We start from the raw sequence: 137,211 nt of genomic DNA, 5'->3' as shown, positions 1-137,211 counted from the left end.
GCATAGTTATTCATGCGGAAGTGGTGGTTTAAATTGCGTCTATACGTCGCTGTCCTTTAACTCAGATAAATGCGGTCTGTGTTTAAACATATTTTCTACTTATCTCAAATGCATTAAAACCGTTATTAAACCCATTCTATTGTCCTTACGCTCTACTCTATGACTATGAGGCTGGGAAGACAAATCGGCAACACACTACATGAACTGAATTGAGATTATATAGAAAAATAGTCATAGTACCAGGTGTTGATGACTGCAGAGGAGAGTCTATCATTGTAGAGTCATCAGTGGCTTTTCAAACAAAGATCAAAGCACATGAACAACTTTAAACAGGAACAAGTAGCACAGAATGAGAGGAAAGACCAGTTATATTTTAAAAATACAAACGCATTGCTTACAGGCATATTCTTCTTTGTCCTTTTCTTTTAATTCAAAGAGGTCCATAGAAACTGATCGTTAAAAGGAAATATCGTTAAAATGTGCTTTCTTAAATACAAAAAACGTCACATAATAATCGCATTACGTTTTGCTACATGTAACCGGTTGGTTATTATTTCCAGTTTGCGGTTAATGTAATTTTGGTTAACAAATGCTTTCTTTCGCTACGATTGGAGACGGGTTACCACGTGACCATGGGACGTATTGAATTTCCCGGTTGGAACAGTGAAAAGTAGTATTTTTGGGATGTTTTGTACATTGGCACTACATTATTATTGTTAAAACACTATTCCACTAATACCATTATTATTATATAGTGGAATGCCTATAGAAACTATTGTTGAGGTTAAACCGTGACCTACATTGACGTGCCAGAGAATGACTACCCTCCCTCGAAACCATCGCGGGTATCGCTTCTCGGCCTTTTGGCTAAGATCAAGTGTATCTGTTCTTATCAGTTTAATATCTGATACGTCCCCTACCCGGGGACGTTATATTAAATTGATTTTTGGAGCAGGGAGATGGAATAGGGGCTTGCTCCGTCCACACCACGCATCGACCTGGTATTGCAGTACCTCCAGGAACATAATATTTCAACGGCATTTCAAGGTCTAAATATACGCCAAATTGGAAATTGAAACAACGTCTATGTTTAGACGTTGAAATGTTGTTGAAACATAGACAGGGAAACAACGTATATGTTTCAACGGCATTTCAACGTCTAAACATAGACGTTGTTTCAATTTCCAATTTGGCGTATATTTAGCCTCGATTTCGCCTAGACGTCTACAGGCCATTTAGACGTTGTTTAGACGTCTAATCAACGTAAAATTGCTCACTGGGATGTATTGTAATAAACCTCCTTGATGGGGTAGACCAAACCGGTCTACTGTCAGACCACAAGCACAGAGGACACAGACAATGACTTGAAATACAAAAGGGCCACTTTATTTTACAGGGCAATATTTAAGACAGCATAGGTTGGGTAAGCTATAGAAAACCGTTCTGGGTACGGTAGGGTTATGCATTGGTATTGCTTGCATACCTTTACTGACAGAAACATCGTAATATAATTACAACAAGTTGTAAACTGATTTGGGGGCCCAATATCATTTTCTAACTTGTGATGACGACTACAGTTTTTAATGTACACAGACATAATATGTTTCAAAATGTTTAGGAAGTTTGAATAATAATAATAATAATAATAATAGGACCGGAAATGGTAGCTGTTTTCCAGACTTCTGATTCGACAAGGGGCGCAGCCAGACGCTATTGGTTATTTTTGGCGCGGTTTAAACAATGTTCGCGGTTTTGTGTGGATGGTGTATTTCTATAACTGTGATTGTGTGGACGCGATTCTTTTTTTAGGGAAAACCCCGGTTACAAAATAAACGGTGTAGTGTGGACAAGGCCTTAGACTCAGGCACTCCCCTTATCTCATAGGCCATAGGTATAGTGAGTCATGCTTCATAAAGCCACACATTAGAGTACACGCTTAAAGTCACACGGTAGAGCACACGCTTAAAGCCACACATTAGAGCACACGCTTTCTAGAGCCACGGCACGCCACGCACGCATAAGGTGGTCAACACAGGACCCAGTGATCACACACATCAATTACCATAAACTACTTGGTTTGTGCCCAACCCCTGGTCTACCCCCCTTGTCGGTCCTAGCCGACAACCCGCTGTAATTAAAATACAGGTACAACACTTTATATTATTTAACAGTTCATAGGCCTAGACAAAACAACAAACATGTATAAAGAGATTAAAATGGCACATAACTTGCCGGTTTTCCAAGATCCCACCCTGGGGTCGGAGCAGTTAACTGCGACCGTCCTAAGTGACTGTAACGCCGGGTGCACACAGGGCCATTGCGTTGCACCGGAAGTCATTCATCTCAATGGGGCCGTTGCGTTGATCAGTTGCCTTGCTCTGCATTGCGTTTCTTGACCGTCAGGGTGCGGCAATCAGTCAAAAAAATTCTGCTTTTTGCGTTGCGTTGGATCCGGAAGTAAACCGGAAGTAGTTTCTTGCCCGGAGCTCTCGCCTCAGATTTTAAATCCTCAATTTTGGCCGCCATTGGCTAAAATCTGTAATTTGGCTCTAAAGTGTTAATATGTCATTTTATGACGTTTTTATATGTTTTCAGGCGGGAAAGTAACCATATATATTCACAAAATGTGTCCAGTTTATCAAAATAACCCGTTTATATATCTGATCTGACGTTTTTTTCCCCACTTCTGTGGGAAACTTCGCTAGCAACACGAGTAGAGTTGTTGCGTCTGCATCGCACGTTGAAGTACGTCAAGTCCATCCCAACAGGTTGCGCCAGAACGACGCAACGCAATGGCCCTGTGTGCACCCAGCGTAACGGGTGAGTCGTTGTCGTGGGGTAGACCCTCGGCGGCGCAGGAATACGTCCCAGCAAGCACCGACGGACCTGGACGAATTCTGACCAGCCCGATAACGGCCAGATCACGTCTCATCACAACTAGTTAGTATTTGGCCCAGAATATCACCCTATTTCAACTAAAATAATTGTTTACAAAAAAAGACTTCGCCACTGAAATAACTAAATGGTTGTAATTGAGGTTAAAATAAAATAAAATCTGACCAGCACTTATTACATTACATCAAAAACATAATTGGCTCTGATTTACAAGCTGTTTGAAAACGTGTTAACAAAACTCATTTTGATAATGTCTTCTTCTTGAAAGAGAGGAGAATGGACGGACCCTGATAGTGGCCAGATCAAGTCATATCACAACTAGTTAGTATCTGGCCCAGAATATCACCCTATTTCAACTAACAAAAATCTTAGGGAAAAAGACTTTGCCATTGAGTGTCACAAAACTAATTTTGATTATTTGTTCAGATCAGCACCAACGAATTAGGGCCAGCCCGATAACGGCCAGATCAAGTCATATCACAACTAGTTAGTATCTGGCCCAGAATATCACCCTATTTCAACTAACAAAATCTTAGGGAAAAAGACTTTGCCATTGAGTGTCACAAAACTCATTTTGATCATTTGTTCAGATAAGCACCAACAAATTGGGACAGCCCGATAACGGCCAGATCAAGTCATATCACAACTAGTTAGTATCTGGCCCAGAATATCACCCTATTTCAACTAACACAAATCTTAGGGAAAAAGACTTTGCCATTGAGTGTCACAAAACTCATTTTGATCATTTGTTCAGATCAGCACCAACAAATTCGGGCCAGCCCGATAACGGCCAGATCAAGTCATATCACAACTAGTTAGTATCTGGCCCAGAATATCACCCTATTTCAACTAACAAAAATCTTAGGGAAAAAGACTTTGCCATTGAGTGTCACAAAACTCATTTTGATCATTTGTTCAGATCAGCACCAACAAATTCGGGCCAGCCCGATAACGGCCAGATCAAGTCATATCACAACTAGTTAGTATCTGGCCCAGAATATCACCCTATTTCAACTAACACAAATCTTAGGGAAAAATACTTTGCCATTGAGTGTCACAAAAATCATTTTGATCATTTGTTCAGATCAGCACCAACAAATTGGGCGTGCCTGATAATGGCCAGATCAAGTCATATCACAACTAGTTAGTATCTGGCCCAGAATATCACCATATTTCAACTGACAAAAATCTTAAGGAAAAATACTTTGCCATTGAGTGTCACAAAACTCTTTTTGATCATTTGTTCAGCTTGAAAGAGAGCAGCACAGACCCTGAGAGTGGCCAGATCAAGTCATATCACGACTAGTTAGTATCTGGCCCAGAATGTCACCCTATTTCAACTAAATAATTTCAACTAATATTAGTGAAAAACACTTTGCCACTGAAATAAGTAAATGGTTGTAATGGCGGTAAAAATATTGTCCGACCAGCACTTATTGTGTAACATCCAAATGTGCAGTGATTTACAAGCTGTTTGAAAATCTGGTAATATCAATGTGTCACAGTCATGTCGATAATTTGTTCAGCTTGAAAGACAGAGCTATTTAGGTGAAATGTGTATGGTCTACACAATCTTCAATTGATGCATTCCATTGACTATTGACTATTGACTATTTTAAGTTAAATAAAATCTGAATTTGTTTCTTTGAAATTTGTGTCTGGTCGATTATTTCTCATTGTTGTTACAATGCTAATTGGCATTGTATTTTATATAGTTGGAAAGTCTGATTATTTACCTTTACAATGTTGTCCAACATGTAAGGATCGTGCATTTGTGGGGTGAGCAGCACAGCTGATTATGTGGGTAGCGCCCAAGTAAAATTAGGCAAAATTCTATGCCAATGCTAAAGAGCGTATTCTCTTGTTGGTATTCACTCTTGTTTTGAGCTCCAGGTGCTGCCAATCAGGTGCACATCAGACAGCACCTGTGTGCATGGGGCCTACTTAAGTGATTACTTGGTGTCTGCTCTGAGCAACGTTTGTCTAATCTGGATAAGGCCCATGTGATAGGGCAAGTTGAAGTTGGTGTTCCGCAAAACCAAGTTGCAGCATTATTTGGAGTCAGCCCTCCAGCCATCTCCCAACTGAAGGCTAGATCTGGCCGAAGTTACGTGAAACTGGTGATGTCAATGACAGATTATGAAGTCATGTTCACGGATGAGTCCAGGATCTGTCTCCGGAAGTTGGATGGCAGGATCAGAGGAGGGAGATGACGTGGAGAATGTTATGCTGACTGTTGCACCGATTGAGTAAAGGCTTTTGGTGGGGGCAGTGTAGTAGTGTGGGGCGGTATCTCCATCACTGGCAAAACAAGGCTTGTCATCATTGAAGGCTATCAGGATGAGATTCTGCAGCCAGTGGCGATCCCATATCTCCACAATCTGGGACCTAACTCCATCCTCCAAGATGACAACGCTTGCCCCCACAGAGCCAGGGTTATCAGAGCCAGGGTTATCACAGACTACCTCCAGAATGTGGGAGTAGAGAGAATGGAATGGCCTGCCAAGAGTCTAGTCCTCAACCCAATTGAACATTTGTGGGATCAGCTTGGGCATGCTGTACGTGTTAGTTACCAACACAACCACGCTGGCTGACCTGCAACGACTCCTGGTTTATTAACAATTATCAATTTATTTGAACATTGCCTAGTTGAGGAATGGAATGCCATCCCACAGCAACGTGGGACCAGGTTGGTGACCAGCATGAGGAGGAGGTGCCAGGCTGTTGTGTCTGCATATGGATATTCCACCTACTACTGAGGCTCCTGACAGTGTATTGAATGAACAAAGTGTAAAATTGCCACTATGTCTTGTTTGTTCCTTGATACTGATAGGGAGTTCAATCATCCAACCCACCCCCCCCCCCAAAAAGAGGGAATACACTCTAGAATTCTGCCCATAGGTGAAAGTGGGCCGGAACGGTCCGGTGCTGCGTTCCGGCAAGACTTTCTGTGCCGGAACGCCGTTGGGGGAAGAGATGCAGCTGCCTGTCAATCAAAATCCGATTGCTGCAGAGTGCAGAAGCAATCACGATTCACGATCCATAATTTCCAACAAGGAAACACATGGCTGACGTTATGTTTCCTTGTGTCTATTTTAATACCTTTGAAAAGGACATGTTAACCCGCTTTACAGTAGACCCGACGCGACGCGTCGTGGTTGGGTGGGCAGCACTGGGCACTGAGACAGTCCGACCGGGATTACAGTCGCGCCGGGGGCGGGGGGACAGTCGCACCTTACAGTAGGTGGCCGTGAGACTCACGCATTTCAACCAGTTCTCGTTTTGCGGGACTTGAAATTCCTTTAATGCAATTTGAGATTGCATTTGCATGTTCCACCTTTGCATGCATTCTTTCAGACAATATTCAAATTCAAATGCAATTCTAATGATTTGCATTTTCATTTTCATGTACCTGATGTGCACATTCGCTGTCAATATTAAAATGATAATGCAAAGCCATTTGACATTTAATTTTCAAAGTCATGCGCTGCTTTGTAGCTGACAAAATTCAAAAGTTCATTCTAATGTGAAAATTACTATGCAATCCCAAAATAGCATATTCATTTGCCACTTTTGCCTGCGTTATTTGAGTCAATATTCAAATTGTAATGCAATAATGTGATACGCAATTGCATTTACATGTTCTAGTTAACACATCCGCTTTGTAGCTGACAAAATTCAAATTTTCATTCTAATGTGAAAATGACTATGCAATCCCAAAATAGCATATTAATTTGCCACTTTTGCCTGCGTTATTTGAGTCAATATTCAAATTGTAATGCAATAATGTGATTAGCAATTGCATTTATATGTTCGAGGAAACACATCCGCTCATTAGAATTGCATTTGAATTTGAATATTGTCTGAAAGAATGCATGCAAAAGTGGAACATGCAAATGCAATCTCAAATTGCATTAACATTTGAATTCAGTCCACTATATGCTATGGCAACCCTGGTAGCAAAATATGTGCATACGTATCTGGTAGCCTACTGGTACTTTCAAATCGCATCATATTATTATTATTATTATTATTATTATTAATAATTACAATTTACAATACAAATACAACAATTGGGGGTCCCTCAAAGAAAATGTGGGCGCACTGCGCGCGCACAACATCAACCTCCCTACTACTGGGGGGTAGTGGTGGTCTAGTGGATAGTGAGTTGGACTTGGGATCGGAAGGTTGTGAGTTCAAATCCCGCCTGAAGCCACACCACTACTAGTGTGCCCTTGGGTAAGGCACTTAGCCCTCAGTTACTCCAGGGGGAATGTCCCTGTAATTCGGTATTGTAAGTCGCTTTGGATAAAAGCGTCTGCTAAATGGCAAAATTATTAAAATTATTAAAATTACCTCCAAGGCTTGATTCAGACCCAGGAAAAACCATGGTATGTAGCCTACTGTATAACATGATAGCCATCTATGAGCAATGCACTGTATATAAGATGATGACCACGGGTCTTTCTGCTGCTGACCAAGGTGTTGAGTTCACTTGATGAGGCCCAATTTTGTTTTAGACTCTGTAGGCTACTGTATTTGTTTATTAAGACTTAAGATATATTATCTGAATTTCTCTTGTTTTATCAAATGTTCCAATTATTTTCATTTCTTGTGCTGGTTTAAAATTGCAGGAAACTAGCACAAATACGTGCACAGTTTTGGGCCGCTCCACCACCAAAAACTCTCACTCCAAACTTTTGGTGAAACTTGGCAGCCCTAAAGTGTTTCTAATTTCGACACCAACACCACGATGTGTGTGTTCAGGGATGCATGAAGCTGGGGGCAGGAGGAGAACAATATGAAACGATGAAGGTTGGGGTAGTAGCCTATAGTTCCTGTAAGAAACTCAAACCACTTTCACTAATTTTACTTGGGCGCTACCCACATAATCAGCTGTGCTGCTCACCCCACAAATGCAGGATCCTTACATGTTGGACGTCATTGTCAAGGTAAATAAACAGGCTTTCAAACGATATAAAATGCCAATCAGCATTTTAACAACAGAGACACACATTTCAAAGAGTTTATTACAACACAACAGAAAGATGTTGCCAGATTGGGTCATTTGGACTGCTTTTGGTTGCATTTCAGGACTATATAATGCAATTTGTGCAGTAAATGTGTAGTTATAGTCTTTAAGTATGTTAAGCATAGTTTAAAATTGCTTTGAAGTAGTTTCAGCAATGAAATATAGCATTTTGGGGCGGTTGGGCGGTCTTTGAAAAAATTGGGTGGGTTTTTGCCTACTCTGGCAACCACGGCCTAACTCGAATGCCTCCGGACCGTGAAGCAAGCAGAACACCAGTCAACGTCTTGCAAGCGAGCTGACACGCTCTACCAAGTAAGTAAACTATCACTTTAATTAAATTAACGTTTGAATTATGAGAAAACTCTTTATAACTAGCAAGTAATTGTATATGTAATGTATGTCCACATTACCTAGCAAGCTAACTACCTACTTCGACCGTTAAACTATTTAAAATACTTGTTGAATGTATCTCCCAATGTTAGCAAGCACACTTTCTTTAGCTTGTTAGCTAGCTAACGCTTTAGCCATGCTGCCAGCGAACGGCCAAGCTCCACCATGGCCATCGAGCGTTGCGTCAGCGTTGCGTCTAATGTGCGTTGCGTCCGAAATTGGGATCAAATGCATTGTAATCAATGAAAGGTGCTCCACCTGCTGCGTTGCGTCAGCGTTGCGTTGCGTCAGCGTTGCGTCCGATGGCTGCGTCCAAAGTAGACATTCCAAAAAGTTAGATTTTTGACGTGGACGCAGACGTCACAATGAGACCAATTGTACCACGTGGTACCACGGACAGCTCCAAGTACGAGCTAGCCAGTGGAGCTAGAGTAGAACGTTGACGTTGACGCAACGTTGACGCAACGCAGCAGGTGGAGCTTGGACAACGGGAAGTTGACGCAACGCCGATGGCGAGTTGACGCAACGCAGCAGGTGGAGCTTGGCCGTAAGCTGGTGCCACGAGGTGGGAGAGATAGCGTGTTATTCTTTTTATTCGATAGCTAACATGACACTATAATTTAATTTATATAATTTATAATTAATAAGTCAACCAGTTCGCCTCATTAGGGCCTGTCCAAGGGAATGATACTAAGTTGATTACAAATGCTGTATCTCTGGGATCCCTTCTGACAAAGACATCAGGTAAGCTCTTTGATCGTTTAGTAGTGTTTGATTACAGCTCATCACTTGCATTGAACACTGAGTGAAGTCTATGAATACTCACAAACTATTTCAATGTCCTTGTTTAGGCAAAAAGAAGGCACAGAGTTCATCCAGCAGTGATGAAGGTAACCTTTCTATTTCAGGCTATGTATAACTTGTGCCCCTGCACTGTAGTTAGTCCTATTGCAGGAACCATCAAAGATGATCTTTAACTCTCAGTTTCACTGTATCCGTCAATGTTTCTACTGTGTCCATTAGAGCCTGCTGGTACAGTGGCCCAGAGGATCCCACGTAAGTCAGTTTATGGCCTCATACATTTTAATGTGGTCTTTGCATAGTGTATAATCTGTGAATAGGTGTATTCATTGTTGTGTTATTTTTATTTGTCCTATGTTCTACTTCTTTACCCTACACATTCTGCTTCGACTATAGTGAGGAGATCCCCAAGGAAGCAAGCAAGCCAGCGGCGGGCACATACGCCGCCAACGAACACAGCCGCAAGTAATAATAACAATAATAATAATAACTTTCATTTATATGTGGCATACAGAAATTTTAGATAACTAGTCGTAACACGGTAATAACTGTTTGACAACGCCACCCTCACACTGTAGGGGGGAGGGACCCTCAAGTTCGTTAAGGCTAAGTTCCCCACTAGGACGGGTCCGGAATTAACTGAAAGATGCATGCAAACACAGCAAATAGTGTAGGCTAGGAATTCTTAGTGGGCAATACACGGCACACAGTGAGTTCAAAAGACAACCATAAAATGAGGGCTCTAAGTGTAACCCCTGCCATATGGGCGGGGCCTGAGTTCTATTTTAAATAAGTGGCGGTATTACCTGTAATAATAAACTATTCAAATTATGACGATCAGTGCCTCCATTAACTATGTGGAAGTATTTTAAATATTTTTAATCCTTTTAATGTATTTATGTTTTAATCATCTGAATATGAATTGCCTATTACCTGTTTATGACACAACACAGTGGCTTTAAAATCAAATACCAAAGGGTATATATTTATTTACTAAATGCTCAAATTAAAGTGTTGGTAGTAATTATAATGTTAGACATATTCAATAGACAATATTCACAATGCAATGTCAACAGACAATATCACAATATCCCATAAAACAAAATATAGGCTCAAAGCCTATTCCAATTCCTTTCAAAGAAATAAATGTAATGTTTCCAATAAACTCAAAGTCAACTCAAAGGATTCACAATTGTACAATATATCATTCAGTAAAATAAAAGGTGGGCCCACACTCACACACACACGCACTCTGTAACTCAGTCCATTAACTAGTGTTATCGTTGCAGCTGACGGTGCTTGTGAGCGGGGGGGCCTTGAAACTGTTATGGCCACTTCACTCGTCCACACGAGGTCCAAACAAAAGCTTGTGCGTGGTTCAGTACTCACATAACCTCGTGGGGAACTCGTAGGTAAACGAGGGGTTTGAAAGATGGTGTAAAAAGAGGCAGAGATGAGGGGGGATGAGGTCCAGCGCTCTCCCACGAGCGCAGGAGAATGATTGAAGGACACTGACGCGAAGATTCAATGGACGGTCTCGAGTTACCCCAGGCGTTTGGAAACGGTCTCCGTTGTCCAACGGAGAGCTTTCCTTTGGCTTGGTCTCTCGACTTCCAATTCTGAATTAACAGAATACACTGAGCTACAAAATCCAATAGCTATTTCGTTTTGATAAAGCTAGAAACAATTTATCACTCAGCAATGGCTAGCAACATACTAACGTAATTATGCTAAGCTAACCGCTAGCCGCGATTAGCTCTACAGTAAAATATAACATACTACAACGAGTAGATGTAGCTTGTAAACAAACACCAGACATATGTATTTAGTAAATACATATGTCTGGTGTTTGTTTACAAGCTACATGGTACAGTGGTGTGCCGTCAGGGCCAGCAAGGCCTTCTCTGCTGGCCTAAACATCATCAGAATATACATTTTATTTTAATATATTTTTTCCACAAATATGTATTAATGATTCCCCATAGTCTATTCTCTTCATTTCATAGCTTTCCTCTTGGTTGCGCTGCTTCCAGTCTCCGATTGAGATTTGGAGGGCTGGCCTTTATGTTAGAGCTTTTATCCAATCAAAATGTGTTGCTAGGGGGCTCCAAAATCTGCCCAGCCTGCACGATAAACGGTGCCGCGGATACGACCTGTAACTTAACGTTGGAACGAGAAAACCTGTGGCGTTCCTAGTAAACCTACGTAGATGCGAGCAAAAGCAACAACGGCGCCTGCTGTAAGGCTCAATGATGTCAGCACCCAGCACGTCTTTTGATTGGATACGCACTATTGATACGCACTATTGATACGCACTATTGATATTCACTATTGAGATGCGTAACTATAGTTATATGCCGGTAGATGTGAAACTTTTGAAAGTGCCAGGGAAACGGAGCGCCACAACGAAAGCTTTCGTTGACTGATCGATAATACTGATCGATTGTGTCCTGTTTTTGGGTAAACAATAACTTTCATTTAGGGGACACGATAAAAGCGCCGAGTCCACAAACAGGAAACTACGTTGAGCTTCTTTCTTTTCTGGCTGAAAACAACCCAGATTTACATTACCACCTGTCCACAAACAAAGTGTTTACTGGGACGTCAGGCAAAATACAAAACGACCTGATTTTTGCTATTGCTGAAGTGGGAGAAGAGATCAAAATGGAGATTAAAAAGGCACCCTTTGTCGCTATTATGGTGGACGAGACGACAGACGTGGGTAATGTAGCGATCTTAAAGATGTTAGTTTAACACTCTTCATTGTAAATGCGGATTTATTGATTAAAAATGCTTCGGAAATATTAATATAACTCTGTTGTACTTGTCTGACTATGTTAAGGTGATGCAACGCCCGGTTATACTGTGTTTCTGTCTAGTTTCTAGAGCCATGGCGTCATAACGATGGTATTAAGAGGTAGAATAATTCAGGTAGGAATGTGTCGGACATCACTGAAGGCCTAGGTGTGAAATGCACCGCCCGCCACTGGTATTTACCTCTGGTAGCTTCAATGTGCACCAACATCCAAAAGAATAACTGTTCGTTGATTCCCGAATTGTTAATACACACAGCATACACAACAAGTCTTACTTCACGAGGTCCTCAAACATTCTGACACGTTACTTAGTGCAACCTAACGCTGTTAGTACAAAGTCCCGCCCCCTCTCTCTCAGCATACATTTCATTGGCTAGCTCTTCCCGATGGACGAATGAAATAAAGAAATGAATGAATGACATATAACCAATGAGCGAAATCACATTAGAGTTTGTAAACAAGTACACATTATAAACTTATAACAATGTTAATAACCGTGTACATAACCATGAAATGATGCTTATTTATTAAATGGACTTATTTATTGAAATGCTCATAGCTCACGTTAGTAGCTGGGCTACACTCTCCCCCTTCTAAATGTCTGATGTCCTCAGCAGACTCAATAAACAAACTTTAATTCAAAAACATAAAAGGGTGTAGCGTGAGCTGACTTTGCCTACTCTAGGTCTTTCTAATCTTAATAACCACACCTCGGTGGAAAATGGTAAGAGGTTTGTCCCTTGCTCTACCAGGCTCATCATAGGTAAGTCTCATTATTGGATTTACTAATCTTTTTGGCCTAGCTTGTTTAGGGGAATGTTTTGCCTGTGATCTAGTGGACATTCTTCTATCATCTTCCTCACTGGAAACTCTTTCCGCTTCTGAGTCAGTTTCTGGTGCAGTCTCTGGGTTCCGGTCTTCTTGGGTGCAGTGATCTGGCTCTGAACGACTGTCACTTTCTGACTCTGACTGACTGTTGCTTGCTGAATCTGCATGATTGTCACTTGCTTCCATATGTGCTTCACTCTGTCTTGGACTTAGAGTGGACCTTTCTCTTCTCTCCAGGACCTTCTCTAGGTATGTTCGATAGGATGGCCCGTTTGGCCAGCTGCACTCCAGATCGGAAGAGTCAGAGGATTCACATTCGTGTTGTACTTTGTGGTCGGTTGTCACTCTCTTTTCCTTGTCCGTAGTCACTCTCTTTTTCTTGTTCTGAGTCTCTGTTCGAGTTCTAGGCCTTGAGGGCACGGGGTCATCATTTACTGCTACTGGCATCCGCACCAGCTCTCCTATGGGCAGGAGATGATCTCGATGTAGGGTTTTGACCCTTCCGTTCCCACTCTCAAGTTTCACCTTGTAGACAGGCAGGTTTGGCATCTTCTCTGTGACGATATATGGAGTCTCACACCATCGATTCTCCAGCTTGTGTTTCCCTTTGAGGCCTAGATTTTTGATAAGCACTCTGTCGCCAGGCTCTATATTCTGAAACCTGACTCTCTTGTCGTATGCCTTCTTGTTGCGAAGATGTGTTTTGTTGGAGGCCTCCGTAGCCATCTGGTAGGCCTTCTGAAGATCTTGCTTGAGCTTTGTGACATATGACGAGTGCTGACGTTCTCCATCATCGGGCTGTGTCCCGAAGCATACATCCACGGGGAGTTTGGCTTCTCTCCCGAACATTAGAAAGTAGGGAGAGTATCCTGTGGAGTCACATTTGGTGCTATTGTACGCATGTACGAGATGTACGACATGTTGGCTCCAGTGTCGTTTATTTTCTTGGCTTAGCGTGCCCAGCATGGACAGCAATGTCCGGTTAAATCTTTCCGGCTGGGGATCACCCTGTGGGTGGTAGGGGGTCGTTCGGGATTTCCTTATGCCCATTATCCTCAGCAGTTCTTTGATCAGTTTAGACTCGAAGTCTCGTCCTTGGTCGGAATGGATTCGAGTTGGTAGTCCATAATGCACAAAATACTTCTCCACTAATATCTTGGCGACTGTGAGGGCCTTTTGGTTTTTGGTCGGGAAGGCCTGTGCATATCTCGTAAAGTGGTCCGTTATGACTAACACATTGCTGATTCCCTTTGAATCCGGCTCCATGGACAGGAAATCGATACAGACAAGGTCCAGTGGCCCAGCACTGACTATTTGGTGTAACGGGGCAGCTTTGTGGCTTGGCCTTTTCCTTCGAATGCACTCTCCGCAGTTCTTCACATACTGCTCGACGTTGGCAGCCATCTTTGGCCAGTAGAAACGGCTTCTTATCATGTCAGTCGTCCTTTCTGCTCCCAAATGACCTAAGTCATCATGCATGGACTTCAAAACCACTGGCCTGAACTCAGCTGGTAGCACAAGCTGCTGGATGTTCTCTCCTGAATGGCTTTGGCTCAAGCGGTACAGCAGCCCATCCTTCATGACGAACTTTCCCATTTCCTTCTTCATGGACTGGATGTCAGGAGAAGGCACTACATCCTTAAGCCAATCACCATGCTTCACTGCATGAATCGTCGCTCCAATCACAGGATCTTGGCCCTGAGCCACGATGAGCTCTTGTCTGGACAGCTGTCCAAGAGTGTTCATGTGCACGCTTGTAGGGAAAGCGTATACGTCGGGCACACACTCAGGGGACGCTCCAAGTTGTTCCGCAAACCTTGGTGAGGCTTGGGAGGATCCCAGGACACCGACCTGCTGGCAGATGGACTTGACACCAGACTGGGGTATACTCTTCCAGTCGGAATCCTCTTCTCTGGGCTCCAGCCTTGACAGTAGGTCTGCATCGATGTTATTCCGGCCAGGTCTGTAGATGATGTCAAAGTTGTACACTGACAAGTCTGACAGCCAACGATGTCCAGTTGCGTTGAGCTTTGCAGTGGTAAGGACATACGTCAGAGGATTGTTGTCTGTACGTACCGTGAAACGGGCTCCATATAGATAGTCGTGGAACTTTTCGACGAGGGCCCACTTCAGTGACAAGAACTCTAGCTGGTGGATGGGGTAGTTCCGTTCTGAAGAGCTCAACTTTCGGCTGGCGAATGCCACTGGCCTCAGGCCTTCTGGGTAGTCCTGATAGAGCACTGCGCCGAGGCCGGCCAGACTAGCATCCACATGCAGGGTGTAAGGTTTGCTGGGGTCTGCGAACGCCAGGACTGGGGCGTTGGTGAGGCAGTGTTTGATTTTCTCAAAGGCCTCAGTGCACGACTGGTCCCATCTCTCTCCGAAGGGTTCTCGCTCATCCAGGTACACCTCACTTTTTCCCTTTCCAGGTCTTTTCCCACGCTGGGTGGGGGCGTACCCCTTCGTTAACTCCGTAAGGGGACGGACAATGGGTGAGTAGTTGTGGATGAATCTACGATAATATCCACAGAAACCCAGGAACGACTGCAATGTCTTCAGGTTGGTGGGCCTAGGCCAGGCGGTGACAGCCTCGATCTTTCCCGGATCGGCAGCAACACCATCAGCCGAGACGATGTGGCCGACATATTTGACCTTTGTCTGACAGAAGTGGCATTTGTCGATCGAGATCTTGAGGCCAACTTCTCGGAGTCGGTCGAGGACTTTCAGTAGTCTCTCCTCGTGTTCTTCCAATGACTTGCCAAAAACGATCAGGTCGTCGAGATAGACCAGTACTTGGAGGAGGTTCATGTCTCCGACTGCTTTCTCCATCAACCTTTGGAAGGTTGCAGGCGCTCCTGTGATGCCTTGGGGCATTCTTTCAAACTCATAGAATCCGAGAGGACAGATGAACGCAGTTTTTTCCTTGTCCTCTTCGTTCATAGCTAATTGGTAGTAGCCACTCCTCAAGTCTAGGACAGAGAACCATTTGCTGCCAGACAGAGAATCCAGAGCCTCGTCGATCCGGGGCGTGGTGTACTGGTCAGGGACAGTTCGGCTGTTCAGTGTACGGTAGTCGATACACATCCGGATCGCTCCATTTTTCTTTCTGACAACGACTATTGGTGAAGCATATGGGCTTCTGGATTCTTTGATGATGCCCCCAGCCAATAGCTTCTGGATATGTTGTCTCACGTCATCGATGTCTGTAGGTGCGATGCGCCTGGATCGTTCACGGAAGGGTCTCTGGTCTGACATGCGGATGCGATGCTCCACTCCTTTTGCCAGTCCCACATCCAGTTCGTGTAGGGAGAATGCGTCACCTCTCTCAGACAGCTTTTGTCGGAGTCGTGCTTTCCACTCTTCAGGAACAGGTGAGTCTCCGAAATCGATCAGACTTGTGTCAAAGTCCTCTGAGGCTGACGGTTGTTTTGACACCGCTGTGACTACATCGGTGCGGCACAGGCGGCCTAGGATGGTTCCGACAGGTATGGTTGCATCCTTGAGGGACTCATTCTGGATAAGCACTGTGAACCGGTTCACATCAACCGCATGACTTGGAATCACCATGGACTGTAGGAGCACCCCTGCAGGGAGAGGGCTCATGGAGGAGGATTCCACCATCAGGATCTCATCGGGCAGTGGCTGCTTTGTCTCCACTTTACAAGTAGCCTGACAGCTACGTCCAGCAGCTAGTGCCAACGAGCCGGGACCCTGCCACCTCACACATCCAACTTCATCCTCCTTTCCTTCCTGAACAACGTCTGTGGACTCTGGGCAGGGGCTCTGAATGCCCAGGGTTCGAGCCATGAACACTCCGGTTTTATTTTCACATAGCTGAGCAAGACGTTTGGGGAGGCTGGCTTTGGCATTGGTGCCAAGGATCACAGGAGTCTGGTCAGGGCCTGCTGGATCTGGACAAATTAAAGCTAGGACGGACATGGTGGTGGGAGTTCCGGCTACTTTCTTGGGAAACTCCATATCTACCACTACATAGCCTAGATACGGATAACTAGAGTCACTCAATCCCCAAATGTCTAATCTGCTCACAGGGTTGATGGGTACATCTGACAGGTAACGCTTATACCAGGACTCAAAAATTATGCTTACACGTGAGCCACTGTCTACCAGTGCGTCACACATGTGTCCATTGACCTTTAACGGCTCCATGGATGGGGGCCCTATTAAGCCTTCTGGCAGGTCTGGTGTCTTAACGTTGCCTACTGCACTCTTCTTGCTGTCAACGTTAACATTAGCTTTATCAGCAGGATGGGCTGACTCTGGGTTGTTACCTCTGACAGTTTTGAGAGCACCAATCAGCTTCTGGATTACTTTGCTTTGATTCTCAGGGTTTCGGCACCTTCCTGCAACATGTCCATTCTCTCCACAACGATAGCATATGTACTCCTTTGAGTCAGCTGCTGGTCTGGTTGGGGTGTTTGGAACGTATGCTCTGGTTGGGGTGTTTGGTACCGTAGGAGTGCTGCCGACGGCCATCACCGTTGATTGGGTTGCCGTTGCATGGAACTTTTTTGAGTTCATTTTCTGTGTCAGATGTTGCACTTGCTTCCTCAGAGCGAAAACTTCAGGATCATGTCTAGTCTCTGTGACCTGGGCTGGTTTCTCACCCCTTCCTTCTGGGATTTGGTTTGGGTTTGTAGCCAGTGTCGCGAACATTGATTTAATTTCCTTAATCTCTGATCTTAGGCTTTGGATCTCTGACAGTTTGTTTTCAGCTTGTGGTTGGGCGTTGACTGAGCGCACCGTAGCTGGATTTAGTTTAGCTCTGGAGGCTTCATATTCCTCTTCTGTGCGGATCTCCCGCAGTAGGTCAAGGAACGTGGGCGGGTTATCCTTCCGTTCTCTCAGTCGCAGCTGGATCAACATCAGGTCAGCATCTACTGCTCCTTTAAGCAATTGCTCCACTCGAGCTCGATCCATGTTACTGGCCGGTAGGCCGCCTCGTTGTACAACTTTGGAGAGAGAGCGCTCCAGTCTTCTAAAGAAATCAGACAGTTTTTCTCCAGATTGTTGGCGCTGCAGTCGGAACGCGAAGTAGAGATCATCTCCAGATTCCGCCAGTCCAAATGCACTTTCCAGAGCTTCCAAGCACTTTTCGGGGGTTATGTCGGTGTCGGATGAGCGCACAGCCTTCACTACTTCATATGCCTGCCCCTTTAAGCTTTCCATAATCCTTCTCCGTTTCTCTTTGGATGCACAGTCACTCTCCTCCACCATCAGGTAAGCCTGCTCCATCCAATGGTCGAATGTTTCTTCCCCGGCTGGGGTAGGCACAGTACCTGAGAAGGTGCGCAGACGTCGGTATCCTCCACTTTCTGATGAGGGCTTCACGGTTTTGTCTAGCAGGTCACCAACTGCACGTAGGATGGACTCTACGGAGGAGGGGGCTGCCTCTGGGTCGGTGAATAGAGCCTTTACATCTCCCATTGACTTGCCCTCCGCTTGAAGCAGAGCATGTAGCTTGGTGGTGAACTCCTCAGTTTCTACTTGAACTTCGGCACAATATAGATTGGCCATGCTTTTTCTCCCTCTGCTGGAGGTATTTCCGGGGGAACAGCTGGATCAGTTACTGTTCCTCGGCACTCACAGAGCACCAGGAGGTCATCTGATGTCTCACTTACTATCCTACCTCTCACGCGCACACGTCCCAAGCACTTTATAGTCTGTAGAACTTCTTCTATTTTTGCTATTTCTGTGTTGCCTGGGACAACAATCATAAGCGCGTTCTTCTCATCTACTGCCTCTCCTCTACACCAGTTCTTTAACTTGGTTACAAACATAGTGTTTTACTTTACTTATGGTTGTTGTTCTAAACTTGAGTTGAAACTTTTGTATTTTACTGAGTTGACTATTTAGTTTGTTTGGAAACCACGTGATCTCAGCGGAGCCTCCAATGTAACCCCTGCCATATGGGCGGGGCCTGAGTTCTATTTTAAATAAGTGGCGGTATTACCTGGAATAATAAACTATTCAAATTATGACGATCAGTGCCTCCATTAACTATGTGGAAGTATTTTAAATAGGACTTCCTTTTTAATCCTTTTAATGTATTTATGTTTTAATCATCTGAATATGAATTGCCTATTACCTGTTTATGACACAACACAGTGGCTTTAAAATCAAATACCAAAGGGTATATATTTATTTACTAAATGCTCAAATTAAAGTGTTGGTAGTCAATTATAATGTTAGACATATTCAATAGACAATATTCACAATGCAATGTCAACAGACAATATCACAATATCCCATAAAACAAAATATAGGCTCAAAGCCTATTCCAATTCCTTTCAAATAAATAAATGTAATGTTTCCAATAAACTCAAAGTCAACTCAAAGGATTCACAATTGTACAATATATCATTCAGTAAAATAAAAGGTGGGCCCACACTCACACACACACGCGCACTCTGTAACTCAGTCCATTAACTAGTGTTATCGTTGCAGCTGACGGTGCTTGTGAGCGGGGGGGCCTTGAAACTGTTATGGCCACTTCACTCGTCCACACGAGGTCCAAACAAAAGCTTGTGCGTGGTTCAGTACTCACATAACCTCGTGGGGAACTCGTAGGTAAACGAGGGGTTTGAAAGATGGTGTAAAAAGAGGCAGAGATGAGGGGGGATGAGGTCCAGCGCTCTCCCACGAGCGCAGGAGAATGATTGAAGGACACTGACGCGAAGATTCAATGGACGGTCTCGAGTTACCCCAGGCGTTTGGAAACGGTCTCCGTTGTCCAACGGAGAGCTTTCCTTTGGCTTGGTCTCTCGACTTCCAATTCTGAATTAACAGAATACACTGAGCTACAAAATCCAATAGCTATTTCGTTTTGATAAAGCTAGAAACAATTTATCACTCAGCAAAGGCTAGCAACATACTAACGTAATTATGCTAAGCTAACCGCTAGCCGCGATTAGCTCTACAGTAAAATATAACATACTACAACGAGTAGATGTAGCTTGTAAACAAACACCAGACATATGTATTTACCTCTGGTAGCTTCAATGTGCACCAACATCCAAAAGAATAACTGTTCGTTGATTCCCGAATTGTTAATACACACAGCATACACAACAAGTCTTACTTCACGAGGTCCTCAAACATTCTGACACGTTACTTAGTGCAACCTAACGCTGTTAGTACAAAGTCCCGCCCCCTCTCTCTCAGCATACATTTCATTGGCTAGCTCTTCCCGATGGACCAATGAAATAAAGAAATGAATGAATGACATATAACCAATGAGCGAACTCACATTAGAGTTTGTAAACAAGTACACATTATAAACTTATAACAATGTTAATAACCGTGTACATAACCATGAAATGATGCTTATTTATTAAATGGACTTATTTATTGAAATGCTCATAGCTCACGTTAGTAGCTGGGCTACATAAGTATCACGGCACACAAGCAACCTTTAGTATAAAAGCACAGCAAACTGGGAAAAGTAGATAAGGGAACACGTCCGCTCTACACTCCAACAGGTCAGGGATAGTTCAATATCAAACTGCTCTAAAACCACTGCAAGACTAAAAACATAATGGCACAAGGGTAGGAAAAAAACAATGGATAGGACAAGGTAGCGTGGACCTCCTATAGAAAGCATAATATTACATTAGTCACATTAGTTAAACCCACAAAATATTACAATAACAATGGACTATAAATATACCTTTGAATTTAAACATACCTTGATACTCTGAGGCTCTATGCCTGAAGCATCAATAAAAGTTTGGCTGAGTGACCATGTGGCTTCCAAACAAATGGGTGCAGAGAATCCTTCCTCACCAACCACGACTAGGTCTGTGGGAAATACATCAGCACTTTAGACAGGATTCCTCCTCTAGTCATCAAACATTGTGTGAAAGGTTTGGATTAAAACATACCGCAATAATCTGGAAACAATGCTTGAAGCAGTGACCATGTGGCTTCCCAAACAACAGGTGCAGAGAATGAGTCTGAGTTACCCACCCCCCTATATCTCCTTCCAGTCACCACTGGTGCTGGGTCCTAGTGCTATACCTGTCACACTCGCCCCCACTTTCTAAAGGTTACCGTCCCGGTAACCTGTAAATCTCCCTCCTCCAATCAGCTCCAGGGCCTGAACACTGCCTGCACTGACTGGGTTGACACCGTTTCCCGACCAGAAACTTGAGTCATGGTTCTAGGCAAGTTAAAGGGGTTGGGATGGTGGCCTGCTGTACTCCTAATGGTGCGTCGCACACCCAAGTGTGCATTTGAAGGCAAGGTACAAGTTTGTCTGGGGAGATGGTCTGTGTTGGTTCCCTGCGCTGATCGCATGAGACTGGCTGCAGGGGGAGCACCAGGCACCTGGGGGTCATTTGCTGGAGTGTTAGCATTTGAGTGGTGGGTTAAAGACTCCAACATGTACACGCTCTCAGAGTCACTGTCGTCATCTTCATTGACATTAAGCTTGTTAGCTGGTGGGCTTGGAGGTTCGTGGCCAGCCAAGGGCTGCTTGGCCAATGACGGGAGATCGGTTGCAGCACTGTCTGGGATTACTCTTAATTCTGACCTATGAATGTTCTTCTCTGGCCCCATTCCACCCCTAAGACGGAGTGTGTAAACTCGGCCATGGTCATCCAGTGTCTTCACCACCTCATAAACTGTTGAGTCCCAGACATCATGGATCTTATGACGTCCTAAGTAGGGTTGGGTACCGAAAATCGGTACCGGTAGGTACCGGTTACTTTACATTCGGTATGTACCCGTACCGAATCGCAAAGGAGATTTCGGTGCGTCATTTCGGTACTTTTCTATCTCGCGACGTCACATCGCCTGTTAAATTTCCACTCAGTGAAAGCAGCGAGTACGGAAGGATAACGAGAAGGTTGCTAATAGCAACTTCCGCTAGCGGGTTGGCGTAACGCGACGCTCGACTTATGGGTGCATTCCGTAAACTCATTCTGGAATTCTGATCACCACTCATGGAATGCCTTCTGTCCAATCAAATGACTTGCTTCCCTTATGACGTCGGGCCCAGTGTGCGCTGCGACGCTCTCAGAGCGAGTTTACGAACGCAAGCCTTTGATTGGACAGTGCACTCCAGGATTTGACGCGTCTGTTGATGACGTTGTGCGGATGTGTGGCTGCGTCTCTGCGAGGAGGACAACATGATCGGGGATCTCTTGATATTCGGGTACTGTCCTTATCCTACTACTGTGTCTGAAAAATCAATCGTCATGTATCATGGACCAGAGAGGGGGAGGGGAGTAGTAGCTGAGCGGCAACAGAGTTTGGATTTTGACCAGGTGGAGGGCTCCAGTTTATCAGAGTTATATTTCCTCTTGGTTCTGGGGGCTATGCAGGCCTCTTCACTAGATCCTTTTTCTAAGAATATTGAGGGGCTGCCGAATAAGTGTGTACTCGTATTCGACATCAGTACCAACGATAGGCACCCCCAGCTTAATGGAGTCCCCAAGGCCCAGGAGTTTTATTTCCATTTATTTTAATTTGAGTGTATATTTAACTAATATATATTGTGCCTCAGCAATAAAAAAGTGAAAAGCTGTTTAATGTTGTCGACCGTGTTATTATTATATACAGTATATATATATATATATATATATGTCATTTAAAAAAATCAAAAGTACCGAATTAAGTACCGTTTTGGTACCGGTACCATTTTTAAAGTATCGGTTAGGTACCGGTACCGGATAAAACCCAAACGGTTCCCAACCCTAGTCCTAAGGGGTGACTTCTTCTGTAAACAAGGGTTCCGGGTGCCAGTATATTGATTGATTGATTGAAAACTTTATTAGAAGATTTGCAGAAGTAGGTACATGAAAGTACATATTACATACAAGGTCAACTAAAAGGATAAAAACCCAAGAAAGCCACTGGCTTATTTCAATTGGGGTCCTTGATTTTCAATTCATCGTTACATGTAAGACAGACAGGAAAAAAAACTAGTACTATCTACAAGATAATACAGACAAATAACTATTACTATCTACAAGATAAAAATACATCCATCATGGGAAGAACAATACTAGATATACAATACAACAAAACATCAGGTATGTACAGCGGGTAGGACAGGTGGGGACATACACCACAGGTGGGGGCGGGGGACAAAACACAAAGTATGTACAGTGGGTAGTTCGGGTCTTTTAATCTGATTTTTGATTTAGAGGGTCCAGTTACGGATTGCAGCCTCCTGTAAATGTTTTTTGAGAGTGGTTTTGAAGGTGGGCAGTGTTTTGCACTCCTTTAAGATTATAGGAAGGGCGTTCCACATTTTTACTGCATAGTTTGCAAACGAGTTTAACCCCTTGTTTGTGGTGCAACGCGGTTGAACGTGGTTCGTGGAGCTTCCTCTGGTGTTGTATGTGTGGACGTTGTTCACTTTTTGGAAGTATGTTGACAGGTACTTGGGTGTCTTTGTGGTGTAGCGTATCTTGAAGACCAGGCCCAGTGCAAGCTGCTGCACTCTGTCAACTACTCGTAGCCAATCAAGGCTCAAAAAATGAGCAGCGGTTAGATGTGTCCTAGGGTTGAGGCCTAGCAGAAGGCTAACCAGTTTATTTTGGGCTGTCTGGAGTCTTGTTTTATGGGCCTTTGTGGTTCTATAGTACCATGATGTTACGGCATAGTCGAAGTGACATTGAATGAGAGCTCCTGATAGGGTCCTCAGTGTGTTTTTACTGACAAGTGAGGATATCCTGTACAAGAATCTTGTTCTATGGTTCACTTTTTTGATTACTTTTGCTGCCATTTTATCTCCGGAAAGATTTGCCTCTAAGATGGAGCCCAGGTATGTAATATCCTCTTTTCTTGTGATATTAATGTTACCCACTTGTATTTTAAAATTTTCAGCCTTTCTGAGTTTAGATGGGGATCCGTATAGGATGGTTTCAGTTTTACCTAGGTGTATTGATAGTTTATTGTCAGCTAGCCAGATGCAGATTCTACTCAGTTCAGTGCTTAGCGCTTTTTCCACCTGCAATATGTCCCTGTCAGAGACCAGCAGAGCCGAGTCATCCGCGAACAGGAACAAATTGCAATCACATGCTGATGACATGTCATTCACATATATTAGGAACAGTAAAGGTCCCAATATGCTTCCTTGTGGAACGCCGCAGGTCACTGGGAGGGGGGGGGACAGTGTTCCGTTCACACTAACCACCTGTTCCCTCCCCTCTAAGTAGGATTGCATCCAGCCCACCGATGTTCTATCGAACCCAATTGCTTTCAGTTTATCTAACAATATGTGGTGATCTACTGTGTCGAAGGCCTTCTGGAGGTCCAGCATGACCATGCCGCAGTACTTGCCCGAGTCCACCTCATGGTTGATGTGGTCGTTCAAATAGAGAAGGCATGTGTCAGTGGAATGGGATGTTCTGAATCCTGATTGAAATTCATACATCAGATTTTTTTCGGTAAGGTACCTATCAACCTGTTCATAAACTATTTTTTCCATAAGTTTCGAGATGGAATTAAGAATAGAAACAGGTCGGTAGTTGCCTGGGTCTAATTTGCTTCCTTTTTTATACAGTGGGGTTACCCTTGCTATTTTAAAGTCAAGGGGGACGTGTCCCTGTTTGATGGAGAGGTTTATTATGTGGGTGATGATTGGGGTAATGGAGGCAGCTGAGTCTTTTAGAAATCTGGCTGGAATATTGTCATGGCCCGTGGCCTTTTCTGAGTGTAGAGCGCCCAGCTTTTTAAACACCTCATCGTTTGACACCATGGAGAGTTTAAAATCATCTTTGCGTACACCCAGTTTATTGTAGAACGCACGGATGTGCTCTACACCATAACGCCCTGAGTGGGGTGGTAGATTGTTAACTAATTTAGTGGCTATGGTTGTAAAGAAAGTGTTTAAGCACTTAGCCACATCCAGCTTGTCTGTAAGGAGAGAATCTCCAGATTTTATGCTGATGTTTGTAGACCTGGTTTTGAGTTTTTGACTGCAACCTAGTTGGCTATTAAGTAGCTTCCAAAGGTCACGTGGTTTGTTTAAGTTTTCTTCGATTTTGTTATCGAGGTATTCTTTCTTAGCAGATTTGGTCATGGTAATTACCTGATTGCATAGTTTGTTGCATTGTTTTTTAATTTTCTCAAAGTGGGTTTTGTGATCTTCGTTTAAGTGTTTCACTAATTTTGATTTGCATTTTTGAACTTCAGAGCATTTTAGGTCTCTGACTTTCATAGCATTTAGAATGTCCGAATTCATCCATGGTTCCGATCGGGCTTTAACCCTGGTGGTTCTCATGGGGGCTATACTGTCAATAATATTTAGGAATTTGGTTTTGAATCCTAGCCATGCCTCTTCAACCTGTGTGCATTTTTGTTCATCTAACCAGTCTTGTTTCTCCAGTTTATGGTTTAAGGCCTCACTAGAATAGGATTTAAGGGATCTAGTGGTTACAGTTTTATGACCGCCAGCCTTGGGTTTATGTTTTTTACGAGTGCAAAAGATCATGTAATGATCACTTAGCCCACATACAATAACCCCACTCTTGGAGATTTTGGACTCATCCAATGTTAGAATGAGATCTATGGTGGTTTGAGTAGAAATACACACCCTAGTGGGTTTGGTAATTTGTTGACGGAGACCGTGCAATTCAGAAAACCTAGTGAAGGATTTGAAAACGGATGCTTCATTTCTGAGCATGTCCGTGTTCAAATCCCCAATAAGAATCTTTTCCACACAGTCAGCGTCATCCAAGCACCCCTCAAGAATATCATAGAAATCATTCTGATCGGGAGGTCTGTAGATAGTACCAACCAGCACCGGTTTTGCTTTGTTAAAGATAATTTCAACCCAAACAGATTCTAATTTGTCACGATTCAGGTCACACCGGGTGTTAAAGATAATATCGTTGTGAATGTACATGCAGACACCACCCCCATACCTCTTCCTGTCGTTTCTGATGACTGTGTAGTTAACTATTTCAATCTCTGGGTCTTTTATTGATTCATCAAACTTGGTCTCAGAGAAGCTCAAAATGTGAACCTTGCTGTCATGGAACATTTCTCTGATTTGGTCCAGTTTAGGCACAAGACTGTTCACATTAAGGTGAACAATATGCAGGCCCTTACTGCTGTGTCCAAATAGAGAGTTCATGTCCTTGACTTGGAAATAGTCCGTTACTGTGGGATGGTGTTGATTGTTCCGCCGGTCTGCTGCTGCTTTCAGCTGCTCCCTTGCATGAAGGTACACAGAGTTCAGATGGTCCTGATGTTCGTCGACCCAGTCCTGCATTGGTCGGGAGCTAGGGTCCTCATCAGCAGTGCCTAGAAGAAGATCCACTGGTAGCTGGGCCTTTTGCCCAAACATCAACTCATATGGTGAATGGCCGGTTGACTGGTGTTCTGTGGTGTTGTAGGCAATTAACACCTGGGGTAGATGCTGTGGCCATTTCTTCTTCCTCTCTGGTGGGAGGGTACGCAGCAGGTCATGTAGGGTTCTGTTGAATCTTTCACATTGCCCGTTGCCCTCCGGGTGATATGGTGTTGTTCGACTCTTCTCGATACCATACAACTGGCACAGCCGCTTCAACAGATCTCCCTCAAAATTCCTTCCCTGGTCACTATGAATGCGCTTTGGGACACCATAGGTGTAGAACCACCTCTCTGTAAGTACCCGTGCAACAGTGCTGGCCTTTTGGTCTGGGGTAGGGTAGGCCTGGGTACATTTGGAGAACACGTCTGTGACCACAAGCACGTTTTCTCTCCCATCACTGGCCTTGTCAAGTACTGTGAAATCTATGGCCACCACTTCCAGTGGTCTGGAGGCCATGAGGTTTCCCAGGAAGGTTCTGACCTTTGGCTGGACAGCTTTTGCGACGACACAACGGTCACACTTTTGACAGTACTGTTCTATGTCACATCTCATGTGTGGCCAAAAACATCTTTCTTTGACCAGGTTCGTTGTTCGTTCAATGCCTTGATGGCCATGGTCATCATGAAGGCTCTTTAGCACTTCAGCTTGCAGGGACTGTGGTAGTAAAAGTTGTAAGATCTCCCTGCCCTCACCAGGAGGATGTATGCGGCGATACAAAACACCCTCTTTCGACTGGATCTTGGCCCATAGTTGGACCAGCTTGCGAACGTCTAGACGCTCCATGGCCTGTTATTGTTTTGAAGGGGGCCTCCCTCTCCTCCAATAGTGCAGGAAGGAATGGATGATGGGGTCTGCATTCTGCAGAGCTTTCAGATCAGCCTTTTCTCGTGCTGGAAGGGCATCAATGGCATGGCTAGTGACTGGGGGCTGATTGAGTCTTGCAGTCTCTCTCTCCCCTCGTAAGACTGTGTCACCTGGGATAGTGATACCAGATGACACTGCAGAGATGGAGAGTGGGGTTGGCAACCGGGAGAGTGCATCGGCATTGCGGTTAGCCGTGCCTGGGCGGTACTTGATTTCAAAATCAAAGAGGGACAATTCTGAGGCCCAGCGTTGCTCCACAGCCCCAAGTTTTGCCGTCTGTAGGTAACTGAGCGGGTTATTATCTGTGTACACAGCAAACTTGGCTCCAAGCAAGTACTCTCTGAACTTTTCTGTTATTGACCATTTCAGTGCTAGTAATTCAAGCTTCCTTGAGCTGTAGTTAGACATGTTCTTCTCGGTGGGCCGAAGACCTCTGCTGGCAAAAGCAATGGGTTTGCGCTGTCCCTCCTGGTCTTGTGATAAGACTGCCCCCAGACTTGCATTGCTTGCATCTATCTCTAAGATGAATGGCTTCAAAAAATTTGCATATCCCAGAACTGGGTAGCTGACCAGTAGACTTCTAAGGGTTTGAAACCCTTGTTCGCACTGTTCACTCCAACGGTCACCCAGCACTCCCTTCCCAAAGATCTTGGGCTTCTTCCGGCTGCCCTCAACTTCTGCGACTAGGTGATGCAATGGGGCTGCATGTTTTGCAAAGCCTTTGACAAAGCGGCGATAGTATGAAGCAAACCCAAGAAAGGACCGAAGCTCCTTGGTGGTGGTAGGTCGTTTCCATTCAGCCACTGCGCTGATCTTGTCTGGGTCAGTGGCTACCCCGGCTGCAGAGATGACATGGCCCAGGTACTTCACCTCTTGCTGAAAAAAATGACATTTCTTGAACTTCAACTTTAAGTTCTGCTGTTGGAGGCGTGTAAAGACTAATTCAAGGCGCTGCAGGTGTTCTTCGAAGGAGGATGAAAAGATGACTATGTCGTCCAGGTACAGAAGCAGGGACTGGAAACTTTGATCTCCAAAGATGCGCTCCATCAGCCTCTGGAAGGTGCCAGGCGCATTACAAAGGCCAAACGGCATGCGATTGAACTCAAATAGTCCAAAAGGAGTACAGAAAGCCGTCTTTGCCTTGTCCTTTTCAGCCATAGGTACTTGATTGTACCCACTGGCAAGGTCAAGGGTTGTGAACCATTGTGCGCCACTAAGAGCATCCAGTGACTCTTCAATCCGTGGAAGGGGATATGCATCTTTCCTCGTCTTAGCATTCAGCAGGCGGTAATCAATGCACAGTCGCATCTCCCCATCCTTCTTCTGTACCACAACGATCGGAGAAGAATAAGGGCTACAACTCTGCCTAACAATACCCCTATCCGACAGTTCCTGAATATGTGCCTTGACTTGTTCATACTGGGAGGGGGGAAGGCGCCGGTATCGTTGCCTGACAGGGATATCATCCAGTAAAGGAATCTCATGTTGCACTAATGTGGCACAGCCCAAGTCTCCCTCGTCTTGACTAAACACCGTCCTGTACTTTTCAAGGAGATCTTTACTTTGCTGCTCCTGGCCTGGAAGGAGGTCAGGCCAAGAAAGAGAGGAAAGGTCTATTGAGGCCGCCTTGCTTGCTTTTATAGCTTGCACCAGGGCTACTTTACTCCTACCCTCTACTTCTTCAACGACGACTGCACAGGCATTGGGTCTTAGCTCTACTACATGTAGCTCCCCCAATGCCGTGTGAGGTGTGAGCCATGCGTCCTGGCAACCAACATTAACAACTGGTATTTCAACTATTCCCTCTTTAACGGCGAGTAGGGCCTTTGAGACCAGCAATCCTGCTGCAAGGTGATTGCCATCGGTTAGGGGTTCCAGTAGTACTGCGGGCAAGGACATCTTGGATGAATTGGGGCAAAGAGTGCGAATTAGTTTCAGAGAACCAGCAGGGACCCTGACTGTTGGGCCTAAAACTTTGGCTTTGCCCAAGTAACCTTGATCAAGGAGGTTATCGATGGTTTGACATTCCGATAAGGCCTGCTTCCAACTCTTACTTATAGTCTTCGTCGGGGGCTGAAAGGGCGTAGGATCAAGTTGGCCAAAGAGTTCATTGTAGCAGCTGCGGATGATGTTCATCCCTACTAAACCAGGTACAGCGCTTTTTGTTTGTTTGGTGGATGGATCGAGAGCATTTTTTACAACTAAGACGCCCATCTTTGGGAGGCTCTTGCCCAAAACCTTCACATCAAGCTCTAGGTATCCAGCATAGGGAATTGCCAATCCATTAGCGGCTTTTAGCTGTAACCAGCTGCACTGCTGAAGCTGTTCTGCACCCTGAGACTGAAAATGTTCAATAAAGAAATCTTCTGTGATTGTGGTCACCATTGACCCGGTGTCTAATAAACAGGGGACGGTGATGCCCCCCATACACACCTCCACTACAGGACAATTCCCTATAAGCTGGGATGGGTATTCTGGTTTGCTGTCACTTGAGCTCGAGAGATCCCCGCCTGGTGTCTGGCTCCCTACACCAGAGGGTGCTAGTTTCCCGCAGGCTCACTGAAATTTGCTGCAGCTCCTATTGTCTGGCTATGAGCAGGGGCCCTGAATCCTGACCCCCTAGATTGATTCTGCGTTGTTCCTGTGTCCCCCCGACAAAACCTAGCAATATGACCAGCCTTATTGCACCGTAAACAGATTGGTGTACCATCGGGGAGGCAACGATAGGGTCTTGAGGAGTTTGTTTGCTCCCTAGGCTGGGTAGCAGGCTGGTGTGATGTGCCCAAATGCTTCAAAATGGCATCCAGTTGTTCCTGTTGTTTACGGAAACACTCTTTCAACTCTGACATTTCGTCTGTGGTTTTAACACTGACTGCATTTACATCCACATCACACCCGCCTACTGCTTGAATGTAGGTATCACAGGAATAAGCTCTGGCCCTAGCCTTCCCCCCATGCTTTCCCTCCTCCCCCCATTTGATGGCAATACTACAAAGGGACACAAAGGACATGTTGGGGTCAGAGCACACCCGCTGCTTTAGTTCTCTACGTAATGTATCATCAAGAGCATGTTCAATGAACTGATCACGAAGTACCCTGTCTGAATTTGGAACACCACCCGGTGTTTTACGTAAGACTACATCCATTAATAACTTTAGCGCATAGGAGTAATCTCGCAAGGATTCTCCCTCTTTCTGGCTACGCTGATAAAGTCGTAACTGGGCAGCGACATAGGACTGTGTACAGCTAAAGTTTTCAATCAAGGTAGCAAAGATCTTCTCAGGGGTATTTCTAGTTTCAAAGGAATGAAAGTCAAGTTCTGATTTAGCTCCTCCCTCCACATGGTCCATCAAAAACAACAGCTGTTCGGCTAGCGGCATACGTCTAACCTCCAGGCATCTACGAGCCTCTTCTACCCATTGTTCTACTGTCAATAAGTCAACAGATAGTTTACCAGTGAACTTTGGGCATTTACGTTCCCTCGGGACCTGAACGTAGCGTGTGATAACTGACTCGCTCTCTGCTGTGGTGACTGCAGTGCCAGCCCGATGGGCGTCAGCGGATGGGCCCGCTATGGGTACAGCAGCTAAAGTGTTAACCTGTCCTTGCAATTGTTCATTGTCAGCCTTAAGCTGACGTATCTGCTCCATCAGAGCTTGTAGTTCCTCCATGCCTTCAGGAGAGCCTTGGCTGTGGGTTGTGTAGACCAGGTAGGTGCTGGTGTCCCGTCCGTCGCAGCTCCCTTGCTTCAGATGCCCACCACAGTTTTTTTTCCTACCCTACCCCTGTGCCTCCTTTAACTCAACAAACCAAACCCAAAAAAACTGAAACATACACCAGCCTCAAATCCTGCCGACAACGCCAAATGTGGCATACAGACATTTTAGATACCTAGTCGTAACACGGTAATAACTGTTTGACAACGCCACCCTCACACTGTAGGGGTGAGGGACCCTCAAGTTCGTTAAGGCTAAGTTCCCCACTAGGACGGGTCCGGAATTAACTGAACCAGAGGCTGGTGTACCCAAAATACAATTAGTTTATTACAAGATTATAACAATAAAACAAGGCACAATAATCACTCTCAAATGGTGAAGGCCTATAAAAACAGGGCTACTAAAAAAGGGAAAGGGGGGGGGGGGGACCTGTGGGTGGACTCTATCCTTAAAGGCAGACAAACGTGAACCGTTGCTTAAAAGATGCATGCAAACACAGCAAATAGTGTAGGCTAGGAATTCTTAGTGGGCAATACACGGCACACAGTGAGTTCAAAAGACAACCATAAAATGAGGGCTCTAAGTATCACGGCACACAAGCAACCTTTAGTATAAAAGCACAGCAAACTGGGAAAAGTAGATAAGGGAACACGTCCGCTCTACACTCCAACAGGTCAGGGATAGTTCAATATCAAACTGCTCTAAAACCACTGCAAGACTAAAAACATAATGGCACAAGGGTAGGAAAAAAACAATGGATAGGACAAGGTAGCGTGGACCTCCTATAGAAAGCATAATATTACATTAGTCACATTAGTTAAACCCACAGAATATTACAATAACAATGGACTATAAATATACCTTTGAATTTAAACATACCTTGATACTCTGAGGCTCTATGCCTGAAGCATCAATAAAAGTTTGGCTGAGTGACCATGTGGCTTCCAAACAAATGGGTGCAGAGAATCCTTCCTCACCAACCACGACTAGATCTGTGGGAAATACATTAGCACTTTAGACAGGATTCCTCCTCTAGTCATCAAACATTGTGTGAAAGGTTTGGATTAAAACATACTGCAATAATCTGGAAACAATGCTTGAAGCAGTGACCATGTGGCTTCCCAAACAACAGGTGCAGAGAATGAGTCTGAGTTACCCACCCCCCTATATCTCCTTCCAGTCACCACTGGTGCTGGGTCCTAGTGCTATACCTGTCACATATATAGCACCTTTCAAAGAACCCAAGGACGCTAGTAGCCTGAATATATGCAGCTGTGCATTTCAATTCTTGGCCACATGTCTATATTGTGAGACGTTGTTTAATTTGTTAATTATTGTACATTTCCCCCCTTCCTTTTAAATGAAATGAAGCACCGACCTTCCCAATGTCTGAAGCCAGTAAGTATGACCATGCCTAGACGATGTGGTGAATGATTGTATTGTAATTGAACTTTTAAAAACTATGCTTCAATAAAAGCATTTTCATTTATATATGTTGTCCTTTATATGCTTATATTGTACTTCCAGCGATAGCAGCTCAATTCAAACTAATATGAACAAATGTAGAAGCAACTGAGTATTGTTGTTAAGTCCAATGCACACAGCGTGCGATTTTGTTGCACCGCCGAATTCAATTCCATTGTTTTGAATGAGACAATGCACACGGCGTGCGATGCGATGCGATATTGTCGCACGACAACATTCGATTCTCAATTCACACCAATTGAAAGAATTCAAGGAATTGAGAATCGAATGTTGTTGTGCGACAAAATCGCACGCCGTGTGCATTGGCCTTAATGGTTATTTATATTTTCAGAGTTTCAGCGGAAAGTCTTGCGAAAATTAATGGACCTGGAGGAGCAGCTGAAGGAGTTGAGGGGAGACACGGCAGTGCCATTCCAGTTGAAGAGGTTGGCCTCGGTCCGTTTATTTGTGCAGCTGGAGGATCGACTGGAAGCTGATGCCGGGTTCCGGAAGAATATGGTGTGTGTCTTCACTTTCTTGTTCTTTCAATATATTTGCGAAGCCACAAGAATTGTCAATATTGTCAATGTATGAGGTGTCTCTGAAATGGATACAATCAACTGACATTCAACATTGATATTAACAGATTCTCTATCTGGCGCGAGTTGGCGGCAAGACCCTGAGGGACTGCGTGACCAACATGATGGTGTGTGTACAAATGATAATCCATGAAATACTGCAGTTCTTTATGCAAACTCAATCAAAACAATGCAACATTCAATTTGTCAGTTTCCCAGATCTTGCGGTGGTCTTCCTGTTGTTTTCCTCTTGTTCTGTGTTTCACCTTGGTTATCTTTCTGCTATTTCAGGATGTTCACAAACAGCCTAATGGCCCTCATGAACATGAGGGGGACTGGAACCAAGATGGCCTTTCTGCCGTCGGATGTATTTGCGGTACTTTTAGGTAATTACAACAACTAGTGCAGGAGCCTGTGGTGCAATGATGCATATAAGATGGCATTGCCCCTTTAAGAGACTTAAGAGATATACTGTGTAGTTTAAAAAGCAAATATTGAGTACAGCATTTTTGTAATTTTCTTCCTATGCAGCTTCCCATACATCAAAATGCATTTTGGATGACATTGCCCAGACATGACACAGACAGACACATATGAGAACTGCTCTAAAAGTTTGTTTTTCAAGTTCTGACAATATGTTAATTATTTTCAAGAATTATTGTCATGATGACATCTTTCAGAGACGTCCAGAACTAGGCCAGATCACATGTCGTTTACATTTTTTACGTCTTTTTAATGACCCGAATACAACCAGCTGTTTTAGGTGACCAAAAAGACGTTATAAGACGTCATTGTGACGTTTGTCAGAGACGTCCAGAATAAGGCCAGATCACATGTCATTTAGGGGATTTTTTTGACGTCTTTCCAGGACGTAATTTCAACGACTTTTTGGTGACCAGAATACAAACGGCTCTTTTAGGTCACCAAAAAGTCATTGAACTGACGTCCTGAAAAGACGTCAAAAAAATCCCCTAAACGACATGTGATCTGGCCTAGTCCTGGACGTCTCTGAAAGACGTCAAAATGACGTCTTTATAACGTCTTTGTGCTTGCTGGGGTTGAGAGTGCGGCGGCTGGCCAAACACTCCCGTCACACGGGAGCAGCTGGGCCACACTCCTAATCAGCCCACGTCCCTAACTAAAGCGGGGTACACACATAAGGATTTTCAAAATCTTAACCGAAATCTTATCTGAGACAGACCCCACACATGAAGATACAAAATCTTGGATTGAACAGCCTTGATCGCATTGTGTGTGGTGTGCGCCGATTTTCCCATTTCAGCACCCCACAGACATAAAGATTTTCGTTACGACAGACTCCAGACTCTCTAGAGTCTCGTTCCCCAAGCCAGAAATCTTGCGTGAACCCATCCTTTTAATATTGCCTTTAAATTTCAAAATAATTAAATTAAGATTATATAATGATTAAAGCACTTTGAGCCGCAACGTTTGCAGGAAAAGCGCTATACAAATAAAGTTATTATTATTATTATTATTATCTAACGTAGTAACCTGACTGACCTGTACGAGACAACCATGTGCGACAGGGCAAATAAAGTGCAGAATAACGAAAAGAAGTCAGCTCGCTTCTTGATTGGCTACATTCCATTCCACGTCACAATTGGACTCGCGAGCAGGGTGCCAGGTGGGATTTACATTTTCCACCCTAACCACAGTCTAAAACCGCTAATTCCACCCAAAAATCTGGCAACCCTAGGATTTCTGGTCGTAAGTATTGAACACATTTGACATTTACGATTGCCGGCCACGCCCATTTTCCGAGCAGGTTGTCGGGAGAGATTGACTCTTAACACACCTCACACCACAGGATTTTGTTATAGGAAAATGTTAAGATATCTGATAATCGACACTGGCCGCTAGTGCATGCTGCCCACCGGGGCCGGGGTTCGTATCCCGGCTCGCCAGATCCAGATATGGCCGAGGCACACGGGAAGCGGCATATTGGCCGGCCGCTTCCGAGGGGGGTATAGGAGTATTTCTGGACTAGGATCCGTCGCGCAACACCGCCCCCTGGGTGCCGGAATAACGGTACTGGGCTCGAGGAGCCAGTCAGCCTAGTCTGCCTGGCGCCCTCCTCTGGGACTGCCGGCCACGGGGTCGTGCGGCGGATCCTATGCAATAGGCAGGGGATAATTGGATGCTAAGTTGGGTTAAATTGGCTACCAAATTGGGTGAAAAAGGGATAAAATCTGAAAAACAAATGTAAAAAAAAAAAAAGATATCTGATAATCGGGCGTTTCTGTGTTTGGTCGGAAGGGGGAAAATCGGGCCAAAATCGGCCAGAAAATCCTTATGTGTGTACCCCGCTTAACTTGCCAAAAAACCCTAAACCCCCCTGTCTAGCTGGCTCTTCTGTGCCGGTGCCCCTAAATATTACACAAACACGCCACCCCCCAGGATGAGTGTGCGTCCTGTAACTTGGGTGTGAGACACCCAGACCGCAGCGTACCCGTTCGCGTCCTAACGATTCCCCGGAATCTTAGGAAGCTACCCGTTCACCTTGCCTGTCTCCCGGCTCTGACTTAAATGTCCTGCAGAGTCTCTGACACAGTTCGCAGGGAAGGCTACAGGTGCAGCCAATTACTAATTAGGGTGAGCTTCCCTAGGCAATCACACTACAGTATCATGTTCATTTTTATACTTCTTAACATTTGTGAGCGTTGGTGGTGTATAATCTGTTTCTGGACTGGTGTTATATTACATTTGAGTAATGGGCGATTTCATTAACAAAGTGAAATAATGAATACTCCTATATTTTCATTAAACATTGAAAACACATCAAACTTATTTTTTGCTGTATTCAAACCAAACTAAATCATATTTTATTTGCCAATTGATCATCAATCAATCACTGTTTGGAATGTGGTATTTCTGCCCATGCAATCATGTAGCAACTTAAATGATGAGCATCAAATGCCAATATAAAATCAATGTTGAAAAATCACATAACGTCTAATAAACTGTTGATTCCATGTGACTAACCAACAATTGGCAAGCCTGTAGGTTACCTTCGTGGTTTGCTAACTTTTTTGTACATTGTATTTTTCTCTTCATTTGTTTTTCTCCCTCCCCCTCCCAACGGACAAGTCGCATAACGGATTGGACTTTTACTGTACTGATAGAAATACTAAGTAGTCATGACCAGAACTATAATTTCATTCAGATATTCTGTATTTGCTCATTAGAATCCGATGGCGTCTGACCTAACTGTTATGTGCTGGAATGTGAACGGGCTTAACTCGGCTATAAAGAGAACGCGGATTCTAGAATTCCTCCACCGTAAGAAAGTCTCCATAGCTCTAATACAGGAATCACATCTTAAGGAATGTGACGTTACACGTTTTCAGAACAAACATTTTAAAGTTATTGCGCACTCTTGCGCTCAAAATAAGACCCGGGGTGTGCTCGTCTTGGTTGACAGGAGGTTGCATTTGACTCTTGATCAGATAAGAAGTGACAAACAGGGCCGATTTGTTTACATAAAGACGAGAATAAACCAGGTTAAATTGATGCTAGCCTCCATTTATGCCCCTAATGAAGTCGACGCAGAATTTCTACCAGATATCAGTAACACATTGTTAGAAAACTCTGTAGGCTATCATTTAATAGTAGGTGGTGACTTCAATTATGTCCTCGATCCCTCATTAGACAGGTCCTCTCCAGTTAATGTAAGCTCACAATCAACTGCATTTCTAAATTCATTTATAATGGATTTAAACGTTGTTGATGTGTGGAGAATTCAGAATAATAAGGCCAGAAATTATACATTTTATTCTAACAGACTGATTTTATTTTTGTAAGCCCATCCCTCATTGCCTCCATGTCCCCAATTGATATTCTGCCAATACTGTTGTCTGATCACTCACCTGTGGCATGCAAGATTCAGCTCTCTGCTAATACTGACAAGGCCACTAGGTGGCGGTTTAACACCACTTTGTTGACAAACCCTGACTTTTCGATCTTTCTCAAAGCTGAACTTGAAGTATTTCTTGCTATAAACAGAGCACAGTGTGACAATCCTCACATTTTGTGGGAAACAACCAAATGTTTTCTCAGGGGCCTTTGTATTTCGTTCTCCTCCACTCTCTCTAAAGCACGTAACAAGCGTTTTAATGAGCTAGAGAAGGAAATAAAAACAGTAGAACATTTACAAAAACAAAATTTTACAGAAGATCAAGCCACACGGCTCGCTTGTCTCAAAGGAGAATATAATGCTATATCTCTCTCAAAGGCTGAATTTATCTTTCATAGAACGAGACAGAGATATTATTTTGATGCTGAAAGGCCCAGCCGCTTATTGGCACTGAGACTGAAGGAGAATGAAAGCAAAGCCTCTATAAATGCTATTAGAGACTCTGCGGGCACTGTTCATACTGCTCCCCAAGCTGTGAATAGTATATTTCAAACATTTTACTCCAACCTGTACCAATCTGACATAGATTATGATACATCTCGCTGCAAGGCGTTCCTTCATGGCCTCAATTTACCTAAGATATCACAGACTGAAAGGGAGGTTCTTGACTGCCCTCTTGACTTAAAGGAGCTACACAATGCCCTTCAATCTCTACAGAAAGGAAAATCGCCGGGCTTAGATAGTCTTCCACCAGAACTGTATTTAGTACTTTGGGAGTTGATAGGTCCTCTTATTATGGACTCCTTTAATGATGCTATATCTAGAGGTGATTTTCACAGAGATCAAAAAGTTGCCCTTATCTCTCTTTTGTTAAAAAAGGGGATAGACTCTTTGGAGTGCTCTAGCTACAGGCCTATCTCCCTGATCTCGTGTGACCAGAAACTGTATGCTAAGGTTTTGGCTATACGATTGGAGGCTGTAACAGACGCCTTGATCAGTGAAGACCAGACAGGGTTCATGAAGGGACGCCTTGCATCTGACAATGTGCGCAGACTGCTTCATATCATCAATTTAACCGATAGCTCTCTCAGCCCTTGTGCAGTATTTTCGCTTGACGCTGAGAAGGCTTTCGATCGGCTTGAATGGAACTACATGTGGGCTGTTTTAGACCATCTTGGCTTTGGGGTTAATTTCATTGCTATGATTAAGACTTTGTATAATGCACCAACCGCTTCTGTTCTCACAGGTAATGTTATTTCCCCTCCAATCCAACTGGAGCGCTCAGCTAGGCAGGGCTGCCCATTGTCACCATTCTTGTTCTGTCTCTCTCTTGAGCCCTTAGCCCAGGCCATCAGACAGAGTACTTGCATTTCCCCTATTTCAATTCTAGATCATAGCCACCACATCTCATTATATGCTGATGACATTCTATTATTTCTAGATAATATTGATACTTCTGCCCCCCATGTGTTAGAAATGTTTGAAGATTTCGGTAGATTGTCAGGCTATAAGATTAACTGGACGAAGTCAATTCAAATGCCCCTTAGTCCTTCAGCAAGAACCTCCTGTCTCCCTAGACATATCCCAGTGAAAGATAAATTTACTTACCTTGGCATCACTATACACCCAACCATACCACGGATAATTAAAGACAACTTTGATGTAACCTTGAACAAAATCAAAACGGACATTCAAAGATGGGATAGACTCAAAATATCTCTTCAGGGCAGAGCCACGATAATCAAGATGAATGTTTTGCCAAGGATCAACTTCCTGTTTTCCATGTGACCATTACCCCCACCACCCAAATACTTTGATGATATTAATTCGTTGGTCTCAAGGTTCATATGGGCTGGCAAACGCTCGAGAATCCGTCTTACAACTTTGCAACAACCCAAATTGTCGGGTGGGATGGCAATTCCAGATTTTAAGATGTATTATTTAGCTTTCCAGACTCAAGCCTTACGTACCTGGGTGAATCCAAATTCAAAAGTACCTTGGAGGTCAATAGAGGCAGGCCTGGTCAGTCCAGTCAGATTAGAGGATTTACTTTTCTCAGGCACTGGACGTAGGACTCTCAGTCATAGATTTGGTTGCATTATAGATAACGCCCTTAACACTAGGAAAGCCGTGAGGTGTTAAACAGCACCAGTGAGTACAATAAAAATTCTACCATTGCACTCGATCAAATTTCAGGACCCTCCTTTCATGACTTTTCCTAGATATGTGCGTTCTACCACCCAGCATCTTTACATTTTCAAAATTGAGTTAGTATAAAGCGATTTTGCAGTATTTCTGTGTGTGCCTGTGTATTTGCCTTGGGATTCGGCTGCCATCTTTTTCTCCAAGGCTGCAATTCTCTTTTATATCAGCAGAGGTAGCAAGGGGGCACACACTGTGCTCAACCTTCAGGCTTCAGTGCTGAATTAGATACAGTGGATAAGACTGATATTTGTAACATAATGTGTTTATATATAGGCTATATATAGCAATAGTGATACATAAGATATGTATATGTACAGACAGTTATGAAAATGATAAACTGTACAGTATGTCTCCCAATCCCTTCAGATTTGTTGGAGCTGAGGGTTTTTTTTCACAGCGGGTTTACCCAAGTTCCATGCAATAGTGATAAGATATTATGATATGTGTAGCCTATGTACAGTTATGAATGATACACTGCACAGTATGTACCTATCAAGTTGTGTGGTGCATGCATAGCTACTGCAGCAAAGTAATTGGAGTAACCTACGTTTGATTATGCCTGTACTCATCAACGAATATTATATAACGAACGGATATTTATAATATTGTATATAATGGTTTTTTTGTATATAATGTTATTGTATAATGTTTTTTTCTGAGTGGGGCAGTCCCACTCATAGTTTTCATGTTATTTGACTGATATAGTGAAGACAGACAGGAAAGTAAGGAGAAGAAGGGCCGACATATGTGTGCACGACCACGGTGCTAGACCACAGGACCATGTTAGGCCACCAGTATATTGATAATTGATAATAAGATATTGAGGGTAATCTTATTCTCTAACTGTTTCTTGATCGTTTCCCATCAGCAAACAATAGCTGCCAATTCATGAGGGAGCCAAGCGGGTTTCAAAGCTGCCAAGCAGGTTTCAAAGCTTACAAGCTTACAGCAGTCGATTGTCGGCTGATGTTACGGCCGGCGTGAAGTTCACGACAAATAAACAGACTTTGTGAAGCTCATAACTATGATAACACAATATTGCAATATTTATTACTATTCTTTTTTAATAATGATAATCAACTTTCATTCATTAGTAAAGCTCCCGCAGTCTCAATCAATCTCCTCTCCATATATAGCATTTAATCTGTTCCATAGTTCGTTCTCAGCTGACTCAAGCTTCATATCAGATTGCTCTAATAATTTCCCCACTTCTCTGCTCATAGGAACTTTATGCATTTTAGAGAAACATGCAGAGCATGTATTTGACAAATAAACGTGTAGGCTAAGAACTAGTTTCTAATGGTTGATGCACGGGGGAGGGTAATCTTATTGATCGTTTCCCATCAGCAAACAATAGCTGTCAATTCATGAGGGAGCCAAGCGGGTTTCAAAGCTGCCAAGCAGGTTTCAAAGCTTACAAGCTTACAGCAGTCGATTGTCGGCTGATGTTACGGCCGGCGTGAAGTTCACGACAAATAAACAGACTTTGTGAAGCTCATAACTATGATAACACAATATTGCAATATTTATTACTATTCTTTTTTAATAATGATAATCAACTTTCATTCATTAGTAAAGCTCCCGCAGTCTCAATCAATCTCCTCTCCATATATAGCATTTAATCTGTTCCATAGTTCGTTCTCAGCTGACTCAAGCTTTATATCAGATTGCTCTAATAATTTCCCCACTTCTCTGCTCATAGGAACTTTATGCATTTTAGAGAAACATGCAGAGCATGTATTTGACAAATAAACGTGTAGGCTAAGAACTAGTTTCTAATGGTTGATGCACGGGGGAGGGTAATCTTATTGATCGTTTCCCATCAGCAAACAATAGCTGCCAATTCATGAGGGAGCCAAGCGGGTTTCAAAGCTGCCAAGCAGGTTTCAAAGCTTACAAGCTTACAGCAGTCGATTGTCGGCTGATGTTACGGCCGGCGTGAAGTTCACGACAAATAAACAGACTTTGTGAAGCTCATAACTATGATAACACAATATTGCAATATTTATTACTATTCTTTTTTAATAATGATAATCAACTTTCATTCATTAGTAAAGCTCCCGCAGTCTCAATCAATCTCCTCTCCATATATAGCATTTAATCTGTTCCATAGTTCGTTCTCAGCTGACTCAAGCTTCATATCAGATTGCTCTAATAATTTCCCCACTTCTCTGCTCATAGGAACTTTATGCATTTTAGAGAAACATGCAGAGCATGTATTTGACAAATAAACGTGTAGGCTAAGAACTAGTTTCTAATGGTTGATGCACGGGGGAGGGTAATCTTATTGATCGTTTCCCATCAGCAAACAATAGCTGCCAATTCATGAGGGAGCCAAGCGGGTTTCAAAGCTGCCAAGCAGGTTTCAAAGCTTACAAGCTTACAGCAGTCGATTGTCGGCTGATGTTGCGGCCGGCGTGAAGTTCACGACAAATAAACAGACTTTGTGAAGCTCATAACTATGATAACACAATATTGCAATACAATATTGACAAACAAACACAGTATACAAACACAATATTGCAATATTTATTACTATTATTTTTTTATAATAAACTTGAATTCGTTAGTAAAGCTCCCGCAGTCTCAATCTATCGTTTCGTTGGCGGATTAAATTCAGCCCCTGCTTCCGGGGGGCACGTACAGACGTACAGCTAACCCTAATGTGAAACGTCATCACTGCGCCTTTCTGGGAAAAAGGTGTCAAGAGCCTGGCAGACGGCCTTGTGTGACATCGCCCTCCAGCGATCCTTGTCCGTCAGTACACTCTTCTCCATGTTAAAATCTGCTCGTGCTGTTTCACACCTGATTGCGGTGGAATGAATGGCGATCCCGTGGCGGTCCTAGTGTTAAGGTGTGGAAAGCGTCTGAGAAAATCATGGGAGGTTCCTTGCGATTCTGTTCCTCCACTCCTCTATGGAATAACCTAAACTTAATGTCGGGTAACCGACCATTCACCCAGCAAACATGGAGCTCTCGGGGTGTAAATACTCTCAGAGACCTGTATGACAATGATGGCCTAGTTTCATTTCAGCACCTCCAAACTAAGTTTGTCCTTCCAGCGTCATCATATTTTGTCTATCTACAGCTGAGGTCCTCACTCAAGGCCTATGGAGTGCCTTGGCGCTCCCCACTTCCAACTCACCCCATGATAGCCTGGATTGAACATACCCCAACCTCTCGTGGCTGTGTATCCAGAATATATCGCAATCTAATGGACGCAATTAAAAAACCACTTGCGGTTGAGGCTTTATGGAGCCGAGAGCTTGGTGAATTGGATTTCCACCCAAACTGGGACACAATATGGTCTAATCTCAATTCAACCTCCAAAAACTTAGCTCATCAGTTAATTCATTTTAAAGTCATCCACAGGGCCTATGCTACACCATATAGAAGATACTTAATGAAACTACAACCCAACTACTACTGTCAATTCTGCCCTACCCCCACACCGGGTTCATTTCTCCATATGTTCTGGGAGTGTCCAGTCGTGGCCAATTTTTGGAACCATGTCAATTCTGTAATGTCCAAGTTATTTAAGATTGACTATGTTCCTAATCCATGTTTATGTTTGCTCAATGATGACTCTGATTTCGATTTAAGTATTACGCAAAAGAAAATGCTATTTGCTGGTTTCACCTCTGCAAAAAAAAACAATTCTTCAACATTGGATGACACCTGATTTCAGTATGAACACTTTTTGGTTTTACTCTTTACAGAGGATTGTGAATCTTGAGTGCACAACGGCCAGATTGAACAAAGCAAGGCCCAGTACAGTTGATGCGTGGAAGGCTTATTCATTGAACTTGACTAACCTGACTGCTCTATGATTTGATTTTCCACTTACCCCAATCCGGATTGTGTTGTATTTCTACTATTTGGCTGTGACTTGTCTGCTACACTACCCCTTTTCTTTTTTGTTTTCTTTCTTTTTTCCCTCCCTTCCTTTCTTGTTCTGTATTGTCATTGTTATGTGTTGATAAAAGCAATAAAAAATCTTGATCACAAAAAAAAAGATATATAACGTTATACAGGGAGCGATGTATTTCTACGGAAAGGCTGATAGATTGTAGAATCTTCTTGTCGGTAAAACGATGGAATCAATCTATTGAGGATTGTGATCTTAAATGCGTTGTGTCATCTCAGGATAGATTAGGTGCACAGCATACACGATTTGACAAGGAAATAGGATGTTCAACACGGGTCGGAATCTCTGTACAGTTCAACTGTTCAAAAAGTGCAACTTCTCTGCTTTCAGAAACTCTTTGAATTTTTTAGATTGGGCATAATAGTTCATGAATTACGATAGTTTGAATCCGCTGTAGACAGCTCCGGTTTCGGAGCAAGACTATTGGCATTAGTCAAATACATACTCACATCCAGTCATCCGCTCACTGCTCTCCATCAAAAATGGCACATCCATCAATAATATTACACAATAACAACTGCTCTGATTAGATTGCTTAGATTGTTTAATACATCAACGGGGGAAAAAGCGAGACGAACTCGCGAGTATCATGCCTCATTGAACGGAAAGTCCTATCTATTCCATTCAAAGTGTTTTAGCCATCCCCCTTTCCACTGGTAATAAGGAATTGGCAAGAATAGATCGATATAAATAGATCAACATAATGCAGCACTATCACGCACAGATCAGCCTTAAAACATGTAACGTTAGATATATAACGGAGCGATGTATTTCTACGGAAAGGCTGACTGACACGGGGCTCATTTCATCTCCAGCAGGCGCGGTGCTGCGAGCAGCAGTGGGTGAACTCCCGGTTCATTGAGTTTACGGTTAAAAGCATAACTTCTCGGGGTGTCAGCGCGGTGGTTAAGGGCTCAAAATGACCGTATACCGATGGTGAAGTTAGCAAAGGAGTATTGTGTTTGTACCTCCTTCACAGCCGGTGTTATTCACGGGCAAAGACGGTGCATAATAGCGATTTTTGTGTTTTGCTTGTTGTAAATAAAAGTTCTATGATGCATTGAAATGACATTAAACTAAGATAATACGATGGTCAGCATAATTTTTCGAATCTTTATTAATAAGCTATTACAGAAACTGTAGTGACATTTTCCAAGAGCAAATGTGGTATTTAAAGATGGCGGTTAGCGAAAAAATCTATGAACATGGGATGACGATTTCCATTGACCAATCAACGGTGTGCAGCGTCACACGTCACACGCAGCCTGGCAAAAAAGTACCCTTCCAACTTTCGCTACCCATCCCGAACAAGAACTATTTTAGTTCTTGTTCGGCACGGGTACCAGAAATGGCACGGGTACTTTTGGCAGTGGAAAAAGGATAATAAACCGGGCTGACCCGGGCTGGCCCTGTAGTGGAAAAGCGCCATTAGATGAACAGGGACCAGTTTCCCCAAAATTATGTAGCTAAAGTAGCCCACACCTCTCCTGGAACAGCAATGTGACACCGTCTAGTGCAGTGGTTCTCAACCTTTTTTGGGCCAGCGCCCCCCTGTCCATTATCCAGGCCTCTTACCGCCCCCCCATCAAAAAAAGTAGGCTTATTTTCTTCCCTAAATAGTAATGTTGACTAATATTCTGTGTTATATAATTTAAAAAGCATGTCACTGAATGCCAAATAATAGATTGGATTTAACTGGGCAGTTGGAATATCATTATCATTAGTTTACCAGAGAGCAGAAAAGCCATGTGAATGTGAATAAAAATGCTGTTTCTGAGTGTTAAACAAACTCAGACAACATCAGAGAATACAAACAGACTGCTACGGAACAGCAGCAATTTCACACATGTCCGATGCAGAACAAACAGTAGGCTGCAGAACTGTACATTACAACTAACATTGTTAGTTTTTTTTAAGTGTGCTGGTGTTGCATTTCTCCAAATTGCTGTTTTATGATGCTAATATTTATTCATTTTTGATTGGACTTTGGGGGGTCACAATATGGCGGCAAACGCTAGGGGGCTATTATTTTAATATTTTATTTAGTATTCTATGGTATTATTTTCATAAACTGACCACTTCGAATTTCTCATATCAAAACATATCAAAACATAACAAAGTTCCAAAGTTCAGAGCTCTGCGCTCTGGGAGCGCTCAGAGATGGGCGCTCTGACTGAAAACACGGTTTTGTCCGAGCGAACTGACCGTTTGTGCATTTACGAACGTACCCGTAATAACACTGATGACAGCTGATCAATACAAAAGACGCTGCAGCTGATGCGTTCGTTTCCAGGACATCACAAGAGGAGCAACATATCACAAAAAAGCGATCGTATTTTAGTTTGCAAACACATCGCAATGCTAACCTCAGAATGGCACTAGGGTCCAGGGATAACATCCACAACACTTAACAGTAATACATTTATGTAATATACTGTAATGAACCTGCGAGGGGAGGGGACATTCGTAGCTGATTTCTCTAGGTTCGATTATTGGTAAGCGACAGAGAACTTTCAGGACTGGTTTATTACGATCGCTTTTTTGAGATAGGTTGTTCCTGCTGTGATGTTCTGGTATGGTGGTATGGTATTAGCACTCATTTTAACTAAATTAAATAAGCTGTATTGAAAGGAAGCGAACGAAGCGAACGCAACAATTACAATGAGCCCACAAACTGAAACATATGTCACTCAAGCATAGCCTACAAGGAAAACACTCATAGAAGTTGGGCATTGGTCAACATGATGTTACAGATGGGATGAACCGGGGTTCTTTCTATCGTAGCATAGTATTGCAATTTCTGCACTGTACATGAACTGTCAAGATTCTTCTACAATGCAGCTTACCCAGACACATTGGAAACTATCAAAAGCTCTGCCTTTGCTAGCTGAGTTTTTAGCTTCATCTTCTTGATGACACTCTCACTTTTATTTTTTGGGGCGCTGCGCTACGTGTGTCTGCATCACAGAGCCCGGCCAAGTTCAGAGCGCTCAGAGATGGGCACGTGTAGGGCTCTACGGCGCACTGCAACCAAACTAGCAGCTTTTTAGAAAAGGCTTCCCGCTCAGCCAATCACATTTCTACATGTCGTTCTATCAACCAATAGCAGCGGCCGTGGCTCGCATTAGGGCGGGACAGGCAGCCAGCAGGGTCGAACAGTCGACCGAAACACGGTTTGTCCGAGCGAACTGACCGTTCATCGTGTATCGACATTCAGCTATCGTGCATTTACGAATGTGCCCGTAATAACACAGCTGTTTTTCATGAGAAAAATACTTAATGCGCGAACGCCCCCCAAGAACACCTCAACGCCCCCCTTTTTTTAATATCTGTTCCAGCGCCCCCCGATGTTGTCTGAACGCCCCCTGGGGGGCGGTACCGCCCCCGTTGAGAAACGATGGTCTAGTGTTTTGGTCCACAGGTCGGTATTCCGATTTAATGTTCAGACTTTTCTTTCGAAAAATGTGAATACATTTCTGCGTTGTTGAAAATCAATGACACACTCGCTAGTCAACTAACACAGCTTGTTTTGTGAGCCTGCTAACAATGTAACGTAGTGTTCTAGTTAACTAGGTAGCAGTGGGGATTACTCACCCAATCCATTGCATTGCCGTATTTTGGCTTGACTAGCGAGTTTGTGTTGAAACGCGTTGAAATGTATTTCCGTGTTTCAAAATAAAAGTCTGAGCCCCGCGGTGGCGCAGCGGTCTAAGCATTAGCCTCTAGTGCAAGCTGCCCATCGGGGACTGGGATCGAATCCCGGTCTCGCCAGACCCGGATATGGCCGGGGCTCACAGGGAGCGGCATATTGAGCGGCCGCTCCCAAGGGGGGTATAGGACTATTTTCCGGACAAGGATCCGCCGCGCAACACCGCCCCCGTCTGGTGCTGGAGTAACGGTGTCGGGCTCGAGGAGCCAGACAGCTAGTCTGCCTGGCGATCTCCTCTGGGGCTGCCGGGGATAATTGGATGCTAGGTTGGGTGCAATTGGATACCAAATTGGGTGAAAAAAGGGATAAAATCAGAAAAAAAAGAGCATTTTGGGTTAGGGTTGCCGACATGCGGACAAAAACACTAGACCGTTTCACAAATGTAACAAATGTTGTTTGAGATTGACTTGAACAATGTATTATATCATTGTTACTCTCTGGCGGCATTGCAGCTGGATTGTCTGGAGAAATTGAATATTTCCTTCCACTCTGCCACCCAATCACAAACTCATTACCACCAGTGCGTAATTGTCACTCATGCTATACTGTATATGTACCCTGACTCACTCCCCTTCACTCCCTGCTTAGTCTTCACTGTTCGTTGGCACAAGTGTACGAGTCTACAAGCACTGTTTTTGAGACTGCGATCTCTCCTTTCGTTTCGAGCCTTGAGTCAGAGTTTTTGCATCCTGTTTCGTCAGCGCTTTCTAAGGAAAGATCCTTTTGTTTGGTATCGCTAACTACTTATCCGCCTCCTTTCCTCTGCACCACACCTGGGTCCGCTCACAACACCAAACTGTTGCAGTTCAGTCTGTGAGAGATCCCACACATCTGGAAGGTCCTCTGGTCTTACTGTTAATGATGTGGAAAAGATATTCATGTGTCTGACCATAGAGCTATTCTGTTTCATGTCGTTTTGCCCACGGCGCCGACTATCCAGGATATACCTGTTGGCTCTTGCTTCCTTAGCTCTGCTACAGCCAGTAGCAGTAGATTTGTAGAGGATCTGATGAAGGAATTGAATGCTTCTGTAAAGGAAGCGGGAGAAAAGTATGTCTGTAATCTGATCTCAGAGAGCTGAGATCCAAGAATACTGTTTAGTACTATCGACCGAATAGTAAACGCCCGATACAACAAGGTCACCAACCATTCTCCAGAAGGAAGTGAAAACTTCTTTCTATTCTTTATTAAGAAAATTGTAAATATCAGACCAGATCATACCTCCCATACATTACCTGACTGTCACTTACAAATAGGAGGAAAACCTGGATTAATTTGTTCCTGTATCAGCTGAAACCCTTATCAAAATTGTAACACACATTAAATCCAGTGGTGTAGTCTATTTTTTTCTAGTGGGTATACTGTGATTTTGCCCTCCCAGTCAGAGCGACACCTGTCCCGTAGCGACACCCCATAAGCACCACCACACTCACTTATGCATACAGTATGCATCTACACCAGTCTTTGCTGCCTTGGGGGGGTGGGATGGACTGTACTTGTACATCAAGCTGCCTCACGCTACAGAAACAGGAGATAGGCTCCTGCCCCCTAAGGGCCGTTAGGCTCGAGAACCATCGGTTCTCAAGGCTACTTATGTGGTCTTGACTACCTGTCCACTTTCTCACCTGGTTCTTGCTCTCTCTCTGGTGTGCCGACACCATCCTGCTCTCTCTCACTCTCTCCCTCTCTATCCTCCTCTCTCCCTCTTTTGCTGTCAACCAAAAGGCAAATATAACAACCGGAGTATTTATAATTTAATAAGAGGTATACATTGAATTCATATCAAATCATAACATCATTCTAATTGAATATTGGGTTGCTGTGGGCAATGCAGTCAGATACTGTCTTTACTTACTCTCTCACCTGTAAGAAAATCGTATGTCCAACTACAAAAAACAGACATTTCCAATGAGTGAGGGTTTGTTCCAATGCTTCTACTATAATGTTTGTTCCAATGCTTCTATTTATACTGTAAATATACCATTATGGTATTACCATAAAGCCCAATTCTAGCAGAATAAGAAAGATTGTATATCTACTTTAAGTAAAATAATGAAGTGCATCCAGTTAGCTCTTTAGCTGGCATGTGTGCAAGGGCCTTAGCTCATCTAATCACCTCTGAGCTAGCTAGCTCGCTTGCTAGTTTTTTGACACTATTATTCACACCATGAAACTTTAATCAGACACTTTCTAGTCACAATAATAACGACTAATTTGAACCAACTTTCTCTGTCAGAACACAGTAACACACAATTTATATTTGCTAACGTTTCAACTTGCTTACTTTCTTCTGCAGAGCTTTCACCCTGCAAAAACTCTCTCGCGTCGCACGCGCACACTCGCGCAAAAACCAAACCAAATCAAACCATTCTCCAGCGCGGCACGAATCGAAGTGTGGAGGTAGGTCTGGCCCGCCCACCCCAAGGCTCTGTAGGGGAAATACTGAGACTAGCATTCTGAACGACTGGTTATGTGATAACAAACATGTCCGAAAGTCAGTGCCCCGCGGTGGCGTAGCGGTCTAAGCACTGGCCACTAGTGCAAGCTGCCCACCGGGGACTGGGATCGAATCCCGGTCTCGCCAGACCCGGATATGGCCGAGGCACACAGGGAGCGGCATATTGAGCGGCCGCTCCAGAGGGCGGTATAGGACTATTTCCGGACAAGGATCCGTCGCGCAACAGCGCCCCCGGGGTGCCGGAATAACGGTGCTGGGCTCGAGGAGTCAGACAGCTAGTCTGCCTGGCGGTCTCCTCTGGGGCTGCCGGCCACGGGGTCGTGCGGCGGGTCCTACGCAATAGGCAGGGGATAAATTGGATGCTAGGTTGGGTTCAATTGGATACCAAATTGGGTGAAAAAGGGGATAAAATCTGAAAAACAACAACAACAAAAAAAACATGTCCGAAAGTTCGAAGTAAGTGCTTCGTAACACAGACGGGGTGAATTTTATGAATAAAAGTGTGACAGTTCTGTCACAAAATGCCGTTACGTATCCTCGCGCATTTTTAAGTGGGTATACGCAAATCCTTGGCCTTTCCTAGTGGGTATACGCCGTAGTCCTGCGTATCACGTAGACTACACCACTGATTAAATCCTCACCGTGTCCCCTACAGATATAGATAGATATGTAGATATTGTCCCTACTAAACTACTAAAGGAGGTAATGAAAACAGTCTGCCTCAGCATTTTGGCTATTAATGCAGGCCACTGGCTCAGTACCGCCTTGCTTTGAGCATGTTCTTGTCCAACCGCGTATTAAAAAGCCTTGGACCACAGTTCTGAAGAATTATTTACTCCTTAAACTCCTCTCACTGCTATGTTCAATTATAAACTCCTCTCACTGCTATGCGGACGTCTCCCAGGAGTATATTAGGATATTATCCTCCCCTAAAACCGCATGATTCATCCAGTTTACCTTCGCTGATTGCTTGAAAGATATTATATGTCCCAGAAGTTGTTTTTTTTTTTACAATTGAATGACAGTAAATCTGAGGTAGTCATAGTTAGCCCTCCTAGTTCCACTCTAGCAATACAGTAACGTCTTGGCTGTCTGTCTGTCAATGTCAAATCTTCAGCTTGAAACCTAGAGGTGGTTTTTGATGTTGACCTAGTTTTCGAGAAACACATCAAAACAGTTGTCCAGTCAAGTTTTTATCAGTTGAGAAACCAGCCTTTGTTGTCATGCGCTGATCTATGCAGGTCATCCATGCATTCATCTCATCTTGTTTAGATTATGATCTATGCAGGTCATCCATGCATTCATCTCATCTGGTTTACATTATTGCAACTCCCTCTAATCTTCCCTCAGTAAAAAGTATTGAATAGAACTGATTTTAAAATGTTACTGATAACATTTAAGGCTCTGCACGGCTGGGTCTAGCACTGGACTATATGTTAGGCCTTTTGATCCCCGACAGGCCTTAGTTCAGCCTAAAACCTTCAGACAGGGCCCTTCTGGTAGATCCAGAGTCCAGACTGAAGACAAAACGTGATCATGACTTTGCCATTAGAGCCCCTAGACTCTGGAACAACTTGCCTAAGGATTTTACATTTACATTTACATTTTTGGCATTTAGCAGACGCCTTATTCCAAAGCGACTTACAATCAATACATTTGAATGCTAAGCATGTGAATCATCAGTCCATCATTCGTGGCATAGAGTAATCTAGCTCACTGATAGAAGGAGAAACCTTCTTCTACCACCTTTTTCTAAAACTTTTTTTTTTTAATACTGGAGGAACAGAGAAGCAGTACAAAGGGGGCGATAGAAGTTCTTAGGGACACAGTAGAGGGGAAAGCGGACGTCTTTAGGAGACGTAGTGCTGAGGGGCAGAAGATGTCGCAGGAGGAGCAGTTAATGTGTAACCTGAAGAGGTGGGTCTTCAGTCTACGACGGAAGATGGGTAGTGAGGTAAGGTCTCATTAGGTAAGTATCAGTATTTCCGTTTAAATCTCTTCTTAAAACACATTTTTATAGACCTTTAACTGATTGCCCTTATTGTTTTTAATTTGTTGTGTTCATACTGATATTTTATTTTTATGTGCATATTTGTTTATCTTCACATTTGTAAAACACTTTGTAACACTGTTTTGAAAGGTGCTATATGAATAAAATGCATATTATTATTATGATTATGATTATTATTTCATGGGCACCAGACTAATACTGTAGAAATCATCAGTAAATGACCATGGCTTGGGAAAGTTTGCAAAATGTACAGGAATTTTGCAACCCTGCTACTGTAACTCCTACTCTATCTATTACATGACATGGTTCATATTACAATAATCAAAACGAATATATACAGTTCCCTATAGGTATTGGAAAGAGGAAGACATAGTCCCCCTATAGTATGTTTAAAAAATGTTGTACTTTCTAAATGGTGAACCCAATCGGAAAAAAGGGGGGGGAAATTGATAATCTCTAGTAATGGTAATGGTAGTAAGGGTAAATAGTAAAGGTTTGATTTTATCCAAACCGAGTATGGAGCTAAAAGAAGACGTATTCTTTGGGAAGTATCTTTCCAATACTATAGTTGTGTAAAGTTGCACTTTACATTACTCATCCACTTTCCTCAAAACATTTAAGAGTGTCTTTTGGAATAAAATCACCATAAAGTCACACTTAAGATGAAACAAAGGAATAACAATTATTAAAGGGGCAATCAAAAATTTAAACAATAACAGAGTGGTCAACCAGCCACTTCTTTGGTAAACAGCTGAGGGACGGGGCTGGAGAAATGTCGCCATGCTCAAATTCCTAGACAGAGCTATGGATGCTAGGACCGACCATTCATGATATCAACATGGTAGTTTTAACCAAGCTTAGAAGCTGTACAGTGTTAGTTTACAATGACATAATTTACACACAACGGAGTGAAAACAAGCTTACATTTTAGGTTCTGATGGGTTAAGACAGTTGAACTAACCTCACGGGGCATTTATACCTTATATTCTTCAAGAATGAATCGCTATATATGTTTTAAAAGTCCAACAATTGATATACCAATCCCAGATTGCACCTTTAATCTGTGCTTTATAAATGCAAACAATCAGTTATGATGAGTGATCAGGTATGATGAGTGATCAGGTATGATGAGTGATCAGTTATGATGAGTGATCAGGTATGATGAGTGATCAGTTATGATGAGTGATCAGGTATGATGAGTGATCAGTTATGATGAGTGATTGTCCAGTTCATTCTGTGGCTCGCTGGCTATCGGTAGCCCAGTTACAGGGTGCTAGTCTCATGTAACATGGGTAGAGGAAGATATGGTCTTAAAGGTACTGTTGTATGATCAGTATCGTGATTCTATCAATAAAATGTATGGGAATATGAACAGAGTATTCTCCATATTACCATTTCAGTCAAGGAATCTCTCTCTTTCTATAAAATCCTCTTTTTCACAAACCCTTTACCTCCATCTTTCTCGCTCACACCCCTGTATCCTCCTCCTCCTCCTCTTCCTCCATGTCTTGAGGAAGGAGACTGTAGTGGTCCACACCCAATGGCAAGAAAGTGGCCCTGGGCCGTCCTTCCTCGCCCTCTGACAGAGCACGCTGGGAGCCCAGGTCCAGTGGCTCAGTGGAGTTGCATTTGGTGTATCTCTCACGGTGCATCTCCTGTCCAGGCCCCTCCCTGCCGGGGCCCACGCCAGGGCCCCCCCGCCTCTGCAGCAGGTAGTGGAGGTACATCACAGGCACGGGTAGGCAGGCAGCTAGGATCAGCATGGCCAGCACAGCCAAGGCCCAGCCGGGGTACTCCATAGTCATCTCTGATGCCTAGAGGGAGGGAGGCAGGGAGGGAGGGAGGGAGGGACACAAAGACAGTTGCACAGACCAGGTTTCCCACACCTTCTGAAACATCAAATTCAAGCACCTTTCAAGACTCAATCCCCTCAAATTCAAGGACCCGACACGGCATAGTTTGAGACAGATCTAGTTGACGAGCTAAGTAAAATATTTTTAAATATATATATATTTTTTTTTTTGAGATAGAGAGAGAGGGGAATTCAAGCACTTTCAATGACCCATGTCTATTTTCAATGAAAATAGAAAATAATTATTTTTCTCAAATTCACAAACTTTCAAAGATTTCAAGGACCCGTGGGAACCCTGACAGACAATATTTAACTCACAGAAACGAGCGGACACAGCCATTCAGCTGGGTGTAAACTTCATTATACAGTAGCTCACTGTTTAAAATATGCCTGTTGTCACGGCAGGAGTGGACTACCTCAGTACTGATATAGTATACATATATACAGATAGTAGTTATTAGGGGTGCAACGGCCCATGGTTCCTGGTTCCTGTGGACAGGTGTCTTTATACAGGTAACGAGGTGAGATTAGGAGTACTTTCTTAAAGTGAGAGGACTAATCTGTGTTTTAATTTCTAAATATTCTCTCTGTCACTGTTAAAATGAACCTACCATTAAAATGATAGACTGTTCATTCCTTTGTAAGGGGGTAAACTCACAAAATCAGCAGGGGGTGAAATACTTATTTTCCCCAGTGTAGCTTCAAAACATGGTATTAGAGTAAAACTTTATATACGTATAAGGTATATCTTCTCATGTGAGATCATCCTCTGTTCTCAATGTACCGATTACAATTCCCAATATCGATCACATTACGTATGAGTTCATTAGTGATGAAGATAATTGACAAAAACACTTTTCAAGAAAATGAAAACTTTCCGACGGTGGTTATTGTTTGTGCACAATGTGAAATGCTCGCTGACAAACAAACAAACATGGATGTTTGCCATCCCGTATCCCATCCTTCACAACTCTTGTCACCACGTGGTGGCTTTCGGCAGCACTTCACACATTTCTGCAGCGACGGGACTTGTTGGCCTGTACCTATTCCACCCCTACCTACTGTACATGACATTCATGAAGGGCCTTACATTTCTTCAAGGACAAAAAAAGAAGTAAGGAAGGGATTAAAAGGTGACTCTTACCGTGGTGTGGTTCCAGGCAGTATATGTGGGGCGTTTGAAGACCATGTTCAGCAGACTGGCCACCAGCAGGCCCACCATGGACAACAAGCACACATACTTCCACAGGTACTTATATACCACAGGGGGGCGCCATTTCAGCATGATCTCAATGTCATCTAAGAACCTGAGGAGTAAAGAAGATACTTTAAATTCCGTGGTTCTTTTTTTGTAGTGATTGCTTTCTTTCTGTGGATTAATTCAAGTTGAGAGGTTACAACAATGCATACATATGATTTTGAACAGCAAATTCACAAACTCTAAATGTAGTCTCTTAGATGTATTTTTCTTATGATGACTGATGGATAGATGATTCACTTACTTAAACAAATGTATGTGTTGTAAGTCGCTTTGGATTCAGCATCCGCAACATTTTTGTTGGCTAAAACTTTTAAAATATAAATGTACTTGATGCGAAGGCTAAGGTTTATGTTAACAACGTTTTAGAAACATATTTATGGAACATAATGCTATAGATAGAACATTGTAAAAACGTAGAATAAAGGAATAAGGCTCTATGAAAGTAAGTGTTGTTGAAAAAAGTATGTAATTCTTTAGTAATCAAGCCACCTATTATGAACTACTACACATGACTAATAACATGAGAATAAGATCAATACTTAATACCAAATTGGCTACTTATAAACCTGTATTGTTACACTTTCTTCCTATAATGGATTTCATTGTATAGAACTTGTGTCACTGTGATGGCTTGTACTCATGCGAGTCATAAGGCTATTATACTGGCCAGACTACTTCAAGAGACCTTCTGCTTACCTTTAACCCTTGTGTGGTGTTCACTTTTTGGACCCTTTCGTACTCTTCGGGTCAAGTTGACCCGGGACATCATTGGGGTTTTGAAAGCACTTTTCCTGACACGGTGCTCCTAGTCCCAATGGTGACCCGTACAAGGGAGTATGCTCAGGGTGCAAGATAGCCCCAAAATAGCCCATAATATTAAAGAGCGCCTCCTGTGGGCACAAACAGGTACTGTACCCATTAATGCACAATAGGTACTGTGTTCACATTCAAAAGTGTATATTTTGTTCTGGTGGACCTAGGGGGCTGCCCTTTGGAGGGGCTGGAGCAGAGGGTGCCTAATTATAACCCTCAAAGTGTCAGACCCCTGGGAATAGGTGGGGCCGAACGGCAGCATGATGAGTAGAGGCGTTTTTACGCACATGATGCTCCTAACTTCCACTAAACAAAATCCACTATAATAAAGACTTGGTTGTCATAAATCATACTTATCTAGGAAAAATGTAAATGAAACAATGTTTTTATTGATGTTTATTATTTTGAACTTATATTCTCAATTAGGGCTGGGTATCGCCACTGATTTCCCAAAACGATTCGATTCCGATTCACAGCTTGATTCACAGCCCGATTCGATTCGATTCACGATTCGATTCGATTCGATTCGATTCCGATTCGATCTAGTTACAATATACATTTTTTGCTTGAATATGAAAGAGATTCTCTGAACTAATGCTATAAATGGTTCAAGGAACCCTATAACATGTAGCATTGTTAAACATATCAATGAATTGACACCAAAGCAGTTACATGAATGTACTTTTTATTTACATATGACTTTGCTTTTGTCCAGCTCATCTCTATCGTCACATTTTTAAAATCCAAAATGCACCCAGACATCTGACTTTAAGCCTGGTGGTGACTTGAGTGTCCCTGCCATCGCCATGTTTTTAGATTTTAGTGTTGAGACCTCACGTTGCGTGAGATATGATACATTCTTGTAGCGCGAGATCTGGCCACGAGATCTCGTTGCGGGTTGAAGCTGCAAGCAAAAAAAAAAAAAAAAAAAAAAAATCGATCTCGGGATTTATGAATCGATAATCGCTCATTTTAATGAAGATCGATTCAGAATCGGGAAATCGATTTTTTGAACCCAGCCCTATTCTCAATTGATTTTCAAAGCATTATAATCAAAGCTGTAAAAAATACAGGTGATGAACAAGAATAATGCTACAAATGCTGAAACACAAAACATGTGGAATGTACACTGTTTTAGTCACTGAAATAACATTGGTTACAATTGTGTGTGCATGGGCATGTCTGTCTACACAACACATGAAGTACAGCATTTGACAGTATGTGTACCACACATGTACTTTTTGCAGTTGCTGCATGTGGTCCCTGTCTTTGTGTCCTTTGAGGGTCCACACACCTCGCAGCGCTTCCTCTTTTTGCCATCGGCTGCAGTCTAGAATAATGAAAAGACTTAGTTCAGGATTTTTTTTTCCACCACGTCTCCTAATACTCTAAATCACTCACACACACACACGCACACACACATACATTTACATTGAAAATGTTGGCATTTAGCAGACGCCTTATTTCAAAGCGACTTACATTTACCAAAGCGATCAATACATTTGACTAAGGAAGTGAATCAACACAGACACACACACACACACACACAAACAACCGCAACAGGACACTTACCTCAGGCACTGGAGATTGTGGTTGTGTGGGTTGTGCAGGTGGAGCATCTGTAATCCTCCTCACTATGGCTAGAGAAGTTGGGGTCCTGGGCATATGTTGTCTCCTTTGGATATGCGGTGTCACCAGTGCCATACCTAGCTCCTCAAGGAAAAGACGTCGTCTTTGGAGCTTCCTTTGGTTCCAGTCTGGGTTGACTGCCATCCAGATTGAAAATGCATTGTAGGCTGAAACATCCAGGATGTTGAAGAAGATCACGAGAGGCCACCGTAGAGTTCTTCTTTGGCAGCTGTAGCAGGCCAGCAGCTTGTCCAGGTTGTCTACTCCACCTTTGGTGGCGTTGTAGTCAAGTATGACCTCTGGCTTACGGTCCTCCCGGCCACTGATTCTTCCATCCCTATGTAGAGTGCTCATGAGCATCACATTCTTGCTCTTTTTTGGTATGTAAGACACCAGGGTAGTGTTGGCTGTAAACACAAAGTTGGAGGAATGGACTGGCCTGTTCTTCACATTTAGAAACTGGGGTGGGAGCTCCGTCTTGTTTTTTCGGACTGTTCCAACCATTGTCACCTTTCGTTTGAGAAGTTCCTGTCCCAGGCTGTAGGATGTAAAGAAATTATCACAGGTGATGTTATGGCCACTGAGGCCCTGTGACATATCCAACACCACCCGTGTCCCCTGGTTTCTCTCAGGGGCTCCTCCCTCTGGCTTCCCTGTATACATTTGCATGTTCCATGCATACGATGAAACGGCATCACAGGCAACCCAGATTTTTATTCCGTACCTTGCTGGTTTGGAGGGCATATACTGCCTGAAGGGGCAACGACCTCTAAACCCCACAAGCCGTTCATCCACAGTTAGATTGGGCCCAGGGTTGTAAAGAAGTGGAAGCCGGTCCACCCACTTGTCCCACACCGTGCGGATTGCAGCCAACTTGTCCCTACGCCGTCTAACAGGTCTTGATTCCCGGTCATCAAACCTGATGACCCTCGAGTAGATATGGAAGCTCTTCAGAGACATTGTGGCTCTAAAAATTGCTCTCCCTGTCTCCAGTGGGGCTCTTCCAGTGGCTGGCTGTGGGGCTCTTCCAGTGGCTGGCTGTGGGGCTCTTCCAGTGGCTGGCTGCGGGGCTCTTCCAGTGACTGGCTGCGGGGCTCTTCCAGTGGCTGGCTGTGGGGTTCCTGCAGTGGCTGGCTGTGGGGCTCCTGCAGTGGCTGGCTGTGGGGCTCTTCCAGTGGCTGGCTGTGGGGATCTTCCAGTGGCTGGCTGTGGGGCTCCTGCAGTGGCTGGCTGTGGGGCTCCTGCAGTGGCTGGCTGTGGGGCTCTTCCAGTGGCTGGCTGTGGGGCTCTTCCAGTGGCTGGCTGTGGGGATCCTTCTGCTGCATGCTCAGAGTGAAACTCATCTCCAAATTCACTTTCAGAATCAGAATACTCTGAATTAATTTCTACATTATCCTCATCTGAAACATCCTCCCCCCCTTCAACTTCACTATGTTGCTCACTCTCTTCAAATAGTATCTCCACGGCCCTCTGAACACTGAATCTTTTCTTCATGTTGCTGGTGGAGGATTGTAGTTGAAATGACCTATACACTGGGATGGAGAGCTATTTATCTCTTTTATCCCTCCCATGATGTGCAGGTGCAGTACAATGTTATTATAAATGTTTTTACAACATTGCAATTCAAAGGGTAAAAAGTGCGAGAGCAGACAGCTTCTCGGCGCGGGAAAGCCAGAGCAGACGGCTTCTTGTGCAGGTGTGAGGAGTCCAGTACAATATTATTCTTTATTATTATTATACAATGTTGCATTTCAAAGGGTAAAGAGTGCGAGAGCAGACGGCTTCTCGGCACGGGAAAGACAGAGCAGAGGTGTGTGAGTGAGTGAGTGAGTGTCAGTGTGAGTGTGTGTATGTTTCTGTGTCTCTGTGTATCCGGGTCAAAATGACCCGAACACCTTATGAAGGACATAAATGTGTTGGGGTATTGTAGGATGTGTAAAAAAAAAAAAAAAAATTGTTTTTTGTTTTTCATATAAAATGAGCCAAGGCCATGGAGTTTCAGATTGATAAAATGTATTCTTGTACCATTTCTCTTTAAGTAAAAATTGAAAACGGGTCAGGTTGACCCGAACACCACACAAGGGTTAAGTTCAACAAATATCAATCAATTCCTAAATAAATGATCAAAAGATTTTCGGAGAATCGTCTATGTTGGCAAACCTGTTTGTCCAACTCACCGGTCGGCTCCGTACACCCAGGCCACATTACACGTTTCAAACCGGTTTGTCCAACTCACCGGTCGGCTCCGTACACCCAAGCCACATTACAAGTTTCAAACCTGTTTGTCCAACTCACCGGTCGGCTCCGTACACCCAGGCCACACTACATGTTTCAAAGACCACCACGATGATCAAGGGCAGCGTGGCCGAGTAGTCGTCAAACATCGTCACAAAGTAGTTCCCCGAGCGTTGCGTGAACATCAGGCCCACCAGGAACCCCAGGGCACAGTTGACCACTGAGGACAAACAACACAACTCTTTGGTGAAGCACAAACAGAATTTTTTTTTTTACGTTTAGCATCTTTAAAAAACACTATATAAATAGCTTCATTGATCATTATATCAATTATTATAGATAGATAGATCAAGCCAGCCCGAGAAGGAATTGGACAGTCTTATTGGGGCACGCAGAAAATATCTCCTATAGCGGTCCTTAGTGCAACCGTGGTTGTAAAGATCTCCTACAGCGCTTTTAGTGCAGCGTGGTTGTAGTTGTCTGTTGCTGAAGGAGCTTCTCCGCTCTGCCAGAGTGTCATGTAGGAGATGGGGAGAGATTGTCCAGGGTGGTCCCTGGTCCTCCACAGTGTCCAGGGTGACACAGAGGACAGAACTAGCTTTCCTAATAAGCTTGTTCGGCCCCTTGGTGACAAGCTCCTTGATGCTGCCCCCCCCCCCCCCCCCCCCCAGAGTCCTGCACACGCCAAAGGACCGGAGCCCCCTCAGGAGATAAAACCGGTGTTACCAGTCCAGTCCAGTTTATTGTTGTGTGTGTGCGCGTGCGTGTGCATGCATGTGTGTGTGCGTGCGTGTGTGTGTGTGTGCGTGCGTGCGTGTGCATGTGTGTGTGTGTGTGCGCGTGCGTGTGTGTGTGTGTGTGTGTGTGCGTGTGTGTGCGTATGTGTTACCTGTTAGCACGGTCCGGTGGCGTCCCAGCAGGCTGAAGTTGTCCATGAGAGGAGTGAGGATGCCCTGCATGGTGCCAAACATGGTGCTCAGGCCCAGGTTGAGGAGCATGAGGAAGAACAGGGTGGACCAGAAGGGACTGGCTGGGAAGAGTGCCATCGCCTCGGTGAAGGCGATGAACGCCAGACCTGTCCCCTCCACTCCCTGGAGAAAGGGAGAGAAAGGGAGGATTGAGAAAGAGGAGCAGGTAAAGAAAGAAGGATGTAGGAGAAGTAGGACTCCCAGAGAGGAGGTGACAGAGAGGAGGTAACAGAGAGAAGGTAACAGTGAGAAGGTAACAGAGAGAAGGTAACAGAGAGAAGGTAACAGAGAGGAGGTAACAGAGAGAAGGTAACAGAGAGGAGGTAACAGCGAGAAGGTAACAGAGAGAAGGTAACAGAGAGGAGGTAACAGAGAGAAGGTAACAGAGAGGAGGTAACAGAGAGAAGGTAACAGAGAGAAGGTAACAGAGAGAAGGTAACAGAGAGGAGGTAACAGAGAGGAGGTAACAGAGAGAAGGTAACAGAGAAGAGGTAACAGAGAGAAGGTAACAGAGAGGAGGTAACAGAGAGAAGGTAACAGAGAGAAGGTAACAGAGAGAAGGTAACAGATAGAAGGTAACAGAGAGGAGGTAACAGAGAGAAGGTAACAGATAGAAGGTAACAGAGAGAAGGTAACAGAGAGAAGGTAACAGAGAGAAGGTAACAGATAGAAGGTAACAGGGAGGAGGTAACAGAGAGAAGGTAACAGAGAGAAGGTAACAGAGAGGAGGTAACAGAGAGAAGGTAACAGCGAGAAGGTAACAGAGAGAAGGTAACAGAGAGAAGGTAACAGAGAGAAGGTAACAGAGAGAAGGTAACAGAGAGAAGGTAACAGAGAGAAGATAACAGAGAGAAGGTAACAGAGAGAAGGTAACAGAGAGAAGGTAACAGAGAGAAGGTAACAGCGAGAAGGTAACAGAGAGAAGGTAACAGAGAGAAGGTAACAGAGAGAAGGTAACAGAGAGAAGGTAACAGAGAGGAGGTAACAGAGAGAAGGTAACAGAGAGAAGGTAACAGAGAGAAGGTAACAGAGAGAAGGTAACAGAGAGAAGGTAACAGAGAGAAGGTAACAGAGAGAAGGTAACAGGGAGAAGATAACAGAGAGAAGGTAACAGAGAGAAGGTAACAGAGAGAAGGTAACAGAGAGGAGGTAACAGAGAGAAGGTAACAGAGAGAAGGTAACAGAGAGAAGGTAACAGAGAGAAGGTAACAGAGAGAAGGTAACAGAGAGAAGGTAACAGAGAGGAGGTAACAGAGAGAAGGTAACAGAGAGAAGGTAACAGAGAGAAGGTAACAGAGAGAAGGTAACAGAGAGAAGGTAACAGAGAGAAGGTAACAGAAAGAAGGTAACAGATAGAAGGTAACAGAGAGGAGGTAACAGAGAGAAGGTAACAGATAGAAGGTAACAGAGAGGAGGTAACAGAGAGGAGGTAACAGAGAGGAGGTAACAGAGAGGAGGTAACAGAGAGAAGGTAACAGCGAGAAGGTAACAGAGAGAAGGTAACAGAGAGAAGGTAACAGAGAGAAGGTAACAGAGAGAAGGTAACAGAGAGGAGGTAACAAAGGGGAGGTAACAGAGAGAAGGTAACAGAGAGGAGGTAACAGAGAGAAGGTAACAGAGAGAAAGTAACAGAGAGAAGGTAACAGATAGAAGGTAACAGAGAGGAGGTAACAGAGAGAAGGTAACAGAGAGGAGGTAACAGAGAGAAGGTAACAGAGAGGAGGTAACAAAGGGGAGGTAACAGAGAGAAGGTAACAGAGAGGAGGTAACAGAGAGAAGGTAACAGAGAGAAGGTAACAGAGAGGAGGTAACAGAGAGAAGGTAACAGCGAGAAGGTAACAGAGAGAAGGTAACAGAGAGAAGGTAACAGAGAGGAGGTAACAAAGGGGAGGTAACAGAGAGAAGGTAACAGAGAGGAGGTAACAGAGAGAAGGTAACAGAGAGAAGGTAACAGAGAGAAGGTAACAGATAGAAGGTAACAGAGAGGAGGTAACAGAGAGAAGGTAACAGAGAGAAGGTAACAGAGAGAAGGTAACAGAGAGAAGGTAACAGAGAGAAGGTAACAGATAGAAGGTAACAGAGAGGAGGTAACAGAGAGAAGGTAACAGAGAGAAGGTAACAGAGAGAAGGTAACAGAGAGAAGGTAACAGAGAGAAGGTAACAGAGAGAAGGTAACAGAGAGGAGGTAACAGAGAGAAGGTAACAGAGAGAAGGTAACAGAGAGAAGGTAACAGAGAGAAGGTAACAGAGAGGAGGTAACAGAGAGAAGGTAACAGAGAGAAGGTAACAGAGAGAAGGTAACAGAGAGAAGGTAACAGAGAGAAGGTAACAGAGAGAAGGTAACAGAGAGAAGGTAACAGAGAGGAGGTAACAGAGAGAAGGTAACAGAGAGAAGGTAACAGATAGAAGGTAACAGAGAGAAGGTAACAGAGAGAAGGTAACAGAGAGGAGGTAACAGAGAGAAGGTAACAGAGAGAAGGTAACAGAGAGAAGGTAACAGAGAGAAGGTAACAGAGAGAAGGTAACAGAGAGAAGGTAACAGAGAGGAGGTAACAGATAGAAGGTAACAGAGAGGAGGTAACAGAGAGAAGGTAACAGAGAGGAGGTAACAGAGAGAAGGTAACAGAGAGAAGGTAACAGAGAGGAGGTAACAAAGGGGAGGTAACAGAGAGAAGGTAACAGAGAGGAGGTAACAGAGAGAAGGTAACAGAGAGAAGGTAACAGAGAGAAGGTAACAGAGAGAAGGTAACAGAGAGAAGGTAACAGAGAGGAGGTAACAGAGAGGAGGTAACAGAGAGGAGGTAACAGAGAGAAGGTAACAGAGAGGAGTAAGGTAGAGCCGGCGTCTAACAATCTCAAGGTCGGTGGGTCAGCGGTTCAAACCCCGGCTGGCCGCGTGTCGAGGTGTTCTCGGGCAAGACACTGGACTCCTTGCACGGTAGCTTTCCGTCATTGGTGTGTGAATGTGTGTGTGAATGGGTGAATGAGAGGCCACTGTAAAGCGCTTTGGAATAAGGCGCTATATAAGTCAGGCCATTTACCATTAGCATTTGCTTCTTCACAGGGGGAAAAGCCAGGTACATGGCTAGGGGCTAACCCTGAGAAGAGAGGAGCTGAGCGGGTGCAGAGGGAGGGTATATTCACTCCTCCTGAAGGCCAAACGTCCATTGTACAAGATAATACTATAGTGGCAATGCTAAAGTTAATAATAATCTCAAACAGGTACACCTACCTAAGCTACAACAACCTTGTAGCGAATGTACTGTATTTGGAAACAGTTAATTTTACATACTAAGTAACAAGGCTATAATTCATCACAAACGTTTAAGGCACACCCAAGCTATTTGGAACTGTTTGTTTCATACAAAAAGTGAATATATTTATGTTATAAACCTAAAAGAGAGCATTCTCACATTATTATGATCCATCGTGGCATAAAAATGGGTTGTCCCACCTCTTCATCATTCTCACAGTGCTTCTGACAGATGATCTGCGGCTCAAATATATAAATAGTTTGAACTTTCGACGACCCTGAGTGCCACTCCAAAAGCTATTTTGAGCAGAAGAGGCAGGCTCCAAGTGTTCCACCTCACAGATGTGAGACGTCCTTCTCATTCATTTCTTCCTTTTCTTTTACCAACAGAGGACACACATCAAGTAAACAGAGAATTATTGGGACTCAGTAGAGCTTTCCTTAAAAAAAAAGAGACTTATTGATATAGGACATAATGTAAATAGTATGACACAAATTGAGAGGTGACACAAGCAGCACAGTAAGCCCACAATAAATGAGTGGCCCACAATAATGACCCGTATGCAAGTAGTAAGTAGCTATACATTGTAAAATCTGTAATAAATAATAGCCAAATAACTCCTAGCTATGGCAAGCTGCCATAATGACTCCACCCGCGCTCTTAGATGCGCATGCAGACGCGCTGAGAGAAAGTGGAGGAAGGATAGACTGCATGTCTCCCTTCAAATTCTGCGCAACACTCTGTCCACTTACCAAACGGCTGTCAAAACTGCAAAAACAGCTTACATCTCCAACCTAGTCACAAGCAACTGCAATAAACCCCAGGTTCTGTTCAAGGTCTTAAACTCTCTCATTAACCCCTGTGACACCCCCTCTGTTGTACCTTCACCTGTCCTATGTGAAAGTTTTCTTAATTTTTTTATTAGCAAAGTCTCTGCCCTCAGACCCCTCTCCCCCTCGCCCCTCCCACCCCCTCCTCTTCCCCCTCATGCCCTGCCTGCTGTCTTTGATCAGTTTGTGCCGGTCTCCCTCTCCTCTCTCTCTAACGTTATCAAACATCTGCGACCCACTACCTGCCCCTCTGATGCACTCCCCTCACGCCTTCTCAAGGAAGTCCCTGACTCTGTCCTTCCCGTCATATTACTGCTGATAAATGCCTGCCTCAGCACTGGCTGTGTCCCGGCTGCCTTCAAGCACGCTGTGGTCCAGCCCCGGATAAAAAAGCCTAACCTAGACCCCTCCGTCCTTGCCAATTTCAGACCCATTTCCCAGTTACCATTTCTCTCAAAAGTTCTGGAGCGCATAGTCCACCTACAACTACAAGCCTTCCTTGAGCAACATAACATACACAATAAATTCCAGTCTGGCTTTAAACCGCGCCACAGCACTGAAACGGCCCTTCTCCGTGTCTTTAACGACCTTTTTATAGCCGCCGATGCAGGTAACCCCTCTATCCTGCTGCTCCTTGATCTCACAGCTGCATTTGACACTGTAGATCACATGATTCTACTAGCTCGACTTGAGCATTATGTAGGCATCAGGGGCGTCGCCTTGGACTGGTTCCGGTCTTACCTAAATAAGCGGACTTTTTCTGTCCAACTCGGTGACCTCTCCTCCTCAGTAGCCCCCCTCACCTGTGGAGTGCCCCAAGGATCAATCATGGGCCCCGCCCTCTTCCTATTGTACATGCTGCCCCTAGGTCAGATCCTGGCGAAATTCAGCATTTCCTTCCACTGCTTCGCCGATGACGTGCAGGTTTACCTTCCCTTAAAATTAACCCAAGGGAAAACCACATTACAGCCCCTGCTTGACTGCCTGACCGAAATAAAGTGCTGGATGTCAGAAAACTTTTTAACCCTAAATGAAAAAAAAACTGAGGTTATTGTTTTTAATTGTGCCCCCCTCGTCGACGCCCTTGGTCCCCTGAGTTCTAACCTCTCCACCTCAGTTAGGAACCTTGGAGTAATTCTTGATAGTGCTTTTAAATTTGAAAAGCAAGTCAGCTCCGTTGTAAAAAATAGTTTTTATCATCTTAGACTCCTGGCCAAGACAAAGGCCTACCTCTCCCAGAAGAACCTGGAGAGTGTGATACATGCCTTCTCTGTTATGCACACCTTGAAACTGGAAAAGCCAAATGTGGTGGAACCCCAGAGAAACAGAGACAGAGGCCAGGAGAATATACAATGATTTATTAAGGATGATATACGCAAAGAAATAGGCCCTACACTAACTAGTGGAAAAACAAACATAAGGTGTGATGCAGGCGATAGTTATGGGGTGTGTAATTATACTATGTGTGTGTGCGTGTATGAGGTCAGGGGTGTTGTATTATGTGCTGCGATACTACCCTAGTGAGCAAAGTCCGAGATCCTTTTCGGGCCAGGGAGAGTGATCCATGAGAGAGTAGTCCAGAGGGGAGTCCAGGGGTCGAGCCAGGGAGGGAAATCCAGAAGAGAGTAGTCAGAGGGGGTCCATACAGAAAGTTATGTTCAAGCGTTGGATCTCCGTCTGTAGCAGGGTTAAGTAGGCGGCTGTCCAGGTGGTGATTGGGACAGCTGGGCTGAAAGGTAACAGCCCACACCTGCTGCAAACAGAGCCAGAGATCCGGCCCACTCAATCCGGCCGGGAGGGGGCGCCAGAACGAGGCTCACGGGGGCGTGTCAGATTAGGAGGCACAACAGTACCCCCCTCCTCAGGGGAGGCACCGGACGACGGACCCAGGGCCCCGGGGTTGGCTCGGTAGAAATCCTCCAATAAGGACGGGTCGGCGAGATAGGACGCAGGCACCCAAGTCCGGTCCTCGGGCCCGTAGCCAACCCAGTCCACTAGGTATTGAAACCCGCGACCCCGGCGGCGGACCTCCAGTAGTTTGTTTACCGTCCATACCGGGTCCCCATCATCCAGGACACGGGGCGGCGGCGGAGCCGGGCTGGGGGAAGACAAAGGGCTGGCGGCCACAGGTTTAAGCTGGGAGACATGGAACACCGGGTGTATTTTGAGGGAGGGAGGAAGGGTCAAACGTACCGCCGTGGGGTTGACGATACGGTCCACGGGATAGGGACCAACGTACCGGGGGTTGAGTTTCCGGGTGGAGGTTTGGGAGGTCTGGAGGGGCAGGTCCCGGGCCAACAGCCAAACCCTCTGACCTGGCTGGTAGTCAGGGGCCGGCACCCTCCGCCGGTTCGCGCTCCGCCGGGCGCGCTCGGTGGCGCGGAGCAACGCCGCCCTGGCGGTCCTCCACACGTTGCGACACCGGCGGAGATGGGCCCTGGTGGTTGGGACCGCCACCTCCAGCTCCTGTTGGGGAAACAGAGGGGCTTGGTAACCCAGGGAACATTCGAATGGGGACATACCAGTGGCGGCGCTCTCCATAGTGTTGAGGGAGTACTCCACCCACGGCAGGTATTTTGCCCAGGAGGAGGGATTGTGGGCGGAGACACATCGGAGAGCGGCTTCCAGAGCCTGGTTGGCACGCTCGGCCTGCCCATTGGACTGAGGGTGGTACCCGGAGGTGAGACTGGTGGTGGCCCCAATGCCTCTGCAGAAGGCCCGCCAGACCTTGGAGACGAACTGGGGGCCCCGGTCTGAAACCACATCCGAGGGGAACCCGTGGAGGCGTACGACGTGGAGAGTTAGGAGGTCCGCCGTCTCGGCCGCTGTGGGCAGTTTCGGGAGGGGAACGAAGTGGACCGCCTTGGAGAACCGGTCCACGATGGTGAGAATGGTGTCGCACCCCTGGGAGACAGGGAGCCCAGTAACAAAGTCCACGGCGATGTGCGACCACGGTCGGCTGGGCACCGGGAGAGGCTGCAGGAGACCCGCAGGAGGCCGATGGGAGGCCTTACTACGGGCGCACACCGTACAGGCGGCCACAAACTCCCTGGTGTCCCCCCTGAGATTGGGCCACCAGAACCTCCTCCCGATGAATGCCGCCGTCCGCCGCTCGCCGGGGTGGCAAGCGAAGCAGCTGGAGTGGCCCCACTCCAACACCCTGGCTCGGACAGCTGTAGGCACAAACAAACGGTTAGGGGGTCCGGTCCTAGGGTCTGGTTCGGCCCGCTGAGCCTGTCTCACCAAAGCCTCGACGGGCCAGGTTACGAACCCCACCACCCGGGACGGGGACAGGATGGTATCTCCCCCCTCAGCGACACCCAAATCCGCCTTGGGGAACTGGCGGGAGAGAGCATCAGCTTTGACGTTCTTGGAGCCGGGACGGTAGGTAAGGGTGAAGTCGAAACGACAAAAAAAGAGCCCAGCGGGCTTGTCGAGAGTTGAGCCTCTTGGCGGACCCAAGGTAAGTGAGGTTCCTATGGTCAGACCACACCAGGAACGGTAGTTTGGCTCCCTCCAGCCAGTGTCTCCACTCCCTCAGGGCCTCGTGAACCGCCAGCAGCTCCTTGTTGCCCACGTCGTAATTTTGGGCCGCGGGTTCGTAGCGCTGGGAGAAGTAGGCGCAAGGGTGTATCTTCTGGTCCTCCCCCGACCGTTGAGAGAGGACCCCCCCGATCCCCGTGTCCGAAGCATCTACCTCTACGATGAACTGTCTCTCGGGGTCGGGGTGGATCAGCACTGGCGCGGAGGAGAACAGGTGTTTTAGTGTGCCGAAAGCGGTCTCAGCAGCGGCGGTCCAGCAGAAGGGCCGTGAGGTGGAGGTAAGCGCAGTGAGCGGCGCTGCAACCTGGCTGAACCCTTTAATGAACCGCCTCACAAATCCCGCGAACCCCAGGAAGCGTCTAAGTTGGGTCCGGTCCGTGGGCTGAGGCCACTCCACGACGGCCTTGACCTTGGCAGGGTCCGCCCGCATCTGTCCGTCCTCCACCACATTACCCAGGTAGGTGACCGAGCTGGTGTGGAAAACGCACTTCTCCCCCTTCACGAATAAGCGGTTCTCCAGGAGTCTCTGCAGGACTAGCCGGACGTGCTGGTGGTGCTCCTCCACGGACCGAGACAAAATAAGAATGTCGTCAAGGTACACAACAACAAAAATGTTTAACATGTCCCGAAGGACATCGTTGACCAGGGCCTGGAAAATAGCAGGGGCATTAGATAGACCAAAAGGCATGACGCGGTATTCAAAATGGCCGAGGTGGGTGTTAAACCCGGTCTTCCACTCGTCCCCCTCCCTGATGCGGACTAGATGGTAGGCGTTACGTAGGTCCAGCTTGGTGAATACCTTGGCATGGGTGAGGGGTTCGAAGGTGGAGCTAATGAGGGGAAGGGGATAACGGTTCTTTACAGAAATGTCATTCAGAGCCCGAAAATCAATGCAAGGTCTGAGCCCACCGTCCTTCTTGGATACGAAGAAGAATCCAGCCGCGAGGGGAGAGGAGGAGGGCTGGATGATACCAGAGTTGATGGACTCCGTAATGTAGTTACGCATCGCCTCCTTTTCAGGGAGTGAGAGGCTGTAAAGTCTACCTTTAGGAAGGGTGGCACCAGGCAGGAGGTCTATAGGACAGTCATACGGGCGATGGGGTGGAAGGGAGAGTGCCTCGTCCTTGCTGAACACCTGGGCTAGGTCGTGGTAGATGGGAGGAACACCGGTGAGGTCAGGCGGAGTGATCTTAGACTTGGGGTCGCTAGAGGGAGACAGGGCGGAGCGAAGGCAGGAGGCGTAACACGTACCTCTCCAGCCTAGGATCTGGCCCGAAGCCCAGGAGATGTGAGGTTCATGTCTCTCGAGCCAGGGTCTACCCAGCACCAGGGGAGACGTGGGGGTCTGAAGGACAAAGAACCGGATCTCCTCGGTATGATTCCCGGAGATCGTAAGAGATATAAGCCCAGTGGTGTGGGTGATAGTTCCTAGGGCGGCCATCAATGGCCCTAGGCATGATGGGGCGGTCTAGAAGGACTAGGGGGATGCCCGCCTGGTGGACTAAGTTTTCATCGATTAGACAACCATCAGCCCCGGAGTCGATGAGGGCGCTGACAGACAGGGTGTCCTTCCCCCAGGTGAGAGTGGCAGGGAATAGGCGACTGGGGGTGACCTGGGGCTGAGAGAGAGAGGTGTTGCTCACCAGTATGCCCCCTACTGGTGAGCTGGGTCTTTTGGCCGGACAGGACACGCCCGGATGATGTGCCCCTCCTTGCCGCAGTACAGGCACTGCTTGTTGAGAAGCCTCCGTTCTCGCTCCTCTCGCGAGAGCCGAGAGCGGCCGATCTCCATGGGCTCCCCAGCCCCGGAAGTAGCCACGAGAGGAGGCAGCATGGGCAGAGAAGGGGGCGGGGTCGTTCCGGCGCGATAGGTAGTGGGGCGCGTGACAGCTCGCTGGACGCGGTCGGTGCGTCGTACCTGGAGGCGTGCATCCATCCTAAGGGCCAGGGTAATCAGCTCATTAAGGGTGCCGGGATCGTCGCGCACCAACAGGTCCTTGATGGAATCATGTAACCCCTTGTGGAAAAGGTTGAGGAGGGCTCCGTTATTCCAGCCTGTCTCCGTGGCTAGAGTACGGAACTCGACCATGTACTCGGCTACAGAGCGGGAACCCTGGGAGATGGCTAACAAGCGGCCGGTTACATCCTGCCCGTCCTGGGGGTGGTCGAACACGAACCGGAACTCCGCTTTAAACAGGGGGTAATCCGTGGAGTATCTTGAACTGCTCCCGACAGCGGCTATGGCCCATTTGAGCGCTTTGTCAGCGAGTAGAGACATGATAAACGCTACCTTGGCCCCGTCGGAGGAGTACTTGGAAGGCTGGTGCGTAAATACTAATTCGCACTGGGTCAGGAAACCCCGACAACAATCAAAGTCACCATGGAATGGAGCGGGGCTGACTAACCTGGGTTCCCAGTGAGCGACAGGAGGATAGAGCGAAACGGGGTTCACAGGATCGACCGGGGGATTAGTCATCTGCCCAGATATGGAACTCGTGTCAGGGGGTGGTCTGCTGCCAGCGGCGATGAGGTCCAGAGAACGCTGGATGGAGGCGAGAGACCCGGACAGGGCGTCCATCTTCGTCTCGAGACTATTTACAGCCCCGACGGTGGCACGGGTGGTATTCTCCAGTACGGCTATCTGGCCTTGGACCGTGGGGAAGGCCTTCTGGAGCTCGGCCTGCAGACTGGTAAGTTGCGTAGCATGGCTATTTACCTCTCTGCGTAAATCTACGACTAATGGGAGAACCCCAATACCCGGGGAACCACCCTTGTTCTCTGGAGTTCCACCTTGGCTCATAATGGCTTGAACATACTGTTATGCACACCTTGAAACTGGAAAAGCCAAATGTGGTGGAACCCCAGAGAAACAGAGACAGAGGCCAGGAGAATATACAATGATTTATTAAGGATGATATACGCAAAGAAATAGGCCCTACACTAACTAGTGGAAAAACAAACATAAGGTGTGATGCAGGCGATAGTTATGGGGTGTGTAATTATGTGTGTGTGCGTGTATGAGGTCAGGGGTGTTGTATTATGTGCTGCGATACTACCCTAGTGAGCAAAGTCCGAGATCCTTTTCGGGCCAGGGAGAGTGATCCATGAGAGAGTAGTCCAGAGGGGAGTCCAGGGGTCGAGCCAGGGAGGGAAATCCAGAAGAGAGTAGTCAGAGGGGGTCCATACAGAAAGTTATGTTCAAGCGTTGGATCTCCGTCTGTAGCAGGGTTAAGTAGGCGGCTGTCCAGGTGGTGATTGGGACAGCTGGGCTGAAAGGTAACAGCCCACACCTGCTGCAAACAGAGCCAGAGATCCGGCCCACTCAATCCGGCCGGGAGGGGGCGCCAGAACGAGGCTCACGGGGGCGTGTCAGATTAGGAGGCACAACATACTCGCCTGGACTACTGTAACGCACTCTACGTGGGGATCGACCAGTCCCTGCTCCGCCGCCTACAACTCGTCCAAAACACGGCTGCGCGCCTCCTTACGAGGACTAAAAAGTGGGAACACATTAGTCCAATTCTGTGCTCGCTCCACTGGCTGCCTGTGCGTTACCGCATTGATTTTAAATTATCCCTGACCGTTTTTAAAGCACTAAATGGACTGGCCCCCCTTTACCTCTCTGAGCTCTTGCACCGCCACACCCCCTCCAGATCCCTCAGATCAGCAGACCAGCTGCTGCTGGTGGTGCCCAGAACCAGGCTGAAAACCAGGGGGAACAGAGCCTTTTCGGCTGCTGCACCTAAACTCTGGAACAGCCTCCCCCTCCACGTACGGGCCGCTCAGATCCTGGAGATTTTTAAATCTCTCCTTAAAACACACCTGTTTTCCCTAGCCTTCCCCCCCACCTAGCTATTGGTCCCTGGCTTTTATTATTTTGTGGTTTTTGTTGTAGGTCCCTGGCTCTTATTGTCTTATTGTTTTATTGTTTTGGTCCTTTTTGTCTTTTGATTTTGCCATGTTTTGTGTTGTGTGCATTGTGCTTGCCTGTTTCCTGCATTTTATCTATTTTACTGTGAAGCACTTTGGCTCAGCATTGCTGTACGTAAAGTGCTATACAAATAAAGTTGACTTGACTTGACTTGACAAGCTGTGGAAATATGGAGGCAGCCATGACCGTAGTAATGACTGCGCTAAGCCAGCAGGGTTATTGTTATTAGAGGTGTGGTCCTATGAAGATGACGCTCTGTCAGTACTGCTATATGTACACTGACCTCCTTAAGTATTGGAAAGACAAAGCATTCTGTCTTATTTTAGCTCTATACTCCAACAGTTTGAGTTTTAATCAAACAAAATGGTGTTAAATAGTCTCAGCTTTAATTCAATGTTTTCTTTTTTCAGATTGGTTTCACCATATAGAAATGACAACCCTTTGTATACGTTGTCTATGTAGTGGAAAATTGGCTTGACAGGTTCTTCTGGTGAGGCAGGTGTGTTCCGCACATCTCTTGTGGACAGATAAGATGAATATTATCATTATATTATTATATATTATGTACCAGAGTTGATTTCAAAAGGAAAGTTTGGAGAAAAAAGCATCTGCTCCTCAAGATTTACAGCATACCACCTCATCTGAGAAACATGGTGGTGCTATGGTTTGGGCATGTATAATAGGTTTGGACGTTTTTTGTTGTTGTTGTCAAAACCGTCATAAATTGCTAGATTGTAGCGGCTACTGTGAGACGCTAATAATTGACCAGTATGTTTCTTTGGTGGGAATTAGGTGAGAGCCCTTTAAGGCTGAGGACCTTGCAGTTGCGACGTATGGAGTGTTGCCAGATTGAGCCAGAAGGCTAATTTTCATTAATAGTCAAGGATATTGTACTTTCTAAATGGTGAACCCAATCAGAAAAAAAACATTGAATTAAAGCTGAGAATCTCTACTTTGACCACAACATAGTTAACACTAGGGGCGCGCCGTTTTTTTACCTACTAAAGCGCGACGAGGTGTGGAATCACACGACCACTCTTCACAATGGGGGAGTGTGTACTGACCTACAAAAACCGCTGGATGGCGATGTCACCCAAGAAGAGAAAAAAATGCAGTTCCAGAGAAGTGGGGACAGACAGAGCATATATAATAACGTATGCATGTATGTAATGTAAGTGGAGAGGAGATTGATCTAGGAGATTGATCGAGACTGCGGGAGTTTTCATTACTAACGAATGAAAGTTGATTATCATTATTTAAAAATAACTGTAATATATATTGCAATGTTGTCCCTTTCACACATAGTTCCAAGTAATTTCCTTGGAATCCCAAGCTGTGTTGACCAGGTATCTGTAATGTTCACATTTATATATAACAGTAATAAATATAGCAATAAATGACAGCGCTGTAAATAGTGTTATTCTTGCACAATTGCACCCACAACGTGCTATTGCCGTCCGGAGTTGATCAGCTCCAGATTGAACCAAGGCTCTTCGCTACAGAAACATTTTCACACAATGACAAACATGTGATGCGTTTTATATTATATTCTTTGAACAACAGAACGGGACAGGCGCCAGAAACTGCCATAATATACCATACATATATCTGCCATATATCGTAGTACCTCCGTTTTATATTGAGAAATATTATGATAAATACATATAGGGCGGAGCTATGATATGTGGTCTGTGGCTAGATATTTTCATGTAGCACTGTGACTGTGCCTATCTGTGGATTATTATTTATAAATAGTGGTCTATATTTATATAGTGGTCTAAATTTGTTTTATGCAACAAGGAGGAGAAAATGGTTACAGAAACACACTGTTGAAACGTGGTGGAGCGGGGGAAACCCGATGTCTTTGTTCATTGATCGGAAACGATCGAGAGCCATCAACACTCCCCCCATCAAGCGCATGTCTTATTGAGTCAACACGAGTTGACTCGCTGGAACGAGACAGACTGATACACACCACACCTCTGCCATATCATACATCGGTCCCACATGTATTTATTTACCATCATATTTTTCAATATAAAACGGTATATGATATGGCAGATATATATGGTAGCCTACATTGCAGTCGTCCCGCAGTTCTAGTAGATCGCCGACATCATGTTATTTGATGTACACATTTCACGGCAAGATAATTCCGATTTGTGGCAAACACCTAACAATTGTTCGTTCACTAAACATTATAACATGAACACAGTTATAGCACCAGTTCCTAGCACCTAGTTTCCTAGCACCAGGGGAGCCCCCCCTCCCAAATTTCGTTGTTTGGTACCTGTACTATATCAATGACAAATAAAGACCATTCATTCATTCATTCAAACAATGACAGTTACAGTCTCGCTCAAACTGTAGCGAGATTAGGAGACTACTAATTGAGAAAAAGAAAAGAAAATACATGAAAGAAAGGAGAGAAAGAGTACAGAATGATAAATCATTCAGAATGTTATTGGTTTTAATATTTCACAATCTGCCAGAATAAGCACGCTCCCTCGCACGCCCAGCACATCATTTTTGATGCCGCTAATGTGTGTAATGAAAAGTGTGACAATGTTGAAAGACATGATGTCATAATCAAAATATAAAACCTGGTTGGATAAAATAAGATTCTGTTGTGATTGTGTTGACATTGTTGTGATGTCAAAAGAGATCTGTGGATTATTATTTATAAATAGTGGTCTATATTTATATAGTGGTCTAAATTTGTTTTATGCAACAAGGAGGAGAAAATGGTTACAGAAACACACCGTTGAAACGTGGTGGAGCGGGGGAAACCCGATGTCTTTGTTCATTGATCGGAAACGATCGAGAGCCATCAACACTCCCCCCATCAAGCGCATGTCTTATTGAGTCAACACGAGTTGACTCGCTGGAACGAGACAGACTGATACACACCACACCTTTGCCATATCATACATCGGTCCCACATGTATTTATTTACCATCATATTTTTCAATATAAAACGGTATGATATGGCAGATATATATGGTAGCCTACATTGCAGTCGTCCCGCAGTTCTAGTAGATCGCCGACATCATGTTATTTGATGTACACATTTCACGGCAAGATAATTCCGATTTGTGGCAAACACCTAACAATTGTTCGTTCACTAAACATTATAACATGAACACAGTTATAGCACCAGTTCCTAGCACCTAGTTTCCTAGCACCAGGGGAGCCCCCCCTCCCAAATTTCGTTGTTTGGTACCTGTACTATATCAATGACAAATAAAGACCATTCATTCATTCATTCAAACAATGACAGTTACAGTCTCGCTCAAACTGTAGCGAGATTAGGAGACTACTAATTGAGAAAAAGAAAAGAAAATACATGAAAGAAAGGAGAGAAAGAGTACAGAATGATAAATCATTCAGAATGTTATTGGTTTTAATATTTCACAATCTGCCAGAATAAGCACGCTCCCTCGCACGCCCAGCACATCATTTTTGATGCCGCTAATGTGTGTAATGAAAAGTGTGACAATGTTGAAAGACATGATGTCATAATCAAAATATAAAACCTGGTTGGATAAAATAAGATTCTGTTGTGATTGTGTTGACATTGTTGTGATGTCAAAAGAGATCTTGGTTATGTAATGTGTAAAGTGGAGAGGAGATTGATCGGAACTGCGGGAGTTTTCATTACTAACGAATTATGGTTGATTATTATTATACAAAAATAATAGTAATAAATATTGCAATATTGTGTTATCATAGTTATGAGCTTCACAGTGATAACGTCTGTTTATTTGTCGTGAACTTCACGCCGGCCGTGCCCGTAACATCAGCAGACAATCGACTGCTGTAAGCGTTGAAACCTGCTTGGCAGCTTTGAAACCCGCTTGGCAGCTTTGAAACCCGCTTGGCTCGCTCATGAATTGGCAGCTATTGTTTGCTAATGGGAAACGATCAATAAGATTACCCTCCCCCGTGTATCAACCATCAAGTGATTGTAACTCACTTTAGAAACTAGTTCTTAGCCTACACGTTTCTTTGTCAAATACATGCTCTGCATGTTTCTCTAAAATGCATAAAGTTCCTATAAGCAGAGAAGTGGGGAAATTATTATTATTTAATCCAATCAGGTTGTATATATAATCTATATATATAATCTATATATTGGTTTCAATATACCTCCATAGCAGTCTACAGTCTAATTTAGCTATATCTATAATTACATTATGAGAACATCAGTATTTTTACGCCTTTGGTTGTATTGTCTGAACGAACATTGATTGGGAGACATACTGTACAGTTTATCATTTTCATAACTGTCTGCACATATACATATCTTATTTTGATTGTTATTGTAGCCTATATATAAACACAAATATCAGTCTTATGCACTGTGTCTCATTCAGCACTGAAGCCTGAATTTGAGCACAGTGTGTGCCCCCTTGCTACCTCTGCTGATATAAAAGAGAATTGCAGGCTTGGAGAAAAAGATGGCAGCCACAAATACACAGACACACACAGAAATACTGCTAAAACGCTTTATACTAACTCGATTTTGAAAATGTAAAAATGCTGGGTGGTAGAACGCACATATCTAGGAAAAGTCATGAAAGGAGGGTCCTGAAATGTGATCGAGTGCAAAGGTAGAATTTTTTTTGTACTCACTGGTGCTGTTTAACACCTCACGGCTGTTCTAGTGTTAAAAAACCAAACTTTTGTATTAGAGCTAACTTGATTACCAGCGGACTGAGGAATGAGGAAAAGTATCGTGGCGTAGGAAAGTCGTGGCTTAGCGGTAACGCTCCCGACATTAGTGCATGCATATACTGTCCTCACCTCTACATTAGTGCATGCATATACTGTCCTCACCTCTACATTAGTGCATGCATATGTGACGTCATATCATCGCTTTGCTATGGAGTTGCAAACGGGAAAGGCTTCAAATCAGCGTTCAAAGTTTTTCAGAGCAAAAAAATCTGATTTCGTTTTTTTGTCATCAGACACAATTTAAGGTTTTGAACTACCCACTCGTTATTTTTTCGAGCAGTTTTACGATAGTTAAATACGTGTACTTAATCAACAAAATAAGCTTATTTTTAGCCTGATTTCTCCCGGGAAATCCTCCCTTGTGGGAGTGGATAAACTGGTTCCAGGTTTTTTCTCATTGGTCGATCGATTTGGCTACGAGAAGCACTCGTGCTTGTTTGTTCACTCCACTAAGACTCGTAAGGTAAGATCTTCTATTTAATGTACATAGCGACTTTGTTAGTTAAGTTAGTTGTTAGTTACTAGTTGAAACCAGTGTGTTCGTGTATTTAGACATTTCTTTATTATTACCCACTAGCAACTAACTGAAACCACATTGTTCAGTCTGCAAGCTGAACCTTTGGTTATTAGCATGCTAGCAGCATTGTAGCTCGGTAGTCTGTCTACGTTGTAAGTACGGTTAGTATGTCTACGTTGTAAACGTTGTGTGTAAGACTCATGTTCAGTGTGTAATACTGGAATACTGTAACATGTCAAGTGTAATAGATTACAGAAATGTTAAAAGTTTAAAAATTAAATGATTAGTGCATTAATTAATTAAAATTAATTAAAAACATGTGTTGCTTTCTTTGTTATGAACGAGCTAGCCGCTAGTTGGCTAACGCCAAACACACTACTCTGAGCACTAGGTAATTATCATTATCATGTATTAGGCTAGCTATTTTATGAACATGGTATGGTAGTATTTTATGAATATGGAGTGCCAGTAACTGTAGGCAATATTTTAATGTACTATCTTCCTTCTGTTGCAGATTTGATGCCCTCCACCCCACCAGACACAGCAGCTCAACAACTCACTGGCAATATTTTGTTGAATAACAAGAACAGTTGGGCATAGATACAGCATTTTGAACTGTGTCATGATTTATTATCTATTGATAGTCAATTCACAGACCTTGCATGCTTACCTGTGTATAGTCTGTTGTATGTTCTCAGTTGTTGCCCTCAGTTCCAACTATACTTGAAACTTGAAACTGAACTATAAGGCTGGACATTGACTACTGAGCACTACACTATTTCCAGCACAAGACATCAGCAAATTACTCTTAATGCCTCCATAATAATAAGCTGGCTAATTAGCTACAGTAATAACATTGCTAGGTGATAATGTTAGCAATAGCTAGCTAAGTACTGTAAACTTCTCTTTGAAAAGTCTATCTGACCCAGTGACTAACACTGATTGTACTTTGCACAGCTTGTCGCACTATTGTTCTGCTGTAGTGCGACTACCATCACTTATACCTATCACTTTATGAATGAATGAATGAATGAATGAATGAATGAATGAATGAATGGACTTTATTGTCATTGCTACAGTACAGGTACCAAACAACGAAATTTAGGAGGGGTAGCTCCCCTGGTGTTAGGAAAGGAAAAAAAAAAAAACACTTTAAAAAAAAAATCACAAGAAGGGAAGGAGCTGGTTTACATAAATAAAGGCTATGTACACTATCCACTGTACTATACTGTACAGATAGACGACTAGGGTTGTCATATTGCACAATAGTATTATTTCACATTTATTTAAAGTGTCACAGTTTGCAGGCTTGAAATGTACATGTTTGTGCCTCAGCACTACACCTGATTTTTTCAGTCCAGCAGCTGCCATCAATCCGTCCAGACTGTCCAGGGCCCAGAACTTAGGTCTTTGCTGTGTTCAGGGCCTGGACGGCCCTGTGGTAGAAGCTGTTCTTCAGTCTGTTTGTCCTTGCGGCCAGGGTCCTGAACCGCCTTTTCGAGGGCAGCCTGGTAAAGTGTTCGTACCCAGGGTGGGTCGGGTCCCTGGAGATCTTGGAGGCCTTCCTGAGACAGCGTGTGTTGTACAGCTCTTCCAGAGAGGAGAGGGGGGCGCCGGTGATCTTCTGTGCTGTTCTCACGACTCTCTGTAGCGCATTTCTCTCCGCTGTTGTGCAGCTGGAGAACCAGTTGCAGATGCCGTAGGTGAGGATGCTCTCCACTGGGTGAGTCACGTGACCTGCAGAAGAGATGGCTGCGTAGCGCGCTTGCTCCTGCCCTATTTCCCTTATTTCTTTTGAAACTACTCATAGTAAACTTTTATTTAATAATTCTGATACAGTAAATGTTATTTAACAACTCATAGCTCAAAATGCCGCACACAAGAAAGTCCAAGCCATCCTCTCCTGACCCAGAATCTTCTCAAGACGAAGTGGAGACAAACGAGCTAGCGAACATGCCGAGTAAGGCTATGGCGGACCAACGTCTTTTCATTGAAAACCAATTCTCTGGTATGAACGGCAAACTTGATGCAATCAAGACCGACCTAGCTAACTGTACAAAAGACGTGCAGAAACTCCGTGGTGAATGCACTGAACTTCGCAAAAAGATGGAGAAAGCTGAGGAAACTACATTTGATAACAAGGCTAACCTCGAAACTAAGCTAGCTGATTTAGAGGACCGTAGCCGACGTGACAACATACGCATTATGGGAATACCTGAGGGAAACGAGGGTTCCAACGCGGTCCAATACATCTCCTCCAATCTTCCCAAATGGTTCCCCAACTTGAGCGGAGAGACGTTAGAAGTCATGAGGGCACATCGTCTCCCTCTTCCCCGTAATGCCAATGCCAATGGCTCACGGACCCTCATTTGCAAGATGTTACGATTCACAGACCGCGACAGAATCCTCAAAGCTGCCCGGCTGACACCGCTCAACCTCGGCGAGAGGAGCATCCGCTTCTCCGCTGACTACAGCCAACACACCATCGCTCGGCGCCGACTCTTCTCTACTGCCATGGACATCGCGAAGAGGCGAGGGTTCCAATCTTTCCTCCTTTATCCGGCCAGGCTTAAAGTGATCCACGGTTCCCATCAGCGTGTCTTCGACTCGCATGCCGAAGCAGAGGACTTCCTCAACGCACAGAAGCCATTGGAGGCTGGGGACTGAACGCAATTTGGTGATCGTTCTCGCACACGCAGGAGTACAGGTTGGATGGTTGGTGTTAAACCACTGAGCGGATCGAAAATACAGCAATTATTAAGCCTATCATAGAAAATTATGCATCAGAATAATATCGTTTTTTCTTTTTATGGGATAGTTACCCAATACTGCCTATGTAGGCAACTGTTTTGGTTAAGGGAACGGGCTAGGTGACTGTGTTTATAGCCCCCGTTCTCAGCGTCAGGTGTCTAATGTTTTTTGGGGATATGGGGAATATGTTTGTTTATTTTTATTATTATTTTTCTTGTCACACGTTATTTGGTGGCATTTCTGGGTATTTTGGCGATATGGGTGGGGGGTGTTATAGTTCTTCTTGTTCTCACTATATTGATGTTCATTACAATGTACTGTCTTTGTTTACCAGACCCACAGGTCTACTCCTGTTGTTCATTTCTAGGGAGTGGGTAATTCCTACTGTTGCCCCTCTTTCTACACAGCCCAACTCTCATCTAGTATGACAACTCTTCAAATAGCCAGCTGGAATGTGAATGGTTTAAATGGCCCGATCAAACGTGCGGCATGTCTAGATTACCTCTATAGGAAGAAGGTTGATATAGCATTTGTACAGGAGTCACATCTTAAAGCAGCTGATGTACGTCGTTTTGCTAACAGACACTACTGTATAGCAGCGTCGGCTTCATATAATTCCAAATCCCGTGGTTCTCTTATTGTAACAAAACGCTCCCTATCTATAAATGTCCTGGAGAAGTCTGGCAGTGCTGATGGGCGGGTCTCACTGATCAAAACCATTATTGCTGGGCGAAAGCTGGCGTTCTTGTCTGTTTATGCCCCCAACCCTTTTGACAAAGAGTTTTTCCAACAACTGTCAGTGATAATGTCAGAGTTACAGGACTATGCTTTGATCATGGGTGGGGACATGAATGCGACCCTGGACCCTGCCTTAGATCGCTCACATCCTCAGGACCAACATTCTCACTCCCAAAATTCAGCATCGGCCTTTCTGTCACGTTTTATATCAGACTTTAACTTCCTGGACACATTCAGAGTTATTAACCCCTCGGTTAAACAATACAGCTTCTTTTCCAACAGACATAAAACATACTCGCGTATAGATTACATTTTCATTTCTCCATCCATTTCTGAATTACATGATGCATTAATGTTTCCTTGTCCACTTTCTGATCACTGTGTCATTATGGTCAAATTGACTTTAGCTAATACACCAACTAAAGCATCACGCTGGCGCTTCAATACAACCCTTCTGAAAAATATTGATTATTGTACTTATTTTAGGAGCGAGCTTGATAAATTTGTATCTGAGAATGTTGGTAGTGTTGATGACCCTCGTATCTTTTGGTATGCGTTGAAAGGGTGTATCAGGAACGTTTCAATATCTTTTTCATCCCACCTTAACAAGACTCGGTTGGGCAGAATTGATGAGATGGAATCCGATCTTGCAACACTGGAAAAACAGCAGCAGATATCTTTCTCTGAAACTAGGGACCGGAATATCCGTATTACCAAATTAGGACTTAACTCTCTTCTTAGACGACGAGCTGAATTCTTAATCCATAAGACTAGACGAAATTATTATTTTAACGGCCCCAGACCTAGCCACCTCCTAGCCCTTAGACTGAAACACGACGAAAAGTTCTCAACCATATCAACTATCAAGCCTAGTGATTCTCATGATACCATCTCCGACCCCAAAGCAATTAACTCTGAATTCCGTAACTTCTATTGTAAGCTATATTCTTCCGAGGTCATTCTAGACAGGGACAATTGTAAAACTTTTTTGCAGAGCCTAGATCTTCCCTCCCTGAATAAGGACGAATCTGACCAGCTGCAGACTCCAATATCCCTGGAGGAACTGATAAACGCTATTCAAAAGATGAAGAAGGGTAAATCGCCGGGTTGGGATGGCATCCCTCCTGAATTCTACCTTACCTTCTGGGATGTGTTAGGCCAATTCATGTTAGACATGATTACTACTTCTGTTGAGAAAGGGTGTTTCAATAGGGACACCAACTCTGCCATTCTATCTCTCCTTCTAAAACCTAACAAGGACCCCACCCTCTGTAGCAGCTACAGAGCATTATCAATATTGAATGCCGATGTAAAGATTTATGCCAAGGTGCTGGCCTCTAGACTTGACGTGCATATGACCAAACTCGTTCATCATGACCAAACAGGCTTCATAAAAACTCGCCAAGCTGCGGACAATATTCGTAGATTGCTCCATGTACTCCACTTCTCTCAGGATATTAAGTCTCCATGTGCAGTCCTATCATTAGACGCTGAAAAAGCTTTTGACAGGCTGGAATGGTACTATCTGTGGCTGGTACTAGACAAATTTGGCTTAGGTTCAGACTTCACTAAATTGATCAAAGTTTTGTATTCAAACCCCTCAGCTATGGTCTCTACAGGAAATATAATTTCACCTTCTTTTAAAATTTCAAGGGGCTCTAGGCAGGGATGTCCGCTCTCGCCAATCCTATTCTGTCTCTCACTCGAGCCATTAGCTCAAAAGATTCGGCAACACCCTCTTATCTCCTCTATCAAGTTTTGTAATACATCACACCACATTTCATTATTCGCCGACGATATTCTGTTATATATGGATAAGGCTCCAGCATCCATTCCCAGAGTGTTGGACACTTTTGAAGAGTTTGGCACTCTGTCAGGCTACAAGATCAATTGGTCCAAGTCTTCATTAATGCCTCTCAGTACTTCTCTTGATCCATCTACCCTACCATCTCACATTCCAGTCGTTAAGTCTTTTAAATACCTAGATTATCTCAATAGATAGTATATTTTAGTAGATATCTTTCCCTCTCTGTATTCAGTTGTAACCAAAAACTTCCAAGGCATCTTAAGCAGAGTGGAGGCAGACATGAATAGATGGTCACTTCATCCACACTCCCTACAAGCACGTGTCTCCATTGTCAAAATGGATGTTCTTCCCAGGGTAAATTTTTATTCCAATATGTTGCCAATCTCACCTCCCAAGGGTTACTGGGACAAGATCCATAGTCTTATATCAACATTTATTTGGAAAGGCAAGCGCCCTCGCTTAAAACTATCCACTCTACAGTGCAGCAGACAGGATGGAGGTCTAGCTGTCCCCAATTTTAAAATGTATTTTTGGGCGTATGTGCTGCGCCCTTTATCAACCTGGTTAGATTGTAATGCATCGGTTTCATGGCGAGCGATAGAGGAAAATTTGGCTTCCCCTCACCGCTTACAGGACTTAGTGTACTCAAGTCTATCTACTAAACAATCCAAATCTAAGCTGGGCCCTATAATGTCCTCTCTTTTATCAGTATGGCTGGCTGTCGAGAAGGCAACTCACTCTCAGTTAAAGTGGCACACCCATACTCCTATCTTCCACAATTTCGCTCTTCTAACCGGAAAAGTTCCCTTTTCATATCCCCAATGGAGTGATAAAGGTATACATGTTCTTTCTGACATTTCTAATGATGAGGGTCTTAGAATGTTTAATGATCTGCGTATGACCTACAATTTACCAGGGTTCTCATTTTTTCTTTACCTGCAACTTAGATCTTCCATGCGTGCATATGGTGTTCCCTGGGGACAATCTCTATATACCCATGAGCTTCACACGATGTTAGATGTGGGAGTACAGACAAGGGGTTTAGTCTCTAAATTATACACTAATTTACTAGAAGCTTCCTGTAAACCTCTTGCTGTTCACCAGGTATGGGAGAGAGACCTTGATTTTTCTGATGGGGATATTGATTGGATGACTGTTTGGGACAATCTGGATATCACATCTAAAAATCCTAATCATAAGCTTATTCACTTTAACTTCTTACACAGGTTATACCTCACTCCGAGAAGACGCCACCTCATGAAAATCATACCCTCCTCAATTTGTGATCTGTGTTCACTCGGTCATGTGGGCTCCTTTTTACACATGTACTGGGAATGTCCTGGGGTGGCGGCATTTTGGAAACTAATATCTTCCACTTTATCTAATCTATTGGGGATCCATATACCTTGTTGTCCGAGATTATTGATCTTGAATGATACTTCATCATTAGATCTGTCAGCTTCCATGTTTCGTGTTTTATTTGCTGGTCTTACCGCAGCCAAAAAGATGTTAGCATTACGATCGGCATTTAACAGTCAAGTATTCCAGGTCTGGGGAGCAGTGGCTACTTACAGTTTTCGTGTTTAAGCACCAGCTATCCTTCGTCGATATTATGATCCCACCCCCTCTTGACTTGCCGCTGAGCTGCGTGCGGTCTGCCCGGTGAAGGGTCCGTCCCTCCAAGCTAATAGCTGAGTCCACGATAGTGTCATTTAGCCAGGTTTCAGTAAGAATAATCACACAGCTATCTCCCACGATGTTATTTTTGGCAACCTGTAGTCTCAGTTCATCCATCTTGTTCGTCAGGGACCTGACGTTGGAAAGGAAAATACTCGGCAAAGCAGGTTTGTCAGGGCTCCTCCTTAGCCTAGCTAACAGGCCTCCCCAGCAGCCCCGTCGTTGCTTACGGTCCTTACGCCGGCGTTTGCGCCTCAGGGAAGGGACTGAGTACCAGGATTCTCCCGGTACACGGGCGATCTCGTGATATATCCTGTTTTGCTTCAGGAACTCCGCTGTAACTGTCTTCTCGTTTTGCGTGCCAACTTCTAATAAGTCGTGCCTGCTGTAGGTACTATTTACACAACCGTTCCCTATAAGTACTAAAATAAAAATATACATACAGATGCGCTTAAAATCACTAAAAAACACCCGTTTTGAAGCCCCCCCAGCCGCAGCGTCTGAGCGCGCAGCCATCTTGGGTCTCGTACTTTATTACTTATTATTGTGACTATGTACCTTGTTGAAGAACCAAAGCGAAATATTTTTTATTCTTGTGTACTGTAAAATAAATTCTGATTCTGATTGAAGACTTTTTTGCATCATTAAAAGACAATAACAGTTACAACAACCATAAATAATAATAAGCTGGGTAATTAGCTTAGGTAATACCTTGCTAGGTAATAATGTTATAGCTGTATAACTATAGCTGTCTGACCCAGTGACTAACACTGACAGGTATTGACAGCTGATAGCTGTCAATCTAGAGGGGGAGTGGTTGGGGGTGGGGTTGACCAGCTATTGTTACCGCCCATTACCTGCCTGTGTGAAGGTGTGAAAAAGTACGAAATCTTTGAAGGGCCTTTTCTCAGGATTTAGTTTTCAGGGTTAACAAGTTTCAAATACTCATGTCGTCAATGTTTTCCCGATGTCTATGTATGACGCATCATTTGAAAGCTTACAATCTGTAGTTTAAGCATATGTAAAAAACAGAAAAATTACTTTGCCTACTTGATGATCATTCCACCACATCGCGTCACATAATCTGTCCTCCTCCTCTACATTAGTGCATGCATATACTGTCCTCACCTCTACATTAGTGCATTCATATACTGTCCTCCTCTACAATAGTGCATGCATATACTGTCCTCACCTCTACATTAGTGCATGCATATACTGTCCTCACCTCTACATTAGTGCATGCATATACTGTCCTCACCTCTACATTAGTGCATGCATATACTGTCCTCACCCTCTACATTAGTGCATGCATATACTGTCCTCACCCTCTACATTAGTGCATGCATATACTGTCCTCACCCTCTACATTAGTGCATGCATATATTGTCCTCACCCTCTACATTAGTGCATGCATATACTGTCCTCACCTCTACATTAGTGCATGCATATACTGTCCTCACCCTCTACATTTCCTACCATCTCAATACTCCTGATACAATACAGAACGAATGGGACTGCTCCTTATAATAAAACATAATTTAAAAAGAAGCAAGTAAACAGCAAGTAAACACAGTGGTAACTGGTAACGGAAAAATGAAGTGAGGAAGGGGAAGAAAGAGGGTGGGATGAGAATCAGAATTCAGAAAGTGTTGTGAAAACAATACCTTGTTCATCTCCTTCTCCAGGTCGCAGTCGGTGATGTTTGTCCCCACCTGGGAGCCGTAGTGCTGGTACCACTCTCTGTATTCAGGCAGGGTCACTGAGCTGGGCTCGGACATGTTGAACCACTGCCACCAGTGATGGTTGGATCCAGTGGAGGCCATGTCCGTCAGGAGGCCAAGGTTTCTGGAGAAGTGTGGAAGACATTCATTCATGTGGGATCACTGTTTGCTACCACACATTCTCACACGTTCTCTCTCTTTCTCTCTCTCTAACTCTCTCTCTCTCTCTCTCTCTAACTCTCTCTCTCTCTCTCAGTCCTTACTGTGTCACACAGTTCATGGCGATGGTCTTGGCCCGGAAGCCCAGCACGACGAACACGACCAGAGATGCAAGCACAGAGGTCATGAAGTTGATGCCGGAGACCATGATGGCGTCCCGGTGGCAGTTGTTGTGGATGGGGTTGTAGGAAGAGTAGGCGATCACAGAGCCGTAGCCCAGACCCAGGGCAAAGAAAACCTGTGTGGCAGCCTGCCGCCATACTTGCACATTTCCCCAAATCTCCAACTGAGAGAGAGAGAGAGAGAGAGAGAGAGAGAGAGAGAGAGAGAGAGAGAGAGAGAGAGAGAGAGAGAGAGAGAGACAGAGAGAGAGGAGAGAGAGAGAGAGAGGAGAGAGAGAGAGAGAGAGAGAGAGAGAGAGAGGAGAGAGAGACAGAGAGAGACAGAGAGAGAGAGAGAGAGAAAGAGAGAGAGAGAGACAGAGAGAGAGAAAGATAGAGGGGGGGTCAATTCAAATTCGCTTTTAAATAAATTTGAGTTGAATTTCAAGTTAAAATATCCTTGTTATGTAAATAAATGCTACTTTTCCAATTGGCTGTGCTGGTGTAACATGATCCATCTGTCTGAGGCAGGATTCTATTACTATGTCACATGACCAGCGAACATACTCTTAAAGCTAGCATACAAGTCATTACCTAAACAAAAACAAGGCATTGGTTGGATGACGTTGACACTACTTCAGGCCATCACTGCACAATGCTAACCATAGCTATATGCTAACACTGGCAGTGTGCCACAGTATAGGCCATAATCTGCTCCAAATGTGGGAGATGCGCGGGGATGACGGTTGGCACTTTGTACGCGGGCAAACTTTTTGCTGAGTGGGTGGGTACTTTTTGTGGACAAAAATGGAAATGGAAAATGTGAACGTTCTATTGTGGACGGTTTTAATCCTAACAACTGTGTTTGTCTATCGAGTCTCAATCCCACTGAAATCCGACATCCTTACTCCTGTCTCGCATTCAAATTCCTAACATCCTGTCATCAGTATGTCGCATTGTTTCAACTGATTCACACTTATTCATGTCAGATTGCGCTAAAACATTTCCCCCTGGTTCTCTGCGCTGTGAGAATGTGTGGTGACAGTAGAAGAGTAGATAGGAGTTGGTCCCATTGCCTGGTCCTCGTTAAGATGACCTGATATTTAAACAATTTCACTTATCATCTCTGAGATTCATGAGCTGCTATAATAAACTCCATTTTGACAATCTATCTGACAAGCAAGCTGATAAGGCAAAACTATTCTCTTATCAAACATCCTGCACAGCTCCACGTTTCTGCGATGTCGGTGTGCTCGTATTAAACACTGTCCTACTGTACTCCAAAATAACTAGATTGAATAAGCAGCTGCATCAAAATGTGTTGTGTATGCTTGTTTCAGGGTTCCTACAAGTTTCAACAAGTCAAATTTACGACCTTTTTAGACCTTTTTTAGACCTCTTTGAATATAATTTCATCACCGTATGATAGCTTTTTGTCATCGTGCCGTAGCTTCGTTCGGCAATAATTTCTCCCGGGGGCAACGAATTGGCTTTTTTTGGGTTCCAGCTTGATTAATTTCCACGTAAATAGATGTGGTCGGACTGATTTCCTTGCAGGACAAGCGACCATCTAAGCGCCCCTCCCGCGCTGGTCTTAATAAGCCTCAAATCCAGCAATCCGATTTATAAGGCCTAAAAAGGTCTCAAGTTTCAGCTATTAGGTCTAAAGAATTAGATTAGCGATTCCGGCCGGGGACATATCCTGCATGTCATCCCTCCTCTCTCTCTCACCCATCCTTCCTGTCTAAATCTTCACTGTATCTCTCAATAAAAATTAAAAATATGAGTGTGACTGCCCCACTAAGAAAAAATAACTTTAAAAATGTTTTAGAAAATGCGGGGAACCCTGTTGTTTCTATGCTCAAAGGCGGTCCAGGGAAGGCTGGTTCAGAAGGTTGAAAGCATCATTCAGCCGCTTCCTGATTTTGCTCTCAAGTTCATCAACTCATTGAGAACAGAAACTGTGATGTAGTGAGACGTGAGACAATGTGTGGTTCCTCTTCCCCAGAACTGTACCGTTGGTCATTAGAAAGGTCGGGTATGGGGCGCTTAGGTGGCGTAGTGGGTTAAGAGCTGACCATGTAACCGCAGGGTCCCCGGTTCCATTCCGGCCGGGGACATATCCTGCATGTCATCCCTCCTCTCTCTCTCACCCATCCTTCCTGTCTAAATCTTCACTGTAACTGTCAATAAAAAGGAAAAATATGGTCGGGTAGCCTATTGGATCTGGGCAATTCATAGCTTTCATGTGACGTCACAGCATAGTGGAAACGCCCACCTGACGGGCAAAAGGCACTGCCCGTGAAGTTGCAGAGCACCAGGAAACACAGTAGCATTGGTTAGAAAACAATCATGCCAGATAGTTGCTGTGCAATCGGGTGTACAAACCGGCGAGGAGATAGGCCTGGGTTGTGTCTTTATAGGATACCGAGTAAAAAAGAAAATAAAGAGAGGAGAAATGTGTGGATTAATGCCATCAAACGAAGTGTACCAGGAGCGAGACAGAAAGAATGGATGCCATCAAAGCACACACGTCTGTGCAGCGAACATTTCATCAAAGGTAAGTTAGCTAAAGTAATGTTAATATAATTAGCTACAATTGCAAAGCATTTAGCCATTATCTGTACATAGCTAACGTTAATCATTTCTGCATGGTTTGTTTAGGTGGCTTGCCAAAAGGTTGCTAACGTTAGCACTAGCTACTAATGCCGTAACGTTATTATCGCCTTGAATCATAGGTTTCAAATCTGACGACCCTTTGTCTCCTGACTGGGTTCCATCAGTGTTCTCGCACACATCACCCAACAAGAAGAGGAAAAGGGAGAAAGCAATGGACAGGTACGAGCAGCACAACAAAATTATGAAAAAGCGTGAGGAGAAGCAGCAAGATGCAGCTGCCCCAGCACTGCCAGATCAAAGCCTACCTGACATGGAGCCAGAGCTACCTGCTCCTGAGGCTGAGCAGTGTAACAACAACAGGTGAGAGGATAATGTTGCAAGACTAGAGAGGGAATGCAACTACCTTAGGGAAGAGAACCGTCGGCTGAAGGACATGATCAAATTAAGTACATTTGATGAAGCCACCTTAGAAAATGATGATGAAAAAGTGATAACAATGACTGGAATGCCCACCTATGCCAAATTACACGTTGTTTATATGTATGTTTGTCTTCTCCCTGTTACCAACTGGTACAATCCTCTCTCCTTTCCAACAACTTGTCTTAACCCTTATGAGACTCAAAATGAACCTGCCCCTTGCATTGCTTAGCTGCATCTTTAGAGTCTCCGTTCCAACTGCTAGCAGAACATTTAGAAACACCATTGATGCATTGAATGCCAAGCTTGTTCCAGCACTTGTGTTTTGGCCAAATAGAGATGAACTAATGCTGTCAATGCCTATGGTATTTAGACAGGTCTTTCGTAGATGTGCTTGTATAATTGACTACTTCGAGATATTTATTGAAAAGCCTGGAGACCCAAGAGCAAGAGCACAGACATATTCAAATTACAAACACAACCATACCATAAAATATCTTATTGGTATCACACCACAAGGAACTGTTTCTTTTATATCTAACGGATGGGGTGGTAGAACATCCGACAAACACCTGACTGAAAGATGTGGGTTTTTGGATAAACTTAACCCAGGGGATGTTATATTGGCAGATCGAGGATTTGATGTAGCAGATTCAGTTGGTCTTTTCAATGCACAACTTAAGATCCCAGCATTTACAAGGGGCAAAAAGCAACTGAGTCCAGTAGAGTTGGAGTCCACACGAGGGCTTGCATCTGTCAGAATCCACGTGGAGAGGGTCATTGGTGAGGCCCGAAATAGATACACCATCCTTCAGAGTAGAATTGGAATTCAAATGTGTGAAGCTGAACATCCTCATGCTCCTCTAGACAAGATAGTGCAAGTGTGCTGCGCTCTGATAAATGTTGCTCCCTCTATTGTTCCTTTGGGTTAGTACCTACATGGATAAAGCTGTATATGGTACGCACATCGACGGGTGCTGGGTGAATAGAATAAACTAGGAAATAGGATGTCCCGCACACCGTAGAAGATTTCTTTGTATGCCTCATCACAAATGTGTACATTTCATTTGGAAAAACTGCATATTCTTATGTACATTTAATGAAATAAAAAAACTGAACATGTACTGAAAGTTTGTTTTATTTTAATTGTTATTGTTTTATTAAAAATTAACATCTGAACATTTTTGTCCTTTGTGCTGTGTATACCATAGAATGAATGAAGACATGTCAAGGTTTGTTCAGTTTTTTCTGCTCCCTCTTCTGTTTAGCTAGTTCTCTTTTACAGTCACTGCATTTCCAACATGATCGTTTTATGTTAGTGGTGTCTATCTTTAAGCAAGCGCTGTGAATGTATTGTGTTTTACAGATCCCTGATGTACACTCAAGTATGTCATCAGTAGGCAGGACAGGCATTCCACAGTAACAACTCTTGCCTTCAGCTGGTTTGGTGGCATGTGATGCTAGAACAGGAGCTGTGAAGACTTTACCTACTAGCTCTGGAATTACACAGGTCCTGACAAATGTGTGGACCTTCTCGCAGATAATGTCAAAGAAGTCTGAATCAGGCAGAACTCTCTCAATGTACATTTCTTCTGTGTCTGCTGTCCCTGGTCCCCAAACAGCGAAGTCACAGTAGCTTGCTTCTGTCAGGTGAATTTGGGTCTGGACCTAATAATAAATAATGCATTATATTTAGTCAACTTGAAATGAAAGTAACAATTGCGATGCTTTACACCAGCAAATATAAAAACAGATTGATTTTTTTTAAATCACCTGATAATAGTACTGATGGTCCCTCTTTAGTGATAGTTTGCCCCCAGTCAGTTGTAGACAAAACGTGCTGTCTCTGATTTTCTCCACCATTGTGGTACCCTGAAGGCTGCTGGGTGCCTTAACCTCCACCACACCCATGTCATGGCAGTCACACCATCAGGTGATGCCCCTAACCAAGGATATTTGGGGGTGATGAACAGCCCTGCTTTGTTAACAGTGAGGTTGGTGTGTTGGCTCTCCGTGAGCTTGGTGTATTTCTTAACAACCTCTTCTTCATGTTCAACACCCCATCCAAAAACAACACAAACAGTGTGTCTTAGCAATTTATGGTAATAGCTTACATGTTTACCACAACAAAGTGCACAGCTAATATGACAGCAATGAACACAGCTCTTATCACAGTAACATTACTGAGGGATCATCATATACTCATTGTACATCGAGAAAGGTGATGGGGGATGAAGATTTAGGTGGAATGGTGGAGTGGTGGCCTGGAATGAACAATGCAGGGCCATCACTCTAGAGTGACTCAGCATTGTTTTGAGTTTCTAGGGTCAACGACAGGCATGGAATACAAAAGGGTAATTGCATATATTGAAATGTATCTTATGGAACACAGAAAGGCAGAAACTGTGCAATCAAGTCTTTGTAGTCATTTAAATGTCTATTGTTCTAGCAAGTTTATTATCTAGTTTATTGTCAAGTATTGCATATGATAATTTTCTCTTACATCCCCTAGATCGCTGTCGATGTCAGTACCTAAGTGGCTGTGAATACCTGAGGGAATGTGGTGTTTTCTTTGTATCCTTGTAGGCGACAGGATAGCACACTTTCTTCAGCAGGGAGACTGATGGTTTGACTGGGTCAGTGTGGCAGACTGCTCGTATGTTGGAAGCAGTCACCCTTCCTGCCTTCTGCTCAAACCACATGGCACATTTTGCTTGAAGTTGTGTCTCCTTCTCTATCACGTGGCACTATTTGAAATAAATAAGGTTTAGTAACAAGTTTGTGACATGTGGATATGACCAAATTTACTGACTGATGTGGCCTAAATGTAGCCTACCTGTTCTTCTGTCAAACTCAACCCTGTAAAGATCTCTTCACTCTTTGCCTGTAGTTCTTTGTCTGATAAAGCTCGATACTGGGGCATGTACAGTTGGCTTAAAGGTGCAGGGATGTTCAGCTGCACTGCCCTTGGTATGAACCTGAGTGTGAATGAAAAGACCATTGTAAATTGTTATTGGTGCTGAGAAAAGTTGCCATATAAATGCAATGAATTATTATCATAAAGTGTGTCTAAAGATGGCATGGCATGTTAGTTATTTTTTGGGAAACCAAACAATCATTATTATTTAGTGTTAACCTCTCTGCATGGCCAGGGACAACAGACAGGATGCAGCTTTTCACTGGTTTATTCTCCCTGTCTTCAGTTGCATGCAGCATGCTGTAGAATGCTGTACATTCATCAGGGGTTGGAGGTGGTATCTTTGCTGGGGGGAGGTCACCCCAGCCAGCAGCTTCTCTCTTTCGCTGGACCTTTGTAAACCTTATCTGGCTCGCTTCAGCATACAAGTCAGCTGGTTTCAAGGATGCCATACTGGGCTCAATCCAGCTGCAGGCCTTTTCAGTGCATCAGGGGCGGCGCTAGGGGGTGGCTACTTGGGCTCAAGCCCCGGATGTTTTCTGAAAAGCCCCGAATGTTTTACTTAAAAAAAATATATACAAAAAAATAAAATAATATATATATATATAAATCTCGTGAGTAACGTGCAGTACCGGAGTCCAACAGAGAGGCAGCAGCTGCGCGACATTAGCCTGCGTACTGCGTAGCCTGCCCTGCCCTGAAGAAGACGTGATCTCAATCAGTGCCTGACTTTGTAAGCATGGATATCCCAAAGTTGTTTTCAACAAAACAAGCGCCAAGAACTGTTGCAGCAGCAGTATCAGCAGCTGACAACAATGACATCACCAGCAGTGATGACATAGATGATGTTTCAGGTTTGTGAATCTTATTAGAAAGGTGACTGACTCACTGACACTACTTTTCCAGTTTGCTAATGCTAGCTGGCTATCATAACATAACGTTATGTTATAATGAAAACATGAAACATAGCAAGGTACTGTTACGGTACATGGTAAGAAATCAAACAAAGGATAATACTTATACAAATAAAGTGAATAACAGGCTGATAGTCTTTGATATCTGCACTCTGGTTGACTGAGTAACAAGTGAAAAAGAATGATGTAACGTTAATGTTACAGCTAGTAAACATGGAGTAACCACATTAAGTATGCCCTTATGGTAGTATGTATGTATACAGAACATGACTCAAATCTATCCTAAGATGTAACGCTAACTAACTAAGTTTGTTTAATGTCCCAGGGGGGATTTGATTTCACAGTACTATACACAGGCCAACAATACATGTAATATATCCTCATATAACACAGGACAAGACAATCAATACAATATAAGTGGTGAGCACAGAGTCTGCCCTGATATACATACTGTAACATAACTAGCCTCAGCCCATCAATTATGTAATTCTATACAAATATAAATGATGGTGACTGACAGGGGGAGCTACGTGTGCTGACCTCCCTCCGTGCCCAGAACCACCACAATTAGTTTGCTTCATTAAAGGGTGTGAATGTATATGTGTTCTCCAGTGCCTTTTGTCCGCTTTAAGGTGGTGGTAAGTTGAAGGTTGAAGGCAAAAATTTTATTCTCCCTCTGGGCTAAGCCCCAGATCTCCTGCGATCCTAAATCCGCCCCTGCAGTGCATGCAGTGCCATCTAGCCTGCATGTAATTGGATGTAGTAAAGCGAACCACACTGGAAATAAGTCCCGAACTTTGTCGTGACGTCCCTAACAAATGACTTTACTGTGATGTATAATGCATTTGTTGAATCAAATCAAATCATACCTGTTCACAGCTGCAAGCAGGGCATAGGTTATGGCACCTATGTGGGAGCAAACTTCTCCTAATCCTGCCATGCAGACACAGTGACCAAATCGGATTAATCCGTCCTTTTCCACAGCAACCCATGCTGTCAGTGGTGGATCATTGAGGCAGTTGGAATGGTTCACCTGACACGGACAGAGGTTTTGTTTAGATTTCATTTCATCAATGTCAGCCCTGTCACCAGCTGTAAACATATGTGATCAACGTAACTATCTACCAAAATTAGAGCACAAGAGAGTAATTTAGCTGTGTAACGTTAGATTAGACAACGTAGCATAACCAAAGGCAAACGTTAGGCACCTTCGCTTTGACAAGAGGCTAGAGCTAGCTTACCACTGACCGTAACGTAACGTTAGCTAGCATACCGATAGCATTGGCTAATTTAACGTCACTCACCTTGGCTTTGACGATGAAGAAATTCTTCACTTTCCACACGCCAGCATTAGTTACCCAACCAGAGTGGAAATATTTGTAGCTTTCGGTGCTTTTAAAAGCCTTCATCCTGGCTGCGGTGTATGGGGATGGATTCTCCACCAGATAGATCCAAATGTCACCGAACACGAGATCAGGCAGGGACTTAGCTGCATTTAGTGGTTCAAACACAGCCGCGGGGGCTAAATATGGGTCGCAAGTGCCCAATATGTGTAGCTTTTCCGTGTATCTTGATAGTTCTTCATGGGTGAGGTGGTCTAAATAGTAGGCAGCCGGTAAATTGCGTCCACTCGCCATGTTGAGCGATGTTGCTATGATACTTTTTGCCCGTCAGGTTGGTGGTTGCTAGGGAAGAAACCACGTGACTGAAAGCTATGAATTGCAGTTGGCTACCAGCATGTTAACCCTAACCCTAAGCCTTCAAAGAAGCAATTCATGGTTAAGTTCCTGTGTAGCCAAAGTGAAATAATTAAAAGGTACCATGGTCATTTGTTTTAATCAAAAACAAGGTGTAACGAGTGTAAACCCTGAGTAAGTATTCTTTGACTTTGAGAAGGGCTTATACTTGTATTGTATTCGTATATAAAGCAGGGTTTTTTCTCAACTCCAATTTTCCTTCACATCATTGCTTTTATGGCGACCTCGTGGTGATCAGACACATTCTCAGAGCCTGGTCCTTTTTAATGTCCCACAGGTATCTACAGAGTTGGGAAAACCTGCTGTTAGCTGTGCTCCACAGACATGGTACAGCCTTCAGACATGGTACAGCCTTCAGACATATAAGAAAATAACAAACAATACGTAAATAATATGCGGTCAACAAAAATACAGCAACCCATCGCTCCCCTCTCTCTCCACTATCACCATGCAAATGACCTTACCAAATCACCGCTGATAACCATGTGACATCTCAATATGGTGATCACTTTATATCCTTCTCCCTTCCCCTCAAAACTTCCTCTTCCCTCTCAGCCTCTAACCACTTAAGACCCTCTCGTCGTAACCTACGTACCCTGTCCCCCACCACCCTCTCTTCTTCTGTCCTATCCTCCCTACCCTCTGTCGAATCCTTCTCCCTTCTATCCACTGATGCGGCATCCTCAACCCTCCTGTCCGCTCTCACCTCATCCTTCGACACCCTCTGTCCACTAACCTTGAAGCCAGCTCGATCCTCTCCTCGAGCTCCCTGGCTCTCTGAAACGCTACATGCTTGCAGACTAGAGCTCAGAGCAGCTGAGAGGAAATGGAGAAAAACTGGCCTTTCTGATGACCTTAACCTCTATCACTCTCTCCTTGCCAACTACGCCTCCTCGGCATCAGCTGCTAAAGCATCCTACCAGTGGCGGCTGGCCGATAGAGGGCGCTGGGGCGCCGCCCCCACCTTCACTTCCTAGTTGCGATTTGTAAAAGTTTTTTTTTTAAATAAACATTGTTTATTCACAAAATGCGGCTGATATTCTGTCGGCGCCTATCAGCATTCATTACAAATCCTCCAATACAATAAACATTTTTATCTGTGTGTGTGTAAAATTCACTGTTAAAATACATAGGGGGAGGAGTCGGGGCGCCAGTCAATGCCAGTCTATGGCACTGCAAATACTTTTCGCTTACACGTGAGCTGTAGCAGCGCTCCAATTGGTTGTGTCTATTTCTTGGCCGGGGCGCAAAAATGTGCGTCCTGAATATCCGGTTGTATATCCAGCATAAGATGTTTGGGGTTTGCGATCTTTCATTTGTCTTCCACTTCCTACTTCCGGTGGCGCTGCTCTGTAGCGACTCGGGCCAGTGATAGTTTGCTTCAAGTGTTTTTATTTGTTTTGTTCGTTTTGTGTTTTGTGTAATATGTCTATTGGCAACATTCTACTGCTGGTCTTAATTATCAGCGACCGTCTCCGCTGCCGTCTCCGCTGCCGTGCGACCAACACACAGGGGGAATATGGAACTATACAGCAAATCACACAGCAAACCACTACCGGACTTTGTAAACAAATTGAACAAATGGATTAGAAGGAGGCATCTTTTGTTCCCAACTTGATGATATTGCAACTGGACCTATTACCGAAGTCAAACTTGTGTAAGTAAGTGAATCATCTGTCCTTCAGTCATGATAGGAAAACCAAATCGATGCTGGGAGAAGGAATGGCAGACTGTATTCTGATTGTATCTTCTATGCTCTTTGTATGTTTCTATGCTCTTTGTATGTTTCTATGCTCTTTGTATGTGTCTTGGTGTAGGAGAAACGTGGGACCACGTTGGAAACAAGTGTTTCGGTACACGTTGACGTGTAGAAACTGTAGAGAGAAAATTGTAGAAATTGTAGAGAAAACTGGGGGGGTAGAGGTGATGAAGAGGTCTGTACAGGGGGGGTAGAGGGGATGAAGAGGTCTGTACAGGGGGGTAGAGGGGATGAAGAGGTCTGTACAGGGGGGTAGAGGGGATGAAGAGGTCTGTACAGGGGGGTAGAGGTGATGAAGAGGTCTGTACAGGGGGGTAGAGGTGATGAAGAGGTCTGTACAGGGGGGTAGAGGGGATGAAGAGGTCTGTACAGGGGGGTAGAGGGGATGAAGAGGTCTGTACAGGGGGGTAGAGGGGATGAAGAGGTCTGTACAGGGGGGTAGAGGGGATGAAGAGGTCTGTAGAGGAGGGTAGAGGGGATGGAGAGATCTGTAGAGGAGGGTAGAGGGGATGGAGAGGTCTGTACAGGGGGGTAGAGGGGATGAAGAGGTCTGTACAGGGGGGTAGAGGGGATGAAGAGGTCTGTAGAGGAGGGTAGAGGGGATGGAGAGGTCTGTACAGGGGGGTAGAGGGGATGAAGAGGTCTGTACAGGGGGTAGAGGGGATGGAGAGGTCTGTAGAGGTGGGTAGAGGGGATGGAGAGGTCTGTAGAGGTGGGTAGAGGGGATGAAGAGGTCTGTAGAGGTGGGTAGAGGGGATGAAGAGGTCTGTACAGGGGGGTAGAGGGGATGAAGAGGTCTGTACAGGGCGGTAGAGGGGATGGCGGGGTCTGTACAGGGGGGTAGAGCTATTCTCATGCTAAAATCGACTGTAAATCCAGATTTTAAAGTTGATATTCTTCCCCGTGGAGCATGCCCCCATAACCTGTGCCCCACCCAAAAAATTTAGCACCAGCCGCCACTGCATCCTACTATCATTCCAAAATACATTCTTCTGCCTCTAATCCTAGAAAACTGTTCTCCACTTTCTCTTCACTCCTTAATCCACCTCCTCCCCCTCCCCCTTCCTCCCTGTCCGCCGATGACTTTGTCACCTACTTTGAAAAAAAGGTGGACGACATCAGCAGCACCTTTTCCCCCCCACCTCTCCCTCCTCCCACTAACAATGCTAACACCCCTTCCAAACTCTCTCCTCGACACTCGGTCTCTGGATTGTCTTCTTTTTCCCCCCTCTCCCCCGATGAGGTTCTCACACTTATCACATCAAAGCGGGCAACCACATGCCCTCTTGATCCCATCCCCTCCCCCCTTCTCCAATCCATTTCCCCCGACATCCTTCCTTACCTTACCACCCTAATCAACTCCTCCCTATCCACAGGATCTGTCCCAGCGGCCTTCAAAATAGCCAGAGTCAAGCCTCTCCTCAAGAAACCTACCCTTGACCCATCATCTGCCCACAATTACAGACCTGTATCCCTTCTCTCCTTCCCTTCCAAAACCCTTGAACGCGCGGCATCTAAATAACTGACTGACTATCTCCGGAAGATGGATCACTTAGACCCGCTCCTTGCTGTCACGGAAGCCCTCCACTCTGCCCAAGCTTCCTCCCTCTCCTCTGTTCTCATTCTCCTTGACCTGTCTGCTGCCTTCGACACAGTCAATCACCAGATCCTTCTCTCCATCCTCTCAGACCTGGGCATCTCTGGCACCGCACACTCCTGGTTTTCTTCCTACCTGGCGGGCCGCTCCTACCAGGTGACCTGGAGAGAATCGCTATCTTCTCCACGAACCCTCTCCACTGGAGTACCCCAGGGTTCTGTCCTAGGGCCCCTACTTTTCTCCCTCTACACCAAGTCTCTTGGCTCGGTAATCTCTTCACATGGGCTCTCCTACCACAGCTACGCAGACGACACTCAACTCTTCCTGTCCTTCCCCCCGTCTGATGTACACGTGGCAACCCGTATCTCAGCATGCCTCGCTGACATTTCAACTTGGATGGCTGACCACCATCTCAAGCTCAATCTTAACAAGACCGAGCTCCTCTTCATCCCCGGGAAAGCCTGCCCTCTCCAAGACCTCTCCATCACAGTGGAGAACTCTACTGTAACCCCCTCCCCGACAGCCAAGAACCTTGGAGTGATCCTGGATAACCGACTATCCTGTGCGGAGAACATTGCAGCAACGGCTCGCTCCAGCAGATTCTTCCTCTACAACATCAGAAGGATACGACCATTCCTTACCAGAGAGGCAGCGCAACTCTTGACCCAGGCACTGGTCATCTCCCGCCTGGATTACTGCAATGTATTCCTGGCTGGGCTCCCCGCTTCAGCCATTAGACCTCTGCAGCTCATCCAGAATGCTGCTGCCCGGCTGGTATTCAACCTCCCCAAATACTCGCATGTCACCCCTCTCCTTCGCACCCTGCACTGGCTCCCGATAGCAGCTCGCATCAGATTCAAGACCCTGGTGCTTGCATACCAGGCAGCTAAAGGGACAGCCCCTGCCTACCTGAAGGAAATGGTAACCCCCCAAACCCCTGCCCGCTCACTCCGCTCCTCCACCTCGGCTGGCCGACTGGCCCCACCTCCTCTACACAGCAGTCGGGCTGCCCGATCACGTCTCTTCACAACACTGGCTCCCCGCTGGTGGAATGAGCTCCCCACGGCTGTCAGAACGGCAGAGTCACTACCCATCTTCCGTCGTAGACTGAAGACCCATCTCTTCAGGTTACATCTTAACTGCTCCTCCTGAGAAATCTTCCGACCCTCACCACTACGTCTCCTAAAGACACCCGCTTTCCCCTCTACTGTGTCCCTAAGAACTTCTATTGCCCCCCTTGTACTGTTTCTCAGTTTCTCCAGTAAAAAATAAAAAATTAAAATAAAAATTAAAAGTTTTAGTAGAAGGCGATAGGGAGAAGGTTTTTCCTTCTATCAGTGGCCCCGGGCCCGAGCTAGATTACTCTTCCTGCAACGAATGATGGATTGCTGATTCACATGCTTAGTATTCAAATGTATTGATTGTAAGTCGCTTTGGAATAAGGCGTCTGCTAAATGCCAAAAATGTAAAATGTAAATGTGATCAAGGCAAAACCAATCAATTCGAAAATAAACTCACAATAACTCATTAGCCTAGTATACTAAATACTCCTTAAATCATATTCATGGCTCCTACAATTATTATTATTATTATTATTATTATTATAAGAGCACTCCGTTTTGGGAGGGTGTGTGATTAACTCTTTGAGATAACTTTTTTTACAAATAAGTGAACTCATTTTAGAGCAAAACAGTGCAACTCTCTTTTAGGGAGCCCAATTTATACTTCTGCGTAAAATCTACGCTGTAGCCTACGCCGTAGCTTAGGCTCCGGGCCTACGCAGCAGCCTACGCCATAGCTTTACGCGCACCTCTCCAAAAATGTAACTACGCGGCACACCTACGCAGACCGTAAGAACTGTGATTGGTCCGCTTGGTAGCACATGATTCCAACATGATTCCGACTCTCTCGTAGGCCTAAATGCGGAAGCCATGACAGAAATGTCATTTACTTTTTATGTAATTACTTATTAATAAAGATTTGAAAAATTATGATAAACATCTTATTATCTTAGTTTAATGTCATTTCAATGCATTATAGACATTTTCTTTATGAATGAATGAATGAATGAATGGTCTTTATTGTCATTGCTATAGTACAGGTACCAAACAACGAAATTTAGGAGGGGTGGCTCCCCCGGTGCTAGGAAAGAAAAAAATAACAAAAAAAACACAAGAAGGGAAGGAGCTGGTTTACATAAATAAAGGCTATGTACACTATCACCTATACTATACTGTACAGATAGACGACTAGGGTTGTCATATTGCACATAGTGTTATTGCACATTCATTTTAAGTGTCGCAGTTTACAACAAGCATAACAAACAAATCGCTATTATGAATGAATGAATGAATGAATGGACTTTATTGTCATTTCTACAGTACAGGTACCAAACAACGAAATTTAGGAGGGGTGGCTCCCCTGGTGTTAGGAAAGGGCAAAAAAAAAAAAAACTTTTAGAAAAAGACAAAAAGAAATGTAAAATGCCGCTATGAGTACACCGTTCCAAAGGAGCGCCCCATGGAAGCGTCAAGCACAGCCTTCCCATAAGGAGCGCGATTCACATTTACGAGATACAATCCTATTTATTTAGAAATAAATTATTACCTGTGGCGTTTGACAGCGGATGATGATAGACATATTTAATGTAAAGTTATCTATACGAACTGTGATTGGTCTGCTTGGTAGCGTCACATTCCGACTCTCTCGTAGGCCTTAAATGCGGAAGCCATGACAGAAATGTCATTTACTTTTTCTGGAATTACTTATTAATAAAGATTTGAAAAATTATGATAACCATCTTATTATCTTAGTTTAATGTCATTTCAATGCATTATAGACATTTTCTTTACAACAAGCATAACCAAAAAAATCGCTATTATGCCGCTATGAGTACACCGACCAACGCAATGTAGACCGACCAACGCAGAACTATAAATTGGGAGAGCCCTTGCATAGGCTACGGCATAGCCGCGCGTAAATTCGACGCAGAAGTATAAATTGGGCTTATGAGTTTGGTGGGTGTACTTACTTTAGGATAGAACATGTAGGTGATGTAGAGTTTGGTGGGTGTACTTACTTTAGGATAGAACATATAGGTGATGTAGAGTTTGGTGGGTGTACTTACTTTAGGATAGAACATGTAGGTGATGCCTAGATGTTTAGTCATAGTGAGCCACACTATGTGTTTGGTGGGTGTACTTACTTTAGGATAGAACATGTAGGTGATGTAGAATTTGGTGGGTGTACTTACTTTAGGATAGAACATGTAGGTGATGAGTTTGGTGGGGTACTTACTTTAGGATAGAACATGTAGGTGATGCCTTCCATGGCACCGTCCAGCATCAAGCCTCTGATGAGGAAAATGAACAGCACGACATAGGGGAAGATTGAAGAGAAATACATCACCTATAGCAGGGTGGAAAAGACAGACCATGAGGAAAGGGAGGGAGGAAGAGGAGGAGGAGAATTCGGTCTGCACAGTGATTGTAATATTCAAAACACTATTTCCTTGTTACTGACTGGGCCACCCTAGGCTTGCCCTATTGGAGGATGGGGTCTTGGTCAGAGCTATACGATAACAGTTAAGTAGCGTTCAAGACCTAAAAAGGTTACACAGGAATGGACAGCAGCATTACGATAAAGATCTATCCTGCCTCTTAGTAGGTATAACCATATCAACCATTCCAAGACCATTCGCATGCTAAATGACCTCATCACCAGGACACCAGAAAGGAAAACCGTGTGTGCTATTGTACCTAGCCCTAACTACACTCTGCTGTACTTAACCCTAACTCTGTACCTAACCCTAACCCTAACCACACTCTGCTGTACTTAACCCTAACTCTGTATCTAACCCTAACTACCCTGCTGTACTTAACCCTAACTCTGTACCTAACCCTAACCCTAACTACACTCTGCTATACTTAACCCTAACTCTGTACCTAACCCTAACCCTAACTACACTCTGCTGTACTTAACCCTAACTCTGTACCTAACCCTAACCCTAACCCTAACTACACTCTGCTGTACTTAACCCTAACTCTGTACCTAACCCTAACCCTAACTACACTCTGCTGTACTTAACCCTAACTCTGTACCTAACCCTAACTACCCTGCTGGCAGTGCATCAGTCATATTGAGCTGACTTTCTATTTGTTCAGCAACACGCAAAGCTGTGTATTCGACTGCCCCACTGATATGAGGCTACCCAACTGCCCCACTGATATCAGGCTACCTAACTACCCCATTGATATCAGGCTACCTAACTACACCATTGATATTAGGCTACCTGACTACCCCATTGATATCAGGCTACCTAACTACCCCATTGATATCAGGCTACCTAACTACCCCATTGATATCAGGCTACCTAACTACCCCAATGATATCAGGCTACCTAACTACCCCATTGATATCAGGCTACCTAACTACCCCACTGATATCAGGCTACCTAACTACCCAACTGATATCAGGCTACCTAACTACCCCCATTGATATCAGGCTACCTAACTACCCCATTGATATCAGGCTACCTAACTACCCCATTGATATCAGGCTACCTAATGGCGCTTTTCCATCAGCAGCCCAGCCCGGTTCGGGTCAGGTCGGTTCGGCCCGCTTTGGCCCGCTTTTGATCAGTTCTGGTTTTCCACTATACACAACAGACCCGGAGATAGTAGGAGGAGTAGGCGATAGTAGGCGGAGTTACGCGTCATAACAGCGCGCCATGGTGGTGACATATATTTTTACGAGACACAACACAGCCACAACAACATGAAGACATGGAGGAACTTGCAGCTATCGTATACTTTTTCCTTGGCATGTGGTATATTATTAACCGTGTTTTTTTGGGAGAGAAAGAGAAAGAGAGAGAGGAAGCTATGTACACATAATAAAGTGATGTTTTTTGAACCCTTAAAACCACTGCCTTCACTTGTCTGCTTTATGAACTGTAGTATCATTGTGTGCCGTGTTATTCACGGACAAACACGGTGCCCTTTGCGGGTTAATAACTTCGGTTTACCGTGGGTTAGGATAACAATTCAAACGTGTCCGGATAGAGGAGAAGACAGGGAATCCAAAACTATTTGAATGGTGTCGATCCTACTCTCCTATCACCGTCGACACAGCGCGGAGCAGCGAATTCCCTGTTAAAACGATTCTCTCCCCCCGCTGTCAACGGGAGTTGCACCAGCTGGCGCGGTGCTGCACTCTCTCTATTTCGGGCTAAACTGTGCAGTGTAGCCGGCGTCCTGGTTCCTCCAGCAACCGGACACTTCCATAAATAACAACAAATATGTAATATGTAAATATGTATAATACCACGTTCATTGATAAAATGACGCCAGGGATGGAAAGGGGTGAAGGGGGATGATGAAGCTCTGGACTATGGAACGGCACAGCACAACGGGGGGAAATGCGATAAGAATTATGTCAAAATGCAGCACCATCATGCACAGATCAGCCTTAAAACATGTAACGTTAGATATATATCGTTATACAGGGAGCGATGTATTTCTACGGAAAGGCTGATAGATTGTAGAATCTTCTTGTCGGTAAAACGATGGAATCAATCTATTGAGGATTGTGATCTTAAATGCGTTGTCATCTCAGGATAGATTAGGTGCACAGCATACACGATTTGACAAGGAAATAGGATGTTCAACACGGGTTTGAATCTCTGTACTTGATTTATTAAGACAGTCAGCGAATGGTCCATCAGCACAGTATCTCAGCATCGGCATTCAACGACATCATTATACAGACAGGCTGATAGATACGAGTGCAGCGCTGTCTTGCTGGTAGCCAAATATATTTATTTATACAGCATATGGATGTTACGTGCCTGTTAGCCTACTTGCCGCTTTCAGTTCTAGTAGATTTGTAGTTTAGATCTCGCAACCAGGGATTGGGAAGCGATGTATTTCTACGAAAAGGCTGACTGACGCGGGGCTCCAATCTCCGCGTTTATAGAGTGCTCCGGTGTCTTGCTGGTAGTCAAATATATGTATGTATATATACAGCATATGGATGTTACGTGCCTGTTACCTGCCGATTTCAGTTCTAGTAGTTTAGATCTCGCAACCAGGGAAACGCCGACAAGACGCGAATCTACCGGCATTTGACTCATGAGTGAACGGCGAAAATGGCTGGACGGCACAGCTTGGGATTCCATTGAAGTTGAAGTTGACATCCAGTCATCCGCTCACTGCTCTCCATCAAAAATGGCACATCCATCAATAATATGACATAATAACAACTGCTCTGATTAGATTGATTAGATTGTTTAATACATCAACGGGGGTAAAAGCGAGATGAACTCGCGAGTATCATGCGGTGCTTTATGAACTGTAGTATCATTGTGTGCCGTGTTATTCACGGACAAACACGGTGCCCTTTGCGGGTTAATAACTTCGGTTTACCGTGGGTTAGGATAACAATTCAAACGTGTCCGGATAGGGGAGAAGACAGGGAATCCAAAACCATTTGAATGGTGTCGATCCTACTCTCCTATCACCGTCGACACAGCGCGGAGCGAATTCCCTGTTAAAACGATTCTCTCCCCCCGCTGTCAACGGGAGTTGCACCAGCTGGCGCGGTGCTGCACTCTCTCTATTTCGGGCTTAACTGTGCAGTGTAGCCGGCGTCCTGGTTCCTCCAGCAACCGGACACTTCGATAAATAATCTGGAAGTCAACGGGACTTTCAAACAGCAGCAAGCGGTGCTGCGAGCAGCAGCGGCCGGGTGAACTCCCGGTTCATTTAGTTTACGGTTAAAAGCATAACTTCTCGGGGTGTCAGCGCGGTGGTTAAGGGCTCAAAATGACCGTAGACCGATGGTGAAGTTAGCAAAGGAGTATTGTGTTTCTACCACATTCACAGCCGGTGTTATTCGCGGGCAAAGACGGTGCATAATAGCGATTTTTGTGTTATGCTTGTTGTAAATAAAAGTTCTATGATGCATTGAAATGACATTAAACTAAGATAATACGATGGTCAGCATAATTTTTCGAATCTTTATTAATAAGCTATTACAGAAACTGTAGTGACATTTTCCAAGAGCGAATGTGGTATTTCAAGATGGCGGTTAGTGAAGAAATCTATGAACATGGGATGACGATTTCCATTGACCAATCAACGGTGTGCAGCGGCACACGTCACACGCAGCCTGGCAAAAAGATCCGGGTCTAAAAATGTAGACCCTGGTATCGAAGGGTAGCTAAAGAAGCGACCCGACCCGACCTGACCCGACGAAGCAGCAGGGGCTGGCCCGGCCTGGCCCTGTAATGGAAAAGCGCCATAATAACTGACCCACAGATATCAGGCTACCTAACTACCCCCATTGATATCAGGCTGAGGCCTGGGGAGACTTACAAACAATTACAAAATTGAGAGGGAAAAAGTACAGTCGACAACATTCTCCCAGTCACTCTACAAAATGGGTCTATAACTGTGTGGCCAACTGAATGTCACATGCAAAATTGTGTTTGCAACAATGAATTCAAGTGATTCGGTCGCTAGATTCGGTCGCATTGGTTTACTACAAAGCATTTTTGTTTAGTTCGAATCCAGCACAATGCGGTTTCAACATCATCATCCTTATCATCCATCGTATGAATAGTGTAGTTGCATCATGGGATGGGTATGCTCGTAGTTTTGGCATTTGAGTTAGTGTCATAGCAAAGTCTACCTTAAAAACTGCTGCACATGCATACAACATTTTATCTTCTGAGGGTCTATCAGCTAGTAATTGTTTTCTTTTCTACTACCTTGAATTGCAGCCTAAAATGTCCCAAGAACATGTGTAAATGTGTAAATGTGTAAATGTGTAAATGTCTTACCTTGGCGGAGGACTTGATGCCTTTGATCATACCCAGGCAGACTATGGCCCAGGCAGCCAGCAGACAGCCTGTCATGATGGGGTTAAACTGGGCTGGCTCATCGATGGAGTCTGAGATGTCCAGGGCCTTGCGGAACCAGAAGTATGAGGTAGGAGAGCTACCAGAACATTCTTTTACTGATAGAAAGAGCGAGAGAGAGAGAGAGAGAGAGAGAGAGAGAGAGAGAGAGAGAGAGAGAGAGAGAGAGAGAGAGAGAGAGAGAGAGAGAAGTGGGGGAGGACAGTAAATAATACACTGTAATCCTGAGATTCACTCACTCACTCAGTCACACACACGCACACACACACACACACACACACACACACACACACACACACACACACACACAGGCAATTTTCTTATCCAGTCCCAATCCTGCTGAAACTCAAAACTCTGACTCCTGTCTAGATTACATTACTTGATTCTGTAATCCGTAGGTTGCATTATCAAAGTACGTCATCAAAATACTGCTAAAACATTCCCCCCCCGTGCCCTGCGGTGGTGTAGCGGTCTAAGCACTAGCCACTAGTGCAAGCTGCCCACCGGGGACTGGGATCGAATCCCAGCTCGCCAGATCCGGATATGGCCGAGGCACACACAGGGAGTGGCATATTGAGCGGCCGCTCCCGAGGGCGGTATAGGAATAGTTCCGGACAAGGATCCGTCGCGCAACACCGCCCCCTGGGTGCCGGAATAACGGTGCTGGGCTCGAGGAGCCAGTCAGCTAGTCTGCCTGGCGGCCTACTCTGGGACTGCCGGCCACGGGGTCGTGCGGCGGATCCTACGCAATAGGCAGGGGATAATTGGATGCTAGGTTGGGTTTAATTGGATACCAAATTGGGTGAAAAAAGGGATAAAATCAAAAAAAATTAAAAACATTCCCCCCCGCTCCTCAGCGCTCTCAAGCATTTTGCTGCCCATATGAGAGCTTTGGTAGAAAGAAACCATGGTGCCTACAACAAACTGGATGAGAGTGTAACGCCTGGAACACACATGCTGCGTGAGCATCGCGTGTGCGTCGCGGAAACTCATGCTTTTCATTTCGCCGCCCGTGTTAACAGGTTAGAGCAGCCATACAGCCCATGTTAACAGGTTAGAGCAGCCATACAGCCCATGTTAACAGGTTAGAGCAGCCATACAGCCCATGTTAACAGGTTAGAGCAGCCATACAGCCCATGTTAACAGGTTAGAGCAGCCACATAGCCCATGTTAACAGGTTAGAGCAGCCATACAGCCCATGTTAACAGGTTAGAGCAGCCATACAGCCCATGTTAACAGTCTAGAGCAGCCATACAGCCCATGTTAACAGGTTAGAGCAGCCATACAGCCTATGTTAACAGGTTAGAGCAGCCACACAGCCCATGTTAACAGGTTAGAGCAGCCATACAGCCCATGTTAACAGGTTAGAGCAGCCATACAGCCCATGTTAACAGGTTAGAGCAGCCATACAGCCCATGTTAACAGGTTAGAGCAGCCATACAGCCCATGTTAACAGGTTAGAGCAGCCATACAGCCCATGTTAACAGGTTAGAGCAGCCATACAGCCCATGTTAACAGGTTAGAGCAGCCATACAGCCCATGTTAACAGGTTAGAGCAGCCATACAGCCCATGTTAACAGGTTAGAGCAGCCATACAGCCTGTGTTAACAGGTTAGAGCAGCCATACAGCCATGTTAACAGGTTAGAGCAGGCATACAGCCCATGTTGGCTGATCCAAATATGACTGCATGAGACATACGGTACGTTCTCCAGATATCAGGAACACACACACGCACACACACACACACACACACACACACACAGGAACACACACAAGAACACACACACACACACACACACATGGGTAGTGACTGCAGAGTCACTACCCATCTTCCGTCGGAGACTTAAGGTTACACCTTAACTGCTCCTCCTGAGACTTCTACTGCCCCCCAGCACTGCGTCTCCTGAAGACACCCGCTTTTCCCCTTTACTGTGTCCCCTAAAACTTATATTGCCCCCCGTGTACTGTTTCTCTGTTTCTCCACTGTTAATATTTATTTATTTTTTAATTTTAAAAAATAAACGTTTTCCTTCTATCACTGAGACAGCCAATGGCCCCGGGCCTACGACTGGTGGATTGATGTTTCACTTGCTTAGTCAAATGTATTGATTGTAAGTCGCATTGGAATAAGGCGTCTGCTAAATGCCAAAAATGTAAATGTAACACACGTTATGAACATAAGTACCAGTTGTATTGGTGGCCAGGTCCATGGGACAGTTCTCCCAGGGTAGAGGGTACTGGAAGGAGCTGCCCATGTAGAAGAGGCTCCATGCAATGATCACGTTATAGTAGAGTGCCACGTAGAAGCAAACCTGAGAAGAGGATGGAATGGGTTAATAATATGTTTACTCAGCAGCACCACTCCTTCAATATTGGCATAGCTCCCCGAGCGGTAGTTAACATGAGGAGAACTGTGTTTATATAGTGAGGGAAGGGCCAGTGGTAAAGGAGTGTACAACAATATTATTATATATTTTTTAATATAATATTGTTTTTCTTCTTGTGTGTGGCGTATAAGGAAAAATAAATGATCCTATACAGACATAACTTTCCCCCACAAAGATATACCATCTGTAACAATAAAATATACAATACAAAAACAAATCTTTATTTTTCCAGAAGAACGGGTTTGAAACTAATATTATCTGTGTGTGAAACATGTATTGAGTAATGATCGACTGTAGAGTTATCCAAATTGTATAAGGAAGTACAAGACAGGTCTTGTCTGGTTCTTGTGTAAGGAAGTCCAGCAGAACAGGATGATGGGAATAATAATAGTGTAATGAGGACCAAAGTCTGATACAGGGTCATGCCAGGAGTGTGTGATTGTGTGTGTGTGTGTGTGTGTGTGTGTGTGTGTGTGTGTGTGTGTGTGTGTGAGTCTGTGAGTGTGTGTGTGTGTGTGTGTGTGTGTGTGTGTGTGTCTGCATGTGTGAATGTGTGTGTATGTGTGTGTGTGTGTGTGTGTGTGTGTGTGTGTGTGTGTGTGTGTGTGTGAGTGCGAGTGTGTGTTTGTATGTGTCTGCATGTGTGAATGTGTGTCTGAGTGTGAGTGTGTGTCTGTATGTCTGCAGGGTTCCACCCTAACGGTTGCCCGATTTCCCGGGGCAAGTACAACATTTGCCAGGTTTGTTTGCTCGACTGGGTATCGGTGTGCAGGAAGTACAACTGACAGCGCAGGCGCCAGACTAGAGGGAAGATACCTCTAATATCTTAGTTTTATCTAAATATACCGTATTCATATCGTATACCGATATATGTTATGATGTTAACATCATAATATGGTCATCATCGTAACATCATTACGATGTATTAGACCAGACATGATGTTGTATTAGACCAGACATGACGTATAATATTAGACCGTATAATATTAGACCGTATAATATTATCTTAATATCCAGGGAAGAAGGTGGTCACCTCCAGGGAAGAAGGTGGTCATCTCCAGGGAAGAAGCTGGTCACTAGAACTTACTTACTAACAGTTTGTGCTGATGATCTTACCAGAGATGGAGCGTTACCAGTGTGGAGATATGGGGGAATGCATACAAAAGCACTCTAAAACCATTGATTACACTACAGAAAAAAGCTATGAGAATTGTACATAAAGTCAGATTTCGTGATCACACAAATAACTTGTTCCTAATGTCAAATGCCTTAAAGCTTATGGACTTATTCAAATTTAAACTGGCACAGTTAATGTATAAAGCAAAGACTAACATTCCAAAAATATTTATAGAGAGGGATAAGGGATATCATTTGAGAGGGAACTACAACTTTAGGGGGGTTATGCTCGCACCAATCTCAGGAGCAGGTGCATATAATTCTACGGAGTTACCATGTGGAATGAGCTAGATGAAAAAATTAAGGAAAGCAGAAATATTGCTCTATTTAAAAAAAGGTTTAAAGGAATGATTTTTGTTAACTACCAAAATGAGGAAAGGGAAGGTTGTTAATCTTCTGGATACTAAGGTGTGGTTTTCTTTGTCTTTTTCTTTTGTATTACATTGTGGATACTGATGTTTGTTATTTATTTATTTTGTGTTGTTTCAGTATTAAGAATGAAAAATTATTAGTACTGTTGATACTGTAATTTATTAATTAATTATTGTTATTTTTTTTTTTTAATTATGTTCGAAATAAAAGATTCATTCATTCATTCATTCATTACTAATCTTAGCAGAACATGGCAGTACCCATAGTGTAACTATTGAGGAATGTAAAGCCTCAATTCTGAAATTGAAATGTATAGCAAATTCTGTATTTTTAAACCAACAAAATTACAGAGGTAAAAAGACAAGCAATTTGGGATGAGTATTCAACACATCAACACTTTTTTAAGTCAACATATTGTGGCAAGTGAATATTTCAGCTATTCACGTGAAGTTTAGACCAGACATTGGTATTAACTCAATAAAACCAAACAGCTAAAGGAATTGTAACACTCCAACCCATAGAAAAAGCTATTTGCAATAAAGTGAATGACACAGGAAAGAAGTATTGAACACGCTACCTGAAATGTATTTAATACTTGGTGCAGAAGCCTTTGTTTCCAATGACAGCTTCAAAACACTTCCTGTACTAAAAAACTAAAAGTCAGGAGTGCATTTGGCGCAGTACATTGGAAACATATATGTTTGTTTGTTTGCATGTACATTTGTGTTTTTTATTGGTTTTTTGTTTCCTTAATTATCTAGTAATCAAGTCTGATTGAAAAGGTCAATACATGTCAAAGATCAGCCTCACTGCTGAATCTAGCCTCAAGCTATACTCAACAATCGCTCCAATGTTTAACCAGCCAACAATGTCTAGTCCCCAGAACTTTTCTGACAGGTCAGAGGTCAGGTATATGTAGGTTGTTTATATACTATGAGTATAGTCCTTCAAAAAAACATTCCTGAAACAGTCTAGCAACATTTAAAGAATTCCGGGTGGACATGAAAACGCTTCCCATGCTAGGTCAAGAAAAAACTCATAGAACTTAATGGAAACCAAGTGTTATTTATACTATGTTTCAGTTTCATTATTATTATTTGTTGTTGTCCTTCCTGTGAACTGCCATGTGAGTATCCTAATAATACAACTTCAACATGTTGGTTAAGTTCACGACTAAGATGTCATTTGTACAATGGGTGTTATGAATTCTATTGGAATAAGGGCTCCTGTGCAAGAGTTTGAAATAGGGGTAATGTTGCCGTGATATGGCATGTCCACTGGCATTCTCCAAGTTCACCAATGTCACAACTAGTTCCATCGTGAGGGATAACAAATCAGTGGCAAAAATATTATACAGTCCAAAAAATTATACAGTTATATAAATGTACAATTATATTGGATTTTGTACCTCAATTGTTACACTAGTTAATATGCCGGTGTGAAGACTTGTGTGATGTCTGAATACTATGAATATTTTGCAACCCACTTACACTTTGTCAAACCGTCTGGCCTCAATTAAACTCACGTCAGTTTGTTATGAGTCCCCACAAATGCTTTAGGATGCCTCCAAGATAATGTGTATGCAACAGGGTCACAAAGGGAGAAATTCAGAACATTGGTATTTTCCTGGAATTTGAGGTATTATAAATGCATTGTCTGAAACTGAAACATGATTTTGATCCACTAATCTAAACAATCTACTGGACACTTTCAATGCAAAACAAAGATTATTTCAAATGTTCTCACAACAGAGAAAAGTTGGTTGCATATTACGATTGTGTCGTAATAATAATAATAGCAGTAATATTCAAATGTTTCAAGCTATCTAGTCAATCATATCTTGAACAAATTAGAAACATTTTATTATGAATGAACAATGAGGTGACGTCAAACCTCAGATAACCAATACATTTCTTTTTTTTAATATAAATTAGTTTTTCAGATTTTATCCCTTTTTCACCCCAATTTGGTATCCAATTGAACCCAACCTAGCATCCAATTATCCCCTGCCTATTGCGTAGGATCCGCCGCACGACCCCGTGGCCGGCAGCCCCAGAGGAGACCGCCAGGCAGACTCGCTGACTGGCTCCTCGAGCCCAGCACCGTTATTCCGGCACCCCGGGGGCGCTGTTGCGCGACGGATCCTTGTCCGGAAATAGTCCTATACCGCCCTCTGGAGCGGCCGCTCAATATGCCGCTCCCTGTGTGCCTCGGCCATATCCGGATCTGGCGAGACCGGGATTCGATCCCAGTCCCCGGTGGGCAGCTTGCACTAGTGGCTAGTGCTTAGACCGCTACGCCACCGCGGGGCACTAACCAATACATTTCTGGGCCATTAGTTTCATTACACGTTTGATGTTATATCACAGGGACAAGTCAACAACATGTTTTAAGTATGATCTGTCAGAATACGATATTGTAATGTGCTATACTATATTTGACAGCAGCTGGTGAAAGCGGAACAAGATGTTGCAAAATATTGCAATGCAATGGATTCGCTGAGTACTCTACACTACCTAGGTAGTAGTGGGGATTACTCACCGAATCCATTGTATTGCAATAATAAGTGACAGCAGATTTTGAAACCGGGAACAAGTCGGCAGTCGATCAAATGTTCAGATTTTTATTCAGAAAAATGTAAATACATGTTGACGTTGTTGAAAATCAACGACACACTCGCTTGTCAACTAACACAGCTTGTTTTGTGAGCCTGCTAACAATGTAAAGTAGTTTTATAGTTAACTAGGTGTGGATTACTCACCGAATTCATTGCAGTGCAATATTTTGGCTTGACTAGCAAGTGTGTGATTGATTTTCAAAGAATATTCGCCCATATTGTCGATCTTGGACCAATTTGGCAGTGTATCAGGTTATAAACTAAATATTCAGAAGAGCTAAGCAGATTGAAGCTAGATTTAGGCCGCTTCCAGAACTACATTTCGTTACGATTTAGGGTGTAGTAAAATACAATATGTTACAATGTTGCAATTAACCTCGTTGTTTGTGTTCGCACTGCAATCGAGACTGAATCGCTCTCAATAGGCGCGCGGCGCGAGGCAACGCGCTTGCAAAACAGTTTTGTGATTGGTCCGAATTTCGCGGGACATTTGGATTTCAGGAAATCACTCTACTCTCTCTCTCTCTTCGCCCATCGCCGGTGCCTTTAATCCCGTATCCTAATCGAAAATGCAACATCATCAGCAACGACTGTGGGTTATTGCATTTACTGCTGTTCTCTGGTTCATGTTCTTATACCAGTGCTCAGTATACAAGTATTTTAATGAACATTCGTAATGTAGTCTCTGATGTTCATGGTCAACTAAATCAGCCTATTTTGTGAAACAAATAATGTTCCCGCTAATGGGTTAACCGAGCAGCCTCGCACCTAACGCTAGCTTCGAACTATTCATAGCATAAACGTTGGTAAATGTCATAAACGACACAGTATTTGCAGGGGGAAAGAAGGGGAGTCGAATTTTAATTGACAACGGATTTACATGCTGGAAAAACATGCAGCTAAAATTCAGGGAACATTTAGACAATAAGAGACACAAGGTGTGGTCGCATGGTCTAATTACAGGGCAAAAATAATCTATTGCCTCTAAAATCATCACGAACAGAACGGCGGAGGTACGGGTAAACAGGGATCATGTCGGTGTCATCAAAGGTAATAATTGGTTTTCTTTAACTCAGCTGATGCATTACCTTGCTGTTGGTTGTTTACCGAATCTGTCACACTGTGATTTTACTTGTGTAAACAGTTAGTGAGTAACGTTAGCCGGTTTTGTGCGTGTACTCTCATGGAGGCCAACTTCGTATTGATGAGCTGATGATCTTTCATTGTGTGTGTGTGTGTGTGTGTGTGTGTGTGTGTGTGTGTATGTGACTGTCAGTCACAAGTTTATATTCTACGGATGTTGTTCAGTGCTGTATGCGCGTTCTTGGTTCCATGTGTACTCTACTCTTGTGTACTTCATATTCGATGAGCTGATTATCTCGAGTGTACTTCATATTCGATGAGCTGATTATCTCGAGTGTACTTCATATTCAATGAGCTGATGATCTTTCTGTGTGTGTCAGTGTCTTGGGCGTATCTGTCAGTTATACGGTAACCGATGTTCAGTGCTGTATGCACGTTCCGCATATTCTGCTGCAGCTGTAGGATATCTTGGTATTTTATCACCTTCTATATAAAATCACCTGCTCGGCTTTAATGACTTAACCTCTATAAAAAATAAAAAATAATGTTGCCACCCTCCCTCCCACCCCCCCTTTTTGGTGAAATTACGTCTTTGTTTTGAGCGCCAGTGCACGTTTCATGCGCGTGCACGCGTAAACTCACCACCCCGCCACTAATGTCAAAAATCCTGGAGGAAACACTGCTTAGGGGTGTTTGTTGCAAGCTCTTTCAAGGACCTGTTCCCTAAAAACTTTCAGCCACTACTAGATAAATGCAAAGCCGATATGTCTAGGTGGGCCTCCCTTCCCCTGTCTCTTGCGGGCCGCGTCAACCTTATAAAGATGGTCATCCTGCCAAAGTTTCTTTACCTTTTCCAACACATCCCAGTGTGCATCAATAAATCTTTTTTCACTGATCTTGATCAGCGGTTGAATGCATTCATCTGGAACAGCCTGCGCGTATTAGAAGGTTATGTCTCCAACTCCCTAAATCAGAAGGGGGCCTGGCACTACCCAACTTTCGCCACTATTTCTGGGCCTCCAACATTAACAAACTACTCTATTGGGCTAACTGTAAACTTTCAGAACCCAACCCACCCTGGATACATACCGAGTTGTCGTCCTATGCCCCTTTACACTCTCTAATCTGCTCTCAACTTCCTGTGGCGACCTACAAAAAAATGTGTAACCCAATTGTTGCTAGCCTAGCACCATAAGCATTTGGCTCCAATTCAGGAAACAGCACGGACTACATAGAGCCTCGGTTCATGCCCCAATTTTAAACAATCACCTATTCTCCCCGTCGTGTACTGATCCCGCCTTCCGTGTTTGGTCGAACAATGGTCTCACAATGCTTAATGACCTGTATGAAGATAGAGTCTTTTCATCCTTTGAATCCCTGTCAGTCAAATTTAACCTGCCCAACAGTCATCTCTTCCGTTTTCTCCAAACCAGGCACTTCATCCAAAAGCAATTTCCCCATTTTCCCAATCGCCCCCCTTAATCGCCAATTGATAAATTTCTCATACTCAAACCCGATCAAAAGCGCTTGGTTTCAGTTCTATATGGCCAGATTGCTTCCCTGATTCCGGACCCTATGGTGCCTCTCAGAGAGCTCTGGGAGAGTGATCTAGACGGCAACATTTCCGATGACCAATGGAGTGACATTCTCAACCTAGTCCATACATCATCTTTCTGTGCTAGACATGGCCTACTCCAATGCAAGGTGCTCCACAGAGCTCATTTTACCAACACTAAGCTGGCTAAAATATACCCGGGTTGGAGTGATGCCTGTAACAGATGCCACCAATCCCCAGCCGACCATCTCCACATGTTCTGGACTTGCCCGAGGCTGGATACATTTTGGTCTGACATATTTGGGACCATTGAACAAGCCTTTAACACAAAGATAGACCCTAACCCTATGACTGCACTGTTCGGCCTCCCCCCATCTGAGAATATGCCCATTACTATGTGCCGTGTCATTGCCTTCACTACTCTACTAGCTAGACGTTCTATTCTCTTCAAATGGAAGCAAGCTTTCCCACCAACACACGATCAATGGATACGGGATGTCTTACAATGCCTTCAAATGGAGAAGCTAAGATTTTCATTAAAAGGATCTCTGAAATCCTTCCACACTACCTGGGATCCCCTATTAGACCATATCAAAGAACTTAGTATCACTCGTCTTTATTAACTATTTTTATTTCTATGTTTTTATATATATATATGTATGTGTGTGTATATATGTGTATATATGTATATATGTGTATATTAGGGAGAAGAAGAAAAAAAACGTAAACAAAGACTGCTATTACTTCTTGTCACGTGCCAATGACTGTTTGCAATAAATAAAAAAACGTTCAGAATAAATGTCTGAACAATTTGATTGGTTGGCGACTTGTTCCCGGTTTCACCAGCTGCTGTCACATATTTTGACTTGACTAGCGAGTGTGTCATTGATTTTCAACAACGTTGACGTTTCTTTCTTTTTTTTCAAATTTGTAAAAGTCTGAACATTTGGTCGATCGCTGACTTGTTCCCCCTTTCACCAGGTGCCGTCACCTATATCAATGCATAGACATTAATAGAAGATTGGTGGGTCAACCTCAAAATAATCAGCCTGGAAATAGTAGGCGGAGTCCTCACCACACAACTGGAGAAACCGATACCGGCCAGCTTTGGGGAGATGTGCTTCCACACCCCGATGCTGCCCTGTCGAATGCACTGACCCGCGGCCAGCTCCATGAAGAACAGGGGGACCCCCACCACAAGCAACAGCATGACATAGAGCAACATAAACGCCCCTGAGTGGAGGAAAGGGAAAAACAAGCAGGAATATAAGGAGAGTATGAAGGAGTTTCAGAAGGAGAGATCCACAACGTTTGAGATGTGATCGAACGAGAGAGGGAGAAGGGGAGTAAGAATGAAAGCAGGAGTAGGAAGACAAATATTTACTGGGGAAGTCAGGGAAAAGAGATGGTCAAAAAGGCCAATAGAGAGAGGAAAAAGAATGTTTTTTTGATCAGTCAGTGTAACACCATTTAAAACATGAACAAATGTAGAACATCCGTTTAAAGTGATCGTCTACTTTTGGACGAGCGAGAACTCACCTCCTCCGTTCTGATGGCAGAGGTAGGGGAACCTCCACACGTTCCCCAGGCCCACACTGAAGCCCACCTGAGCCAGAACATACTGGAATTTACTATCCCACGCCGGGCGCTGCACCTCGTCCGACGAAGCTCCGGGGGTCCCCTGCGCGTCCAGATCCAAGAGCTGCGACTCTGATTGGCTCTCACCTATCTGAGTGTCCTCCCCATCATTAGGCAATGGAGGCTTCTCCATCTAGCAATGGGCAGAGAAAATGATGGCACTGTTAGAATACCTGGTAGATGCATCCTCTTTTAATCCCTCCCCTGAGGTAATCTGTGTTTTGCAGACCTGAGTCGGAATACTATTCATATAATATTCTTTGAACGTTTTCTTGATACAAATCTTCACTGTCTGCAATATTTTCAGATTTCAAATAATTCCATAAACCCCTTTATTTTGATCTGGTTTATGAATAGCTCGATGAGAATACATGATCTGTATTATTATTATCAATAATAATAATAATAATAATAAAAATATATAAAAATAATACTAATAATTAAAGCTGCAAGCAGATTGATTAACAATGTCTGATGTATGCTATGCTATGTACACACATGGGCAACGCAATGCTACAAAACGACCATTGGTCATTCATTGTCAATGGAAGACGGCGACTTGATGAGACTTTGATATGACCCTCCGCAACATGGTCCTGGCTAACCACACAACTAGACAGAATAGGATCCAGGTCTGTTTTTGTTTTTTTATTGACAACGGTTGCTAGGCGATAACAATCAGAGGACACAGAAAGGTAGGCCTCTTAACGTTTCCTGAATGGTATACAGTAGGTAGAGGTTTGACCCCTACATGCCGCTGCGGTGTGTAATAATGACAGAATGAGCAGGATTGAGACTAGTTAGAAACATTGGGATAATTTGAAGGAGGAGAGCGTGCTGAATAAATTGTCACACCCTTTGTTTGTTAATCAGAAACTATCAAGAAAAAGATGTTTCTAATCATCCGCTGTGCACTCTCTCCATCCTCTTTGGCGAGACAGTCTGACATTTTTGGTGAGGAATAGGACACTATTGAGAGGCTGTGTTGGTAAATACAACCATTATTGCCAACTTATTTGGCCAAGTCTTTTTTATATACCATATCCTCTCAAACACATATGAATACAAATAAGATTTACACAAATCATCAATATACTGTATACTCCTACAGTGGCCATTCGACTGCAACCATATATTTTCTCCGAAATATGTTGAGGGAAAAGTAGGATGGATGACTGAGATTCACTTCCATTAACGAGCCCAATGTAACATGTATAGGTGACAGCAGCACGGTCAATAACATGAGCCTTGGAGATGTCTAACAGGCGTCTGTGATAGGCTAGACCGTCTTTGATTGATCATCTTTTATGTAATTTGCATAAATGCTTTAATACTGTTTTGCCTCTCTAGATGAAAGGGTTACTTCATGATTTTAAACCCCATTGACTTGCATTAGCTTTTCTCGTTACTGCTACAAAGAGGTGACTACTGTTTTTGAAGTGATTGTGAAGTGATTGAAAGGATTAAAAATAGATTTGGCTAGTGGTAAATTAGAAAAAATTACTAACCCTTTTAACTCCGCATATTTCTGAAACATTGTCCAACTCTGTTTGCCCAAGTTAATCTCCAGACCCAAACGAGTCCCGTAGTTGAAAAAGTGGTGGTTTCAGTAGTCAGTTAGTTTGGACTTTTCAACAGCTAAACGTAGCCGCTGTTTAGGAGTGTTCAAGGGAGTTTGGAGTTACAAACCAGGTTTTATAGGTTAAACCATCTTTGAGTTATCAGCATGTATGTGATTAGCTACGCTTTAACAGTCCTATCATTTAGTTATGGATGGATTTGCATCCAATTTTTATGGTGACCCCTTTTGATTTGTATGTGGCTTTAGGGGTATGACCATCAGAGCCTAAAAGACCTGTGTATCAAGTGTCAGCATGACAGGACTAATTGTCTTGGAGCACTTATGCCATGTTGTTTGTTCAAATGGTAAGCAAAGCGGTTCCTGTGAGCACCTCCGTCCATTGACGCTACGTACAATGTTTGTTTGCAGATAGGTCAATAGCTATCAAATCTTTAGTGTGTTAGGTGTTAATAATTCAAAATGGTGAAAATCGATCATGGTGGGTATTGACGGTCCTGGAGGCTATAATGTTCATTATACAACAGATAGTTCCGACTAAGTAATTTGATTGGACAAGAGGCATTCCATGAGTGCCGATATAGAGTATAACAGCACTGGGACTTTTAACTATATGTACCGGTACTGTATCATTCAGGACTGCAGAGTCACTCCCTATCTTTCGCCATAGACTGAAGACCCATCTCTTCAGGCTACACCTGAACTGTCCCTCCTGAGACACCTACTACCCCCCTGTACTGTTTCCCCAGTGGAAAAAAAAAAGAAAAGAAAAAAGTATTTTTCCTGCTATGACTGGTAGATAGATGATTCACTTAGTCAAATGTATTTGTTGTAAGTTGCTTTGGATAAAGCCATCTGCTAAATGCCAAAAATGTAATGTTAATGTAATACAATGACTACAAAAGAAGTATCAGATTTATCACATAACGGCATCTTAACAATAATACAAAACTTCAAAATGTAAACATTTTTACACAAAAAAATAAGATAAATGTACATTAACAATAGGATTCTACACCCTACGGGCTTAGACCCCTAATAATAATAAATTGTATGTGATAAGCCTTTCAGGACACCCAAAGTTTACTTTACATAAACAATAGAACAGGAGAAGATGAATCACTGATGTATAAAATCTGAAACAGGAACACGTTAAGTTATGTAGGTATGTAAAAAAAAATATTGTGTGACATCACAAAGTGATTTATTACAGATATAAAACAACTTTTGGAACGTAGCTGAGGATGTCTGGTTTCATGCAGAGTTGGACTGAGAGTGTGACAACCTGAACCTACACATTAACATTGACATTGAACATGCTACTGTGCAACAATTGATATTGCAATGATAATAAACAAATTAATAAATAAATAATACAAAATACTGTATATTTCCTTGTATATTTTCAATGTCTGTACATGTTTTGGGAGTAGGGTCAGGACTCTCTCTCTCTCTTTCTCTCTCACACACACGAACACACACACACAAACACACACACAACACACACACTTCAAAAAAGTGAGCTTCAACGAAACACACGTTTGTAACAAGTCGTTCAGGAGTCTGTGTGGCCTTGCTTTTTTGGAAGGTCATTTTGAGTTGTTGTATGGGAATCATTGGTCAGTTCGTTAGCGTTGTTGTGATGTCATGAGATTATGTCCACTTTTTGTCTTTGAATGCAATCTTGTCATGTTTGGTTTGGATAAGCTAAGATTGTACTGGGTGTACACTATTATCAGATAAGGTTTATTATACAACAGTTAGTTCCGACCAAGTCATTTGATTGGACAAGAGGCATTCCATGAGTGCCGATACACAGTATAACAGCACTGGGACTTTTAACTATGTATCACTCCGCCTCACAGGTGTTCTATTGTTTGTGTTCAGGTTACTAGGTAACCGTCCAGTTGAAGTTCAGTTGCGGAACTATTTTTTGTTGCCGGAGCCAAAATAAATGATTAAATAAACAAACAAATCATAATCTGTTGTCGCTTATTACTATCAACTAATAAATGACGCTGTAGAACTGTTGTATAAAAGTAATATCACAGTCAAGGTTGTGCTGTTATGCTGAATATCAGCACGGCTGTGATTGTTTTCGCTACGACCGAATCACAGCTGTGCTGATATTCAGCATAACAGCACTCCCTCTCGTTTCATATTTCTTAATCATGTTTAATTTTGGTAAGCCGTCTGGAAAATGCATTATGTTGAACGTAGGCTTATTATATTATTATTATTGAGTAAAATAAGTATTGAATTTGTAGTATTGATAATTTTTCATTACAGGATAATAATTGCAAAAAGATGCTCACAGTCTGATCATCCACTGAAATATGAGACATACTCAGTTAGGCCTATATTTAATTTAAACATCAAAAACACACTATGAAATGCAGTCTTAAAACATACTGTTAGAGTACCTCCTGCACATAATTGCTGCCAACCACTGTGACTACCAATCATTTGTATTCCAGTCATAGGCGCCAACTTGCCATCAACGTCAGGGGGGATAAGAATCAATAGCAAAACTTGCATTAAGGAAATTATTATGACAACAATTTTTCAATAGCTACCTTTCATAGGACAGAAAAGCCTATCGATCTGCCTCGGCTGCAGTGAGTATAAACTGCGGCAGCCAGATTATGTGACCACTGCATGTATATGCACCGTCCCACCTCTTTGTGAAATATGAAAAGTTGAAAGATGCTTGACCTGCTTAAAAAGCTCAACTCACCACAATGACAAACTAAGTCAGCCAATTATGTTGATATACTCGAGAAGCGCCAATCCATGAACATTGACATTGATCGTCATTACTGTGTCAGGGTGCTTAGCCTTTGCTTAGCCAGTGTGCGCTGTGGGAACAAGGTAATTGATGTATTAATGTTACAGCATAAGTAAACAGGTTGACTATATCAAACCAGTGTTGGTGGGATAATCAAAACACAAATATATCACAGGCTTTCCTTTGACTGTCCTGTTACTCAACAGTTCACTTGCTTTGATTTTCTTTTTCAGGTCACTGCTGATGGCCACTGTAAGTTCTGCACAAAGGGTGGAAACTCCTGTCTCATCGTGTCTCACTGCATCAACTTGATTGCCAGGGAAATTCATGTGAGGTCATGGTCATGGTCAAGAAGGTCATGGTCACATTTCTTCCTTTGCCCAGGAAAGACTCCATCAGTTTCATCACCACATTCTCAGACACTCGCTCACCCACTGACCCAGATGCATCTTTCCTCTGGTACGGAAATCCATCCAGCATGTATTTGGTGTTTGGTGTCAGCGGCTAACCAAACCTTGATGCCAAGCTTGCCTGGCCTGTTAGCCCTGTACTGCGTAAAGCAGCACCAACCTTTTCTTGGAAACAATTGGGAGTCGGGGGCCGAGGTGACACCTGCTCAGTCGATTCTGTACAAATTATTTTGGGCAGAGCCTGAGGTGTCAGAAGATCAGGCTGAGGTGTCAGAAGATCAGGCTGAGGTGTCAGAAGATCAGGCTGAGGTGTCAGAAGATCAGGCTGAGGTGTCAGAAGATCAGAAGATAAGGCTACGGTGTCATAAGATCAGAAGATCAGGCTACGGTGTCAGAAGATCAGAAGATCAGGCTACGGTGTCAGAAGATCAGAAGATCAGGCTACGGTGTCAGAAGAAATACACTGATTAGATCTCACTTGACTGACTGCTTAGTTCGTGTCAATGAAATAAAAGCCCACCCCTGAGTAATTTTCTTTTGAAAAATGTGTATACATTTTCGCAATGTTGAAACAATGACACATCGCTAGTCAGCTAACACAGCTTGTTTTGTGAGCCTGCTAACAATGTAAAGTAGTGTTATAGTTAACTAGGTAGCAGTGGGTATTACTCACCAAATCTATTGCATTGCAGTATTTAACATTTTAATTTAATTTAATGTTTTGGTATTTTGGCTTGACTAGTGAGTTTGTGTTGTGATTTTCAACTTTTTTAAGAACAAAAGGAGAAAGCATGGAAAGAAGTTGCCTCAGTTGTCGGTGCAGAAGGTTGTGTATATTGTGTATATATTTATTTGTGATGTATGACATGTCGTCTTTCAAACCAGATAAGTAACTTATCTAATGTTTGAGCAAAGAAATAGCTTCTGTGTCTTTATATATAGGCCTTTATATATACCATATTTTCCGGACTATAAGTCGCACTTTTTTTCATACTTTGGCTGGTCCTGCGACTTATAATCAGGTGCGACTTATACAGTATATCAATAATTCATACTGACTGACATGAACCAAGGAGTAAACATTACCGTCTACAACCACGAGAGGGCGCTCTAGGCTTGTGACAACGAGTAGGCCTACCACTGAAAAAACTATACAAATTTAAGTTAGACAACTGATGACACAAACAAAATGCAGTCAATTTTTTTTTCCTATTCTGCAGATTACAAACTGGATGGATCAACACATGATGAAAGTTTGGCTTACAAAGTGCTACACTAAGCGTCCTGATGGTTTCTTTAAAACACGCAAAGCCCTGCTTGTGATGGACAGTATGCGAGCGCACATAACGCCACAGTTCAAAGATAAAATAAAAGCTTGCAACTCCATACCTGCCATCATTCCTGGAGGTTTAACCAAAGTACTCCAGCCACTCGACATTTCAGTGAACCGGAGCTTTAAGGCAGTCTTGCGTCGCCTGTGGGAGGAGTGGATGGTGGATGGAGAGCACAGCTTCACGGCAACTGGAAGGATGCGCCATGCAACTTTCCAGCAAGTCCTTGGATGGATCGACAAAGCATGGACTTCAGTGACAACCGGAACCATCCTGTCGGGATTCAGAAAGGCCGGAATAACTGGAACTGATGCTGAGTCTGACGACAGCCCTGCAGAAGAGGAGACGGCGCTTCATCTTCCTCCGGAGTTGGCAGAGTTGTTCAGAAGCGACACAGAGGATGACGAATTCAATGGATACAGTGATGTGGAATGAGATCGGGAGAACTTGCTTGTTGGACTCGCTGGCTTGTTATGTCCGTTTAGCCTATTCAGCCTCCCAGGTAGGCCTATGTTCTTTATTAATGTGTTCATCTTTATTCATTAATGTGTTACGTTAACATACCGGACACCTATTGAGCCTGTTGTTCTGTGTGCTATATATGTACGGTAGTTGAATAACTGTTGTGTTACGTTAACATACCGGACACCTATTGAGCCTGTTGTTCTGTGTGCTATATATGTACGGTAGTTGAATAACTGTTGTGTTACGTTAACATACCGGACACATTACATTTTTGGGCATTTAGCATAGGCCTTATTCCATAGCGACTTTACAACCAATTTAGCCTATTCAGCCTCCCAGGTATGTTCTTTATTAATGTGTTAATACTTTTTTCATCAATGTGGTTTTATTCATCACATACCGGACACTGGTATTCAGCGGCATTCAGCCTGAGCCTGTTGTTCTGTGTGCTATTGTGTAATTGAATAACTGAATGTTTTTGAGAAATACATTTCTAAATAAATGCGACTTATAGTCCAGTGCGACTTATATGTGTTTTTTCCTCTGCATGCCCCATTTTTTGACTGTTGCGACTTATACTCCGGAGCGACTTATAGTCCGGAAAATACGGTAGGCCTATATACTGTATATATATGGTACATGTGGGAATACGGTACATGTGGGAAAACTAGGTTAGAAAAACTTAGACATGCCAGCATGTACCAAGTCGACGTAGCACCTAACCCTAACCCTAGTTTTCCCACATGTACCGTATTCCCACATGTACCGTAACATATACATGTCAGTTCTTACTGTAGCCTACCTTGAGCTATTTAAAATATACTTGTTTTGTTTTTTCATGTCAAAAGGCCCAGTTGTCCCACCCCTCCCCCTCCTCCTTAGAGCCTATTGCTCAACATCCCCTACACACCTGAAAGTTTCACACTCTGTCCGTTCATATGTACAGTACATAAATCTCCCCTTCCAAGCCAAAGCAAAGTCCCTCCAGGAAATTTTGATAGAGGATCGAAAAAACCCAATTATTTTTATGCAAGCTGTTATTATATGGAAATCATTTTATTATTAATATAGTTCAACATTTCATTGATTATTTGAATAAATGTGACAGTATTTTTATTTGTATTTTTTTTTTACAATTGAGCACACACTTCTCTGTCTAAACAAAATATAAATGACATTCACATAATGAAGTGAAATGCAACATTATATTATTGATGGCCATTATCAAAGGCAAACTCAATGTACAAATATAGGGCTGGCGGTAGCTGCTCCCCAGCAGAAACTCTGTCTGTAAGGACACCGCAAGCGGCAGTTGAAGAGATGCATCATGCATGTGTTGTGTACATTTGACTACCAGGCACATGACTATAATCTTGCTTTCTCTGTTCTGTCCTATGATGATAAGACCAACTGCCAACTGATCAGATCCTAGAGAGCCTCCACATTTACACCAGAGAACACACATTTACTGACCACATTTACTGAGCTAAAGGGCCAATATGGCCATGTAAAGCGAGTCAATATGGCACCACATTGACACTGAGCACCCCAAGATCCAACACTCTGCCCAAAATCTGACACTGCATGAACCAAAAAGGCTAAATGTATAAAATAGAAAATAGTTGAAGATATTCTTATTCTTATTTTTATATAGTAAATTATTAAAAATATTAATATCTTAAACGCAACCCCCCCCACTTTTAACAGTAAAAAAACAAATTTATTCTGGTATTAACCCTCATGAATTTCTCCTTCTGAATACTTAAATTAGATGTGATTAGATCTAACATAACAATAATGCAGAACAGAAAAAAAGGCATGCCGATAATACCCTGCACATGCATTAGAGCGATGCGCACATTTTGTACTATAGCTGTCCAGCCATTGCCAATTACAATGTTTACCAATAGTCTAGGTATAGCCTACCTGAAATCAAAACCGCCAAATACACAAAAAAATAAATAAAGATGAAATGGAATTTAATTTGTCCGTGGTAATAGCTACTCGGGTCAGTTTTGGCTAAAGCATTGCAAACGGAGCAGTCAGCGTAATGTAACTGTGTACTCTGGCTCTATGGATGCCATTAATTCTTGAAACCCCCTCCCCTCTACTGTACTAATAGGCAGCATATGTTTAGCCACCGTGTTGGCAATTAGGGCAGTAGCTTTTTAGCTAAGGGTTCTGTCACACTTGCAAGTGAATGTGTGAAGGCTGTCTTCAGAGAAGACCAGATTTCCCGAGCCTCACCAGTCAGCTTACACTGAAAAAGTATAGCCCACACATCTTTTGGCCAACGAAGTGCAGCGACAATGTGCTCAAAGGCACCGAAGTAAGACTCAGACTTTCAGAAATCAGGGACCAATTAAATGTTTTTACTCACATCAAAACATTAACTGACGCCTCTTAATAGCCATGTCTGCCTCCAATCACTTCAGCTTGAACTGAAACTCTCTTTCTCCTTCCTGCGCCTCCAGCTGAAGACGAGCTGAACGCACTTTCAGCAGGGGATCTACCATAGAGCCAGGAGATGTAAACACTGCCATTTTTACAAAGAGACCAACAAAACAACGACACACGTATTCCTACACTAGCAACGTAGCCCTCACAAGGCTAGGCTAAAAACAAGTAGCCTAGTAGCCCAACTGTAAACTAATTTACACAACGCGCAGTTGAATGACTTCAGACTCTCGTCCCGTTCTACACTCCGCTTGTGTATTGTCTATATTGTTTTTCTGTGCATGATTAATGCAAATACAACAACTAATAATGCTACAGAACCAACGTTAGTTCTCTAAAGAACACACACTATTGCCGGCATGCGGACCTTTTCACCAGACACAAATGCATGACCTCTAAATGCAGGGGACCCATGTTCCACCATGTTCCACTGCTGGCATCAATGCAGAAGACCCATGTTCCACTGCTGGCATCAATGCAGGGGACCCATGTTCCACCATGTTCCACTGCTGGTATCAGCTGAGAGTGGAAAAGTACAGGCTGCCTGCAAGCGTCGGCAATGTACCGGGCTATGTACCAGATAGAGCAGGTGGTTGCACACACACACACACACACACACACACACACACACACACGTGTTCATTTTGAATGGAAATATGCTTACTGTACATATGACTCTATATACAGTTACATTCTGGATGCGTAGTTGCAAATGGACAATTTTGACAAATATCTAAATTGTGAGGTTTTATACGCATGATATTCGTAACACATCAAACTATCCAATCCTATTAATAGGAGGGGTGTGCCCTCCTCTGTCCAATGACATCCAATGAGATCCCATTTCTAAAATAACGGCCCGGTACATTTCTGACGCTTGCAGGCAGCCTGTGAAGACACCTCTCACCCAATCACAGCCTGTTTGCCCTCCTCCCACACGGGAGGCTGTACAGGAGTCTAGGCTCCCCCACCAGAAGGCTCACGAACAGCTTCTTCCCTGCAGCTGTCAAGCTGCTGAACTCAACCTCCCGGTGGTGACTTTATATTAATGTACTTATACTCACTGTAATACCGTATCCTGTCCCACCATGCACTGTCCATACATTTATGGATTTTGCACTATGCACCATTGCATCTGGTCATATGCCGAACTGTGTTTCGTTGTCTCTGTACTCTGTCAATGACAATAAAGTTGAATCTAAATCTAAAACAGGCCAGGGAGGTCATACAGGCGACTGTGAGAACACCTGTCAGTCGTTGTCATTAGTGCTCGACTGCTCGTTAGTGAGGAGTGGCTACAAGCCTGCCAGTGTCCTTAAATATCTGGCCTGTCTGAGAGCGACAGCCCCTGCGACAGCCTCCTGACACCAAGACTCGTGACACCAAGACAAGGGAGTCTATCTGTGGGAGTCTAAAACTCGTGACAACAAGACAAGGGAGTCTATCTGTGGGAGTCCATCGAGGAAGGCCTGAGCGGAACCCAGGGTACTAAGTACCTTCTCTTCCAGTTGTTTGTAGTGTTGCTGCTGTCTTCTCAAGTCGCTCCGGTCTACTGAGTGCGCTTAGTTAGTCCTAGTTCTGTTGGTTCCTTAGCCCTCTTCCCCTCTACAGACTTTTGCCACAATGTGCTTTCTCCCTATCCCTGTTCTTCTGACACTCAGGAGGACACCTAGATGCTACATCCGCCCTCGCAAACCTTCCAATCTCATCTACCCACCTCTTTCTACTGACCATGACTTTATCGCCGCAGGCGGTCTCTGGAATTGCCAGTCGGCGGTCCGGAAAGCTGACGCTATCTCAGCTTATGCATCTCTTATGGCCCTCAATTTCCTTGCTCTCACTGAGACCTGGATCACACCAGAAAACACAGCTACACCGGCAGCCCTCTCTGCCGCCTACTCCTTTTCTCATTCCCCTAGACCCTCTGGTCGAGGGGGAGGCACAGGACTCCTCATCTCGCCCAAGTGGTCACACACTGTCCTTCCCCTGGCACACTTGTCTACATCCTCCTTTAAATTTCATGCTGCTTTTGTCTCTTCCCCGGTCAAACTCCACATTGTTGTCATTTATCGCCCCCCAGGCCAACTCGGTGACTTCCTAGGCGAGATGGATGGCCTTCTCAGCTCTTTCCCTGATGATGGCACTCCGCTCGTACTACTAGGTGACTTCAATTTCCAATCTGAGAAGCTTCTCTCATCTGGAGTACTTGACCTTCTCCTCTCCTTCGGCCTTACCCTGTCCCCCTCTCCTCCGACTCATAAGGCAGGCAATCAGCTCGACCTTGTCTTCACCAGATCTTCCCACACTTCCAACCTTACCGTTACCCCTCTTCTAGTTTCTGATCACCACTTTATATCCTTCTCCCTTCCCCTCAAAACTTCCTCTTCCCTCTCAGCCTCTAACCACTTAAGACCCTCTCATCATAACCTACGTACCCTGTCCCCCAGCGCCCTCTCTTCTTCTGTCCTATCCTCCCTACCCTCTGTCGAATCCTTCTCCCTTCTATCCACTGATGCGGCATCCTCAACCCTTCTGTCCGCTCTCACCTCATCCTTCGACACCCTCTGTCCACTAACCTTGAAGCCAGCTCGATCCTCTCCTCGAGCTCCCTGGCTCTCTGAAACGCTACATGCTTGTAGACTAGAGCTCAGAGCAGCTGAGAGGAAATGGAGAAAAACTGGCCTTTCTGATGACCTTAACCTCTATCACTCTCTCCTTGCCAACTACGCCTCCTCGGCATCAGCTGCTAAAACATCCTACTATCATTCAAAAATACATTCTTCTGCCTCTAATCCTAGAAAACTGTTCTCCACTTTCTCTTCACTCCTTAATCCACCTCCTCCCCCTCCTCCTTCCTCCCTGTCCGCCGATTACTTTGTCACCTACTTTGAAAAAAAGTGGACGACATCAGCAGCACCTTTCTCCCCCCACCGCTCCCTCCTCCCACTAACAATGCTAACACTGTTCCCACTAACAATGCTAACACCCCTTCCAAACTCCCCCCTCGACACTCGATCTCTGGATTGTCATCTTTTTCCCCCCTCTCCCCCGATGAGATTCTCACACTTATCACATCAAAGCGGGCAACCACATGCCCTCTTGACCCCATCCCCTCCCCCCTTCTCCAATCCATTTCCGCCGACATCCTTCCTTACCTTACCACCCTAATCAACTCCTCCCTATCCACTGGATCTGTCCCAGCGGCCTTCAAAATAGCCAGAGTCAAGCCTCTCCTCAAGAAACCTACCCTTGACCCATCATCTGTCCACAATTACAGACCGGTATCCCTTCTCTCCTTCCCTTCCAAAACCCTTGAACGCGCGGCATCTAAAACACTGATTGACTATCTCCGGAAGATGGATCACTTAGACCCCCACCAATCCGGCTTCAAGGCTGGGCATTCCACTGAGACTGCGCTCCTTGCTGTCACGGAAGCCCTCCACTCTGCCCAAGCTTCCTCCCTCTCCTCTGTTCTCATTCTCCTTGACCTGTCTGCTGCCTTCGACACAGTCAATCACCAGATCCTTCTCTCCATCCTCTCAGACCTGGGCATCTCTGGCACCGCACACTCCTGGTTTTCTTCCTACCTGGCGGCCGCTCCTACCAGGTGACCTGGAGAGAATCGCTATCTTCTCCACGAACCCTCTCCACTGGAGTTCCCCAGGGTATAGGGCCCCTACTCTTCTCCCTCTACACCAAGTCTCTTGGCTCGGTAATCTCTTCACATGGGCTCTCCTACCACAGCTACGCAGACGACACTCAACTCTTCCTGTCCTTCCCCCCGTCTGATGTACACGTGGCAACCCGTATCTCAGCATGTCTCGCTGACATTTCAACTTGGATGGCTGACCACCATCTCAAGCTCAATCTTAACAAGACTGAGCTCCTCTTCATCCCCGGGAAAGCCTGCCCTCTCCAAGACTTCTCCATCACAGTGGAGAACTCTACTGTAACCCCCTCCCTGACAGCCAAGAACCTTGGAGTGATCCTGGATAACCGACTATCCTGTGCGGAGAACATTGCAGCAACGGCTCGCTCCTGCAGATTCCTCCTCTACAACATCAGAAGGATACGACCATTCCTTACCAGAGAGGCAGCGCAACTCTTGATCCAGGCACTGGTCATCTCCCGCCTGGATTACTGCAATGCACTCCTGGCTGGGCTCTCCGCTTCAGCCATTAGACCTCTGCAGCTCATCCAGAATGCTGCTGCCCGGCTGGTATTCAACCTCCCCAAATACTCGCATGTCACCCCTCTCCTTCGCACCCTGCACTGGCTCCCGATAGCAGCTCGCATCAGATTCAAGACCCTGGTGCTTGCATACCAGGCAGCTAAAGGGACAGCCCCTGCCTACCTGAAGGAAATGGTAACCCCCCAAACCCCTGCCCGCTCACTCCGCTCCTCCACCTCGGCTGGCCGACTGGCCCCACCTCCTCTACACAGCAGTCGGGCTGCCCGATCACGTCTCTTCACAACACTGGCTCCCCGCTGGTGGAATGAGCTCCCCACGGCTGTCAGAACGGCAGAGTCACTACCCATCTTCCGTCGTAGACTGAAGACCCATCTCTTCAGGTTACATCTTAACTGTTCCTCCTGAGACATCTTCCGACCCTCACCACTACGTCTCCTAAAGACACCCGCTTTCCCCTCTACTGTGTCCCTAGAACTTCTATTGCCCCCCTTGCACTATTTCTCAGTTTCTCCAGTAATAAAAAAAATAAAAATAAAAAATAAAGTTTTAGTAGAAGGCGATAATAGGGAGAAGGTTTTTCCTCCTATCAGTGGCCCCGGGCCCGAGCTAGAGTACTCTTCCTGCAACGAATGGTGGACTGCTGATTCACATGCTTAGTATTCAAATGTATTGATTGTAAGTCGCTTTGGAATAAGGCGTCTGCTAAATGCCAAAAATGTAAATGTAAATGTAAAACATTTCGGGGACTTTTTTTGTTCCTGCCTGTTGCTTTAAGTAGCCTACAAAAGGAGGTCTTGAAGGAAGAACAAGGTTCTATACTGTGTATCTCATCACAGGAGATGTATACTATGAACCCAACTTAAATAGACTCCATAGCAGGTTTCCAGGATTACACAACAGAACCCTTATTTCACAGCAATGTGCTGATTCATGTTCTCAACAAAACAATGTCAACCTGAACAGTGTGGAACAGAAACACTGCTGTTACTAGATGTCAAATGTAACCACACTGTCCTACACTAGAAGATTTGTTTAGAACCTGGAAACACCATATCTGCAATTTGTTTGAATTTTGTCTCCCTGGACAGTGGTTCAGTGTGGTTTTTGGTCAGTAGAAATCTGTGTCCATTAAGAGGGCACATGGGAGTGTGTCCATTAAGAGGGCACATGGGAGTGTGTCCTTTAAGAGGGCACATGGGAGTGTGTCCATTAAGAGGGCACATGGGATGTTCATTACTCCATTACTCCATGTCCATGTGCTACTTGACTGTAACATCATTGCTGACCCCCCCAGTGTTCCACCCTGATCATATAACCACATCATCCCTCCTCAGTTCAGCTCTCCTTTACTCTGACCTTAATTCGTTAAAGCAGAGGTTGTACATTGTTTCCCTTTTTTTATTGTATTTTAGCTTTACCTTTTCTTTTTACTGTTTTCCCCTGCTTTTATATTCATTTTATGCTTGTATATGTTTTTATCCCTGTTGTAAAGCACCTTGAGCTGCATTTCTTGTATGAAAGGTGCTATATAAATAAAGCTTTACTTACTTACTTACTTACTTACTTATTTACTTACATTAAGAGACACAGAACACATAGAGCACATGGGAGTCACACAGAGAGAGCCACACTCACCCTACAGTATGTAGGCGGAGCTGAGGGTAAATATACACTCACACACAACCAACACTTGATTTCTATAAACAAACTGTGTGTGTGTGTGTGTGTGTGTGTGTGTGTGTGTGTGTACTCAAAAAGGTGATCAGACTGGGCCGTACCCAGCATGCCCAGCTGTTCTCTCAGAGTATTGGATAGTAACAAACATATTACAGTGTTTCCCCTACAATTGCCTTGGGGGGGCGGGCATAGGACATAGGGGCGGGCATAGGACATAGACACCAAACATCTGACAAGCAGGCTAAAATATCCGAGTTTTTTAAACGCACCCAACCCGAATCTGGCGAGTGGCAAGCCCATGGGCTCGTTGGTAACGTTAGTCCGCCAGTAGTCTCACTTAGGCCCAATCCCGATTCTCTTTTCTACCACTTCGGCTCGTTTTGGAGTCACTCGTTTTGGAGCGAAGGCCTCCGAACAGAGCCACAAGCCATAGTGGTTCCCCTATTAAATGGGACAACCCTTCACGACTGATACGTCATCAGTATCGTAGAAAAGCATTGACGCTCGCGATTCATTCACAACTTAAGTTTTACGCTATCAATTGATCAAACAAGTCATCAAATAAAAAAGAACAATGCTTCATTATCAGACCATGACAGAATAAGCTCTAACCTGTATGAAACCTGTGCTCCTATCCTGCCAGTCTACACTGATATAGGACAACAGTGCAACAACTTTGCGGCTGAACTTTAGTTAAATTTACGGCATCATATGGCATCAAAGGGAAACATGGAAAAATGCATGACTTACAGATTTATTTTTATGACGTTCTGAAATCCGATGTGACAGGAACGCTGGAGAAACAGCCGCTGTCCACTGCATTAATTAACTACATGATGCTCCTTGATGAGTCTCCCGCTCACTGCCCTCCATCAAAAATGGCACATCCATCTATAATATTACATAATAACAACTGCTCGGATTAGATTGCCGGTTGTTTTGGTATAATAAGTGCCGCTATACAACTATACAGCGTCATATACCACCAAGGGGGGGAAATTTGCGCCTGTCATGCACATATCAGCCTAACGTTAGACTTTACATTAAATATGTCTACCATCATCCACTGTCAAACACCACAGGTAATAATTTATTTCTAAATAAACATGATTGTACATCTCTGAAATCGCACACCGATGTATTCCTATGGGGAAGGCTGTGCTTGACACTTCCATTGGACTGACGCCGGCGCCTGTGACAAACGTGCAGATATGAGTCCTTCGGTGTCCTGCTTTGGTAGTCTAATAGAAGTGATCAGGTACCAGTCCTCTACTGCTAAACCCGAGCGCGCTGGACTGTGGAACTTTCTATGTTAAGCATAGGCACAGCACCTCGGCATAACAGCGATTTTTTTGTTATGCTTGTTGTAAAGAAAAGGTCTATAATGCATTGAAATGACATTAGTAGGTGTCATATGCCATCAGACATGGAAATATGTCATATGCGCGACTGTCGTCCACAAATCAGCCTGTAACGTTAGACACAGCACCTCGACATAAAAGCGTTTTTTTTGTTATGCTTGTTATAAAGAAAAAGTCTATAATGCATTGAAATGACATTAAACTAAGATAATAAGATGGTTATCATAATTTTTCAAATCTTTATTAATAAGTAATTACAGAAAAAGTAAATGACATGTTCCGTATTAACTAGAGCGAAATCAGAGCGAAATAATTTCTGTAGATGATTCGCAATGCTTTCTGGGGCGAAGGGTTATGGCTCCGAATGAAACGTCCCCCACGTCTCCAAACGGAGCCATGGCTAGCCCTCCCCCTACTCCTACCCCTCGATGAATTGGGACACCACTACCCCTAAACGTGAACGCGCAAAATGGAGCTGAAGGGGTGAAAACGGAGCAGGAGGGGTGAATTGGGATTCACCCATAGACTATCTCCACACTTCGCTTCGCGCTGTGCCGCGCTGGAGAATAATACAAGATTTTGCACGAGTGTGTGCAAGACGAGTGTGTGCGCGCAACGCGAGAGTTTTTGCAGGGCGAGATGTCTGCAGATGGAAAGTAAGCAAGTTGAAACGTTAGCAAATATACTTGCTGAGTGTTCTGACAGAGAAAGTTGGTTAAAATTGGTCGTTATTATTGTGACTAGAAAGTGTCTGATTATAGTTACATGGTGTAAAAGAACTAGCAAGAAGAACTAGCTAGCTAGCTCAGAGGTGATGAGATGAGCTAGTCTGCTTGCACACTTGCCAGCTAAAGAGCTAACTGGATGCACTTTATTATTTTACTTAAAGTAGATATACAATCTTTCTAATTCTGCTAGAATTGGGCTTCATGGTAATACCATAATGGTATATTTACAGTACATGGACAGTGGATTGAAGCATTGGAAATGTCTGTTTTTTATAGTTGGACATACGATTTTTTTTCAGGTGAGAGTAAAGTCAAAATGACATCTGACTGGATTGCCCACAGCAATCCAATATTCAATTATAATTATGTTATATTGATATATGATATGGATCAATTTATGCCTCTTATTAGATGAATACTCTAGCTGTTATGTTTACCTTTTGGTTGACAGCAAAAGAGGGACAGAGGAGGATAGAGAGGGAGAGTAGGAGAGAAGGAGAGAGAGCAGGATGGTGTCGGCACAGCAGAGAGAGAGAGAGCAATAACCAGGTGAGAAAGTGGACAGGTAGTCAAGACCACTTAAGTAAGTAGCCTTGAGAACTGATGGTTCTGGAGCCTAATGGCCCATAGGGCAGGAGCCTATCTCCTGTTTCCGAAGCGGCTTAATGTACAAGTACACCCCTGGACATGACGCTGGTATGTCGCAGGGTCTTACCCCCTGGGAGGGGGGGTCCATACCACGGTCCAATGCCACCCCCCCAAGGCAGCAAACCTAGGGGAAACACTGTACTAGGAAAGAAAAGATGCTCAGTGATTCAGTGGGTAATACTTGGTTCACTTGGGTCATTTTTATAATGCTTCTTTGACCCTTTATGCCTATCAACATTAGAATGTTACTTGAAGATAACAACCTCACTATGTAAAATACTGTTCTTCCACCGACCATGAAAATTGTTTTGGCCAGCAAGAATATAAGCGCGACAGTGGCAAAGAAAAGTAACCTATATAAAATGTCAAACGGCCCACCGTTATTGAGAGCTGTTGAAAAAAGGAAGCAAAAAAAGAAACTAAAATACACAATGACAGAAAATCTGAAGTAGCCTTATCTATGAACATGGGAAATAGGATTCCTTTAAACCTAAAATCCATCTATAAATGTGGGAGGAGATATAGGCCTACTGCTCTTTCCAGTGGCTTATGGTACCACAGATAAGGTAGTACATAAGGTATTTACATGAACATTATCACACTCGTGCCTTACTGTTTCATCACAGTTTAATAGTGTCTATATCTACATGACTACATCTACAAGGTGCTACGAAGGTTTAGAAGATGCTGTTTTAAAGCTACATGCTATATAACACTTCGTAAGAGGGTGCTTACGATAAAACATTGCCATCTGGTGGCGTACAGCGCCCCGTGTAAGTAATGGGACAGTGAAGCACTGTTTCTTCTTTTGGCTCTACACTCCAAAAGTTTGGATTTTAAATTGAACAATTACTATGAGGTTAAAGTCGAGATTCTCCTCGATGAAGGCTAAGCAGTTGAAATGCATCACTTTTTACGATTTGAATACTCCTTGTGGACATGCCAATTTAATAAGGCATTTTCATTTGAATATTTAAAGAGTGACATGGATTATTTTTCTAAAATGAGAATCACTAAAGACCCTACAAAGAGCACCTTCTAACCAGTTAGGCTATTCTTTATTTGTTTCACCAAAGCTGCACTCCCACCTTCTGCTTATCTCTACAGTGGAAATTGTTGAGACTATTGTACATACCATTGTCTCACTGCAAACTAGACCTCTCAACCAACAAACAGTTTACCCACATAATACCATGTATACATTCCTGGAACAATTATCTTAAATGGCATCATATGTGTTGGCTGTCTATCACTGATATGGATCAAACATGTTTGCAACCTCCCTTCAAAGCCGTAGTGGATCCTCTGTAGTTCTTCAAAATGTGGCTTCAAAATAGCCCTCAAGTCACCGTGGGAATGCAGATGTTGGATTAAGTTCTAATCTTTCACTGATTTTACAACGAGTCATTACTGAGAGAACTATCTACTGACACAAATGTAAATAAATTATTAATAATAATAATAATAATAATAATAATAATGTAGATTCTACTGCATATGTATCGGCATGAATCAAAACACTTCAGTCCTATTCTAATAGCAGGGCTAGTGCATGGAGAGAGAAAAAAATGTTTCAGTTATTGTTTCATTTATTCCACTGTTCTATCGCAGTAAATGACCTCCACTTTTCTACATGTCAACTTCATCAAGTAACGCATGCCATATTGTGGTAGTTAAAAGTAGTACTTCTCAGAGGAGGGAGACAAAATCCTAGCCCCAACAAAATATGGTCTTAACATGATATCATGTCCTCTTGGTGAGGAAAGAAATAGAGAGGGGAATGTTTAGGATCAAAACAAACGATAAGGCAAGACGCCCATTTCTATTGAATACAATCTTTTTGCAGCCAATGGTCTGACAAAAAGTTATAATAGGCCATATGTTATTTTTTTAGAACATACCGTTTCGTTTGCCCTCTACCTCGCTGTGGACCCAAGGGGGAGTAGTTGGACGTGGGACCAGTCACCCCTTCTTTCTCCGTTACTCCAGTCCTGACGGCTGAGAACCTACACGTCGCCGTTACTCAGACAGATGTAGGACTTGGTGCGAAAAATCAATGAAGAATTCTAGAAAGTGCAAACTTCAGAGCGCAACCAGTGGCATTGTGGATAGCCAAAAAAACGTTATAAAGACGCCACGTTGTAATGTGTTGATCATGCCGATAAATCAAGCAGACACACCCCCAGTATTTCCATTGGCTGTGGTCGTACTTCGCAGTCCTCAGTACCCTGCCCTATCGCATAACAGCTTATGCTTAGACCATAATGTAACATTACACGGCATGGGGCGCACACGTCCTGTCGTGGTCACTTGCCTATCGTATTAAGTAATTGGTTAAAAGGCTACATCTGTATCTGACGTTGTCACTATGAAAAAAGATATAGGCCTACATACATTTGTCATACAGCCACAAATCTACTGTTTGTTTGTTTGTTTTAAAGTAACAGCTGTTTGTGAGTAGTAGTGCTGTCATGTTACGATACCAGAATTTTTACTTTGATACCGATACCATGTTTAGTATTAAAATGTGATGCATATCAGGGGATATTTGATAATCTATAACCTTAATATTTGGTAAAATTGCATTTTTAGACCATTATTCCTTATAGCTAAATCATTTAAAGTATTTAATGACTTAGTTTAGTTCCAAAACTACATAACTATTGTACAAATGCCATTAAAACGTTATTCTACTATTCAACTAATATTTATGCAACATATTACATAATATTCATGTGTGCACTGTAATACGATTACACTCATAACAGCAATATATATAATTATTCTGCTGCTAGCCAGCAGGCCTGGGGTCGTCACTAGCTACAAAGTCAGATTCCACTGCTACAAAGTCAGATTCCACTGCTACAAAGTCAGATTCCACTGCTACAAAGTCAGTTTCCACTGCTGCAAAGTCAGATTCCACTGCTACAAACTCAGATTCCACTGCTACAAACTCAGATTCCACTGCTACAAACTCAGATTCCACTGCTACAAACTCAGATTCCACTGCTACAAACTCAGATTCCACTGCTACAAAGTCAGATTCCACTGCTACAAACTCAGATTCCACTGCTACAAAGTCAGATTCCAGCTCTTCCACCTCTGCTGGCCGGCTGGCACCACTGCCTCTATGAGGATGCAGCAGTCGTGTTAACCAATCACAGCTCTTCACCATCCTGGCTCCCTGCTGATGGAACAAGCTGCCCACGGCTGTCTTCATCCCATCTACCCCCCCTTTACAGATTCTCTACTGTAAAAATAATCTTATAAAATGTTTTAATAATAATAATAATAATAATCTTAATTTCTTCCTTCTTCAAGCATTATGACTGCCAATGGCCCCTGGCCCGAGCATAAATTACTTT

General features: G+C 44.0%; 1 protein-coding gene across 1 annotated transcript; it reads right to left on the bottom strand.

Moving 5' to 3' along the window:
• Window positions 1–52,362: 52,362 nt before the first annotated feature.
• Window positions 52,363–116,343, bottom strand: LOC308151665 (sodium-dependent neutral amino acid transporter B(0)AT2-like; the record flags this gene model as incomplete). The annotated part of the gene is made up of 11 exons (XM_080524573.1): window positions 52,363–52,710; window positions 53,893–54,055; window positions 58,747–58,906; window positions 59,576–59,777; window positions 85,104–85,284; window positions 85,424–85,665; window positions 100,758–100,868; window positions 105,304–105,479; window positions 107,568–107,694; window positions 115,648–115,805; window positions 116,112–116,343. The coding sequence occupies 11 exons, from the start codon at window positions 116,341–116,343 to the stop codon at window positions 52,363–52,365; spliced, it is 2,100 nt and encodes a 699-aa protein (XP_080380699.1).
• Between the last annotated feature and the right edge of the window lie 20,868 nt (window positions 116,344–137,211).

The sequence above is a fragment of the Nansenia antarctica genome (assembly GCF_963989245.1).
Source record: "Nansenia antarctica genome assembly, chromosome: 2".
NCBI classification, from domain to species: Eukaryota; Metazoa; Chordata; class Actinopteri; order Argentiniformes; family Microstomatidae; genus Nansenia; species Nansenia antarctica.
The sequence above is the reverse complement of the archived record's forward strand: the minus strand, read 5'-3'. Positions and strand labels throughout refer to the sequence as shown.